Here is a 143121-nt window from a genome sequence, read left to right as displayed (position 1 = left end):
TGTTCTTCACCCTCCTCAATAGCAAAGAATTGAAGCACACTAAACTGGTTAGATAAGAGTTGTTGCAGTGTTCTGATTCCTGAATCACCTTCAACCAGAAAGTACCTACCCGAAGGCCCTATTACAAGAAGTTGTTCCACCTTCTTAAACCCATATTTTTTAATATATTCTAAACAAATGTCTATATAAGACAATAAATCCACATTATAGGCTTGCAACAAGTGATTTAATTTTTTAATGTACACTAATTGAGGGTTCAAGACCCATTTGCCCCCATAATTCAAGACCAAGTCACCTTTTCAACCATTCTCCATTGAAGTCACATGCAAGCCATAAAAGTAAGGGAAAAGTGACCCATCAAACATAAACGAAAAAATAAAAGAAATTTACCAATATTTAATATCCTAAAGTACAGACAAGAATAAAGTTTAATGGACCACATATAACTATAGATGAAAAATAAACACAAAAGCTTAGAATAAAGAACTGATTGAGCAGACAATAAGGCCTCATCGGAATCCTAAATTGCTATCATCCATAAAAAATACTAAAAACAGACAATAAAAAACAAAGAGGCACCACATGCAACCTCAAAACTACTAACAATGACATTAAAAGTATCAAAGAAGCAGTAAAAAAATCCCCACAACTCGAAAGTAACACTAGATGATAAATTCCCAAAACCTCTAACCACATTTATTCAAAAAAAAGTAGTAAAAACTTACTTGAACATAGAAAAGACTTTAAAATTTGATATTTTACTTGAATATTTCGAAGAGATATAGCAAAGAGCAATCAAATGTTTTACCCTACACCATCACTGTCGTCACAGTAAGTTTTGGGGAATAAGAAATCATTCTTGGGTATAGAAAGCATCGACTATGTTAGGTTTAATATGATGGGTCGGGTAGAATGGGTGGATTAGAAATATTTTGGTTGGATTTTAAATCAACCAATAGCATAATGCCACGTCATTAAAAATAACTTTAATTTTTAAGAAGATTTGGGCTGTTTACTATAGGGGCAGTTGTGAGCCAGAACATTAACGTGAAGGTTATATTTAGCTCAGTAGGTGGTTGGAGAGGTAATTTTAGAGCAAATCTAATAGTTCAGGGGCAATTCATGCCCTTTTTCGAATTGAAAATCATGTTTAGTATTTGTAAACATCCTCAAACGTTAATTTCCTAGAGAAAAAAGATTCATAATGTTGTGCCTTCTAGAAATATCAATTTACTCCATAGGCGATGATATAAATTTACCGAACTACTATTACTAAATGCATTTTAATCAATTGATTTGATATACTTCTACGTGATATCATAATCTTGAATTAATTTGATACCTTTACTCTTTAAATTACCGGTACATATAAGTACTTAAAAGCTTTTCATTAAGCACTGCAAAAGTGCAATTTTATTTTCGTCTTTAATAATAGTTTCAATTTTCATATCAGTAGGCAACTTTTCACTTGAAAAATATGGATAAGTGTTAAATTTGTTAATACCTAGATTATATCAAAATTTGTTACTGAGGATATGATCCTTAATAGGATGTTGTGCAGATCGAGACTTAGGGTACAAGGATAGTAGGCAGTCGAGTGTCTTTCCTTTCTTTCCTTTCATTTTCCTAGATTTATATTACTACCTGATTGCTTCTTCTTCTTTTTTTGGTTTTTTATTATCTTGTCGGTGTTAATGCTTCCTTGATTTTTCACGCTACTGTGTTTCTTTAAATAATGGTCTGCACTTTGTCTCATTATTATCTTATCAAGTATTACTGAATTGAGTAAATCTTTTTGTTATTTCATATTCATATGTCAAGATCTATTAAACTCATATATCTTTTTCGAATTTGAAATGGTATTTTATCGGTAATTTTAAAATTAATTAAATATATTATTATTTAAGTTTCATATTAATTTTTGTGTTTAATTATTAAATATGGTTAATCATGAAAGCGTACATCAACGAAAGATTATTGTTAGATGAATAAGAAAATAACTATCATGTGTTACTAAAATAATTCTCCCATAAGAATATTTTAATAGATCATATACTATTTGTCACTTTTTTAAATTTTTAATCACTTAACAAATCTGTAACTTTAACAAAGTAAGATTGAAATAATATTCATGTACCAAAAAATCCAAAACCCCGAAAAAATCAGGTTTTGATAAAAACTGAACCAACTCGGCTTATGTATATCTCTACCGACTACTTTCTTCAGACCCAACTTATAAGATTACACTAGATACGTAGTAGTTATTTTTGTTAGTTTAAAATCCAAAAAGGCTCAATCACATATACATAGTGGTAGGGACACTATATTCGCAACCAACTTTTCATGAGTCATTATTTTTGGTTTCCACACTTTCATAAAATGAATTTACTTATGACTCCATTGGAAAGTTTAAAGAAAAAACCCACAAAAAATGAGGGGATTGAAATGTGATACTTGACATGAAGAAATCATTATATAAAAGATCTATTTTAGATATAATAAAATATTATGTTACATATGAAAAGATAAGAAATGTTTATTCGTATATATGTTCGAAAAATGCACATGGAATCATAGATCGAGAAAGATAACTAAGTAAAAAAACCAATAAGTAAACTACAAATGACGAATTCTTTACCGAATATAGAGAAAGCTTCTCTTTCAGGAAAAAAAATAAAAGGAAATATCTTAGGAATTATAAGCACTTTGATGCTTTCTTACAGTTCCAAACAAAGGATTTGAAGAAAAAGAGTTAGAATAAAGATTGTATTTGAAGCGAGTTCACAAATCAAACATTCCTTTAATGCCACTGAATCAATATATAAATTTTTTGTACATTTAGCCCCTTATTTATTGTATATTTAAGAAGTATTATCGCCGAAACATAGATTGGACATATAGTTATCTTTAAATAGTTAAATGTCTGTATTGTTAATGTATGTATTCTTTTTCCACACTCTAGATTTCAACACTAATTTAATATAGATATTATTCAATGTTAATCAAACATTATATGTGAAATTTTATGTTGGGATTAATTATTCACGTACTCTAATCAAACACTGAATCAATTAAGTGAGTCTGTTATATAAAAGTAGCAATATTTGTTATAAAAGGAAAAAATGAGGTTTATCACTGCAAAAAATTCTTCTTGAGAAAAAAAAGTTTAATCATTTGAAAAACTTAAGCCAAGCATTTATTAATCATTATCTTTTTCTTTTGATCTTCTCAACTTATGGTTATTTGTTATGCATTTCGATATGTTTACTACATGCCTCTTGTTCTGAGATTGTAGAGACCTCAAATCTTATGGTGTTTAGTTGGCATATGAAAAAAAAGAAATAAAAGAATGAAAGAGATGAATGCAATCTGCAAACTGAATAGTGAGGCAATAAAGCTCTTACCTTAAATTGGTAAAATAGTTCATTTTTCATAATTAGTATCCTCAACTTTGGCAAAATGGTTCATTATTCATAGTTAATATTCTCAACTTTGACAAAATGGTTCATTATTCATAGATAATATCCTCAACTAACTAATATTTGTTTTTAACTATAAATAGTACCAATTAACATGGCATTGCACAAGCAATTAGCAAAAAATATTAGAGCATCACTTAATTAGTTAATCAAATAAAATTACTAGGTCATGGCTACAAATTTCTCTCAGTGTCTTTTCTTTTGGATTTTTGTAGCTTTTTGCTCGTATTTGGTTAGATTTTCCCTCTTGCCAACCAAGTGGTTATTCACAAGCCGTTGCAACCTTTTATGAAAATCCTACTAGTCCTCGGAGTGGTAATGTCTTGAAATGTCATTCGTTTCTACTCTCTTTTTTCATAAGACTTATGTAGTAGGCATACTAGATTAAAATTAAATTAAACCTGCTTTAGATTTCAAATACAACTTTGAAGGTAAATTTTAATAGTTCAATTGTTTTCTATAGCTATCTGAATTTCACTTTGTTGGCGAGGGTTTGATTTGCTCTTGTAATACCCTTATCAATTTCCTCTTTCCTTCCCCTACATAATTAAAAACAATTATACGAATAGAATTTTGTAGACAAATGTTCACTGAAATGGCTTGACCAATATAGTCTTGATTTTACATACTTTATTAATGATTCCGGGGCAAAATGACTAAAAACATAAATTATTCTTACTATTCTGTTCTAGGTGGAGCATGTGGGCTCGAAAATGTCGTAGCAAGCGCTCCCTGCAATGCAATGATCGCGGTGGAAAATCAAGCTCTTTTTAAGCAAGGCTCTGGATGTGATGCATGCTACCAGGTAAACATATTTTATGTGGCGAAGCCACACATATATATATATATATATATATATATATATATATATATATATATATATATATATATATATATATATATATATATATATATATATATATATATATATATATATATATATATATATATATATATATATATATATATATATATATATATATATATATATATATATATATATATATATATATATATATATATATATATATATATATATATATATATATATATATATATATATATATATATATATATATATATATATATATATATATATATATATATATATCTATAATTTTAGAATAGTTGTACCTTATTTTGTATGAGATGACAAGGAAATGAAACTCTAATACAAATGCGAGAATGTGCATGATTATTTTAGTTTCATGCATAAATGCATGGCACCTCTATATGATCGATATTGTTTTTCAGGTGTTGTGCACCCAAGACCAAAATCCGCATTATTCAGGTAATTCAGTAACAGTAACCTTTACAGACGAGTGCCCAGGAGCATGCAATAATGATCCGGTTCACTTCGATATAAGTGGAATTGCCTTTGGAAAATTGGCAAAGTCTGGTGAAACTTCACAATTATACAATGCAGGAAGAATCTCGATTTTTTTTACCAAAGGTGAGTTGTTCTACAAAAACTAAAACTTACGTCCTTTGTTCCATCTTATACAGAGGTTTTATATTATTTTTTTATTTTGGGGGGGGGGGGGTGAGTAGGAAGCAATAAATTAATTTGTTTTCTTATTTTCCTTCCGAGGAACACCCGCTAATGCATTAATTTTTTCTATTTTTATTGATCCATACAGGGTAGCATGTAATTACAACACAAATATCTTATTTAAGGTGGACAAAAGGCTCCAATCCTAATTTCTTCGCAGTTACATCTGAAGCAGTAGACGGAGATGGTGACCTTTCTTTAGTTGAAATCCAAACAAGCAATTCGACTTGGGTACCCATGCATCGAATGATTGGGCCAACTTAGAGTGTTGGCATACAACCTGACACACATAAACCTCCTCTTTCCCTGAGACTTACTTCAAAAACTAAGCAAAAGTGTCACCGCTCCCGAATGTCATTCTAGACGGTTGGCAACCAAGATCAATTTACAAATCAAATGTCAATTTTCCCAATAATCTATAGGGTGAAAGTTATTAAGAAGGGAACAATGTGAGGGTACCATGTAGATTGTTGAATACTATTTATTTACCTACCCTATCAAGTATGATTAATAAACTAAAAATACCTTCTTTAATTATTTTTGAATATGCGACTAATTTTATTTCATGCCTTTTCTTTCTTTAAATATTTAAAAATATGCGACTAATTCTGTTTCATGCATTTACTTTAATTTAAGCTCTCTCTAACAAATAAAAATAGTTGCTACCTTTGTTGTAATTACTTATTTTCAGAGAAAGATGACGAGACAAAAACTCAAATGGTCACGTATACTTTTTTAGTTCTTTATGTGGACTGACGGGACATAATTGGGGAGAGGTTACTGGTAAAAAGAAGAAAGAGGGGAGAGGCGAGTAGTGATGGGCAACAGAGTGCTTTTTCCCTTTTCTTTTTTATTTTTTTAATTTTTCCTTTTGATTTTAGTATTTTTTTTAAAAATCAAAATATTGTACTCATGCTTATTTTTTGAGTGATTGGCACACATTTCATCCAAATTACCTATGTCATTCCCACATAAGCATAGTCAACAGTCAAAATTATTTATTAATATTTATTTCGTCAAGTTGAGACGTTCAAATAAGAAAATTATAAATTTATCTACCGGGTTAGCAGTTAGATAAATGTTTAAGTGGCGAGTAGGCCTTTTTGCCATGTTTGTTCTGGTTTTAATATTTTCAAGCACGAATTATTCTCCTTTGAATTGGAATTTCGATTTAGATTTTGAATTTTATGTTTGGACATGCTATATTTAAAAAATATGTTTTAAAATTTTATCCATTACTAATATTAAAAAAATTATTTAAGAAATTTAATATTATTACTTCTCATTCTCTATAAAATCTATTTTCTCACCATAAAAGACAAATATTCGATATGTTAATTATCTTATATGACATAACCGAATAACCAAACTGAAAAAATTTAACCGGAAAAAGAAAATCTAACCAAACCAAACTTATTTTGGTTAGGAGTGGATTGCACTTTTCTAAAACCAAAACCGAATAATCTATATATTTATAATTGAGGGAAAATGTGACTTGACTCTGATTCCTATTATCTCCTTTTTTAAAGATCTATCCTCTCATTTTAATACAATACTTAATTAATATTAAATAAAAAAGGCACCTCTTCTGAATACTCAATTAAATGTACCTCCGTTAAGAACAGTGAAAGAGGAATAAAAGCGTCGTTTCAAAATACAAGCCATAACTCCGTCTTTGCGTCGTTTCAAAATATAAGCCATAACTCCGTCTTCTTTATTTCCCCAATTTTAAAGTTAAAGTTGGTATAAAGAGAGTGCCTGCAAAGCCTCATTTCTCAGCCACCATTAGCAGCCATTAGGATCTCATCTCCCCATGCATTCAGATGGATCTTCTGTAGCTTTGTCAACCTTGAACTTTTGTAACAACTTATTTTTATATTGCTGTTTATTTTGGTTATATTTTAATAGTGGTTTAGGGTTACATTATTAACAAAAACATTCTTCATTCTCCCATATGTCTCAGTTGGATGCGACTGACCGTAATTATCTTCAGAAACAGATCGTGTGGATTCAAAGGGTGCATATATGAAGTTTAACAGCTTTGGATTTTGTGACTGACTTCCAGTTATATGAGTTCACAAGGAAGGTATAACATGGTTTATGTCGACATTACACAGAAATGAAGTGTTATTTTCCTATGGTTTTTAGACTGCACGTTATAAGGATGAGAATTCCTCCATGTTGATTTGGAGTTATTTCACTGTGACTTAAATGTGAATGCTTTGTCTGCGTGCTTGGTAGTGTGTTTAAAAAATTGGTTGGTTTGGATTATTCCTCCATTGTCTCATGTACTTTGGATGCTCGCATTGTTGGAAAACTGTTCGCTAATTGGAGGAAATTTGGAGTTAATAGTTATGTTTCGAAAGTTTTGTATTTGGCCTATAAATGTAAAGACGGTCGTTTTAAGAGTTGTAGTCCCGTTCCTCCATTTACTACTCATTTTATGCTTTATAGCTTATATGTGACTTGTCGGTATAGTTATTTCGGGTCCGGGGAGGTTTCAGAATGAATTAAGACACTTAATCTCAAGGTTGAAAGCTTAAGTTGAAATGCTTGACCAGATATTGACTTGTATGTAAACGACTCCAGAATAGAGTTTTGGTGGTTACGTTAGCTCTGTCGAGTGATTTTAGACTTAAGAGTATGTTCGACTTGTGATTTGGAGGTCAATAGTTGAATTAGGCTTGAAATGGCGAAAGCTGGAAACTTGAAAGTTTGATCGAGAGTGGACCTTGTTGTTACTGGGCTTAGATTGGGGTTCCAAGAGTTGGAGTAGGTCCGTGGTGTCATTTGTGACTTGTGGGAAAAATTTGAGGTCTATCAGATTGATTTGATAGGTTTCAGCATCGTTTGTAGAAGTTGAAATTCCTTAGTTTTAATAGGCTTGAATTGGCGTGATTCGTGATTTTAGCGTCGTTTAGTGTGATTTTAAGGCTCGACTAAGTTCGTATGATATTTTGGGATTTGTTGGTATGTTTGGTTGAGGTCCTGGGGGCCTCGGGTGAGTTTCAGATGGTTAACGGATCAATTTTCGACTTGGTGTTATGGCTGAAGATTTTCTGGTGTATGTATCTGGTTTTCTTATACGCGATCGTATAGGCTTGTTTTGGGAAGTGGTGATTTTTTTCTCTATGCGTTCGCAAAGTAGGGTACACGATAGCGTAGGATGGCCAAGCAGTAAATCACGAACGCGTGGGCATAGCCGCGTTCGCTAAGAGGAGAGAAGGCAGCTGGTTCACACGCATTTGTGCTTCGCGATCGCGTGAGGGTGGACGCGATTGCGTAGTTATGAAGAGGCAGAGTTCCGCATTCGTGAAGGCCATTTTGGGGGGCAGCTTTGTTTTGTTCTTCGCGATTGCGAGGGACTTTCCGCGATCGCGAAGAGTAATCACTGGCCAGCAGTGTTAAAATTCAAAAATGAGGGTTTGAGTTCATTTTTCACAATTTGATTTTGGGAGCTAGGTAGGAGGCGTAAGGTACTATTCCCCGTATACTGTTTCTACACCGTCCGACTTCGGGAATTTCATCACTTGGTGGAGGGTCAAAGGGACTGCCCTCATATTGTGGATCCAAGGTCTTCCGAGCAGGGCGTTGTATTTCATGTCATCCTCGATTACGTGGAACTTGGTATCTTGAATTGTTCTAGCCACGTTCACCAGTAGAATAATCTCCCTTTTAGTTGTTTCAGTGGCCATATTGAAGCCGTTTAAAACCCGAGTTATGGGCACGATTTGATTCTGTAGGCCGAGCTATTCCATGACCCTCGATCGGATGATATTCACCGAACTACCTGGATCCACTAAAATACGCTTAACTTGAACTTTATTTAGTTAGATAGAAATTACCAGAGCGTCGTTGTGGGGATGAGAAATGCCTTCTGCTTCTTCGTTATTGAATGACAAAGTGCCTTTGGGCACATAATCTCGGGTTAGTTTTTCCCTAATGATTGATACCTTAGTGTGTTTGAACATGGGTCCCTGTGGAATATTGACCCCACCGATGATCATATGAATGACATGTTGGGGTTCCTCCTGTTCATTTTTTTGTTGGCGTCCCTTTCTCTTAAATGATTCTTGGCTCGATCGCTGAGGAACTCTCGAAGGTGTCCCTCGTTGAATATACGGGCTACCTCCTCTCTTAATTGTCTACAATCCTCGGTCTTGTGACCATGCGTGCCATGGTACTTGCACATCAAATTTGGGTTTCTTTGGGAAGGATCGGTCTGTATGGGTCTGGGCCACCTAGTATCTTTGATCCTTCCGATTGCCAATACAATGCCCGATGCATCGATGCTAAAATTATATTTTGATAACCGAGGTGCCTTTGTGGGATCAGCATACTTGTCAAAACCACTTCTGCTCATAAGTCCCTGAGAACTCTGTCCTCGATCACTTCTTCGATTGTTCCAGGCGGAATTACGTCTTGAACCATTGTTCCTTCGATCTGCGGTATATGGTTGATATCGGTCTCTGTTCGACCTTGGCTCCCTATCGATGTCCCTCTGGTTCTTAACTACCGACCTGTTTGGATGTCCTGAACCGGAAGGGGCTCTTAGTTAGTCATCCTCGACCCTGATCTTCGATTGATATCGATTGTGCACATCTTCCCAGGTCACGGCCGGATACTCGATCAAACTTTGTTTCAACTGACGTGATGCTATCGAACTCCGATCGTTCAACCCTTGGGTGAAAGCTTAAACGGCCCAATCATTTGTGACCAATGGCAATTCCATGCGTTCTATTTGAAATCGGGACACGAACCCCCTCAACATTTCATTATCCCTTTGTCTTGCCTTGAAAATGTCTGATTTCCTCGTTGTGACCTTTATGGCCCCTACATGTGCCTTTATGAAAGAATCTGCTAACATGGCGAATGAGTCGATGGAATTTGGTGGCAGGTTGTGATACCAAATCATTGCTCCTTTCGAAAGGGTCTCTCCGAATTTTTTCAACAGCACAGATTTGATTTCGTCATCTTCTAAATCGTTACCCTTTATGGCACACGTGTAAGAGGTGACGTGTTTGTTAGGGTCGGTCATCCCATTATATTTAGGAATCTCGGGTATGCGGAATTTTTTGGGGATCGGTTTTGGAGCTGCACTCGGGGGAAAAGGCTTTTGCACGAATTTTTTGGAATCCAACCCTTTCAACACTGGTGGTGCCCCGGGGATTTGATCGACCATTGAGTTATATGTTTCCATTTTTTTATCGTTTGCTTCGATCCGTTTTGTGAGTTCTTCGAGTATCTTAGCAATTTCGGGATTAGTTCCCGATTCTTGCTCATTTGACTTTACTATAGCTGGCTCTGTTCTGTGGGTGATTTTTCGGGGTGGACTGGGCTCCGATTTGCTCGGTACTTCGGTTTGTTTCTGCAACTGAGCTATCGCTACCTGTTGAGCTTGCAATATTTCGAAAATCATATGCAAGCTGATTCCGTTTTTTTCAACGTTATGGGTGTCTCGAGCTGCATATCGAGTACCACCATGAATGCTATTTTCAGGTTCAGAACGTTGGTTTGCCTCAATAGCCACATGCGAATTAACGTCTAATGGTACTTCGACTCGGGCCTCAACGGCATCGACAAGCGGCCTTTCGGCCCTGGGTGTCAAGTTGTTGTTCTCACCTTGAAGGCCAACTTCGTTGTCGACAGGCAAGGCTATTAATTGAGAGTTCGTTGTTGCTAATCTGAAATCAAAGACACTTTCAATGACAAGTGTAAACTGGTGTGTTTTACAGATTTGTGTCAAATAACCACAGTTATCCTTAGCCCTACGGTGGGCGCCAAACTGTTTACCCGAAAAACAGATAGAGTTGAATTTATACGTAGTTTTAAGGGTACGCGGTATAACTTGACGTAAATTGTATAAGCAGAAATATTGAATATTGAGCTATCAAGAATGAAAATACAAACAAGTTTCAAGGGAGGATGGTTTATGAGTAAGCAAGATGAAAATAGTGTATAAAGCTCAAAATGATAATTTCTCAATATGGAGCATATGCATAGTATATGAGTTATGGTGTCTTAATGTCTCAATGACCCCCTTACAGAGATAATAGCAATCCCTCTTATAGTGGGGGATCCTACTTTAGATATAATTAAAAATATATAGTGGGAAACCATGATAAATCAACTTTTTCTTTTTTCCTGCCGAGATTCTCTCCTTTAGTGAGGCTGTAACGGCTCTTGTCTATAGGCTCGATATTGACTTAAGCTCGATACTGAATCGAGCTCGATATTGATTTGAGCTCAATTTTGACTCGGGGCCCTGTATTGATTCGGGCTCAACATTGGTCGGTCTTTTCTTCGCATCATGGTTCAATTTGGATTCGAGCTCGATAACGACTTCGAGCTCGGTATTGATCGGTCCTTGAAACTCGAAACTAGGTAACCCGGCTTCGGATCTTATTCCGAAATTATGAAGACGCTCTTCGGTCCATTATATTCCCATCTCGACCAGTCGCACGAAGGCCGAAATCGATTTCGACCGTATATAATGATCTCCAAATATTATTTAAAATATTTAAAATAATATCTACAGCCAAGCCAAATCTTCATGAATGTAAGATATTCCTATTTTGAGGATTTTACATGTGAAAATGCATTACCAATTTAGCAGTCAACAACAATTCAATGAGTGTGAGATTATAATGTAATAAACATCATTGTTACATGCTATAGATAATTTTCATTTTTCTTGTTTTACTTTCAATTTTGGGTTCTAACAAAGCATTAAGTCATGAGCAACTACTATAGCGGCCAAAACTTAGTTTTGATTAGACTACTGCTTATAGGGTTCTAACAAAGCATTATGCAAATAAATGTCACCCTTCTATTAGTTTGGTGTAAATACCAAATACTGTTCTTAGCATTGTATTTAGAATTTCCTATACTATACATGCTAAGTGAGAATTACATTACAATATGATTTGGTCTTACACATGAGGTCTCTTGGCCGCTTGTTCTTTTGACATTTGTTCCCTTTACCCTCATTTGTATTTTGCTATTTTGCAAGTACAAGAGAATACTCTGATTCAAAAATCGGTAGTGCTACAAAGCAAGGCAATAAAAGTAGTATAATCTTTCCTTTGTTAAGACCATCAGCCAGCCACATTTTGATGTCTTATGAATAACTCTTGCAAATAAACTGCTCAAATAACTTTACACTGTCAATCCAACAAAGAAGAAAGCTGCAATGCTCCTCATGTTTTCTAGGCATTGTTTATAGAAAGACTCCTTCTCATCGATTAATTCAAATGTCTTAGAAAAATATGCTAATGCCATCCAAGGCATAGTCTTGACATGGATGAGATGACATTTTTTACTTGATTTTTGGAGTTGTCGCAATCATCACCGGGCTTCTCCTCTTGTCTTCAATAACGCCTCTGATATGATCATGTTGATGGTAGAGGACAATTTCCATTTTTAGGAGAGGAGTGACTCCATCTTCTTTTCCCGTGAGTTTCCGAATTCATAGAAATAAAAGAAGATTGTAAATTGGTAGTCAATTAATGGTTATTTCCTACATGAAAGAGAAGCTATGAAAGATGCTGGTGCATTATGTGTGAAAATATGAATAGCAGGTAAATAAAAAGAATAAATTTGTTGTTATCATACTATTTTTAAGAGTATATGATGGATTTTCGTTTCTCTAATGGAGTTTTTCAAAACTGTAATGCCTACTGCTAGGGAAAGTTAAAAAGTTTTTGTTTTGGGTAATAAAAGACATTTATTCATAATAGTAACTTCAAGAGTTATTACAAACGGAGATATTCCTAGGTAGCAAGGTACCTATTCCATCTTTTTCAAAAGCAGTACAAACAAAAGCGGGTGGTACAAGATAAGTAAACAATCTTCCAAAAATGTCCATTTTGCATGCATTCTTCGCTAATTGGTCCGCTATTCCATTAGCTTCTCTGAACACATGCTTCAGTGGAGGATCACTCGCGCTCCTCAATAGAGACATGCAATCATCAATCAAGTTTTGATAGAGACGGTCATTGTTAGTCAGTAGGTTAATAAGTTCTTGACAATCTGTTTCAATAACTGCTGGCAGCAAGCCCCTTTCAATGGCTAATTTAACCCCATAAAGCAAAGCAAGTGTTTCCATGTAGATATTTGTCGCGTGCTTCATGCTCAAGCTAAAACCCAGGATCCATTTTTTATTACTGTCCCTAAATACCCCCCAATACCTCATTCCCTAGATTACCATCACAAGCCCCCATCTATGTTAAGTTTATAGAAACCGTCAATCAGATGTTCTCACTTAATAAGGATAGTGTTGTTCCTAGGATTTCTAGAAATCTTGTTTGTTGCGAACACGAATTCTATTGCCCTATTAACTGGGATATTGATATTGGGAGATGATTTGTTGTTCCGGAAAGTTATATCATTTCTAGTGGACCATATATACCATAGTAGGAACGAGAGTAATTCAGACCAATTAACGTAGACATTATAAGGCTTTTTAGTTTTCAATTGATCTCTCAGCCAGTTAAACATGGTATCATTAGAGTTATGGCCTTGGGAATAATTATGATTAGTGCATGATTGTGCCCATATTTCCTTAGAGTAGACACAACCGAAGAAAACATATGTGATGTCCTCTTCTTCGATGCCACAAATGGAACAATTTCCATTGGGGGAAATATTTCTCCTAGAGAGCATGTGAGTTGTAGGGAGTCTGTTGAGAGCGGTTGTGCATAAGAAATATTTTAACTTATTAAGCGTATTAGTGTTCTATATCCAGTCATGATTTGTCCCTTCATAGTTCCCTTGGCCAGCTATGAGCTCATAAGCAGCTTTGGTTGAGAAAGTGTTATGATTCCTAGAGCTCCAACCAAAAGTATCCTTTTTAGGGTGGGTTTGCTTGATATAGGTACTATGAATCTTATTTTTTACTTCTTCAGGTAGGACAATGGACATGTTCGTAAGGTTGTAGATATCTTTGTTTATTATAGAGTTCAGAGTTTGGTCTACTTCCTTTTGTGTGAGGGGGACGTAATTCCTGAGTGGGCATGCTTGATTAATCCAATTATCGTGCCAAAGGCTTATTGATTTTCCATTCCAACCAACCATTTGGTGGCTTGTTTGCAAATAATAGTTCCTTTCTTGATATTTTTCAAGTATGAGAGCATAAGCTTTTATTGGCATTATTAATTCTCGGCGAGTTTTTCCTATCATTGTTTTTCCTATATCTCCAAGCTAAGGCTGCCTGGAAGGAGCTGGTTTTCCAAGCTGCTTTATGGAGCCCAAGGCCCCCTGGTTCTTTGGTCTTGTGACAACATCTCACCTAACTAAGTGACATTTTCTTTTTTGCTCGGTAGTCCCCAATAGGAAATTCCTTTGGATTGTGTCAATATTATTTAGCATAACCTTGGGGAGGTTATATATTTGCATAACATGGTTTGGGATGGCAGCCAAGGTTGATTTTATAAGGGTTTCTCTACCAGCATTACTAAGAAACTTAGTTTTCCATCCCCTAAGTCTGCTATTCATTCGATCTATTATGAATTGAAAATCGTTTTTGGATGTTCTAATACTGATCACTGGGAATCCTAAGTACTTGCCGAGGTTGTTGGCAGCCTTTATTGATAGTTTATTACTATAAATGTTTTTCAGGTCAGGTGATGTATTATTGGAAAATAAGATTTTGGATTTGTTAAAATTTATGGGTTGCCCTGATATTGTGCAGAATTTGTCGAGTGTATTGATGAGAGAATTGCAACTTTTTTGGTTGACTTCCATTAGTAGAATAAGGTCGTCTGCAAAAAAAAGATGTGATAAAGGTGGTCCCCTAGGACTAATTCTAATGGGGTCCCTTCTGCAACAGTCAATTTCGTGGTTTATGAGTATGGATAGCATTTTTATGTAGATGATAAATAGGTAGGGAGATAAAACGTCGCCTTGTCTAATTCCTCTTGTTGGTTTGAAAAAATATGTCCTCGTCCCATTGACAAGAATACAAGTATTTGTGGTGGAAATGCAGGCCATGATGAGGTCTATGAGATCCTTAGGGAAATTGAGGGATATTAAGGAGAACCTAATAAAGGACCATTCAATCTTATCAAAGGCTTTCTCCAAATCTATTTTGATCATCATTTCTAATTTTTTTCCCTTTAAGGTTTTAATGTGGAGGGAAGCTTCTTGTACTATAATGCATTATCTGCTGCCCTCCTTCCTTTGATGAAGCTAGTTTGGGTGGGGTGAATCATGTTAGCAAGATAGGGTTTTATCCTATTGACTATTATTTTTGTGACAACTTTATACACAGTGTTACAAAGGCTAATGGGTCTGTATTGCCTTATGGTCTCCGCATTTTGACATTTTGGGATTAAGCAAACGTAGGTGTTGTTCATGTCTTCAGGCATATATTTAGAGGTAAAGCAATCCCTACAAAAGCTTACCAGGTTCTTACTAGTCTCCTCCCAATATCTTTGATAAAAAAAAAAAAGGTGTAAACTATCAGGCCCCATGGCTTTAAAAAGGTTTGAATGAAAAGAGGGCATTCTTAATTTCTTTCTCAGAGGGGATGTCAGTTAATAAATGGTGATCAATATCGTTGATGGTGGCATTATAGGACATGTAGATATTCTTCCTGTAGGATAATACTTGCTCTGTAGAGTATAAATTTAGGTAGAAATTAGTAATGATAGCCTTTATATCTTTTTCGTCATGAATCCAGCTCCCACCCTCGTCTTTTAGACTTAGGATTCTATTCTTTCTCCTTCTTTGTAACGTAGGTATCTGAAAGAATTTAGTATTCGCATCTCCTTCTTGGATCCATTGAATTCTAGATTTGAGCTTCCAAAACTCTTTCTCTAATCTCATTATATTATTATACTCCTCAATAAGGTCATTTTCTAGGATGATAAGGAAATTGCTAGTGGTGTATTTTGGTGAATTCTGAATACCCCGTAATCTAGTAATAATGGTATTCTTTTTCCTAAATATATTTTCAAAAGTATTATTATTCTATTCCTTAACCCTATCTATAAATTTCTCGATTGCTTTAAGGATGCCTAATTGGTTATCCCACATTTCCTTGACTAAACTTTTGAAACTAGGGTGCAACATCCACATAGACGCGATTCTAAAAATGTTATTACTAGTGCTAATTATTTTGTGAAGGTCTAGTTTAATAGGTCAATGGTCGGAGTGGGTCCTAATAAGTTATTTGACACACGCTTCTTGGAATAGATTAATCCAATCCGCGTTTGCTAAACATCTATCCAATCTTTCCATGATTAGGGTTTTGCATTATTTTTTTTATTAGTCCAGGTATACTTAGGTCCCTTGTACCCTAAAATCCAATAGATTGCAATAGTTAAGACAATTATTAAAATGGGTAAGTCTATTATTATTAACAAGGGGCCCTCCAAATTCTTCTGAAGCCCATGTTACCTCGTTAAAGTCTCCTACTACTAACTAAGGGCCTTTGAAGTTGTTTGCTACTATTTTAATATTGTACCATAAAATGAGTCCTTCCTCTAATAGATTGCTAGCATAAATAACTGTAAGAAGCCAATAATTGTTCAAATTATTTACCTTTACCATGACATGTATCTCCTGATCCGTGTCTCTGATTTGGTCTATTAAGGTATCTTAGTTGTTCCACATGAGTGCTATGCCAGCTGAGCTTTCGTGAGATGAAATCTTTGGAGAAGCCAAAGTCATGCACTTTGTTATGGTAATCTTTGAGCTTGGTTTCCAATAAAGCTACTACATTAGGTCTATGGTAGTCTAGCATCGAACGAAAAGGTCTTCTAAAATTAACATTACTTGCACCCCTACAATTCCAAATAATAATTTTCATACTAGTGTTTTGGGTTGAAAACACCCTCCTTTGGATCATTTGAGGACTGTGTTGGATCATGTTTCCCTCTTGATTCATCCAATAGTGTGTGAACATTGTTGGAATCATCACTACAACATATTGGTATATGCCCGATGCTTTTAGCTTCTTTATAGTGATTGAGCATTTCCTCAATCCACCGAGCAGCTTAAGATGAATCTTTTTTCTCTTCTTGCCTTGAACACCATTGTTTTTGCATACCTCTAACAATCCATGCTCCACTACTCTTTCTATTGGAATTTCTTCCTCTTCTTCATCCTCTTCCATCCTTGTTTGGTTCTAATCCTATTGTGGAGTTGGTGTAAGCAGTGGTACATTCTATATCTCTGCTGGTGGTTGTATATTGTTGTTGACATCATGTGTCAGGGGTGTGTGTATGGTCTGTGCATGGTTCAGTGAGGGTGCATGTTTTGTTACATGGCTCGTGTGTGTGTTCATTAGGTGTTGTGGATTGGTTTGGTACATTGGGGTTGGGGCTGGTGGGTTCTAAGGATTGGGGAAGAGTGGCATCTGCATATTGAAAAGGTTGGAGGGATTCTGGGCATGTGAGCTTGGGTATCCCCATAGCTGTTGACTCCGTGGAGACGGGTGAATCCCTGAGCTTGGGATTATGGGAAAGGACTGTGGGTGATGGTAAAGCATGTAGTACCATGGAAAGTTCATGATGTTGTTCATACCTAGCTGAAACCCCTCTAAAACTATCTGTGCTAGATAGCTTGGGTCCTCTATCTGGACCACTATGTTTTGCCTATTAAGTTGTAAGCTTATGCTCAAAGCATGCCCCATTAACCTATGCTCCATCCATGATTGTGGAACATGGTTTTGATGAATGGGAATCGTTGAGTAGATTAGAGGAGTTTGGGTTGTATTCAGTGGAGAGACATCCCTTGTATTATTTTGTGCATGCTGGTTCTCCCTTATCCATACATTCCTTCTTGCTTTGTCCATTCTCCTGCTTTGGTTGTATGGTGGTAGTCTTAGCATTTTTGGTATGTTAGTGTAATGTGTTGGTTTTGCTTTATTAATTCTTTTGCTTGAACTGGCCCAATTGAGCTTATGTTAGGATCATATTTGTTAAGGGAGTTGTGTTTGTAGTGTGTCTGATGGTCCATTGGTCCTTGTTTTGGTGGCCGAGTATCCTAGGAATTAATTAGATGGTGACTATTATTTGAATCCTTGTCTCCATATTCTATAATATGGTGGCTAGCCATTGTACTAAAAGAGATATTTAAGGGAAGGTTGTCCATCTTGAGGGGCGAGGTCTTGTCTTCCATTAATGCCTCGATGGATTCCTCAAGGTCTATGGTTGTTTCAATGTCCATAGATGCTATTAGATCTTCTATTGGATTGCTTTCTAAATTGGATTTAATCAGAGAGTTAATGCTTGGGGTCATTAGTTTGTCCTATGATTGCCTCTTTAAGGCTAGCTTGATTTCTAGGTTTCAAGGTATTTACTATATCCACTTGTGTAAAGGTATTTTTTGGCTTATTGGCAAGTAAACTTGGATTGTCTTCTGGGCAATGATCCGCCTTTTGGATCTTAGGGTCGTTAGGATACTTCCTTGTTGTGGTCATGTCAAGGTTCATTGGGTTGGTAATTATACTTTGACTAGTATGGTTATGGTCTAATATTTGAGGATTCTTAGTACCCACTGGATTTTCGAATTGTTCATGGGTGATGTGAGAATTTCGCTTGTATTCTTGTCTTGTTTGGGAAAGCTTATCGAGCCCTTCTCCATCTGGTAGGACGTGCCCTCCATTGTTGCGTTTTGGATCCTCTTGTCCCCATGGTTAGTGTGGATTTTGCTGAAGGTTGCGCCCCCCATCCTAGGTTTTGGTTTTCTTTTGTGAGAAATAATTGTCCATTGATCCAGTTCGTTTGTTAGTTCTTTCACTTCATTAGAATTCTTAACGGGCTCCTCTTCATTTGAGTACTCTGCCTGGGCTTTTTGAGTTGGGAAGGAAGTTTGGTTATGCCCTAATCGTCCACAACTTGTACACAGTATGTTGAATCCTTCATATGTAACCAATTGGATGTGTCTACCAATTATTACATGAGTTTTCAGGGGGTTTTCTATGGGTACTAACACGCACAATCTAGCGTACTTGCCCCTTAAAGCTGAGGATGTGCTAGCATCAATACGCATTAGACTCCCTAGTTTGTTTATTATCCGTTGAAGTATGTCATAATCGTAAAATTCCGTGGGTAGTTCAGGAAGCCTTTCTCATATAGCTGAGTATGTTAGTGAGGCTTTGGATGCAACAAACTTTGGTTCATATCTTCTCACCGTCAGGAATTGGTTTTCTACGAACCATGGCCCTTCATGAGGAGCTTTGTTATAGTTTTCCTCCTTAATGAACTTAATAATGTAATAGTCATATCCTAGGTCTATTAAGGAGAGTGCTTTTATAGGTTTCCATATAGCATGAAGTTTTTGTTGTAGAAACTGGAAACCTACTCTTCTTCCAAAGATTTTTATAATTAAAGCATTGGACCAATTTTTATAAATTCTTTCCTTATCTAACGAGGATATGGGAATGAAGACATCCGTGTCAAGAGTATTTTCGGATACTTCTTCTGGGATTAGGTTCTCAAAGTTTCCTTGAACCCTTATGTGAATATCATCTTGCGACTCATTAAGACAAGATTTATGTTTTTCTAAGAAGGATATCCCCACTTCTTTGGTTTGTGTTAGAGGATTCTGACTTTGGTTCTCTTTCAATGTCCAGATCCATCGGTGTTAATATGCAAAGTCGTAGAGGGCAAGAGACTTGGCAGTAAGGTGTAGGAGATTAGGGTTTCCTATGTTATCCTTAGCTATCTTAGAGAGAAGGAGGAGGTTCTCTCTCTAACCCATTGTTTCTACTCTATATTTGCCTGAAAGTTAAAAAATAGTAATGTAGCTAAACCAATTCTTCTCTGCAAAGGTTAGAGCCTATGAACGCTGCACGTAAAGTTTAAAATTTATCTTCTGTATTAGAAAGTTACAAATTGAAAGTAGCACTTCTCTAAGTTGTCAATACACATCATGATTACTTATTTCACATGTACCATTCATTTTACTTTTCTCTTCACTCAATTAGATATGTCAAAATGCATGAGTCTAAGGTACATGTCATGACACATAAATAAGATTACAAAGAAATAAATAATAAATATATTATGTATAATAAAATTCAGTAACAATGATAGTATGAAAATGCCATCTGGACTGTTCCTGATAATCCCATATGCGTCAACCTTATGGTAAATTTATTTGTTAGAGAACATTTTGTGTTAATTTTGGTGAAAACCTACTTTGGCTTTTTTTATTTATTTCCAGAACACATTTTAGTTTGAGTCGTAGTAATTTACAAATGATAAAACACCTATTGGAAAATTTTACTCAACCACTTGAAAGCAAACAACACAACATGGAAATCACATTCATAAGGCTACGAGGAATATCATGTGTCAATAGCTAAAATCTTGCCCTTAAACACAAAATATATCCCAATATAATCCCTATTCACTCAATATTTAGAAATTTTGAAGCAGAAATAAATAAGGAAATCCACGAAATACTATCACTAAAATAATAATGTGAATAAAGCCTTATCTACTTTAAATAAATGACAGAGATATTCATGTCCTATCTAATCCTTTGATTGCTCGGATTTAGCTTCTGCTTCTTTCATCTTATTATTTTCTTTGCTCTTTTTAAAATTATATATTTAACAAAAATGAAACAATATATAATTTTATTATCACGACCTAAAACCAACCCGTCGTGATGGCGCCTATCATAGTACTAGGCAAGCCGACTACTCAGACATTTCCAACACTTTAAATCTTTGAAAGATAAGAAAATAATTTAATTAAAGGAAAATCGTCTAAAAACAGGATAGGAGGTCATAACTCAATACATAATTTCTCCCAAAATCGGGGTATCGCCGAGTACATGAGCATCTACATAAAGATATAATCTGGTACACCGTCTAGAAAATAAAACTGAAAAATAAAATGAAAGATAAGGGAGGAGAGTCAAGGTCTGCGAACGCCAAGCAGCTACCTCGATGATCTTCGCAGGTCCGGACTCCGCAACTCAGCAACCGCTGTGACCGGAAGCACCTGGATCTGCACACGAGGTACAGGGTGTAGCGTGAGTACAACCAACTCAATAAGTAACAAATCTAACCTTTGGACTGAAAGTAGTGACGAACTCAGCAGGTACAGTTCAATATAGAAATAACAGTACAGAAATGTAGGCATGTTTTCAAGTTCAATAGTTAAACTCAATGCAAGTAAGATAGATTTGAATGATAAACTTCCCTACATCTAAATACACTACATGCCATTGTGTATGTTGTATATGGTACACTACAATGGAAGCCTCGCGTACTCACACTCTAGGAGTACTCAGTCACTCAATACAGTACGGGGCAGGTTCAGCCTAAGGAACTCCATCCCGAATATAAATGTATAGGGCAACTCCATGGTCAAGGAACTCCATCCCAAATATGAATATATAGGGCAACTCCATGCCAGGGAACTCCATTCCAAATATAATATCCACTGCACTCACTGTGGGAGTGCAGACTCCGAAGGGGCTCCTTCAGCCCAAGCGCTATAATAAACCAGATCTAGGCATAAGTAAATAAAAATATATTGTGGTGTGCAGCCCGATCCCTAAATTAGCACTCACAATCAGGCACTCGGCCTTGCTCAGTCATTAATCTCTACAGTCTCTTGGGCTCACAACGCTCATAGTAAGTAGCCCTAATTAATAATGCGAGATGTAACAATGTACAAATACAGAGACTAAGATATGATATGAATGATGAATACGACTAAGTACATGACTGGAATTAAATAATTAACTCAACAACAAGGAATGACCATTGTGGGTCCCAACAGTACCAGCATATAGCCTAAACATAATTTCTAGCATAAATTACAGCTCAGGTCCTCTAACACATGGAGTACGGTAAAAGTGTTCAGTTAAGGAAGCTACACAATTTCCATGAAATCGACTAATTCATAGTTTACACGGTACACACCCACATGCTCGTCACTAGCATGCGCATCACCTCAACATCAATCGCATAACACGTAATTTGGGGTTTCATACCCTCAAAACCAAGTATAGAAGTGTTACTTACCTCAGGCCGTGCAAATCCCTTCTCCGACAAGACCTTGCCTCGCGAAACGGCCTCCAAATGCCTCGAATCTAGTCGCAAACAGTTCGATACAATCAACACGAGCTAAAGGAATAAATTCCATAAGAAAATACTAAGCTTTTAATCAAAAGTCAAAAAGTCAACTCAAAAGTCGGCCCCCGGACTCACGTCTCGGAATCGGGTAAAAGTCATAAAATTCGAACACCCATTCAACTACGAGTCCACCCATACCAACATTACTCAAATCTGATACCAAAATCGCGATCGAACCTCAAAATTTGGCCTAAACACTTTCCTCCATTTCTTTCCAATTTTCCACCCTAAATCACTAATTTAATGATGAAATCAAAGACATAAATATGGAATTTAACCAAAACTAAGTAGGAATCACTTACCCCTATCACCCACTTGAAAATATGGCCATAAAACTAGAAATCCGCCCGATTCCCATATTTTTGTGTGCTATAGCACATGCCTTCCGTCGTGGGCCTGGGCCCGGATTGCCTAAAATTTTTTCGGGACATCCAATACAACCTAAGGAACCACAGCCACAGCCCCGCCATGACCATTCTTTGTTTTTTGGCGTTTTACGGCCGTAAAACTAGATTTCCGCCTAATTCCCATATTTGCTTGTGCTATAGCCCACGCCTCCGCCGTGGGCCCGGGCCCCCGGACCTGGATAGCCTAAATTTTTTTCGGTACATCAAGTAAAACCTAAGGAACCACAGTCACCGCCTCGCCATGACCATTCCCTATTTTTTGGCATTTTACATGCAGTCGATGAGGTAACACCGATATCGACACTATCAACCTCGAAAAGGTCGAGCATCAAAGGAAAAGAGGAAGTCAAATAGCAATCACAACTATCAGCCTCGCCCGAATCGGGGAAGTAGGAGATACAAGAAGAAGAGTAAGACTTTCTGACCCCTTGAACTTTTATTGTTACCGAAGATTCTGATGCCACCAAATCAACGGTCGAAGAGCTGGAACAGGTTATATTGATCGAGTACCAGCCCGAGTGAAAGGTATATATGGGAACGGGATTAACCCCTGAACTCAGGAAAAGGCTTATTCAATTCCTTATTGATAATATAGATTGTTTTGCTTGGTCCCATTTAGACATGACAGGTATCCCACCGGAGATAACAACGCATCGGCTAAGCCTGAACCCCGGGTTCAAATCGGTGAAGCAAAAGAGGAGACCCCAGTCCGAGATAAAGCATGCATTCATAAAGGATGAGGTAACTGAACTTCTCAAAATAGGGTCCATTCGGGAGGTAAAATATCTCGAATGGTTAGCCAATGTAATTGTAGTTCCTAAAAAATGGGAACAAACTTAGAATATGTGGAGATTATAAGGATTTAAATAAGGCGTGCGCCAAAGATTCTTTTCCACTCCCTAACATTGATTGCATGATCGATTCCACGTCCGGCCACGAGATCCTTACTTTTCTCGATGCTTATTCCGGGTACAATGAAATCTAAATGAACCCGAAGGATCGAGAAAAAACTTTATTTATCACCAAGTATGGAACCTATTGTTATAATGTAATTCCCTTCGGGCTAAACAATGCAGGAGCTACTTACCAGCGCCTAGTAAATAAAATGTTCGAAGAACAAATAGGTAAATCAATGGAAGTTTATATTGACGACATGCTAATTAAGTCCCTACGTGCAGAGGACCATTTGGTTCATTTGCAGGAAACATTCGAGATTTTAAGGAAATACAACATGAAGCTCAACCTCGAGAAATGTGCTTACGGGGTCGGTTCGGGCAAGTTCCTTAGCTTCATGGTATCGAATCGGGGGATCGAGTTCAACCCCGATAAAATCAAGGACATCAAAGACATCACCATCATGGACAGTGTAAAAGCCGTGCAGAAGTTAACCAGACGGATAGCTGGCTTAGGCCGATTCATTTCGAGGTCGTCGGATCGAAGCCACCGATTTTTCTATATACTAAAAAAGAAGAAAAATTTTGCCTGGACCCCGGAATGCCAACATACATTAGAAGAATTGAAGCAATACCTATCGAGCCCATCACTGCTTCACACTCCGAAGGCAGATGAGAAACTTTACTTGTACTTGGCAGTATCGGAAATAACGGTAAGTGGTGTCTTAGTTCGAGAAGATCAAGGTACGTAATTTACCATTTATTATATAAGTCGAACCTTAGGGGAAGCAGAAACTAGGTATCCGCACTTAGAGAAATTGGCACTTGCACTGATAAGCCCTCTAGAAAGTTAAGACCATACTTTCAATGTCACCCCATATGCGTATTAACCACTTACCCACTTCGGAATATTTTGCACAAGCCCAAACTATTATGTCGATTGGCCAAATGGGTCGTCGAACTCAGTGGATACGATATCGAATATCAACCCCGGACGGCCATCAAGTCTCAAATTTAGCTAACTTCGTAGCCGATTTCACGCCAACCCTCGTACCCGAAGTAGAAAAGGAACTCTTGTTAAAATCGGGTACATCATCGGAGGTATGGACCCTCTTCACAGACGGTGCTTCGAATGTGAAGGGGTCCGATCTAGGCATCGTTTTGAAGCCGCACATGGGTAGCACTATTAGGAAATCTATCAAAACTTCTAGGTTTACTAACAATGAGGCCGAGTACGAGTCCATGATTACAGGTCTCGAACTAGCAAAAAGCTTGGGAGCAGAAGTCATTGAAGCCAAGTGTGACGCTTTACTGGTGGTAAACCAAGTGAACAAAACCTTCGAAGTTCGAGAGGATAGAATGCAAAGGTATTTGGACAAACTGCAGGTAACTTTGCACCATTTCAAAGAATGGACTTTACATCATGTACCTCGAGAATAAAACAATGAGGCCGATGCACTTGCAAATTTGGGGTCGTTGGTCGAGGAAGACGAGATCAACTCTGGGACTGTCATTCAACTCTCGAAATCCATGATCGAGGAAGGTTATGCCGAGATAAACTCTACAAGCTTAACCTGGGATTGGAGGAATACATATATTGAATACTTGAAGAACGGAAAGCCCCCATTGGACCCTAAAGAGTCAAGGACCCTACAAACCAAAGCTACTCGATTCACATTACTGAAGATGGAACGTTATACAGAAGGACATTCGATGGACCGTTGGCAGTATGCTTAGGACCAGGGGGTACCGATTATATTTTACGAGAGGTCCATGAAGGCACTTGTGGGAACCACTCCGGCGTCGAATCACTGGTTCACAAAATCATCAGAGAAGGATACTACTGGGATAGCATGGAAAAAGACACTAAAGAGTTTGTTCGAAAATGTGATAAATGCCAAATGTTTGCACCGATGATCCATCGGCCCGGAGAACAATTTCATTCAGTCTTATCCCCATGGCCATTCATGAAATGGGGGATGGAGATCGTCGACCCTCTACCGTTGGCCCCAGGTAAAGCTAAGTTCATTTTATTTATGACTGACTATTTCTCTAAATGGGTTGAAGCACAGGCGTTCGAGAAAATGAGAGAGAAAGAGGTTATAGACTCCATCTAGGATCACATCGTATGTCGATTTGGGATACCCGCTGAAATAGTGTGTGATAATGGAAAACAATTTATCGGCAGCAAGGTGACAAAATTCCCCGAAGACCATAAAATAAAAAGGATATTAACAATGTTGTACCACCCTAGTGGGAACGGACATGCAGAATCGACGAACAAGACTATCATTCACAACATAAAGAAAAGATTGAACGACGTTAAGGGGGAATGGAAAGAAATTTTACCCGAAGTCCTTTGGGCATATCGAACAACATCAAAGTCCAGTACGGGGGCAACCCCGTTCTCCTTAGTATATGAATCTGAGGCCTTGATTCCAGTCAAAGTCGGGGAACCCAGTGCGAGATTTCTACATACAATGGAAGAGTCAAATCACGAGGCTATGAATACTAGCCTCGAATTATTGGATGAAAAGCGAGAAGCCGCTCTCGTCCGATTGGTCGCCCAAAAACAGTTGATCGAAAGATACTATAATCGAAGAACCAATCTTCGTCATTTTAAAATCGGGGAATTAGTGCTAAGGAAAGTCATCCTCAACACCCGAAATCCAAATGAAGGAAAACTAGGTCCAAATTGGGAAGGACCGTATCGGGTACTCAAAATCGTCGGTAAAGGATCCTACAAGCTCGGTGTTATAAACGGCAAACAACTACCAAGAAATTGGAATGTGTCGAACCTAAAACGATACTATTGCTAATGTATGAGCCTCCCATGTTCGTTTATACTTCGAAACTAACCCTTGTAGGAGTTCGACCAAGAACAGGAATGGGTTATTCAACACAAAGCCTTAGGCCTGAAAGCACATGTTGCACTATTTTTCCCTTAGACCGGTTTTATCCCAGATGGATTTTTTGGCAAGGTTTTTAATGAGGCAACTACTGATCTTGATAACTTAGAACAATTCAACAGTATCTGAGGCCTCTTTACAATCAACCTCGAATATTAAGGGGCGTTACCCTCAAATATATCAAGATCATATGTCAAGTTCGATGCAAGGAAGTTACTTCATAACAATAGGGTTTCGATAGGAAAAATTGTAAGAGCCAAAATGGTAAAAACGAACCATGCTCGTGTAGTTTGCTCAATTCCATGCTCGTGCAATTTGCTCAATTCCATGCTTGTATAGTTTTCTCAATCCCTAGTACAAAACATGAACACATGTATAACGACATAAAGAGAAGTTTATTTTTTGCTAATATCTCACGTATCAGAACCCATCTGCTATTTCATGATCTATTACGCAAACAAGCTTAAGGGCCGACCACTACCCCATAAATCGGGATTGCCAACCGAAAAATCAACGAGGCCAAGCCCCACACAAAGCCTACGGGCTACCTTACTTCGAGTTCGAGCAATCACTCACTCGACTATTAAGCCTAAGGGCTACTCTTATTTCAAGTTCGAGCAAACACTCACTCGACTACTAAGCCTAAGGGCTAACAATTATTTCGAGTTCGAGAAAAATACTCACTCGACTACTAAGCCTACGAGCTACCTTACTTCGAGTTCGAGCAAAGCACTCACTCAACCAATAAAAGCTTATGGACTAACTATTACATCGAGTTAGAGCGAAGCACTCACTCAACCAATAAAAGCTTATGGACTAACTATTATATCGAGTTAGAGCGAAGCACTAACTCGACCATAAAACCTACGGGCTACACCGCTTTAAGTTTGAGCAAACACCCACTCGGTTATACAGGCTATAAAGGCCCGAATTCGATCAAATTGCCTAATGCCTTGAATTCATGAAAACTTTCATAAGGCATGGATCTTCTCGAGGGTCTCCCTTTGAGATTGGAATTTGGCAAGTTCAGCAACCCAATGTGCTCGAGTTGTAGCAATTTCGACGTCCTCTCTTGCTTGCACCTGAGCGGCTTCAGCGTCGGCCCGATAGACGGCCACGAATGCATCCGTATTGGCCTTTGCTTTTTCAGCGTCAGATTTGGCTTTGGAAAGTTCGAAGGCTAACCGAGCCTCGATCTCCTCTATTTTTCTTGCTTGGACCGAGCTATTCTCCTTCATGACTTGAAGTCGGCTTTCGGTCGATGATAATTGGGCTCGAGCAGTTTCTTTTTTTGCGGCAAGACGGTTCATACCATCTTTCTATCCTAATGTCTCTGCCCTTATCATATCGACCTCCTCACGAAGCTTCCCAATCACCTCAAGCTTCTGCTGCAGCTGTGAGATTGAAATATTAGCCACCGTTCCCAAAGCAAGCCCATGGGTTTTTAAGATTATCATTACCTGCTCGGTCTGGTCTTCATAAGCCTTAGCCAACTCAGCTCGGAGGCCCTTGATTTCTTCTTCCCTTTGCCCGAAGACGAGTCTAAGGGCGTTCCTATCTTCCGTGACCCATCGAAGGTCTGCTTCGTACCGACGCAACTCAACTCGAGATCGAGAACACGCTTCTCGATGAACCGTTATGGCCTGCAAAGAAAGAAGAAAAGAGGTTAGAAAAGAAAAACAAATATGAAGGTGGTACCAACGAAGTGAGTTAAGGCTTACCCGATTCAGAGCCTGCTGCACTTCGTGGAAAAGATCCAATGCATCACTAGGGCCAGCAGCATCCTCGATACCGGTAAACAAATCACAAAAAAGGTCCTCTCCCTCGTGAGGATCATCTACCTCGAGGGCCCCCAAAGCTTTGGCCTCTCGAATCTCCCCTTCGGAAAAGGCGGGGAGAGTAGGCGAGTCTCCGATTACTATTTCCCCAAGCGAGTCGCTTGGGGCGTTCTCCTCGGTTCGGAGAGCTTCAAGATCGGCCCTTTCGGATAAACCCACCGGTTGTCGACTTCGGTGGGAGGCATCCTCGACCTCCATTAACTCGGGGACTTTGCCCGAAGCCTTCTCTGATACCACCTCAGTTTGAGGCGGAGACACACAAACCACTATCGATCCAGCTGCCTTTGAGGCATCAATGGTTTTCTTCACTCGGGCCACTAGTACGGACCCGTCGTCTTCTTCTTCCTTGTCTTCATCCCTTAGATGCCGAACTGATTCTTCGGTCAAGGTTCCGATATGCGGCCGAAGAGTCAAACGAGGAGGCTATGAGCACGAACCAGGAACTATTGGACGAGAGGCATAGGGCCGCCCTTGTCCTGTTAGCCGCCCAAAAATAACGGATCAAAAGGTGTAACAATCGGAGAGCCAACCTCCGACACTTCAATATCGGGGACTTAGTATTAAGAAATATGACACTGAACACCCGGAACCTGAATGAACGGAAGATGGGACCGAATTGGGAAGGTCCATATTGAATTATCGAGATTACCAGTAAAGGTTCATACAAAATCGAAGCAGGGAACAGTGAGCGACTACCAAAAAACTGGAATGTAACCCACTTAAAATGATACTACTGCTAAGGTACGACCCCATTCATTCTTTCCTTTACAAATATTACGAATTGGACTAACACTTGCAGGCAACAACCAAAGAATGGTGCAGCTATTAAGCCTGAAAGCACGTGTTGCACTCTTTTTCCCTTGAATCGGTTTGTCCCAAATGGGTTTTTCGGCAAGGTTTTTAACGAGGCAACAATGGATCGTGCTAAATTAGAATCTAAGACCGGTTATGAACCAGAATCGATGGTCATGTCAACAGTATCCGAGCCTCTCGACGATCGACCTCAAAAACTAGGGGCCACCACTCTCAGGTAATGATTTTAGCAAGGAAGGAAACTTTGTTCTTGAACATTTTGGGCTCGGCGGATAGGATTTATTGTAAGGTTCAAACGGTCAAATAAATCGTGCCCGCATAGACCATCTAAGCCATAATTCGAAGCTTGTACACACTTGCAATCTTGTATATTGCACACAGGAATGATAGAAAGTTTCTACCTTGCAGATATATATTTTGCCCCTTAAGACTATTACATTTTGTTCCTTAAGGATATCGATCCCAAGGGCCGCCTCTATACGGATCCAAGAGATCACCCCCACTCGAGGACTGTCATCCAAGGCAAACTAGGAAGACTCGGGCAATCTAAGCCCGGGGGCATAGAAACCTATTAGACAGTGCCTAAACTTAAAAAACTACAACCACCCCCACTCGGGGACTGTCGTCCAAGGCAAGTTCAGACAGCCCGGGTATCAAAGCCCGTAGGTACAAAGCCTATTAGGTAGTACCTGAACTTAAAAGGATACGACCGCCCTAGAAACGGCCAGGAGACGTCCAAAGCCCTTAATCAAATAAGGCCTTCAAAAATTCCAAACCGGTTCAAAGGCTACCCTCGGCAAAACTATAATCTGAAAATATCTAAACAAGCATTTCGGGGAAAACTTCCATTCATATCGAGCCCCCACGAGTTTCAAACAAAATTACATCGAGAACGAGCCTTGTTCGAACCTCTGAACAAGAACTTATTACTAAGTTTTATTTAGAGTTAAGGCATTTGAAATCTTTGCAATCATAAAAAGGAAACCAAAAGAAACGAACTCAAAAATTGCAAAAGGGGAAAAAGCCTTATATATATATATATATATATATATATATATATATATATATATATATATATATATATATATATATATATATTCCATTACGAAGGCCAATGATAACGGCCCCAACAAAATGAACAAAATGCAAAAACAAAGAAAAATCCCTAAGGCACCTAAGCCTGATCTTCACCAGAACCCGCCTCGTCACCGGAGCCGTCGGGGTCTTCTCCATCCTCGGGTTTGCCGGAGCCCTCAGAGCCTTCCTCATCCTCGGTCAGCCAGCTTATTGGCCTAGAGCCTTTTCGCATTTTCAATCTCGGTTGATAGGTCGAAACCCCGAGCATGGACCTCCTCAAGAGTCTCCCTACGGGAAATCCACTTCACGTACTCAACGGTAACTTTCAGATGGTCATGGGCTGCCTCGGCATCAGCCCTGTACTGGGCCACCATCTATTCAGCATCGGCCCTGGTTGTTTCCGACACAGACCTCGTCGTTTCGAGCTCCTTGCCAAGGGCATCCCGTTCAACAATGGCCGAGCCCAATTGATACTGAAGGCTTTCGATTCGTTGAGCCCGTGCTTCATCTTTCTTTCTCGCCACTCGGAGTTGGACCTCCATCGATGCCAGTTGCTCCCGGGAAGTCTCTTTCTCCGAAGCCAATCGGTCCATTTTTCCTTTCCACCTATCGGCCATGGCCTTGACCTCGTTTATCTCGGCTTGAAGTTGGTCGATCCTGTCAACTTTCTGTTGGAACTGTGAGGTTTTGGCGTTAGTCACCATGTCTAACTCGACATCACTAACTTCAAAGATATTTACCTGTCCCACCAGGTCGGCATGCTCCTTTTGAGCCGCATCCAACTCATCCTGGAGACTCTTGACTGCTTCTTCACGTTGCTCGCTGAGAAGCTTATACATGTCCATCTTCTCAGCAAGCTCCTTGACCTCAGCCTCGAGCTAGTTAGCCTCAGCCTGGCACCGAAAAACACTTTCATGATGAAGTACCGAGGTCTACAAAAATATAAAAAAGAAAAGGCATGAGAGATATCAAAAACTAAATCCAAGGATGAAGGAGTGTAATGACGCCTTACCCGGTTCAGCGCATGATATGCTTCGTTTAACAAGCATGACGTATCCATCTCGTTCATTTTCGCCTGGTCTTCTTCGGTTACAAGGCACATGAGGTAGCTAGCCACTCCAACGGGGGCGGAAAGAACTCGGGCATCCTCCAGGACGGTGATGATTATTGACCACTTTCGGCCAGGATCCGTGCTCGGGGCGGGGAATCAGTTGATTAATTTTGGGCTCGAGTTCAGCCCGCCAACCTCCGAAGATAGGTTTTTCCTTGGCACCTCCAAGTCACCAAACCTGAAGAAGTCTCCCAGGGCAGTTGAGTTCACACCTTCAAAAAAGCAATGGACAGGATCATCTGCACCATGGGCCCCTTCTTTGGATCGCTCCTTCATTGCTCGAGCTTCGTCGAATATAAACTCGGTGAACGAAGGCGGCCCCAAAATTTCTATGACACCGGGCAGAGCGGAGCCGGTGTCACGAGGGGTCTCGGCCCTTACATCTACATCGGCCTCCTGAACTTGAGAGGGATCACCCTCCGTTGTTTCCCCTATGGTTGCCACCCGCTCTTCGGGGAAGGACGACTTACATGCCACTAAAACGTCACCTTCCTCGGGCTCGTCCCTGAGCCGGAAAAGCGAGTCTGAGTCAGGCGCTCGGGAGCCAGAACTCTCATTTGGATTACGGGCTAACCTTCTCTTTGGCCTCTTCTTCTCTGAGCTCGGAGAACTCGGAGCCCTCCTTCTCTTCTTCTCTCCGGCAGCGGCTCCGGGTTGACCCAAAGCGGAAGGATCAATGGACAGGTCTTCGTCCCCTACTAAAGGCCTAAGCTCAACGATCTTAGGTAATCTTGCAAAAAGAAAAGAGAGATTAAGAACATGGCGCTGAAAAGGGGAGCCTAGTGTTACTTATTCGGGGAAGAAATCTTACTATGGGATCGGGCCTCCCAGCGCCCCTTTGAGAGTTCGCGCCATGAGCGCTCAGAATAAGTCATCTGCAAGAAAATTCCCTCGATCATCTCCTTGAGCCGAGGAATGTCTTTTGGGACTCGAGCAAGGGCTGCACCACCACAAATACTGATGAGGAAAAGGGAGATAAAATGTAAAATCGACATCTGAAAGAAAGTATGCTTACGTGATACATTCCACTTCTTGGGGAATGGCCTAAATCCAGTAGGGATCAGGTATGTGGTCCTCACCCGGACAAAGCATCCCTGCCAACCCCGATCCTGGTCCTCATCGATGCTGGAAAATGGGGCTTTTCTATTCCGGAGTACGAGCTTTATCAGTCCCCACCGGAAGATTCGGGGGACTGTACAAGCAGAGTAGATGATCGAAGGTGAACAAACAGGAGTCGACCTTGTTCACAAATATCGAAAGAGGATTACGACCCTCCACAACGATGGAAGAATCTGATGAGGCATACGTCATACCTCCTACAAAGGTCGAGGATAACCGGTCCACCGGGCCAGTGTAAAAAGATAAGTGTAGACACTCAAATATCCCTCCACATGGGTAGTAATATCGTCATCCGGCCCGGGGACTACTATGTCCTTATCCTCCCAACCACAGTCGTTTTGAACCACAAGAAGGACAGCCTCGGTGATGGAGCAGATATACCTAGATACCGCCTCGCATCGACCTTGCACTGATGATGGCTTTTCGACCTTAAAATCGCCTGCGACAGAACACCCCCGGGGACGAACATTTTCAAGGGGGCTTGGCTGCCGGTTCATCGGCAACCGCACCTGGAGCGGACCTCTCAAGGACAACCACGTCGGGGGTGGTCTCCTCGACTTCGGTGGACGACTGCGGAGAAGAAGAATCACTCTTTTGAGGAACGATTTTGGAAGTTTTTGCCATTGTTATCTGGAAAAAGGCTTGAAAAAGTATGTAGGAAGGTTGGGAGATGAAGGGTAAAAGCTTACTAAGGAAATCAAGCAGTGCTGGTTTGGGTAGAAGATTAATAAAAACTTGTAATTTGTTGAGAAATCTTGAAGAACGAAGGTAAAAACGTTGGGGTACAAAGAAAAGCAATAATATCCTGAAACTTTCGAAGGTAGAAGCTTGGCCAATAGTAAAAATGAATTAAGGAGAGGAGTATTTATAGGGGCTTCGCACCGTTTCCCGTCCAGGGACGACCTGCCGATGGCTGACACGTGTTTGAAGTCATTATGACGCGACTGACTGGACATTTCGGATCTTTTGTCATTTCTATTACGGTGTATTGAAGAAGGAATTGGAGTGCTCATGTCGTTTCTCGTCGTGAACTTACTCTCCGAGAAATGAGGGGACTATCTGTATACGGGTGAAATCGAGCCCTTGAGACGCCTCGATTTCTGATGAAATAAACGGAGCAAGAAACGTGATGGCAAGGAACCAGAATCGAGGCGAGGAGCCCCTCGAGTCGGGGTTCGGGGCAAAATGTCCGCCCTCGAAATATCGTAGCCATGACCCCGGGACCGATTAGAATCCTAAAGGCCTTGGAGAGCACAATCAGGCAATCGAGCATGACCAACAAAAGGCCGTAACATCCGTGATCAGCCGGATATCACGGTGTGGATCTCGGAATGTATCGGCAGGAATCTGGTAATTGGTTAAACGGAAGATATTTACCTTTTATGGAATTGTACTTAGAGTAAAACTCCCCTATTATATAAATGGGGGTCTGACTATTCATTAAGCACATGAAATATACCCTTATTTCTTTGAGCATGCCCTTATTTCTTTGCTATTCCAAGTTCTTACCCGAATTAATCAATTCTTCATTATCGTGAGCCCGAGATAATTCATCAATTCCTCATTATCGTGAGCCCGAGATCAAAGGCAGGCATTTCACTGAGTCTGAATTCACTCCCCCCAATTGGTTCAACGATTTATTACGTTCTTTATCCGTCTGATCTATCGTGATTTATCATTTGTATTGAATTAATCTGCATATCTTTAAAACACAATTGTTATCCGTATTTTTCGGGTAAACAAACACAATTTCAAATTTACATTTTCTTGCGTAATATTCCAAATACAGGCTCATGTCGTCTCTTATTAGTTGATCTAGAGTAGTGGGACTACAAACTTCAAGCTACTACCAAGTCCTACCCACGCTTTATTTGCGCTTTGGGCTTAAAGCCCCAACGGGCCTTAGAGCTTTTTTGCGCTTTTTGCCTTTGATAACACTTTCGTCAATCAGTACTATGACATCAGTAAATAACATACACCATAGCACCTTCCCTTGTATGTGTCGCATCAGCACATCCAACGCTAGGGCAAACAAAAACGGGCTAAGGGCAGATCCCTGATGCAACCCCATCTCCACAGCGCAATGACCAATCTATGCAAAAATCATTTCTCATATATTACTGCAGATCCAGCACTGAGAAATCTGTTGCCTCCAGCTATGAAACTCAATATAATGTCCCCTCCCTGATCTCTCTACCCCTCTATCCTTCTCCACCTAAATACCAGACATGGTTCACTTTTGTATTACAAATACCAGACTTGATTACCAGCACAATTCGAATTCGTCCTGCACTATACTACCTAAGCCCTGAGGCTGGAAGCAGAACTATTAGCAACAATTTGACCCTCAGAAGGAACTCAAATGGAAAGGGAAGCAGATAAGAAGCTGATATGCCACACCCCCAACCTTATAAGGGTGAGAAGTTGCTTATATTCTATCATTGCAAAGCAGGACTTCAGTAGCTCTCTCTGCCCTTGTTGAATTGCAGAAATGCATAAAATAGACCTCAAATATTCTTTTAAAGACAGTGGGGCTTAGGTATGCAATTCCTGCACCGCAACTAATTCATTGGCACCCGCTACAGCCCACAAACACAAGTTCCAGTAATTATGCCCACGAAGGCTAGAGAAGATGGGCTCACGCTGTGTTATAAATGGTATGCGGACATGAGATCTCTATGTTATTAGTCTATGTCTCAACCATCCAATCATCATCTTGGAGAACCCAAACGTCATGATTTTATCCATAGGAAGTTTCGGAGAACCCAGTCCCACTATTGCTTCAAAAATAACCATTAACCATCTCAACCAATATCCTCAAGGTGAAGAACTAAAACACATTTTGTTTAGGTTAACAATTAAGTATTACTTAGGGGAAGAAAAAAAGGACAATCAAAATCGAACTCACTCATTTTGTAAAAAACCCTCCCGCCAATACCACTAGACTATAAGATTTGGTGGTAAAATGCATTGAATAGACACTTGTGGAATTTCTGTTTCTATAGTAATAACCCATAGCTACAAACCCAAAAATCGCACCATCTAGCTCAATTTAGGATTGGAATTCCAAGCCTCCAAACTAGCTGAAAACTACAGAAGATTCTATATTTATGTCAAAACCCAACATTTACTCGTGAAAGAGCATACATATTTAAAAGTTAGCAAAATTTACCTGTGGGGAAAAGTCAAGTACTTAGTCATAGGGACAGTAATGATATTCCTCCTAGCATTAACATCGGACTTTTGGATAGCAGCAATCACCTCTTTAGCCTTACCAACTCCAACACCCACTTGCCCTTTCTTATCACCCACAACCACAATTGCTCTAAAATGCAATTGCTTCCCACCTTTAACAACCTTAGTAACTCTCCTCACTTGCACCACTCTCTCATCAAACCCATCTTTGGCCTTCTCTTTCTTAGTTTTCCCAAACCCAGTTGTCTTTTTCACCTTAGAGTCCATTGTATAAATGTCATTCCCAAGGAAAGTCTCTCCACTATAAGCTGGCCCATAAAGCTCTTCATAAGCTTTTGCAATGTCGTCTTCGGATTCTAAGGGGCCATCGTCGAAAGAGGGTGGTTCTATGAAGTCTTTAGGGCGTTCTGGAGGATCAAAAGTGGAAATTTCTTCTGGGTCTGTGTTTTCAAAGAAAGTGGTTTCGACGGTTGTGGAATTGGCTGTTATGGGCTTGAGTTTTGATAGGTGGATGGGTTTAGGGAGGAAGAATGATTGGGATTGAAAGGGTGAAAAACAAGAAGGGGTTGTGCGTAGAGAGAGGGAAGAGAAGGTGGAGAGCGAAGCAGATGCTGCTGCCATTGTCTCTTGTCTTGTGCCAATGGCGAAGTACAGTGGAAGAAATGTAATCTTCTTATCCTTTAACTTTCAAGTGGTAAGATGGGCTGAGTTTAGGACTAGTTGACTACGATTTGGGCCTAACTTTGGGCCTCTTGTAATGAGTGTATGTAGTCTTAGAAGAAAGAAGATTTAACCCAAATAGCCATCCACCTAATCTCTTAAACTTAAAATAGCCGGCGAATATATAATATATATGTATAATCTATGTATATCGGCTAGAAAAAGTGATCATTAAATCTGACCCGCTATTTCTGTAACAATCCCTAGAAGAAATGACACCAGGTACTCACTCTAAAAGGCTGCTATTTAGTAAGGAAATTTTACCTCCTATATCAAAGGTATACACCCTATTTATTATAAATCAAAATTATTTTTAAATATTATTTTCTATAGCTACCTTTTATATTTTATAGCAAAATAGGTATTTATGGATATACTACCATTGAGGCATGAAATACGATATTTATATTTTTACTCTCTCTTTCTTTCAATTAACAAAAGATTCTCTCTCAATTTTCTTCTTCTTTCTCTCTCTCTTCCTTCTCTCTCTCGTCGAGCAACTCAAGCCCTAGTATTGATGGCCGACGAGAAAGAAAAATCTCTCTCTTTTCGAGTAACTCAAGATACACGCCCTACTATTGATGGCCGACGAGACATTAGAATAGAGTAGAAGGCAGCCAGGAAACAGAAAAGAGTGAATTTTTCAAACGTAAAGGAACAATGTGATGAACTCTTATCATAAATTTATTGTACGGATCCGACGAACTTTCTTCTCTTCTTGGCCGGAAAACGCCATATTCGACGAACTTTTTTCTCTTCTTTGCTATTTAGTCACATATAATGATACACATACATTGTATTATGTACAAATTCACTCAAAAATATTGTATTTTTATATAAATACATTTATTTTGCATGTATTTATGTATTTCGAAGATCTATATTTTTTTAATACAGTTGAATACATGATATAAATATTGAAATACACTGAATACAAACATTAAAATAGAACAGAATATAACAGAATAGTATTGATGGCCGACGAGACATTAGAATAGAGTAGAAGGTAGCCAGGAAACAGAAAAGAGTGAATTTTTCAAATGGAAAGGAACAATGTGATGAACTCTTATCATAAATTTGTTGTACGGATCCGACGAACTTTCTTCTCTTCTTGGCCGGAAAATGCCATCTTCGACGAACTTTCTTCTCTTCTTGGCCGGAAAACGCCATCTTCGACGAACTTTTTTCTCTTCTTTGCTATTTAGTCACATACAATGATACATATACATTGTATTATGTACAAATTCACTCAAAAATATTGTATTTTTATATAAATACATTTATTTTGCATGTATTTATGTATTTCGAAGATCTATATTTTTTTAATACAGCTGAATACAGGATATAAATATTAAAATACACTGGATACAAACATTAAAATAGAACAGAATATAAACAGTGAATACATTTAATTTTAAAATATAGTGAAATACAGTAAAATATACTGAATACAAATAGAAATATAGTGAATACAACCAATAAAATATACTGAATACGGTAGTAATAACATATATTAGGAATAACTAAAATACTGTCAATACAATACATTTGAATACACTGAATATAAAATAGAGAATACAGTAAATACAAACATTGAATCTAATGAATGCAACATCAAAAAAAATATTGAAACACACTAAATACAAAAGTTAAATACAACAGTTATACAACTGAAAAATCATTCTAATTAATTAGGTTGATAATGAGGCATGTTAGAATTGATTTTATTTAGTTATATTAGGAGTGTATCACACTAATTGATATTATTTCTGTTATTAGACAGCTGGACATACCTATTTTTAAGGTGATTGACGTTACTATATTTATGAATAAATGGCGCGAATACATGTGAATACATGCGCGTACAGCTGCACTGCCCTGATTTTAGGCGTTTTTTGCTGTTGTATTCATTAATACAGCAGCGCAAATACAACGAATACACTACCGTAACAACTGAATAGTAGTTATAGGAAGTAATCATGTATATCGTAGCTATAGGAAGTAAATATTTTTTCCACATCATAAAAAAGTAGTCGGTTTGTTGAAATGAAAGAAAATATTTTTTTCACATCATGAAAAAAAGTACTCATTTTATTGAAATGAAAGAAAATACTTTTTCTACATCATAAAAAGAATATATTCATTTTGTTGAAATAAGAAAAAAAGTACTCTATTGAGAACATGAAAAGAAAGTACTCTTAATAATATTTCTATTTATGGTGGTTCATGGGCGAGGTTGGGGTGGATGGGGGTGGGTGGATGGGGTGGGTGGGGGTGAGTTGGTGGGGATGTGAAATAGGGGTGGAGAAGGCTGAAAAAGAATTTTGGAAAATATTTTCCCTTCTTTTGATAGAGAAAACATTTTCCTCCAATTGGAGGAAAATATTTTTCAAAATATTTAAGTCAATCAAACATAGGAAAATAATTTATAATAACTTACTCACATCCCGTGTTTACATTAAATTATAATAATTTATTGGGAAAAAGTTACACACTTGGTTGCTCGACCAAAAATATTTATTACTACTAGCCAGTATACATGAATCATACGCTAATTTTACATATATTATACATCTGTTAACTACTTTTTTAGGTGGGTGGCTATATTATAGCTAAGTCATCAATTGAGGTAAGAAGACGATAAATAAAAATGTGTCATGTATTCATTGAATTGGTCTAAATATCAGGTGCAGTTAAATTTTTAACGCCTGATTCTTATGGACTAACAGCAAAGGTACGAAATCCAAATCCATACTTGTTGTCTGAAAGGCTTTCGACCATCTAGCTTGAACTTAACTAAGTGAAACTCATGTTCGAATCAATGAAATGGGTGAATGCAGCACTAAACTTGAGGCCTTTTTCGAAAAGGAATTGTGAGCGTTGACAGAGTTCCTACAAGATTTCTGAACTATTTTCTTTCTTAAAAACTTCAATTTTAATATACAAAATCTTAGCTCTCTATATATATAAGAAGAGAACTTCAACAAAAAGAGAAATGTCCGCACTAATTATACGTGAAAGCCAAGAAAGTTGAAATGTAACATCACTCCGACACAATAATAATTGCCAATCATTTTTGCTTTATGTTTGAGTTCTTGGCTCTTTGGTGTGTTATTCAACTTATATAACATGCAAAACAGTGTATACAGCTCTAGTTTTACTATGATTGATGTAATTTCCAGCATTTTATGGATAGGATAAGTTTAAATCGAGGCATCCAAAGTGAATAGCAGGGCATTGAAAATACCTTTCTAATATAGTATAAAAAGATCTTTGGGAGTATTGCCATTGTACAACAATTAATGACAAATAAACTGATTCCTATAAATAAGGAAGCATCTCTTTATGATTATGTAAATGGCCAAGATATCATATAAAAATCCTCCAATAAGAAGAGAAAGAAACAAGTTTGATGGCTGTATCTTGATCCACGAAGAAACAAGCATCGCTGCCATATCTTGATATATTGGTCGTGACTCACTGAGGCTATGGTTCCTGTCGGAGGTGAATCTGCAAATGAAGAAATTATACCACCATGTGCTTGGTGTGGCCAAGTTCTGTGGCTCTGGTACATTGGATTCCACAGCTCCAGTAACTGCAAAAACACTTGACATGTTACTTTCCTTCATGAAATATCAAAAGAATCTAGGATCATCTAAAAAGTTATCTTTTTGAGATGGTTACATGTGATTCATGTGAATAATACTAGGTTACATTTGTTGTTGTGCAACTATATTGAGACAATAATCAAGCCAAGTCTACAAAGAACTTATCTATGAGCTCAAAGCTTCATCTGTTAAGCATACCTCATGAGAACCAATCGCCAAGATTTGAGCGCGGTCAGGGTGGAAAGTGCATGACTGGAACTTATTGCCACTGGAACGCAGTTCATGTAAACACTTTCTTCCGCTAACACACCATATCCGTGCACTATCCTCGCTCATGGATGCCAGGAAATTCCCGCTCATATCCCAACAGATTGAACGGACATCTCCGACATGTCCCTGTATATCAGAGAAAAAGAGACCGCATTGATAGGATCCAGTAATGTTGCAGATAAGAAATTTAAGACAAGCTTGATTTGGAATAAAACATCTTACTTGTAACTGTAGTTGGACGCTGTTAGTCTCCACATCAAATATATTTATAATATTTCCTGTAGAACATGCCAAAAGGTTCCCAAATCGAGGTTGGAATCTAACCTGTCTACTACCTCCCTGCGTTTGTACCAAGAGCAAATCAATACTATCTTTTGTGAATTGAGTAAATCTAACTCTCTAGAAAGTTACTTTAGCACTGTACTTTCCCTTGCTGAATGTGATACCTATCTCCGTCAAATAATATTATGAAACTCAACCATTTATATCCTAAATGGCCTATTTGCATGTGTATTCACATGGTAACGACTTATTGATCTTGAAAACCTTGAAATTCCTTGCAACAACAACAAATATTACTACAACTCAATCCCAAACTAGTTAGGATCGGCTTTTCCCACATGCTAAATGCAGGAATTCATGAGCAAAACAGATTCAACAATGACTTAGAGTAGGTAGATAAGTAAAATTTGAAATGGAAACAGAAAAGCAGGTAAATTTCAAATGAAGGAGGCTTTCCTATGCCAAGCAGAGACACTCTCTTCATCAACATTACAAAAAGAAGTGGAGACACCAACCTTAAAAATGAGTTTGCAATCACCGTCATTGACATCCCACAGTCTAATCTCGTCGTTGCTATCACAAGAACTGAGAAGACCCACCTTTGATGGATGAAAATCTATGGACATCACATGATCAGCATGCCCCACAAGTTTTTGGAAAGGGTTGCTTGGCTGGATTAAGACAAGATAATGAAATAGGTAAGTTATCATGGTTGTAATAGACAGAAGAAAAATGAAGCAACTTAAGAGATTAAACAGTTATCATTATCAGAAACGTCCTGATAGCCATAAGAAAAATAAAAAGATTATCTAAGTTTGACAGTAGGTGTAAAAACAGCATAAGATGTTTTAGCAACACCGTAGTTCCTCAAATATTGACTCAAATGAAATTTATTATGGAAAATAGAGGTACTACCTTGGCTGCATCCCATATCATCACAGTTCTGTCAAAAGAAGATGTTGCAAACACCCTTGAATTTGGTGTAAAACGGATATCTGTAACGAGATGAGCATGACCTTTTCCAGTGTTAACATCATTATTTTCCAAGTCCCAAATCACAACCTAAACATATCGTTAACGGGAGAAATTGAGGTAAGCGCTCTCCCATTTGACCAACAAGAATCCTGTAGAAGATTAATATGACAAACCTCGTCTCCAGCAGCAGCCAACAACTTCCCTTGTGAATGGAAGTGGCAACATAGGAGCTCGCTGTGTGTTGCGTGAAGACTTCCAATCTCTTTAACAGAGATGCCTGCAAAGTAAAAAGAACTCAATTATCCTTTATGCCGATAACTAGTAGCTACAGAGCTTGATCTCAAATCCTACATGCAAATTTCACAAGAAACGTACAGATGACACCATCAATTAGCCACCATGAGAAACTGCCAGATCACTACTTGCTTTTGAGCAAAGAGGTTCATGATAAAGTACAATTATCATACATCAACTATACACCTTCAGATATGTGCAATGAATCTTCCAGTAGTCCCTAAAGCACTAGTGGCATCTGGAAGAATAAAGCAGGGAATAATATGGAGATAACAGTATCACCCTTAATTCCTGATGGAATTATGTATTGCTAAATACTAGTTATTTACTGCTCCTTGAAAAAAGTAAGAACCCCTGATGGGATAATGTATTGCAAGATAGACATTTTCCCTCTTTTACATCACTGTTAACTGTTAGCTTGTTGTAACCTATCTTTCCATTCAGATTGAGTGACAGCAGCAAAACTTCTCCTCAATGCAGACTAATGGTTGTCAATTATCTAAATTACTACCTTTCTAATATTGAATTTCTTTTTTTACCCATTAAGCTTGTTGTAACCTACCTTTCCGGTCAGATTCAATGCAAGCAGCAATATTTTTCCTCAATGCAGAGATCGAATTATTTGCACCAACCAGACCAGCATCTCCCTGGGAGAAGTAGCTGTTAATATTGCCATTCGTAATACCATCGGTAGTAGCTTTCTCTTTCCCAACCTATAGCACAGAAATATATTAAATCATACTCATTGATACAAATGACTATAAAGGTTGACAGAGACAAGAAAAAAATAAAGAAAGGGAAGTCCAATCCCCAATAAGATGCAGATGACAATGGTAGAGTGAAATGAAAACACCAGCACATGAAGGGCTTTAAGAAGTAGATGCTCAAAAATTATCTTACAGCTGCCAGAGAACTCAGTGAAGCTTTCCTCTTTCTGCCCCTCTGATTCAAAATACATGTAAATAAATCAGTGGTCAAATAGGGGAAGATGCACGTCTCCATCAACTCTTGTACTGCTAAAATATTGCTGAAATTTGAAGATGTTCAAATAAAATCAGTTACTTTCTTTATGATCTAAGGCCAACCTTATTTGAAGACTGCAGTCTCAGCTGGTTCACTTGCTCCTGCACTGCAATTTGCTTTCCTCCTGCAGGAGCTAATATTTGCTGGTCAACTGGTAAATTCTCCAGGGTTCTTTTATTTTTATCGCCAAGCATCTGTTCAATACCAGAAGAAGACAAATAGAAGAAATAGTGAGGTAGGATAAAGATCTGTCACATCAGTATAGTAGGATAGTCTTTATTTTGTCCTCAATCTGGTTATTGCTTTGCAAATACTTTGAAGTTTTTTCCTCTTTTTCTTTCTGCTACATAGGCTCTTTCTTTTTAGAGTATTAATTTACTGCTCTTATTTTGACAATTGATAACTTGATGTGCAAAGTTTTACAAAGAGATTTCACAGAACATAAAATCCGGAATAGCAACCCGTGGTCTATTTCACGGCTAAAATAATTGCAGCATGCTACAATCAATAGGAGCGACATGATTAGTTGAGTATTCAACTTACTCCTGCATCTTTGCCACTCGAGCCAGCTTGAATGAGCATACGATTGAAATCACCAGAACTTGCAGGGGCAGGAAAGTTGAGCTCATCCAATGTTTGAACTGCCACTTCTGGTAAAACATCCTGTTGAGGAGAGAATTTAGTTCTCAAAAACTGTTCCTTTTGAGTCGGTACTATTACACTAGGATGTACAACTTGATGGTTAATGACAGGGGAAACTGGGCCAACTCCCTGGGTTGAATATAAAAGGAATGAATCAACTTAAAGTTGAAACCGAACTGAAACACCATAATGGACTATACATTTCGATTGATGCAAAAGTTCAAGACACTCACAACTAACGGCCATCCTTGATGAGATGCTTGTTGGAGAGATCTGTTGCTCCCTGCAGGTACAGTGGAAGAAAAATCAACAGAATATTTTAAAAAGAAAAAGGATGAGGAGACCTAAAAGTGCATAAAAGTACCAACATATATATTAAAGTAAATAAAGTGGCTAATCTACTAGGGCCATCAAATACGACCTAAGGAATAATACTCACAGCCCCGCCATGATCGTTCCTCGTGTTTTGCATTTTAAGGCCAAAAAACTAGAATTCTGTCTGATTCCCATATTTTCGTGTGCTATAAACCCACGCCTTCCGAGTGGGCCCGGACCCTCCGGACCCGGATCGCCAAAAAATTTTATGGGCTATCAAATAGGACCTAAGGAACTATAGTCACCGCACCGCCATGACCGTTCCTCATTATTTTGCGTTTTACGGCCAAAAAACTAGAATTCCGCCCGATTCCCAAACTTTCGTGTGCTATAGCCCACGCCTTCTGAGTGGTCCTGGCCTCTCCAGACCTGGATCACCTAAAAGTTTTTCGGTCCATAGAATACGACCTAAGGAACCATAGTCACCGCCCCACCATGACCGTTCCTCGTTCTTTTGCGTTTTACGGCCAAAAACTAGAATTCTGCCCGATTCCCATATTTTTATGTACTATAGCCTACGCCTTCCGAGTGGGCCCGGCCCCCTAAACCCGTATAGCCTAAAAAAATTTCGGGCCATCACATACGACCTAAAGAACCATATTCACCGCCCTGCCATGACCATTCCTCGTTTTTTTGCGTTTTACGGCCAAAAAACTAGAATTCCGCCCGATTCCAATATTTTCGTGTGCTATAGCCCACGCCTTCCGAGTAGGCGCGGGCCCTCCTGACCCGTATCGCCTAAAATTTTTTCGGGCCATCAAATAGGACCTAAGAAACGATAGACACCGCTCCGCCATGACCGTTCCTCATTGTTTTGCATTTTACGGCCAAAAAACTAGAATTTCGCACGATGCACATATTTTCGTGTGCTATAACCCACGCCTTTTGATTGGGCCCGGGCCCCCCGACCCCGATCGCCTAACAATTTTCCGGGCCATGAAATACGACCTAAGGAACAATAGTTACCGCCCCGCCTTGACCGTTCCTAGTTTTTTTGCATTTTACAGTCAAAAAACTAGAATTTCGCGCGATTCCCATATTTGCGTGTGCTATATAGCCCACGCCTTCCGAGTGGTCCCGTGCCTCCCTGACCCGGATCGCTTAAAAATTTTTCGGGCCATAGAATACTACCTAAGGAACCATTGTCACCGCCCCACCATGACCGTTCCTCGTTCTTTTGCGTTTTACGGACAAAAAATAAGAATTTCGTCCGATTCCCATATTTTCGTGAGCTATAGCCCACGATTTCCGAGTGGGCCCGGACTCCCAAAACCGGATCGCCTAAAAAATTTTCGAGCCATCAAATATGACCTAAGGAACCATAGTCACCGCCTCGCCAAGATTGTTCCTCGTTTTTTGCGTTTTAAGGCCAAAAAACTAGAAATCCGCCCGATTCCTCAGGTTGTATTTGATGTCCCGAATAAATTTTAGGCAATCCGAGTTCGGGGGCCCGGACCCACGGCGGAGGCGTGGGCTATAGCACACGAAAATATGGGAATCGGGCGGAATTCGAGTTTTATGGCCACAAAATGCCAAATAATGAATTACGGTCATGTCGGGGTGGTGACTTTGGTTCCTTAGGTTGTATTTGATGTCCCAGATAAATTTTAGGCGATCCGGGTCCGGAGGCCCGGGTCCACGACGGAAGTCTGGGCTATAGCACACGCAAATATGGGAATCGGGCAGAATTATATTTTTATGGTCGTAAAAAGCAAAACAACGAGGAACGGTCATGGCGAGGGGGTGACTCTGATTCCTTAAATTATATTTGATGTCCCAGAAAAATTTTAGGCTATCCGGGTCCAGGGGCCTAGGCCCACGGCGGAGGCGTGGGCTATAGCACACGAAAATATGGGAATCGGACGGAATTCTAGTTTTATTGCCGCACAACGCCAAAAAATGAGGAACGGTCATAGTGGAGTGGTGACTGTGGTTCCTTAGGTTGTATTCTACGTCCCAGAAAATTTTTAGGCGATCTGGATCTATGGGCCCGAGCCCACGGCGGAAGGTGTTTGCTATAACACACGAAAATAAGGGAATCAGGCGGAATTCTAGTTTTAAGGCCGTAAAATGCCAAACAATGAGTAACAGTCATGGCGGGTCGGTGACTTTGGTTCCTTAGATTGTATTCAAGATCCTGGAAAATGTTAAGGCTATCGAGTCCGGGGGCCCGCGCCCACGACGGTGGTGTGGGCTATAGCACACGAAAATATGGGAATCGAGCGGAATTCTAGTTTTATGGCCGTAAAATGCCAAAATCGAGGAAGGGTCATGTCGGGGCAGTGAATGTTGTTATTTAGGTAGTATTTGATGTCCCGAAAATTTTTTAGGCGATCCAGGTCCGGAGGCCCGGGCCCACAGCGGAGGCGTGGGCTATAGCACACGAAAATATGGGAATCGGGCGAATTCTAGTTTTATGGCCGTAAAACGCCAACAAATGAGGAACGGTCATGGCAGGGCGGTGACTTAGGTTCCTCAGGTTGTATTTGATGTCCCAAATAAATTTTAGGTGATCCGGGTTCGGGGGCCCGGACCCACGACGGAGGCATGGGCTATAGCACAAGAAAATATGGGAATCGGGCGGAATTCGAGTTTTATGGTCACAAAACGCCAAAAAATGAATTACGGTCATGTCGGGGTGGTGACTTTGGTTCCTTAGGTTGTATTTGATGTCCCGGATAAATTTTAAGCAATCCGGGTCTGGAGGCCCGGGTCCACGACGGAAGTCTGGGCTACACGCAAATATGGGAATCGGGCGAAATTCTATTTTTATGGTCGTAAAAAGCAAAACAACGAGGAACGGTCATGGCGAGGCGGTGACTGTGGTTCCTTAGGTTATATTTGATGTCCCAGAAAATTTTTAGGCTATCCGGGTCCAGGGGCCTAGGCCCACGGCGGAGGCGTGGGCTATAGCACACGAAAATATAGGAATCGGACGGAATTCTAGTTTTATTGCCGCACAACGCCAAAAAATGAGGAACGGTCATGGTGGAGTGGTGACTGTGGTTCCTTAGGTTGTATTCTACGTCCCAGAAAATTTTTAGGCGATCTGGGTCTAGGGGCCCGAGCCCACGGCGGAAGGTGTTTGCTATAACACACGAAAATAAGAGAATCAGGCGGAATTCTAGTTTTAAGGCCGTAAAATGCCAAACAATGAGTAACAGTCATGGCGGGTCGGTGACTTTGATTCCTTAGATTGTATTCAACATCCCGGAAATGGTTAAGGCTATCGAGTCCGTGGGCCCGCGCCCACGGCGGAGGTGTGGGCTATAGCACACGAAAATATGGGAATCGAGCGGAATTCTAGTTTTATGGCCGTAAAATGCCAAAAACGAGGAACGGTCATGTCGGGGCGGTGAATGTTATTTAGGTAGTATTTGATGTCCCGAAAAATTTTGAGGCGATCCGGATCCGGAGGCCCGGGCCCATGGCGGAAGCGTGGGCTAGCACATGAAAATATGAGAATCGGGCGAATTCTAGTTTTATGGCCGTAAAACGCCAACAAATGAGGAACGGTCATGGCAGGGTGGTGACTTTAGTTCCTCAGGTTGTATTTGATGTCCCGAATAAATTTTAGGTGATCCGGGTTCGGGCGCCCGGACCCACGGCGGAGGCATGGGCTATAGCACAAGAAAATATGAGAATCGGGCGGAATTCGAGTTTTATGGCCACAAAACGCCAAAAAATGAAGTACGGTCATGTCGGGGTTGTGACTTTGATTCCTTAGGTTGTATTTGATGTCCCGGATAAATTTTAGGCGATCCGGGTCTGGAGGCCCGGGTCCACGATGGAAGTGTGGGCTATAGCACACGCAAATATGGGAATCGGGCGGAATGCTAGTTTTATGGTCGTAAAACAAAAACAATGTGGAACGGTCATGGCGAGGTGATGACTGTAGTTCCTTAGGTTATATTTTATGTCCCGGAATCCGGGTCCAGGGTCCTAGGCCCACAGCGGAGGCGTGGGCTATAGCACACGAAAATATGGGAATCGGACGGAATTCTAGTTTTATGGCCGCAAAACGCCAAAAAATGAGGAACGGTCATGGTGGAGTGGTGACTGTGGTTCCTTAGGTTGTATTCTACGTCCCAGAAAATTTTTAGGCGATCCGGGTCTAGGGGCCGGAGCCCACGGCGGAAGGTGTTTGTTATAACACACGAAATTAAGGGAATCAGGTGCAATTCTAGTTTTATGGCCGTAAAATGCCAAATAATGAGTAACGGTCATGGAGGGGAGGTGACTTTGGTTCCTTAGATTGTATTTGATGCCCCGAAAAAATTTTAGGCGATCCGGGTCCGGGGTCGTCCCGGGACCACGGCGGAGGCGTGGGCTATAACACACGAAAATATGGGAATCAGGCGAAATTCTAGTTTTATGGCCACAAAATGGAAAATAATGAAAACAGTCATGTCGGAGTGGTGACTTTGGTTCCTTAGGTTGTATTTGATAACCCGGATTAATTTTAGGCTATCCGGGTCGGGAGGCCCGGGTCCACGACGGAAGTGTGGGCTATAGCACACGAAAATATGGGAATCGGACGGAATTCTAGTTTTATGGCCGCACAACACCAAAAAACGAGGAACGGTCATGGTAGAGTGGTAACTGTGGTTCCTTAGGTTGTATTCTATGTCCCAGAAAATTTTTAGGCGATCCGAGTCTAGGGCCCGAGCCCACGGAGGAAGGTGTCTGCTATAACACACGAAAATAAGGGAATCAGGCGGAATTCTAGTTTTATGGCCGTAAAATGCAAAACAATAAGTAACGGTCATGGCGGGGTGGTGACTTTGGTTCCTTAGATTGTATTTGATGTCTCGAAAAAATTTTAGGCGATCCGGGTCAGGGGGCCCGGGCCCACGGCGGAGGCGTGGGCTTATACACACGAAAATATGAAAATCAGGCGGAATTCTAGTTTTATGGCCACAAAACGCCAAAAAATGAAGTACGGTCATGTTAGAGTGGTGACTTTGGTTCCTTAGGTTGTATTTGATATCCTGGATAAATTTTAGGCGATCCGGGTCCGGGGGCCCGGGTCCACGGCGTAAGTGTGGGCTATAGCACACGCAAATATGAGAATCGGGCAGAATTCTAGTTTTATTGTCATAAAACGCCAAAAAAAGCGACGCAGTGACTGTGGTTCCTTAGGTTGTATTCTACATCCCGAAAATTTTTTAGGCTATTCGGGTACAGGGGCCAGGGCCCACGGCGGAGGCGTGGGCTATAGCACACGAAAATATGGGAATCGGGTGAAATTCTAGTTATATGGCCGTAAAATGCCAAACAATGAGGAGCGGTCATGGCGGGGTGGTGACTTTGGTTCCTTAGGTTGTATTCAACATCCCGGAAAAGGTTTAGGCTATCCGAGTCCGGGGGCCCGCGCCCACGCCGGAGGCGTGGACTATAGCACACGAAAATATAGGAATCGAGCGGAATTCTAGTTTTATGGCCGTAAAATGCCAAAAACGAGGAACGGTCATGTCGGGGAGGTGAATGTGGTTCCTTAGGGAGTATTTGATGTCCCGGAAAAGTTTTTGGCTATCCGGGTCCGGAAGCCCGGGCCCACGGCGGAGGCATGGGCTATAGCACACGAAAATAAGGGAATCGGGCGAAATTCTAGTTTTATGGCCGTAAAACGCCAACAAATGAGGTACGGTCATGTCGGGGTGGTGACTTTGGTTCCTTAGCATGTATTTGATGTCCCGGATAAATTTTAGGCGATCCGGGTCTGGAGGCCCTGGTCCACGACGGAAGTGTGGGCTATAGCACATGCAAATATGGAAATCGGGCGGAATTCTAATTTTATGGTCGTAAAACGCAAAACAACGAGGAACGATCATGGCTGTCAACTAGTTACATGATCTTGTAATTCTACATTTTATCACTTATTCCAGGTACTACACAAAATCAAAGATTTGAAGTGGGAATCTATTCCTCCAAAGTAAGGATTATTTACTTATTTTATCCAAATCGATTAATCCAGTTATACAAAGCTTACTTGACAGTTTTCAAGTACATTAACATGTATGCAAAAATAACTATACACCAATGCAAATCAAATGTACAACATTGAATAACAAAAGCTGAAACATACCTGCTAAGAAGAAGAAAAGTACTTGACGAAAAAGCCAAGTCCAATATAACAGCAAGACACAAACCCAACATTAAAAATGCAACTCCTTAGCGTATACCAAGTATGACCCTGAACCCAAAAACGAAAAATCAACTACAACAGATGAATTTAAAGTTTAAAAACATCATATTTGCGGAGAAGGGGGAAACTATACGGACGTTGATTCCAGGAGCCAAAGCTCCAACCTGTACTGCTTTTGCTGATGATTCTTCTTCTCTTTTACTCGATTCTTTCAACTCCATATTTTGTGTGTGTCTGTGATTTGTGAGTGCTGGGTTTTTGATTGGGATTAATTAACCTCCAGAAGCAGTAAGAGAGCAATGAGGAAGATTTTGGGATTTGTAATGGGAATACCCGGTAAATTGAATCGGCCCAATCAGGTTATTGAATTGATCGTTTGATCCTATTTCTGTTACATCCTATCGAATAATTATAAGTAGTAATTTAAAAAAAAAAAATTAAAACAATCCCAATTCCCAAATCAGACCTAATAAATACTACTCCCTAAATGTATGAGATATAATGTTATATTCAAAAGTATGTAAAATAAAATATATCATTTTAACTAATAATATTGATTTTATAAACATTCCAATTTAAGAAGTAAAGTACATTTAATTATTCAATTTTAAATTTTGATGTGATATTTTATCCATTGATTAAATTTTTATATTAGGTATTTAATACACAAAAACAAACATTTTAAATTCAATTTCAAAATACAAACAATAAAATAGGGCAGAAGAGTACAATGGTCAAGATTAACTACAGTTTGAAACTATGCAATCAAAGTTTGTGACTGTTTCTGTAGTGATACAGCCACTCAAATAACTCATTCCAGGTAAATGGTGTGTATCCCTCAACAAAATCAAATCTGAGCGCAGTTCATGTAAACACTTATTGCTTGATTTGGCCAATCTAATCAAATCTGAGCGCAGTCCAAGATTTGAGCGCGGTCAGGGTGAAAAGTGCATGACTGGAACTTATTGCCACTGGAGCGCAGTTCATGTAAACACTTTCTTCCGCTAACACACCATATCCGTGCACTATCCTCGCTCACGGATGCCAGGAAATTTCCGCTCATATCCCAACAGATAGAACGGACATCTCCGACATGTCCCTGTATATCAGAGAAAAGGAAACCGCATTAATACGATACAGTAATGCAGTAGATAAGAAATTTAAGACAAGCTTGATTTGGAATAAAACATCTTACTTGTAACTGTTGTTGGATGCTGTTAGTCTCCACATCAAATATATTAATAATATTTCCTGTAGAACATGCCAAAAGGTTCCCAAATCGAGGTTGGAATCTAACCTGTCTACTACCTCCCTGCGTTTGTACCAAGAGCAAATCAATACTATCTTTTGTGAATTGAGTAAAGCTAACTTTCTAGAAAGTCACTTTAGCACTGTACTTTCCCTTGTTGAATGTGGTACCTATATCCGTCAAATAATATTATGAAACTCAACCCATTTATATCCTAAATGGCCTATTTGAACGTGTATTCACATGGTGACGACCTACTGATCTTGAAAACCTTGAAATTCCTTGCAACAACAACAAATATTACGACAACTCAATCCCAAGCTAGTTGGGATCGGCTTTTCCCACATGCTAAATGCAGGTATTCATGAGCAAAACAGATTCAACAATGACTTAGAGTAGGTAGATAAGTAAAATTTAAAATGGAAACAGAAAAGCAGGTAAATATCAAATGAAGGAGACTTTCCTATGTCAAGTAGAAACACTCTCTTCATCAACATTACAAAAAGAAGTGGAGACACCAACCTTAAAAATGAGTTTGCAATCACCGTCATTGACATCCCACAGTCTAATCTCGTCGTTGCTATCACAAGAACTGAGAAGACCCACCTTTGATGGATGAAAATCTATGGACATCACATGATCAGCATGCCCCACAAGTTTTTGGAAAGGGTTGCTTGGCTGGATTAAGACAAGATGGTGAATTAGGTAAGGTATCATGGTTGTAATAGACAGAAGAAAAATGAAGTAACTTAAGAGATTAAACAGTAATCATTATCAGAAACGTCCTGATAGCCATAGAAAAACTAAAAAGATTATCTAAGTTTGACCAGTAGGTGTAAAAACAGCATAAGATGTTTTAGCAACACCGTAGTTCCTCAAATATTGACTCAAATGAAATTTATTATGGAAAATAGTAGTACCTTGGCTGCATCCCATATCATCACAGTTCTGTCAAAAGAAGATGTTGCAAACACTGTTGAATTTGGTTTAAAACGGATATCTGTAACGAGATGAGCATGACCTTCTCCAGTGTTAACATCATTATTTTCCAAGTCCCAAATCACAACCTAAACATAGATCACAGTACGAGTTCATTAACAGGAGAAATTGAGGTAAGCTCTCCCATTTGACCAACAAGAATCCTGTAGAAGGTTAATATGACAAACCTCGTGTCCAGCAGCAGCCAACAACTTCCCTTGTGAATGGAAGTGGCAACATAGGAGCTCGCTGTGTGTTGCGTGAAGACTTCCAATCTCTTTAATAGAGATGCCTGCAAAGTAAAAAGAACTCAATTATCCTTTGTGCCGATAACTAGCAGCTACGGAGCCTGATCTCAAATCCTAGATGCATCTATTAGCCACCATGAGAAGCTGCCAGATCACTACTTGCTTTTGAGTAAAGAGGTTAATGATAAAGTACAATTATCATACATCAACTATACACCGTCAGATATGTGCAATGAATCTTCCAGTAGTCCCTAAAGCACTAGTGGCAACTGGAAGAATAAAGCAGGGTATAATATGGAGATAACACTATCACCCTTAATTCCTGATGGAATTATGTATTGCAAAATACTAGTTATTTACTAGTCCTTGACAAAAGTAAGAACCCCTGATGGGATAATGTATTGCAAGATAGACATTTTCCCTTTTTTAAATCACTGTTAGCTTGTTGTAACCTACCTTTCCATTCAGATTGAGTGAGAGCAGAAAAACGTCTCCTCAATGCAGACTAATGGTTGTCAATTATCTAAATTACTACCTTTCTAATATTGAATTTTTTTGACCCATTAAGACTGTTGTAACCTACCTTTCCGGTCAGATTCAATGCAAGCAGCAATACTTTTTCTCAATGCAGCGAGTGAATTACTTGCACCAATCAGACCAGCATCTCCCCGGGATAAGTAGCTGTTAATATTGTCATTCGTAATACGATCGGTAGTAGCTTTCCCTTTCCCAACCTACATGCCAGGAATATATTAAATGAGCAAGAATAAAGTTGACGACCATTCGTCCAAGTGACTATAAAGGTGACAGAGAGACAAGAACAAATTAAGAAAGGGAAGTCCAATCCCCAATAAGATGCAGATGTCAGTGGTAGAGTGAAATGAAAACACCAGCACATGAAGGGCTTTAAGAAGTAGATGCACAAAAATTATCTTACAGCTGCCAGAGAACTCGGTGAAGCTTTCCTCTTTCTGCCCCTCTGAATCAAAACATATGTAAATCAAAACATATGTAAATAAATCTCGTTGGACAGCCTTAGCCAGAACTACTGTGAAATTTTATATAGATCGTGTTCGAGAAGGCTGCATTTTGAAATTTACATCAAAATTAACAAATAACACTTGCAGAAAAATTAAAAGGTACACTGCAGCTATCCCAGTTGAAATCTACAAAAATCTTGTAAGATACAAATCAAAGCAACAGAAACTCTTCATTTCCATAGTTCTTCCATAGGAATCCCACGGTCTTGAGCAACTTCACTAAATTGCCTCATTTGCTGAACAGCTACAACAGTGGCTCTTGCATTGTTGAGGGCATTGTTACTCCCAAGTTGCTTACCCAAGGCATTCTCAACGCCAGCCATTTCGAGAACAATCCGCACAGCACCACCAGCAATAACTCCGGTACCAGGGGCTGCTGGTCTAAGCATCACCCTTGCTGCTCCAAAGTCTCCCTCAGATCTGCAATTAAGTTGGTCAGCAATGTTAGATCCCTATGTTATAAACAATAACAAGATGATTCTTTCTCTTTTCGGATAACGGTGGTGTCCAAGCCAACTTGCTTGGATCTCAACGGTTACATGCTACCTCGAACTAATACATGGATTGGGTAACTCTACCAACGAAGATTTATGCAAATAGAAAGAAATCATCTAGCGTTTTTTGTCTCTTTGTCTCTGTTGGAATTTGAACCTCGTTCTTCCATGGTTTCCCCCACTTCTTTGACCGCTAAATCACACTCGGGTGCCCATCGCGAGATAATTCTTTCACGAGATGAGCTGCATAATTCTATTAACGTTTTCGGAACTACATACATGTCAAGGTAAATACTACCATAAGATTTTCCTCAAGGCAAGATGTGGTGGAACCTTTAGACAAATCAGTTTTTTCTCATTAGGATGACAATCAATAAAAGAGGAACATGAAATAAAAGACTTAATTATCTATCGTATTCAATCCTCTCAAGGCCTACCATTTCATTCCTCCAGATTTAGCGACAGATGTGCTGGGATAATCACGACAAGAAACCACAGCTCTACAGTCAGTGCACATCCTAGCATATATAGCCAGTCTTCAAAAGTATTAAACATAGCAATACTGCTAACTGCTAAGTCATTAACATGTTTCTTAATTCCTCAGGAAAAAAAGAAGTTCCAAAAACAAACACCACCCAAACAAAAGGAAAAAAAATGAAAGAAAGAAACTCCCCAGCCCCCTCCACTCCAACAAAGAAACTGATAAATGACAGTAACAGCTAATGGTGCGACCAAGGATTAAAAGTGAGGACAGATCAGATTAATCTCTTTCAGATGCATAGGCTAGAATCACTGATGACCAATTTATATACTTATCAGACTGATCGGCGAGCTAGCTAAAATCTAGAGAATCTCACACATTTCAGACACATGAAATATTGGGGTACATGTAGATTTCTTGTTATCTATTAAATCAACGGAAAAGGGTTTGATCTGTCCCTCTACTATGATAAATTGTTTAAATTTGTCCCCCGTTATACTATTGGACCATAAAACTCTCTGCCGTCTTACTTTCGAACACATATACCCCTTCTTTGACGGAGGGGACACGTTGCACCAATCCGTGCCTCTTGGTATATCTGGTCTAAAATTAAACTTGACCCGCCCCATTACCCAAGACCCATAACCCATAACCCATAACCTAACCCTCTTCTTCTTCCACCTTATCCCCCTCCATTCCTTTCTTCTTCCACAACCACCTCCCGCTACACTCGCCGTCACTGCCAAATAAGATTGGAAGTATAGTGGAGATCTGAGACACCCCATATGTTCTACTCAGTTGGATCTTGAAATGCCGAAGAAGAGATTGCTGCAATTCTGAAGCAATTTTATTGTCATTTTCACAAATAGGAAGTCCAAAATTTAAGGAACAGGCTTACATCTTATGGGAATTTCTGAATTAAGTTTAATCTTTCATTAGGACCTAGACTGAGTTTAGAAAAAACCGTTGCTAATTTTGAAGATCAATGACCAAATGTCATTGTTGTGTTAATTATTTTTGCTTGTGGTAACCAGAAATTGGCAACATTTACCATCATCTTCAAAATGGTGATGAAAATGATTTTTGGTGATATATGTAAGAGTGAGTTGCAAAGGGGTTTATTAATAATGGTAAAATAGAGAGGAAAGAATTGTGTTCAAGGTAATTTCCAAATGGAGGTGCTGTAATTACCCAGGAACAGAACCAATTGGCTAATGTTGCTACACTTCCAGCTAAATTTTTGACCTCGTGTATATTTCTCCAGATCTGTGTATAAATATGTGTGTAGGTATAGAGAAAGGGGAAGAGAAAGTGCGAGGTGACAAATCTGAAGATTCTCCATCGTTTCCGGCGAGTTCACCGGTGGAAATTCCGGCCATGGTTATAATAGTGAGAAGGAAAAGAGGAGAGAGAGAGATTAGAGAAGCAATGTGGGTGGACTTTGGGCCGGGCAATGTTTTTTTTGAAGTGAACCGGGTTAAAAGAAATGAGATGAGTCGATTTAATATGTGCCCAGATGTAAAAAGGGCACAGATTGGTGCCACGTGTCCCCTCCGTCAAATAAGGGGTATATGTGTTCGAATAGTAAGACGGCAGGGAGTTTTATGGTCCAATAGTATAACGGGGGACAAATTTAAACAATTTATCATAGTAAAGGGACAGATCAGACCCTTTTCCGTTAAATCAACTAAAAGAAATAGACACAAAAACACAAATTTGTGCATATCTCAATTTGACATATATAGTCAACAAAATAAGAGGTTCCTTACGACAAAAATAAACTAGATTATGTTCAGATGCTTAAATAGAACATATTAAGTATGCCATTTTACAAGCCACGATGTTGCCCGGTGAAAATCAGGAAAGACCAGGGTTCAAAATGCTAGATACCAAATTTAGTTGTGGCCCTTGACCTTAAACATAACCAATAACTGGAATTATGCCTACGTTGAATTACTTTAGGAGCTTAATAGCATCACTCGTAATCAAATATCAGATCATCATGTCATGTGTACCATAACTGTATTACATCCGCACGCTTTACCTTTCGTGCTAAAATTCTCAGTAATCAAGTATATCCATGACAAGCACCACCTACTACTGATCTAGAAAATCCTTCATAATTCCAGTATCAATCTTTACTTCCAATTCTTCTTCATACCTCTCGTCGCTGAACTTGCACTCCAAGTATTCAGTTTTCAACCTACTCAACTTGACACCTTTGGACTCCAGCGTCTGTCGCCACACTTCCAACCTAGCATTAACACCCCCTCGCATCTCGTCAATCAGTGTTGTCAAAGGCACACTTAAACCCTGAAGCGAGGCTCAAAACATGTTGAGCGCTTCGCCTCGCTTTACGGGTGCTTCAGTGTCGCATCAAGGCTTTAAGGCATACTTTTCCTTGCCAATGAATGTAATCCTAAAAAGGCAACACTAAATAATTGATATTTCACTTTATCGTAATTTTCTTGTTATTTCTTATTCATGCTTATAATTATTGGTCTTAAACTACATATGCATATTTTTACTTTTTCTCCAGTTGCGCCTTTTTTCATTAAAGCCCAAGCTTTATTTGCGCTTTGGGCTTAAAGCCCCAACGGGCCTTAGAGCTTTTTTGCGCTTTTCGCCTTTGATAACACTGTCGTCAATCAGTACTATGACATCAGCAAATAACATACACCATAGCACCCTCCCTTGTATGTGTCGCGTCAGCACATCCAACATCAGGGCAAACAAAAACGGGCTAAGGGCAGATCCCTGATGCAACCCCATCTCCACAGCGCAATGACCAATCTATGCAAAAATCATTTCTCATATATTACTGCAGATCCAGCACCGAGAAATCTATTGCCTCCAGCTATGAAACTCAATATAATGTCCCCTCCCTGATCCCTCTACCCCTCTATCCTTCTCCACCTAAATACCAGACATGGTTCACTTTTGCATTACAAATACCAGACTTGATTACCAGCACAATTCGGATTCGTCCTGCACTATACTACCTAAGCCCTGAGGCTGGAAGCAGAACTATTAGCAACAATTTGACCCTCAGAAGGAACTCAAATGGAAAGGGAAGCAGATAAGAAGCTGATACGCCACACCCCCAACCTTATAAGGGTGAGAAGTTGCTTATATTCTATCATTGCAAAGCAGGACTTCAGTAGCTCTCTCTGCCCTTGTTGAATTGCAGAAATGCATAAAATAGACCTCAAATATTCTTTTAAAGACAGTGGGGCTTAGGTATGCAATTCCTGCACCGCAACTAATTCATTGGCACCCGCTACAGCCCACAAACACAAGTTCCAGTAATTATGCCTACGAAGGCTAGAGAAGATGGGCTCACGCTGTGTTATAAATGGTATGCGGACATGAGATCTCTATGTTATTAGTCTATGTCTCAACCATCCAATCATCATCTTGGAGAACCCAAACGTCATGATTTTATCCATAGGAAGTTTCGGAGAACCCAGTCCCACTATTGCTTCAAAAATAACCATTAACCATCTCAACCAATATCCTCAAGGTGCAGAACTAAAACACATTTTGTTTAGGTTAACAATTAAGTATTACTTAGGGGAAGAAAAAAAAGACAATCAAAATCGAACTCACTCCTATTGTATAAAACCCTCCCGCCAATACCACTAGACTATAAGATTTGGTGGTAAAATGCATTGAATAGACACTTGTGGAATTTCTGTTTCTACAGTAATAACCCATAGCTACAAACCCAAAAATTGCACCATCTAGCTCAATTTAGGATTGGAATTCCAAGCCTCCAAACTAGCTGAAAACTACAGAAGATTCTATATTTATGTCAAAACCCAACATTTACTAGTGAAAGAACATACATATTTAAAAGTTAGCAAAATTTACCTGTGGGGGAAAGTCAAGTACTTAGTCATAGGGACAGTAATGATATTCCTCCTAGCATTAACAGCGGACTTTTGGACAGCAGCAATCACCTCTTTAGCCTTACCAACTCCAACACCCACTTGCCCTTTCTTATCACCCACAACCACAATTGCTCTAAAATGCAATTGCTTCCCACCTTTAACAACCTTAGTAACTCTCCTCACTTGCACCACTCTCTCATCAAACCCATCTTTGGCCTTCTCTTTCTTAGTTTTCCCAAACCCAGTTGTCTTTTTCACCTTAGAGTCCATTGTATAAATGTCATTCCCAAGGAAAGTCTCTCCACTGTAAGCTGGCCCATAAAGCTCTTCATAAGCTTTTGCAATGTCGTCTTCGGATTCTAAGGGGCCATCGTCGAAAGAGGGTGGTTCTATGAAGTCTTCAGGGCGTTCTGGAGGATCAAAAGTGGAAATTTCTTCTGGGTCTGTGTTGTCAAAGAAAGTGGTTTCGACGGTTGTGGAATTGGCTGTTATGGGCTTGAGTTTTGATAGGTGGATGGGTTTAGGGAGGAAGAATGATTGGGATTGAAAGGGTGAAAAACGAGAAGGGGTTGTGTGTAGAGAGAGGGAAGAGAAGGTGGAGAGCGAAGCAGATGCTGCTGCCATTGTCTCTTGTCTTGTGTCAATGGCGAAGTACAGTGGAAGAAATGTAATCTTCTTATCCTTTAACTTTCAAGTGGTAAGATGGGCTGAGTTTAGGACTAGTTGACTACGATTTGGGCCTAACTTTGGGCCTCTTGTAATGAGTGTATGTAGTCTTAGAAGAAAGAAGATTTAACCCAAATAGTCATCCACCTAATCTCTTAAACTTAAAATAGCCGGCGGATGTATAATATATATGTATAATCTATATATACCGGCTAGAAAAAGTAATCATTAAATCTGACCCGCTATTTCTGTAACAATCCCTAGAAGAAATGACACCAGGTACTCACTCTAAAAGGCTGCTATTTAGTAAGGAAATTTTACCTCTTATATCAAAGGTATACACCCTATTTATTATAAATCAAAATTATTTTAAAATATTATTTTCTATAGGTACCTTTTATATTTTATAGAAAAATAGGTATTTATGGATATACTACCATTGAGGCATGAAATACGATATTTATATTTTTACTCTCTCTTTCTTTCAATTAACAAAAGATTCTCTCTCAATTTTCTTCTTCTTTCTCTCTCTCTCGTCGAGCAACTAGTATTGATGGCCGACGAGAAAGAAAAATCTCTCTCTTTTCGAGTAACTCAAGATACACGCCCTAGTATTGATGGCCGACGAGACATTAGAATAGAGTAGAAGGCAGCCAAGAAACAGAAAAGAGTGAATTTTTCAAACGGAAAGGAACAATGTGATGAATTCTTATCATAAATTTGTTGTACGGATTCGACGAACTTTCTTCTCTTCTTGGCCGGAAAACGCCATCTTCGACGAACTTTCTTCTCTTCTTTGCTATTTAGTCACATACAATGATACACATACACTGTATTATATACAAATTCACTCGAAAAAATTGTATTTTTACATAAATACATTTATTTTGCATGTATTTATGTATTTCGAATATCTATATTTTTTTAATACAGCTGAATACATGATATAAACATTGAAATACACTGAATACAAACATTAAAATAGAACAGAATATAAACAGTGAATACATTTAATTTTAAAATATAGTGAAATACGGTAAAATATACTGAATACAAATAGAAATATAGTGAATACAACCAATAAAATATACTGAATACGGTAGTAATAACATATGTTAGGAATAACTAAAATACTGTCAATACAATACATTTGAATACACTGAATATAAAATAGAGAATAGAGTAAATACAAACATTGAATCTAATGAATGCAACATCAAAAAAAAAAAAATTTGAAACACACTAAATACAAAAGTTAAATACAACAGTTATACAACTGAAAAATTATTCTAATTAATTAGGTTGATAATGAGGCATGTTAGAATTGATTTTATTTAGTTATATTAGGAGTGTATCACACTAATTGATATTATTTCTGTTATTAGACAGCTGGACATACCTATTTTTAAGGTGATTGTCGTTACTGTATTTATGAATACATGGCGCGAATACATGGGAATACATGCGCGTACAGCTGGACTGCCCTGATTTTAGGCGCTTTTTGTTGTTGTATTCATTAATACAGCAGCGCAAATACAACGAATACACTACCATAACAACTTAATAGTAGTTATTGGAAATAATCATGTATATCGTAACTATAGGAAGTAAATACCCACTAAACAGTAGTGATTTCTGAAAATTTCTCAAATTAGTCAATGCGTCCCGAATTTCAGTTTTTCAGTTAAATTTTCAGAACAAAAATGTTCTAAATTGTCCTGAAATTAAGATTTTTAGTTTAAAATTTCAGGACAAAATAAGTATTGGTTAATTCCTAAATAGTATCCCTGAGAATGGCATTATGTGCACTTGCCCCTATAATCTTATGCTCATCTTTCAAGTGAGTTTCTGATTTTGGATAAAAATGAAAGATGGAGTTGACAGTGACTAATTTAGAGCCCGTTTGGACATAAGAAATTTTTTACTTTTTTTCGAAAAAATTTCACTTTTTTTCGACATCAGCGTTTGGTCATAAATATTTCAATTTTCACTTGAAGATGCATTTTGGAATTTTTCGAAAATTTGAAAAACTCAAAAAAGCTGTTTTTTAAAATTTGCACTCAGATCACTCAAAAAATTTCAAAAATAACCCAAAATTATATCCATGTCCAAACACAACTCTAATTTTCAAATACCATTTTCACTTGAATTTTTTTTTTTTTTACTTTTTTTGGAATTTTACAATTCTTATGTCCAAACGCCCACTTAGACTCTCGAAAAGTTTGGGTAATTTTTGGTGAAAATTACACCGGGTAGCCATTTAAGCATGTTTTTTTAAATATATCCACAGTTTACAATGTATTTAAAGATTAGCCAATTTTGCTCAAATCAGGACACGACTTCCTAGAATTTAAACCTCAAAATTCAAACTTCAGGACATCGTGTCCTAAAGTTAAAATTTTTTGTCCTGAAGTTCAAATCTTATGTCCTGAATTTTAAATTAGTAGTTCAGAAATTCAGGATACTTACATGTTTTTCTGAAAAATATTTTCATGGAAAATGAGTGGTTTTATCACTTATTCTCCCCTGTTTGGTTGATGAGTGAAAAAAAACATTTCAGAAAATATTTTCTAACGTTTGGTTAGAGAGTATAAAATATTTTAAGGACTACACTCCTCAACCCACCTTCCCCAAAATTCTCATATTTCATGTACTCCTTCCCCTTCTCTCCCCCCTCCCCTCCAAACTCTATTTTCTTCAAGAATTTAATTATTCTTTTCAAATTCCACACAAACCCAAAATAACTAATGTGCTACTTAACTTTTCACACAAGAACAAGAACAATGTTGAAATTTAAGCTCGATAACTAAAAAGAATCTACTTTTTTTTTGTTGAAAAAGATAATATCCTTTCTACAACATGAAAATGTTATTCATTTTGTTGAATGAAGGAAAATAATTTTTCTACACCATGAAAAAATACTAGTCAGTTTGTTGAAATGAAAGAAAATATTTTTTCTATATCATAAAAAAAAAATATTCGTTTTGTTAAAATGAAAGAAAATACTTTTTCTATATCATGAAAAGAAAGTACTCGTTTTGTTAAAATGAAAGAAAATATTTTTTCTACATCAGAAAAAGAAAATACTTAGTTTTTTGAAATGAAAGAAAATACTTTTCTACATCATGAACAGAAAGTACTCGTTTTGTTGAAATGAAAGAAAATAATTTTCTACATTATGAAAGAAAGTACTCGTTTTGTTGGGGAAAAAAATACTTTTTCTTATTCAGGGATTGAAAATACTTGGTTTGTTGAAATTATTTTTTTCACATCATAAAAATAAGTATTCGGCTTGTTGAAATGAAAGAAATATTTTTTCTAAATCACGAAAAGAAAGTACTCGTTTTGTTAAAATAAATAAATAAAAAAATTTCTACATCATGAAAAAAAAATACTTATTTTGTTGAAATGAAAGAAAATACTTTTTCTACATCATGAAAAGAAAGTACTCATTTTGTTGAAATAAAAAAATAATTTTCTACATCATAAAAAGAAAGTACTCATTTTATTGGAAAAAAATACCTTTTCTATTTCAGAAAAAGAAAATTCTTAGTTTGTTGAAATGAAATAAAATATTATTTTCACATCATAAAAAAAGTAGTCGGTTTGTTGAAATGAAAGGAAATATTTTTTCCACCTTATGAAAAAAAGTACTCATTTTATTGAAATAAAAGAAAATACTTTTTCTACATCATGAAAAGAATATATACTCATTTTGTTGAAATAAGAAAAAAAGTACTCTATTGACAACATGAAAAGAAAGTACTCTTAATAATATTTCTATTTATGGTGGTTCATGGGCGAGGTTGGGGTGGATGGGGTGGGTGGGGTGAGTTGGTGGGGATGTGAAATAGGGGTAGAGAAGGCTGAAAAAGAATTTTGGAAAATATTTTCTCTTCTTTTGATAGAGAAAATATTTTTCTCCAATTGGAGGAAAATGATGTCATGAGGAAAATATTTTTCAAAATATTTAAGTCAACCAAACATAGGAAAATAATTTATAATAACTTACTCACATCCCGTGTTTACATTAAATTATAATAATTTATTGTGAAAAAGTTGCACACTTGGCTGCTCGACCAAAAATATTTATTACTACTAGCCAGTATACATGAATCATACGCTAATTTTACATATATTATACATCCAGTCAACTACTTTTTTAGGTGGGTGGCTATATTATAGCTAAGTCATCAATTGAGGTAAGAAGACGATAAATAAAAATGTGTCATGTATTCATTGAATTGGTCTAAATATCAGGTGCAGTTAAATTTTTAACGCCTGATTCTTATGGACTAACATCAAAGGTACGAAATCCAAATCCATACTTGTTGTCTGAAAGGCTTCCGACCATCTAGCTTGAACTTAACTAAGTGAAACTCATGTTCGAATCAATGAAATGGATGAATGCAGCACTAAACTTGAGTCCTTTTTCGAAAAGGAATTGTGAGCGTTGAGAGAGTTCCTACAAGATTTCTGAACTATTTTCTTTGTTCAAAACTTCAATTTTAATATACAAAATCTTAGTTCTCTCTATATATAAGAAGAGAACTTCAACAAAAAGAGAAATGTCCGCACTAATTATACGTGAAAGACAAGAAAGTTGAAATGTAACATCACTCCGACACAATAATAATTGCAAATCATTTTTGCTTTATGTTGAGTTCTTGGCTCTTTGGTGTGTTATTCAACTTATAAAACATGCAAAAGAGTGTATGCAGCTCTAGTTTTACTATGATTGATGTAATTTCCAGCATTTTATGGATAGGATAAGTTTAAATCGAGGCATCCAAAGTGAATAGCATTGCATTGAAAATACCTTTCTAATATAGTATAAAAAGATCTTTGGAAGTATTGCCATTGTATAACAATTAATGACAAATAAACTGATTCCTATAAATAAGGAATCATCTCTTTATGATTATGTAAATGGCCAAGGTATCATATAAAAATCCTCCAATAAGAAGAGAAAGAAACAAGTTTGATGGCTGTATCTTGATCCACGAAGAAACAAGCATCACTGCCATATCTTGATATACTGGTCGTGACTCACTGAGGCTATGGTTCCTGTCGGAGGTGAATCTGCAAATGAAGAAATTATACCACCATGTGCTTGGTGTGGCCAAGTTCTGTGGCTCTGGTACATTGGATTCCACAGCTCCAGTAACTGCAAAAACACTTTGACATGTTACTTTCCTTCATGAAATATCAAAAGAATCTAGGATCATCCAAAAAGTTCTCTCTTTGAGATGGTTACATGTGATTCATGTGAATAATCCTAGGTTACATTTGTTGTTGTGCAACTATATTGAGACAATAATCAAGCCAAGTCTACAAAGAACTTATCTATGAGCTCAAAGCTTCATCTGTTAAGCATACCTCATGAGAACCAATCGCCAAGATTTGAGCGCGGTCAGGGTGGAAAGTGCATGACTGGAACTTATTGCCACTAGAACGCAGTTCATGTAAATACTTTCTTCCGCTAACACACCATATCCGTGCACTATCCTCGCTCACGGATGCCAGGAAATTCCCGCTCATATCCCAACAGATTGAACGGACATCTCCGACATGTCCCTGTATATCAGAGAAAAAGAGACCGCATTGATAGGATCCAGTAATGCTGCAGATAAGAAATTTAAGACAAGCTTGATTTGGAATAAAACATCTTACCTGTAACTGTAGTTGGACGCTGTTAGTCTCCACATCAAATATATTTATAATATTTCCGGTAGAACATGCCAAAAGGTTCCCAAATCGAGGTTGGAATCTAACCTGTCTACTACCTCCCTGCGTTTGTACCAAGAGCAAATCAATACTATCTTTTGTGAATTGAGTAAATCTAACTCTCTAGAAAGTCACTTTAGCACTGTACTTTCCCTTGCTGAATGTGATACCTATCTCCGTCAAATAATATTATGAAACTCAACCATTTATATCCTAAATGGCTTATTTGCATGTGTATTCACATGGTAACGACTTACTGATATTGAAAACCTTGAAATTCCTTGCAACAACAACAAATATTACTACAACTCAATCCCAAGCTAGTTAGGATCGGCTTTTCCCACATGCTAAATGCAGGAATTCATGAGCAAAACAGATTCAACAATGACTTAGAGTAGGTAGATAAGTAAAATTTGAAATGGAAACAGAAAAGCAGGTAAATTTCAAATGAAGGAGGCTTTCCTATGCCAAGCAGAGACACTCTCTTCATCAACATTACAAAAAGAAGTGGAGACACCAACCTTAAAAATGAGTTTGCAATCACCGTCATTGACATCCCACAGTCTAATCTCGTCGTTGCTATCACAAGAACTGAGAAGACCCACCTTTGATGGATGAAAATCTATGGACATAACATGATCAGCATGCCCCACAAGTTTTTGGAAAGGGTTGCTTGGCTGGATTAAGACAAGATGGTGAAATAGGTAAGTTATCATGGTTGTAATAGACAGAAGAAAAATGAAGCAACTTAAGAGATTAAACAGTTATCATTATCAGAAACGTCCTGATAGCCATAAGAAAAATAAAAAGATTATCTAAGTTTGACAGTAGGTGTAAAAACAGCATAAGATGTTTTAGCAACACCGTAGTTCCTCAAATATTGACTCAAATGAAATTTATTATGGAAAATAGAGGTACTACCTTGGCTGCATCCCATATCATCACAGTTCTGTCAAAAGAAGATGTTGCAAACACCCTTGAATTTGGTGTAAAACGGATATCTGTAACGAGATGAGCATGACCTTTTCCAGTGTTAACATCATTATTTTCCAAGTCCCAAATCACAACCTAAACATATCGTTAACGGGAGAAATTGAGGTAAGCGCTCTCCCATTTGACCAACAAGAATCCTGTAGAAGATTAATATGACAAACCTCGTGTCCAGCAGCAGCCAACAACTTCCCTTGTGAATGGAAGTGGCAACATAGGAGCTCGCTGTGTGTTGCGTGAAGACTTCCAATCTCTTTAATAGAGATGCCTGCAAAGTAAAAAGAACTCAATTATCCTTTGTGCCGATAACTAGCAGCTACGGAGCCTGATCTCAAATCCTAGATGTAAATTTCACAAGAAACCAACAGATGACACCATCTATTAGCCACCATGAGAAGCTGCCAGATCACTACTTGCTTTTGAGTAAAGAGGTTAATGATAAAGTACAATTATCATACATCAACTATACACCGTCAGATATGTGCAATGAATCTTCCAGTAGTCCCTAAAGCACTAGTGGCAACTGGAAGAATAAAGCAGGGTATAATATGGAGATAACACTATCACCCTTAATTCCTGATGGAATTATGTATTGCAAAATACTAGTTATTTACTAGTCCTTGACAAAAGTAAGAACCCCTGATGGGATAATGTATTGCAAGATAGACATTTTCCCTCTTTTACATCACTGTTAACTGTTAGCTTGTTGTAACCTACCTTTCCATTCAGATTGAGTGAGAGCAGCAAAACTTCTCCTCAATGCAGACTAATGGTTGTCAATTATCTAAATTACTACCTTTCTAATATTGAATTTCTTTTTTTACCCATTAAGCTTGTTGTAACCTACCTTTCCGGTCAGATTCAATGCAAGCAGCAATATTTTTCCTCAATGCAGAGATCGAATTATTTGCACCAACCAGACCAGCATCTCCCTGGGAGAAGTAGCTGTTAATATTGCCATTCGTAATACCATCGGTAGTAGCTTTCTCTTTCCCAACCTATAGCACAGAAATATATTAAATCATACTCATTGATACAAATGACTATAAAGGTTGACAGAGACAAGAAAAAAATAAAGAAAGGGAAGTCCAATCCCCAATAAGATGCAGATGACAATGGTAGAGTGAAATGAAAACACCAGCACATGAAGGGCTTTAAGAAGTAGATGCACAAAAATTATCTTACAGCTGCCAGAGAACTCAGTGAAGCTTTCCTCTTTCTGCCCCTCTGATTCAAAATACATGTAAATAAATCAGTGGTCAAATAGGGGAAGATGCACGTCTCCATCAACTCTTGTACTGCTAAAATATTGCTGAAATTTGAAGATGTTCAAATAAAATCAGTTACTTTCTTTATGATCTAAGGCCAACCTTATTTGAAGACTGCAGTCTCAGCTGGTTCACTTGCTCCTGCACTGCAATTTGCTTTCCTCCTGCAGGAGCTAATATTTGCTGGTCAACTGGTAAATTCTCCAGGGTTCTTTTATTTTTATCGCCAAGCATCTGTTCAATACCAGAAGAAGACAAATAGAAGAAATAGTGAGGTAGGATAAAGATCTGTAACATCAGTATAGTAGGATAGTCTTTATTTTGTCCTCAATCTGGTTATTGCTTTGCAAATACTTTGAAGTTTTTTCCTCTTTTTCTTTCTGCTACATAGGCTCTTTCTTTTTAGAGTATTAATTTACTGCTCTTATTTTGACAATTGATAACTTGATGTGCAAAGTTTTACAAAGAGATTTCACAGAACATAAAATCCTGAATAGCAACCCATGGTCTATTTCACGGCTAAAATAATTGCAGCATGCTACAATCAATAGGAGCGACATGATTAGTTGAGTATTCAACTTACTCCTGCATCTTTGCCACTCGAGCCAGCTTGAATGAGCATACGATTGAAATCACCAGAACTTGCAGGGGCAGGAAAGTTGAGCTCATCCAATGTTTGAACTGCCACTTCTGGTAAAACATCCTGTTGAGGAGAGAATTTAGTTCTCAAAAACTGTTCCTTTTGAGTCGGTACTATTACACTAGGATGTACAACTTGATGGTTAATGACAGGGGAAACTGGGCCAACTCCCTGGGTTGAATATAAAAGGAATGAATCAACTTAAAGTTGAAACCGAACTGAAACACCATAATGGACTATACATTTCGATTGATGCAAAAGTTCAAGACACTCACAACTAACGGCCATCCTTGATGAGATGCTTGTTGGAGAGATCTGTTGCTCCCTGCAGGTACAGTGGAAGAAAAATCAACAGAATATTTTAAAAAGAAAAAGGATGAGGAGACCTAAAAGTGCATAAAAGTACCAACATATATATTAAAGTAAATAAAGTGGCTAATCTACTAACCTACATTGTAAATTTTATCAACAACAACAACTAAGCCTCAACTATAAGATAGATGGGATCATTGTAAAATCTATCTTTAGAAGTTATTTAAAACGTTGTCTATATTGTCACTGCGAGAACATCTCATGGTGATTCTTGCAAGTGCTAGGCACTCATAAAACTGATTATTTTGCTGAATGTAAGTTTAAAAGTTGTCTGCTTATGTCATACTTCCTTCCATGTTAGTTTTGCCTAGTGTCCATTAATATCAAAACTTCTAATTGACAATGAATCTAATCATCGAAGAAATGAAACTATAACAGGAACAAAGAAACACAGTAATTAGAGCTTGTTCAGCAAGCTAGTGGAAATTAATTGCTACATACAGCGTAAAATCTTCAAAAACCAAAAGATAAAAAGATGCAAATAAGAAGTGCATCATATCAAAATTCTATTTTAAGAACTTCATTGAATGAGGGTGCCACATTCTTTCTTTGGTATCTTAATCCTAAGCTGCCTTATGTTTATCCTTTTGTTACTTCAACCTGCAGCATGCATCTTTGTCCACATGGGAAGGTATGTCCTATATCATCTTAGTTGTGTAGATTCTACTAAAGCAAATGCCTCGCTAGCCATTTGCATAATCACCAAGGAAATGAGAGCCATCCATAGATGGAAATTGGATCGAGCCGAGCTTAGTCGTTCATCCTTGAGCTCACCTCAAGTATTATACTACTCAACTTCAAACTCAAGCTCAAATATCAAACTAGCTTCAAGTTGGAGTTCTCACCTCGAACAAATGTAGACAAGTTCAAGCACGACTCTGCAACAATCAAATTATCAACCTCAAACTCGAGACAACCTTGAATTACACACGGTATAATAAATCTATATCTTAGACTCAAAATGGGAGACATTTTTACTATACAACAACAAAATCAAACCCAGTGAAATCCCACAAGTGGGGTCTGGGGAGGGTAGCGTATACGCAGACCTTTACCCTACCTTGTGGAAGCAGAGAGGCTATTTCCGATAGCTCCTCGGCTCAAGGAGACATTTTTAGTATAAAAATTTAAATCTCAGAATTATATTGGGAAATATTTTCACAATAATAACTTCTTTTTTTGATAATATAAATGTAATATTGAAGAAAATCGAAGTAAAATTTATACAAAAACAGCCATGTATTAGTTGATACTTGATACTTATGTCAACAACTCGATTTATACTTATGTCAAAATAATATGTTCCAGAACTATTGATCTCAGGGTTCCACATGTCTGAATTGCAAAATATACAAGCTAAGGTAGAGCGAGTGGAAGTTGAACAACCATGTATTATTTGATAACTAAGTAATAAGTGCCACCTTAGGCCCATGTGAGCCACACTTATTAAACTACAACACCTGTCATTCCCATCCCAAGTGGTGCCGTTAGACCACCTTAGGCCCATGTGAGCCTCATTTATAAATCTAAAACACCTGTCATTCCCATCTCAATTGGTGCCTATGTGGCTTGACCAGGTCGGGAAGAGATTCACATAGAAACAACTGCTGGCCTAAAATCGTTTTCTACGTTAGCTAGCGAGACAGCAAAAAACTTAGTATATGACTTATTCCCTTTAAGCTTGACAATGAAACCTATCCAGAAACAGTATTTTGATGTTTATGGTAGACATATATTAATCCAAACGAAGAGGGATTTACAACTGCTACAAATTAAGATTGAGCCAGTGCTATTTGATGTATGCAATTTATCATTCTAATGGATTTTAGTGCTAAAAGTCTTTTGCAGTTTATCACAATGCGCGTCGAGTTGACTTAGGAGTAAAAGTTAAATGACAGTCCACATACCCATGATCCAACAATATCAATGCCAAAGACAAAAGATTCTATAAACTACATGCATAATATTTTAAGCCAAGATACAAACAAACCCGCGTCAGAATGTTCTGGCCATGGAGGCAAATAAAGATTTGGTTCCATCTGCATAGGTCCTTCCAAGTTTATACCACGTCTGTCGCCCTGGAAAGAATAAAAGCTTGTCAATTATTTACAAATAACTACTAAAAAGCTTGCAAATATGTTTGGGGAAAATGTAAACATACTCTGCCCTCCCACTGTGGAGGAACCGTTGGAATTTGCTGAATTGGATAGCTGAAAGACATGGACATGCATCATAGAAAATTAGAAGATTCTGATTCAATAACTTCAACAAGCAAGTAATGGTTTCACATACAAAACATGTTTGGAATATCAAGATAATGTGAAAAGATTATCTCATAATACTCGCTAAGTAGTAGGTTCTGCTTACTAGACTAAAGAGCACGTCTTAATAGCCATGTTTTACAAGAAACTCTTGATATTTAATATATCAGAAACTCATAGTAGCAATACAAAGACAGAATAATAACGTGATTTTGGCTAATTTTCTTTACGTTGCCTTAGCAGCTTAAGACAATAATATCAGACCAAGCGAAACAAAAACCACATAGCATCAAGTGCTCAACCTTTATCCTCGTTGAAGCGACAAAGGAAGCATTGTAAAATAGATCAAAATGCGACGAGAATGATCAGTTTAGCAATAAATATAGCATGCTATTACCCAGAGTTGCTTGCAGATGGAAGCATGCCATCCATTTTATTAATCTCAAGAAACTTTAAAATTGATGTCACGTCTCTTAAAGGAGTCATATGCTGGGCTTGCTCTTGCATTCTTCCGGGCAGCAGATCTAATGATGGTTGCCCTTGCACCATCCGAATATTTGGTCCAACAGAAAATTGTGTGAAACTGGGCAGAATATACCCTGTCCTTGGCATGATTGAACAGCCATTCTGAAGGACATCTCCCCCTGTTGGCATCATTTCAGGAGTAATAGATGCCATTGGAGGAGATAAATTTGGCAACAAGTTGGGACAAATGGATGACAACAAATCTGAAATATAGGGGTCCATAAGATCAGGACCGTTGGATGCCATCACAGGAGAGGATGCCATCAAATGAGGGGACGGCATCATAGGAGAGGATGCCGTCACAGTAGAGATGTTTTCTCCTGTATGATAAGGAGCATAGGTTGAACTTACAGGACCGATATTAGACACAACGTTCTCCACTGTCTGTGCGACCTGAGAATTCAGAAATTAGTTTGCAATTATTTCATATCAGTTAACCATGAACATAATTTAGAAAAGTTCTATGGGTAACACCTTATCAAAGGATTCGGCCGCGAATAGAGCAACCTCAGGGAACCTAGAGCCGAATGCTTCATAAAATATATTCCACCACTCTTGCAGACATCCTTCAGGAGAATTGATAGCTGAAACAGTATCACAAATATCACATATCATTACTCCAAAGCCCTGTATCACGTTAACACGTAACTTCAACTCCATTATACATGTCTCTCTAAATTACTGAAGGGCGGTTAATACAGTACTTTCAAAAACATCCAACAGTAGATAACTAGAATGTACCACATGAATCAAAGAGAATGACCTCAACTTATTAGCAAACTTTTCAAGAACAACACGATCAACAATCTACCATATGGTCATATGTAAGAATTACAAAACTAAGCATGAGAATTTTACAACCCTTTCAGGTAAATAACAATCATTACTAAAACACATATCTTAATTCATTAGAGGATCAGTTTTTAGCATCTGATAAAAGAATAGAATTCATTAAAAGGAGTTACTTACCAACAGGATTTGGATTAGCATTAATTTCTCTGGCGAATACCTCACCAGTCTGATGGAAACCTCTCTTAACCATGTAATTAAGAATGACAACTTCAAGTCTGAAAAACACAAACAAATAAAAGAAAAGCATGACTAAAACCAGTCAAACAAAGGGGGAAAATCACATACACCCAAAATCAAATGAAAAGTAGACAAGCACAGATTATCAAGAGTATCAATCATTAAAAATGTAAGTATAAAACAATTGAGGCGTAGTAGTTTTTGCTATAAAATAATTGGCGAACACATAAAAACTTACAAGCGTCGAGCCTCCAAACTGGCCATGATCACCAAAAACAAAGCGTTACTTAATCACAGAAAAGGGAAGGGAAAGAAGGTTTGAGCAAGAACAACTGGGAAAGATGAAGAAAGAGTCTCAAGAACCAAAATCCCACTTGGATTACAGACAGAAGAATGCAGAGAGAGAGAGAGAGAGAGAGAGAGATGGGAGGAGAGTGACAGTACCATGCAAAAGTGTAGGGAAAAAAATAGCAAAACACTGGATTTAAATAGAGAAATGGTGGCCCCTAGTATAGCGGTAAAAATGACAATGCCACAGTTTTATCCTTGGAAATTTACCTTTTGTAAAGTATTCTTTTTGATTGAAAGTACCATAAAGAAAAACAAAAAGCAAATAAAGATGTGTTAATCTAAGTTGCTCGGACATGGGTGCGGGTGTCCGACACGGGTGCGGATCTAGTGGTCGGATCCGTCAAAATATAAATTCTAAGATTCGGGGATATGGATCCTAGTACGGATACGGGTACGGGGATCCATCTAAAAATAATTTTAAAAAATAAAAAAATTAAAAAATAAAAGATTCTAAATAATGAGAAATTTTGTGGAATACTTGTGTATAGCTTGTAAAGTGTGGAATTCTTTTTTATTCTCAAGTTGTAGATAAGTAAAGGATTAATTTCCTAGATAAGGTATGCTATTTTCTTCAAATTTATCATAGTTTTGGTTTTGATTCGGGAATCAAATTGTATCTCGTCTCAAAATTTTCCATCCGTCGTGGTCAAAGTACCCTAAATTGTTTGACCAGATCTGATATGGATCTCATACCCACACCCGTACTAGTGTCGTGTCGACACGGGTGCGGCACCTAAACTGCCGTGTCGGAGCAACTTAGGTGTTAATGCAGCTCAGAAGCAAAGTTACAATAGAAGCCAATTCTAAGAAGGAAGCACAGTAAAAGACGATTAATGAATTGTTTGTCCGAGCCTGCGTTTTTAGGCGACAAATAGACAACAACTTTTACTCCAATATTTAACCCCTAACGCTTCGAACCAAAAGAGGTGACAAAAAAAAGACAGTGAACCTTTTTAAATTTGAGCTAATCTAATAGACCTTTTCACAATTAGACAATCACTCGTTAATTTTGACCATTTCGGTTTCTAAGCAATTTTTGAGCTGAATTCCATGCAAGATGGGTTAAACTCGTAAATACCTCAAGAAGAAACAACCTCTCACCCCCTGTTTTTTCTTCTTCTTTTTTCCCATTTTGATTTAACACATCCGAATTGAAAGTATAAAAATAGTTTACATTGTCAGTGTAGTTTAATCTATTAACTATATTATCTACAATCTTTTTATGCTACATTGTCAAGCTTGTAGGCTAATTGTTACGTGTTATGAAGTGTCGTGATAGTGTAAAAACGATATTTTCTTGGTAGTGTAAAGAGTAACAATTAGGGAGTTATCAATCAATTTAGAGAAGTACAAGGGTATTGAATAATTTTGAAATACTTGAGATTATATGACAACTGAAAACTGAGATTCTAATTTAGATATGATTTAATTGTTGCTAACCACTTACGCTTTTTGAAGGTCATACATTCTTTTATTTTAACCCACTAATTAATTTCGAAAGCTAGTTACCAAAAAATGGTAGTCAAGTAATTTATATCAATAAAAGTCATGCCATTGTGATTATGCAAACTCTTATTACATAATCTGAGACAAAAAAGATTGATAAGATGGTATAGCTTAAGTAAGAAATTAATTATTGTTGAATAGATACTATTTTTATTAAGTCATCGGATTGCATCACCAAGGGGTATGGTGGGATGGATGGGATCCCTCCCCCCTTAGCCAGAGCTCTCGGGTTCGAGCCCCGGGAATGAAGAGATCCTGAGTATTTTCCCTTTAAATGGGCCTTACGCGGTATGAATCTGAACTAGTCAGGCCAATAGGTTCCAAATGCCATATGGTTATACTGAAAAGAAGGCATTGGATTGCCTATTAAGATTTATCCAGTGGTTTTTAATAGAAACCATAACGAAATGTCTTCATGTTTGTTAAAATGTTCAGGTGGACCGCATATTACGATAAAGGAAGATTTTCATTAGCTCCAAACATGCATGTATGAACTCTTACAAATGTGGTAAGTTAGTAATAACATCTATATATTATGCAAAGATTAACATCATATTTCCATTTAAGGAGCATTTAATCATCTAGTGCTATCAAGACATCATTTTGTCACTTAAAGCAATGAGACAATGCAAAGAAATGGATTATTGCTTCATAGGTGAAGCCATGCACTTCATAGATGTGTGAGCTTCATACAATAACACGCAAAGTGACAAACGGTCAATTCTTTGTATCTCAACTTTGAGCTGGATTAGTATCGACATTAATACATTATTGTTTGTTGAATACTGAAAGTAGCTTTTTAATTACAATTTGATCATTATAATACTAAATTCATATATATTTGATATTTTTTAATGTCGTGAATAGTGCACTTCATTTCGAAGAACTATGTACTTTACTTCTCGCTCTTCGATTCACGTCCCATGGACCTTATTGCCTTTTCGCTCTTTCGCTTTTAAAAACACTGGTTCTAGGTGATAAATTGGGTAACCCACTTTATCTAAATGGTTAAACTACTAAAGGAGTATACTTTTATTTACTTAATTATGTTTCAAAAAACTACCTCATGTACGGGTCAGAGTCTTTTTCTATAAATCAACCATGTGATTTTTTTTTTTTTTTAAACAATAAGTGACGGTGAGACTTGAACCTAGGACCTCTATCTGCTTTGTTACCATGTTAGATTGTATCAACAATAAAAATCATGTTAAATTGTATAACCATCTCGTTTAAAAACTTAATTTGTTAGAGAGAATAGACTTTTATCGACTTTACTATGTCTTCAACACTACTTCCTAGGAAAGAATATGACATATTTGAGCAATTGTGATTCCAAAGCAAGGCAGTTCCAAACCCCATTTGACATATCGGAATGGCTTGAGATAGGCACCAAAACAACGTAAAGTTTGATTCTTGCATTTATCATAAGTATTAGAATAAGTCAAAAGTTATTATTTGCCCCTATGTCGATGTTAATGATTTGTCAATTTCTAGCTCTAACATAAATGTTATTTAAGAGAAAGCATTTTTTGTATCTATTTCGACATAAAAAGACTTTAGTGAGGTAAATTCATTCTCAGAATGAAGATTAACAAAGTGTATGTTATATTCCTCAATTAATCACATGATGATGACAATATCTTGGAAAAATAGACAGTAAGTACTAGTAGTAATTGTTTTTGATTTAGGGTGGTGATACGATGGAAACATTTTCCAAACGTTTTTCAAATATTTTATGAAATTAAGATTTGAGATAGTTGTAAGGAGAATAACTTCTACCAAAGAGCGAGGGAAGTCATTTTTAGACCATGTCAGCTGACAAATAGTGTTTAGTTTGTCTGCAGTACTCTTTGACTCTATCCAGTCTATATCTCTAGGAAAATGCAATACGTGTGTCTCTGCAGCTCTGTGTCTCTGCAGCTGGTAGAGAAAACGATGCACAGAGGGAACGGAACACCTTAAGGATGATCATTCGGCCATTAGTCCTAATGAGTCTAGGAAAACCTTTCTTTGTCCTAGATTAATCTTTATTTTCCAAAGAAATAATCCAACAAATGTTGTCAACTAGTTACATGATCTTGTAATTCTACATTTTATCACTTATTCCAGGCACTACACAAAATCAAAGATTTGAAGTGGGAATCTATTCCTCCAAAGTAAGGATTATTTACTTATTTTATCCAAATCGATTAATCCAGTTATACAAAGCTTACTTGACAGTTTTCAAGTACATTAACATGTAGGCAAAAATAACTATACACCAATGCAAATCAAATGTACAACACTGAATAACAAAAGCTGAAACATACCTGCTAAGAAGAAGAAAAGTACTTGACGAAAAAGCCAAGTCCAATATAACAGCAAGACACAAACCCAACATTAAAAATGCAACTCCTTAGCGTATACCAAGTATGACCCTGAACCCAAAAACGAAAAATCAACTACAACAGATGAATTTAAAGTTTAAAAACATCATATTTGCGGAGAAGGGGGAAACTATACGGACGTTGATTCCAGGAGCCAAAGCTCCAACCTGTACTGCTTTTGCTGATGATTCTTCTTCTCTTTTACTCGATTCTTTCAACTCCATATTTTGTGTGTGTCTGTGATTTGTGAGTGCTGGGTTTTTGATTGGGATTAATTAACCTCCAGAAGCAGTAAGAGAGCAATGAGGAAGATTTTGGGATTTGTAATGGGAATACCCGGTAAATTGAATCGGCCCAATCAGGTTATTGAATTGATTGTTTGATCCTATTTCTGTTACATCATATCGAATAATTATAAGTAGTAATTTAAAAAAAAAAAATTAAAACAATCCCAATTCCCAAATCAGACCTAATAAATACTACTCCCTAAATGTATGAGATATAATGTTATATTCAAAAGTATGTAAAATAAAATATATCATTTTAACTAATAATATTGATTTTATAAACATTCCAATTTAAGAAGTAAAGTACATTTAATTATTCTATTTTAAATTTTGATGTGATATTTTATCCATTGATTAAATTTTTATATTAGGTATTTAATACACAAAAACAAACATTTTAAATTCAATTTCAAAATACAAACAATAAAATAGGGCAGAAGAGTACAATGGTCAAGATTAACTACAGTTTGAAACTATGCAATCAAAGTTTGTGACTGTTTCTGTAGTGATACAGCCACTCAAATAACTCATTCCAGGTAAATGGTGTGTATCCCTCAACAAAATCAAGAATACCGTCTTCTTGCTTTGTCCCAAGTAAAAGTCTTAAACCAAGAAGCATAGTTGGGTAATAGTAAATTAATAATGGAAGCTGCGAACACGGGGTATAGTTGCATAAACTGGCATGCAACAAAGTATCACTCCCATATCTTGATATACCGGTCATGACTCACTAAAGCTATGGTTCCTGTCGGAGGTGAATCTGCAAATGAAGAAATTATGCCATCATGTGCTTGGTGTGGCCAAGTTTTGTGGCTCTAGTACATTGGATTCCACAGCTCCAGTAACTGCAACAACACTCGACATGTTACTTTCCTTCATGAAATATCAAAAGAATCTAGGATCATCTAAAAAGTTATCTGAAACACGTTTTGAGATGCTTACATCTGATTCATGTGAATAATCCTAGGTTACATTTGTTGTTGTGCAACTATATTGAGACAATAATCAAGCCAAGTCTACAAAGAACTTATCTATGAGCTCAAAGCTTCATCTGTTAAGCATACCTCATGAGAACCAATCGCCAAGATTTGAGCGCGGTCAGGGTGGAAAGTGCATGACTGGAACTTATTGCCACTGGAGCGCAGTTCATGTAAACACTTTCTTCCGCTAACACACAATATCCGTGCACTATCCTCGCTCACGGATGCCAGGAAATTCCCGCTCATATCCCAACAGATAGAACGGACATCTCTGACATGTCCCTGTATATCAGAGAAAAGGAGACCGCATTAATACGATACAGTAATGCAGTAGATAAGAAATTTAAGACAAGCTTGATTTGGAATAAAACATCTTACTTGTAACTGTTGTTGGATGCTGTTAGTCTCCACATCAAATATATTAATAATATTTCCTGTAGAACATGCCAAAAGGTTCCCAAATCGAGGTTGGAATCTAACCTGTCTACTACCTCCCTGCGTTTGTACCAAGAGCAAATCAATACTATCTTTTGTGAATTGAGTAAAGCTAACTTTCTAGAAAGTCACTTTAGCACTGTACTTTCCCTTGTTGAATGTGGTACCTATATCCGTCAAATAATATTATGAAACTCAACCCATTTATATCCTAAATGGCCTATTTGAATGTGTATTCACATGGTGACGACCTACTGATATTGAAAACCTTGAAATTCCTTGCAACAACAACAAATATTACTACAACTCAATCCCAAGCTAGTTGGGATCGGCTTTTCCCACATGCTAAATGCAGGTATTCATGAGCAAAACAGATTCAACAATGACTTAGAGTAGGTAGATAAGTAAAATTTAAAATGGAAACAGAAAAGCAGGTAAATATCAAATGAAGGAGACTTTCCTATGTCAAGTAGAGACACTCTCTTCATCAAAATTACAAAAAGAAGTGGAGACACCAACCTTAAAAATGAGTTTGCAATCACCGTCATTGACATCCCACAGTCTAATCTCGTCGTTGCTATCACAAGAACTGAGAAGACCCACCTTTGATGGATGAAAATCTATGGACATCACATGATCAGCATGCCCCACAAGTTTTTGGAAAGGGTTGCTTGGCTGGATTAAGACAAGATGGTGAATTAGGTACGGTATCATGGTTGTAATAGACAGAAGAAAAATGAAGTAACTTAAGAGATTAAACAGTTATCATTATCAGAAACGTCCTGATAGCCATAGGAAAAATAAAAAGATTATCTAAGTTTGACCAGTAGGTGTAAAAACAACATAAGATGTTTTAGCAACACCGTAGTTCCTCAAATATTGACTCAAATGAAATTTATTATGGAAAATAGTAGTACCTTGGCTGCATCCCATATCATCACAGTTCTGTCAAAAGAAGATGTTGCAAACACTGTTGAATTTGGTTTAAAACGGATATCTGTAACGAGATGAGCATGACCTTCTCCAGTGTTAACATCATTATTTTCCAAGTCCCAAATCACAACCTAAACATAGATCACAGTACGAGTTCATTAACAGGAGAAATTGAGGTAAGCTCTCCCATTTGACCAACAAGAATCCTGTAGAAGGTTAATATGACAAACCTCGTGTCCAGCAGCAGCCAACAACTTCCCTTGTGAATGGAAGTGGCAACATAGGAGCTCGCTGTGTGTTGCGTGAAGACTTCCAATCTCTTTAATAGAGATGCCTGCAAAGTAAAAAGAACTCAATTATCCTTTGTGCCGATAACTAGCAGCTACGGAGCCTGATCTCAAATCCTAGATGTAAATTTCACAAGAAACCTACAGATGACACCATCTATTAGCCACCATGAGAAGCTGCCAGATCACTACTTGCTTTTGAGTAAAGAGGTTAATGATAAAGTACAATTATCATACATCAACTATACACCGTCAGATATGTGCAATGAATCTTCCAGTAGTCCCTAAAGCACTAGTGGCAACTGGAAGAATAAAGCAGGGTATAATATGGAGATAACACTATCACCCTTAATTCCTGATGGAATTATGTATTGCAAAATACTAGTTATTTACTAGTCCTTGACAAAAGTAAGAACCCCTGATGGGATAATGTATTGCAAGATAGACATTTTCCCTTTTTTAAATCACTGTTAGCTTGTTGTAACCTACCTTTCCATTCAGATTGAGTGAGAGCAGAAAAACTTCTCCTCAATGCAGACTAATGGTTGTCAATTATCTAAATTACTACCTTTCTAATATTGAATTTTTTTGACCCATTAAGACTGTTGTAACCTACCTTTCCGGTCAGATTCAATGCAAGCAGCAATACTTTTTCTCAATGCAGCGAGTGAATTACTTGCACCAATCAGACCAGCATCTCCCCGGGATAAGTAGCTGTTAATATCGTCATTCGTAATACGATCGGTAGTAGCTTTCCCTTTCCCAACCTACATGCCAGGAATATATTAAATGAGCAAGAATAAAGTTGACGACCATTCGTCCAAGTGACTATAAAGGTGACAGAGAGACAAGAACAAATTAAGAAAGGGAAGTCCAATCCCCAATAAGATGCAGATGTCAGTGGTAGAGTGAAATGAAAACACCAGCACATGAAGGGCTTTAAGAAGTAGATGCACAAAAATTATCTTACAGCTGCCAGAGAACTCGGTGAAGCTTTCCTCTTTCTGCCCCTCTGAATCAAAACATATGTAAATCAAAACATATGTAAATAAATCTCGTTGGACAGCCTTAGCCAGAACTACTGTGAAATTTTATATAGATCGTGTTCGAGAAGGCTGCATTTTGAAATTTACATCAAAATTAACAAATAACACTTGCAGAAAAATTAAAAGGTACACTGCAGCTATCCCAGTTGAAATCTACAAAAATCTTGTAAGATACAAATCAAAGCAACAGAAACTCTTCATTTCCATAGTTCTTCCATAGGAATCCCACGGTCTTGAGCAACTTCACTAAATTGCCTCATTTGCTGAACAGCTACAACAGTGGCTCTTGCATTGTTGAGGGCATTGTTACTCCCAAGTTGCTTACCCAAGGCATTCTCAACGCCAGCCATTTCGAGAACAATCCGCACAGCACCACCAGCAATAACTCCGGTACCAGGGGCTGCTGGTCTAAGCATCACCCTTGCTGCTCCAAAGTCTCCCTCAGATCTGCAATTAAGTTGGTCAGCAATGTTAGATCCCTATGTTATAAACAATAACAAGATGATTCTTTCTCTTTTCGGATAACGGTGGTGTCCAAGCCAACTTGCTTGGATCTCAACGGTTACATGCTACCTCGAACTAATACATGTATTGGGTAACTCTACCAACGAAGATTTATGCAAATAGAAAGAAATCATCTAGCGTTTTTTGTCTCTTTGTCTCCGTTGGAATTTGAACCTCGTTCTTCCATGGTTTCCCCCACTTCTTTGACCGCTAAATCACACTCGGGTGCCCATCGCGAGATAATTCTTTCACGAGATGAGCTGCATAATTCTATTAACGTTTTCGGAACTACATACATGTCAAGGTAAATACTCCCATAAGATTTTCCTCAAGGCAAGATGTGGTGGAACCTTTAGACAAATCAGTTTTTTCTCATTAGGATGACAATCAATAAAAGAGGAACATGAAATAAAAGACTTAATTATCTATCGTATTCAATCCTCTCAAGGCCTACCATTTCATTCCTCCAGATTTAGCGACAGATGTGCTGGGATAATCACGACAAGAAACCACAGCTCTACAGTCAGTGCACATCCTAGCATATATAGCCAGTCTTCAAAAGTATTAAACATAGCAGTACTGCTAACTGCTAAGTCATTAACATGTTTCTTAATTCCTCAGGAAAAAAAGAAGTTCCAAAAACAAACACCACCCAAACAAAAGGAAAAAAAATGAAAGAAAGAAACTCCCCAGCCCCCTCCACTCCAACAAAGAAACTGATAAATGACACAGTAACAGCTAATGGTGCGACCAAGGATTAAAAGTGAGGACAGATCAGATTAATCTCTTTCAGATGCATAGGCTAGAATCATTGATGACCAATTTATATACTTATCAGACTGATCGGCGAGCTAGCTAAAATCTAGAGAATCTCACACATTTCAGACACATGAAATATTGGGGTACATGTAGATTTCTTGTTATCTATTAAATCAACGGAAAAGGGTTTGATCTGTCCCTCTACTATGATAAATTGTTTAAATTTGTCCCCCGTTATACTATTGGACCATAAAACTCTCTGCCGTCTTACTTTCGAACACATATACCCCTTCTTTGACGGAGGGGACACGTTGCACCAATCCGTGCCTCTTGGTATATCTGGTCTAAAATTAAACTTGACCCGCCCCATTACCCAAGACCCATAACCCATAACCCATAACCTAACCCTCTTCTTCTTCCACCTTATCCCCCTCCATTCCTTTCTTCTTCCACAACCACCTCCCGCTACACTCGCCGTCACTGCCAAATAAGATTGGAAGTATAGTGGAGATCTGAGACACCCCGTATGTGCTACTCAGTTGGATCTTGAAATGCCGAAGAAGAGATTGCTGCAATTCTGAGGCAATTTTATTGTCATTTTCACAAATAGGAAGTCCAAAATTTAAGGAACAGGCTTACATCTTATGGGAATTTCTGAATTAAGTTTAATCTTTCATTAGGACCTAGACTGAGTTTAGAAAAAACCGTTGCTAATTTTGAAGATCAATGACCAAATGTCATTGTTGTGTTAATTATTTTTGCTTGTGGTAACCAGAAATTGGCAACATTTACCATCATTTTCAAAATGGTGATGAAAATGATTTTTGGTGATATATGTAAGAGTGAGTTGCAAAGGGGTTTATTAATAATGGTAAAATAGAGAGGAAAGAATTGTGTTCAAGGTAATTTCCAAATGGAGGTGCTGTAATTACCCAGGAACAGAACCAATTGGCTAATTTGGCTAATGTTGCTACACTTCCAGCTAAATTTTTGACCTCGTGTATATTTCTCCAGATCTGTGTATAAATATGTGTGTAGGTATAGAGAAAGGGGAAGAGAAAGTGCGAGGTGACAAATCTGAAGATTCTCCATCGTTTCCGGCGAGTTCACCGGTGGAAATTCCGGCCATGGTTATAATAGTGAGAAGGAAAAGAGGAGAGAGAGAGATTAGAGAAGCAATGTGGGTGGACTTTGGGCCGGGCAATGTTTTTTTTGAAGTGAACCGGGTTAAAAGAAATGAGATGAGTCGATTTAATATGTGCCCAGATGTAAAAAGGGCACGGATTGGTGCCACGTGTCCCCTCCGTCAAATAAGGGGTATATGTGTTCGAATAGTAAGACGGCAGGGAGTTTTATGGTCCAATAGTATAACGGGGGACAAATTTAAACAATTTATCATAGTAAAGGGACAGATCAGACCCTTTTCCGTTAAATCAACTAAAAGAAATAGACACAAAAACACAAATTTGTGCATATCTCAATTTGACATATATAGTCAACAAAATAAGAGGTTCCTTACGACAAAAATAAACTAGATTATGTTCAGATGCTTAAATAGAACATATTAAGTATGCCATTTTACAAGCCACGATGTTGCCCGGTGAAAATCAGGAAAGACCAGGGTTCAAAATGCTAGATACCAAATTTAGTTGTGGCCCTTGACCTTAAACATAACCAATAACTGGAATTATGCCTACGTTGAATTACTTTAGGAGCTTAATAGCATCACTCTTAATCAAATATCAGATCATCATGTCATGTGTACCATAACTGTATTACATCCGCACGCTTTACCTTTCGTGCTAAAATTCTCAGTAATCAAGTATATCCATGACAAGCACCACCTACTACTGATCTAGAAAATCCTTCATAATTCCAGTATCAATCTTTACTTCCAATTCTTCTTCATACCTCTCGTCGCTGAACTTGCACTCCAAGTATTCAGTTTTCAACCTACTCAACTTGAAACCTTTGGACTCCAGCGTCTGTCGCCACACTTCCAACCTAGCGTTAACACCCCCTCGCATCTCGTCAATCAGTGTTGTCAAAGGCACACTTAAACCCTGAAGCGAGGCTCAAAACATGTTGAGCGCTTCGCTTCGCTTTACGGGTGCTTCAGTGTCGCATCAAGGCTCTAAGGCATACTTTTCCTTACCAATGAATGTAATCCTAAAAAGGCAACACTAAATAATTGATATTTCACTTTATCGTAATTTTCTTGTTATTTCTTATTCATGCTTATAATTATTGGTCTTAAACTACATATGCATATTTTTACTTTTTCTCCAGTTGCGTCTTTTTTCATTAAAGCCCAAGCTTTATTTGCGCTTTGGGCTTAAAGCCCCAACGGGCCTTAGAGCTTTTTTGCGCTTTTCGCCTTTGATAACACTGTCGTCAATTAGTACTATGACATCAGCAAATAACATACACCATAGCACCCTCCCTTGTATGTGTCGCGTCAGCACATCCAACGCTAGGGCAAACAAAAACGGGCTAAGGGCAGATCCCTGATGCAACCCCATCTCCACAGTGCAATGACCAATCTATGCAAAAATCATTTCTCATATATTACTGCAGATCCAGCACCGAGAAATCTGTTGCCTCCAGCTATGAAACTCAATATAATGTCCCCTCCCTGATCACTCTACCCCTCTATCCTTCTCCACCTAAATACCAGACATGGTTCACTTTTGCATTACAAATACCAGACTTGATTACCAGCACAATTCGGATTCGTCCTGCACTATACTACCTAAGCCCTGAGGCTGGAAGCAGAACTATTAGCAACAATTTGACCCTCAGAAGGAACTCAAATGGAAAGGGAAGCAGATAAGAAGCGGAACAATTGGAATAGAGGATTCATATCTTTTGTTTTTTTCTTAAAAAAAAAAGATAAGAAGCTGATACGCCACACCCCCAACCTTATAAGGGTGAGAAGTTGCTTATATTCTATCATTGCAAAGCAGGACTTCAGTAGCTCTCTCTGCCCTTGTTGAATTGCAGAAATGCATAAAATAGACCTCAAATATTCTTTTAAAGACAGTGGGGCTTAGGTATGCAATTCCTGCACCGCAACTAATTCATTGGCACCCGCTACAGCCCACAAACACAAGTTCCAGTAATTATGCCCACGAAGGCTAGAGAAGATGGGCTCACGCTGTGTTATAAATGGTATGCGGACATGAGATCTCTATGTTATTAGTCTATGTCTCAACCATCCAATCATCATCTTGGAGAACCCAAACGTCATGATTTTATCCATAGGAAGTTTCGGAGAACCCAGTCCCACTATTGCTTCAAAAATAACCATTAACCATCTCAACCAATATCCTCAAGGTGCAGAACTAAAACACATTTTGTTTAGGTTAACAATTAAGTATTACTTAGGGGAAGAAAAAAAAGACAATCAAAATCGAACTCACTCCTATTGTATAAAACCCTCCCGCCAATACCACTAGACTATAAGATTTGGTGGTAAAATGCATTGAATAGACACTTGTGGAATTTCTGTTTCTACAGTAATAACCCATAGCTACAAACCCAAAAATTGCACCATCTAGCTCAATTTAGGATTGGAATTCCAAGCCTCCAAACTAGCTGAAAACTACAGAAGATTCTATATTTATGTCAAAACCCAACATTTACTAGTGAAAGAACATACATATTTAAAAGTTAGCAAAATTTACCTGTGGGGGAAAGTCAAGTACTTAGTCATAGGGACAGTAATGATATTCCTCCTAGCATTAACAGCGGACTTTTGGACAGCAGCAATCACCTCTTTAGCCTTACCAACTCCAACACCCACTTGCCCTTTCTTATCACCCACAACCACAATTGCTCTAAAATGCAATTGCTTCCCACCTTTAACAACCTTAGTAACTCTCCTCACTTGCACCACTCTCTCATCAAACCCATCTTTGGCCTTCTCTTTCTTAGTTTTCCCAAACCCAGTTGTCTTTTTCACCTTAGAGTCCATTGTATAAATGTCATTCCCAAGGAAAGTCTCTCCACTGTAAGCTGGCCCATAAAGCTCTTCATAAGCTTTTGCAATGTCGTCTTCGGATTCTAAGGGGCCATCGTCGAAAGAGGGTGGTTCTATGAAGTCTTCAGGGCGTTCTGGAGGATCAAAAGTGGAAATTTCTTCTGGGTCTGTGTTGTCAAAGAAAGTGGTTTCGACGGTTGTGGAATTGGCTGTTATGGGCTTGAGTTTTGATAGGTGGATGGGTTTAGGGAGGAAGAATGATTGGGATTGAAAGGGTGAAAAACGAGAAGGGGTTGTGTGTAGAGAGAGGGAAGAGAAGGTGGAGAGCGAAGCAGATGCTGCTGCCATTGTCTCTTGTCTTGTGTCAATGGCGAAGTACAGTGGAAGAAATGTAATCTTCTTATCCTTTAACTTTCAAGTGGTAAGATGGGCTGAGTTTAGGACTAGTTGACTACGATTTGGGCCTAACTTTGGGCCTCTTGTAATGAGTGTATGTAGTCTTAGAAGAAAGAAGATTTAACCCAAATAGTCATCCACCTAATCTCTTAAACTTAAAATAGCCGGCGGATATTTAATATATATGTATAATCTATATATACCGGCTAGAAAAAGTAATCATTAAATCTGACCCGCTATTTCTGTAACAATCCCTAGAAGAAATGACACCAGGTACTCACTCTAAAAGACTGCTATTTAGTAAGGAAATTTTACCTCTTATATCAAAGGTATACACCCTATTTATTATAAATCAAAATTATTATATTTTATAGAAAAATAGGTATTTATGGATATACTACCATTGAGGCATGAAATACGATATTTATATTTTTACTCTCTCTTTCTTTCAATTAACAAAAGATTCTCTCTCAATTTTCTTCTTCTTTCTCTCTCTCTCATCGAGCAACTAGTATTGATGGCCGACGAGAAAGAAAAATCTCTCTCTTTTCGAGTAACTCAAGATACACGCCCTAGTATTGATGGCCGACGAGACATTAGAATAGAGTAGAAGGCAGCCAGGAAACAGAAAAGAGTGAATTTTTCAAACGGAAAGGAACAATGTGATGAATTCTTATCATAAATTTGTTGTACGGATTCGACGAACTTTCTTCTCTTCTTGGCCGGAAAACGCCATCTTCGACGAACTTTCTTCTCTTCTTTGCTATTTAGTCACATACAATGATACACATACACTATATTATATACAAATTCACTCGAAAAAATTGTATTTTTACATAAATACATTTATTTTGCATGTATTTATGTATTTCGAATATCTATATTTTTTTAATACAGCTGAATACATGATATAAACATTGAAATACACTGAATACAAACATTAAAATAGAACAGAATATAAACAGTGAATACATTTAATTTTAAAATATAGTGAAATACGGTAAAATATACTGAATACAAATAGAAATATAGTGAATACAACCAATAAAATATACTGAATACGGTAGTAATAACATATGTTAGGAATAACTAAAATACTGTCAATACAATACATTTGAATACACTGAATATAAAATAGAGAATAGAGTAAATACAAACATTGAATCTAATGAATGCAACATCAAAAAAAAAAAAATTGAAACACACTAAATACAAAAGTTAAATACAACAGTTATACAACTGAAAAATCATTCTAATTAATTAGGTTGATAATGAGGCATGTTAGAATTGATTTTATTTAGTTATATTAGGAGTGTATCACACTAATTGATATTATTTCTGTTATTAGACAGCTGGACATACCTATTTTTAAGGTGATTGTCGTTACTGTATTTATGAATACATGGCGCGAATACATGGGAATACATGCGCGTACAGCTGGACTGCCCTGATTTTAGGCGCTTTTTGTTGTTGTATTCATTAATACAGCAGCGCAAATACAACGAATACACTACCGTAACAACTTAATAGTAGTTATAGGAAATAATCATGTATATCGTAACTATAGGAAGTAAATACCCACTAAACAGTAGTGATTTCTGAAAATTTCTCAAATTAGTCAATGCGTCCCGAATTTCAATTTTTCAGTTAAATTTTCAGGACAAAAATGTTCTAAATTGTCCTGAAATTAAGATTTTTAGTTTAAAATTTCAGGACAAAATAAGTACTGGTTAATTCCTAAATAGTATCCCTGAGAATGGCATTATGTGCACTTGCCCCTATAATCTTATGCTCATCTTTCAAGTGAGTTTCTGATTTTGGATAAAAATGAAAGATGGAGTTGACAGTGACTAATTTAGAGCCCGTTTGGACATAAGAATTTTTTTACTTTTTTTCGAAAAAATTTCACTTTTTTTCGACATCAGCGTTTGGTCATAAATATTTCAATTTTCACTTGAAGATGCATTTTGGAATTTTTCGAAAATTTGAAAAACTCAAAAAAGCTGTTTTTTAAAATTTGCACTCAGATCACTCAAAAAATTTCAAAAACAACCCAAAATTATATCCATGTCCAAACACAACTCTAATTTTCAAATACCATTTTCACTTGAATTTTTTTTTTTTTTACTTTTTTTGGAATTTTACAATTCTTATGTCCAAACGCCCACTTAGACTCTCGAAAAGTTTGGGTAATTTTTGGTGAAAATTACACCGGGTAGCCATTTAAGCATGTTTTTTTAAATATATCCACAGTTTACAATGTATTTAAAGATTAGCCAATTTTGCTCAAATCAGGACACGACTTCCTAGAATTTAAACCTCAAAATTCAAACTTCAGGACATCGTGTCCTAAAGTTAAAATTTTTTGTCCTGAAGTTCAAATCTTATGTCCTGAATTTTAAATTAGTAGTTCAGAAATTCAGGACACTTACATGTTTTTCTGAAAAATATTTTCATGGAAAATGAGTGGTTTTATCACTTATTCTCCCCTGTTTGGTTGATGAGTGAAAAAAAATATTTCAGAAAATATTTTCTAACGTTTGGTTAGAGAGTATAAAATATTTTAAGGACTACACTCCTCAACCCACCTTCCCCAAAATTCTCATATTTCATGTACTCCTTCCCCTTCTCTCCCCCCCTCCCCTCCAAACTCTATTTTCTTCAAGAATTTAATTATTCTTTTCAAATTCCACACAAACCCAAAAGAACTAATGTGCTACTTAACTTTTCACACAAGAACAAGAACAATGTTGAAATTTAAGCTCGATAACTAAAAAGAATCTACTTTTTTTTTGTTGAAAAAGATAATATCCTTTCTACAACATGAAAATGTTATTCATTTTGTTGAATGAAGGAAAATAATTTTTCTACACCATGAAAAAATACTAGTCAGTTTGTTGAAATGAAAGAAAATATTTTTTCTATATCATAAAAAAAAAATATTCGTTTTGTTAAAATGAAAGAAAATACTTTTTCTATATCATGAAAAGAAAGTACTCGTTTTGTTAAAATGAAAGAAAATATTTTTTCTACATCAGAAAAAGAAAATACTTAGTTTTTTGAAATGAAAGAAAATACTTTTCTACATCATGAACAGAAAGTACTCATTTTGTTGAAATGAAAGAAAATAATTTTCTACATTATGAAAGAAAGTACTCGTTTTGTTGGGGAAAAAAATACTTTTTCTTATTCAGGGATTGAAAATACTTGGTTTGTTGAAATTATTTTTTTCACATCATAAAAATAAGTATTCGGCTTGTTGAAATGAAAGAAATATTTTTTCTAAATCACGAAAAGAAAGTACTCGTTTTGTTAAAATAAATAAATAAAAAAATTTCTACATCATGAAAAAAAAATACTTATTTTGTTGAAATGAAAGAAAATATTTTTTCTACATCATGAAAAGAAAGTACTCATTTTGTTGAAATAAAAAAATAATTTTCTACATCATAAAAAGAAAGTACTCATTTTATTGGAAAAAAATACTTTTTCTATTTCAGAAAAAGAAAATTCTTAGTTTGTTGAAATGAAATAAAATATTATTTTCACATCATAAAAAAAGTAGTCGGTTTGTTGAAATGAAAGGAAATATTTTTTCCACCTTATGAAAAAAAGTACTCATTTTATTGAAATAAAAGAAAATACTTTTTCTACATCATGAAAAGAATATATACTCATTTTGTTGAAATAAGAAAAAAAGTACTCTATTGACAACATGAAAAGAAAGTACTCTTAATAATATTTCTATTTATGGTGGTTCATGGGCGAGGTTGGGGTGGATGGGGTGGGTGGGGTGAGTTGGCGGGGATGTGAAATAGGGGTAGAGAAGGCTGAAAAAGAATTTTGGAAAATATTTTCTCTTCTTTTGATAGAGAAAACATTTTCCTCCAATTGGAGGAAAATGATGTCATGAGAAAAATATTTTTCAAAATATTTAAGTCAACCAAACATAGGAAAATAATTTATAATAACTTACTCACATCCCGTGTTTACATTAAATTATAATAATTTATTGTGAAAAAGTTGCACACTTGGCTGCTCGACCAAAAATATTTATTACTACTAGCCAGTATACATGAATCATACGCTAATTTTACATATATTATACATCCAGTCAACTACTTTTTTAGGTGGGTGGCTATATTATAGCTAAGTCATCAATTGAGGTAAGAAGATGATAAATAAAAATGTGTCATGTATTCATTGAATTGGTCTAAATATCAGGTGCAGTTAAATTTTTAACGCCTGATTCTTATGGACTAACATCAAAGGTACGAAATCCAAATCCATACTTGTTGTCTGAAAGGCTTCCGACCATCTAGCTTGAACTTAACTAAGTGAAACTCATGTTCGAATCAATGAAATGGGTGAATGCAGCACTAAACTTGAGTCCTTTTTCGAAAAGGAATTGTGAGCATTGACAGAGTTCCTACAAGATTTCTGAACTATTTTCTTTGTTCAAAACTTCAATTTTAATATACAAAATCTTAGTTCTCTCTATATATAAGAAGAGAACTTCAACAAAAAGAGAAATGTCCGCACTAATTATACGTGAAAGACAAGAAAGTTGAAATGTAACATCACTCCGACACAATAATAATTGCAAATCATTTTTGCTTTATGTTGAGTTCTTGGCTCTTTGGTGTGTTATTCAACTTATAAAACATGCAAAAGAGTGTATGCAGCTCTAGTTTTACTATGATTGATGTAATTTCCAGCATTTTATGGATAGGATAAGTTTAAATCGAGGCATCCAAAGTGAATAGCATTGCATTGAAAATACCTTTCTAATATAGTATAAAAAGATCTTTGGAAGTATTGCCATTGTATAACAATTAATGACAAATAAACTGATTCCTATAAATAAGGAATCATCTCTTTATGATTATGTAAATGGCCAAGGTATCATATAAAAATCCTCCAATAAGAAGAGAAAGAAACAAGTTTGATGGCTGTATCTTGATCCACGAAGAAACAAGCATCACTGCCATATCTTGATATACTGGTCGTGACTCACTGAGGCTATGGTTCCTGTCGGAGGTGAATCTGCAAATGAAGAAATTATACCACCATGTGCTTGGTGTGGCCAAGTTCTGTGGCTCTGGTACATTGGATTCCACAGCTCCAGTAACTGCAAAAACACTTTGACATGTTACTTTCCTTCATGAAATATCAAAAGAATCTAGGATCATCTAAAAAGTTATCTCTTTGAGATGGTTACATGTGATTCATGTGAATAATCCTAGGTTACATTTGTTGTTGTGCAACTATATTGAGACAATAATCAAGCCAAGTCTACAAAGAACTTATCTATGAGCTCAAAGCTTCATCTGTTAAGCATACCTCATGAGAACCAATCGCCAAGATTTGAGCGCGGTCAGGGTGGAAAGTGCATGACTGGAACTTATTGCCACTAGAACGCAGTTCATGTAAATACTTTCTTCCGCTAACACACCATATCCGTGCACTATCCTCGCTCACGGATGCCAGGAAATTCCCGCTCATATCCCAACAGATTGAACGGACATCTCCGACATGTCCCTGTATATCAGAGAAAAAGAGACCGCATTGATAGGATCCAGTAATGCTGCAGATAAGAAATTTAAGACAAGCTTGATTTGGAATAAAACATCTTACCTGTAACTGTAGTTGGACGCTGTTAGTCTCCACATCAAATATATTTATAATATTTCCGGTAGAACATGCCAAAAGGTTCCCAAATCGAGGTTGGAATCTAACCTGTCTACTACCTCCCTGCGTTTGTACCAAGAGCAAATCAATACTATCTTTTGTGAATTGAGTAAATCTAACTCTCTAGAAAGTCACTTTAGCACTGTACTTTCCCTTGCTGAATGTGATACCTATCTCCGTCAAATAATATTATGAAACTCAACCATTTATATCCTAAATGGCTTATTTGCATGTGTATTCACATGGTAACGACTTACTGATATTGAAAACCTTGAAATTCCTTGCAACAACAACAAATATTACTACAACTCAATCCCAAGCTAGTTAGGATCGGCTTTTCCCACATGCTAAATGCAGGAATTCATGAGCAAAACAGATTCAACAATGACTTAGAGTAGGTAGATAAGTAAAATTTGAAATGGAAACAGAAAAACAGGTAAATTTCAAATGAAGGAGGCTTTCCTATGCCAAGCAGAGACACTCTCTTCATCAACATTACAAAAAGAAGTGGAGACACCAACCTTAAAAATGAGTTTGCAATCACCGTCATTGACATCCCACAGTCTAATCTCGTCGTTGCTATCACAAGAACTGAGAAGACCCACCTTTGATGGATGAAAATCTATGGACATAACATGATCAGCATGCCCCACAAGTTTTTGGAAAGGGTTGCTTGGCTGGATTAAGACAAGATGGTGAAATAGGTAAGTTATCATGGTTGTAATAGACAGAAGAAAAATGAAGCAACTTAAGAGATTAAACAGTTATCATTATCAGAAACGTCCTGATAGCCATAAGAAAAATAAAAAGATTATCTAAGTTTGACAGTAGGTGTAAAAACAGCATAAGATGTTTTAGCAACACCGTAGTTCCTCAAATATTGACTCAAATGAAATTTATTATGGAAAATAGAGGTACTACCTTGGCTGCATCCCATATCATCACAGTTCTGTCAAAAGAAGATGTTGCAAACACCCTTGAATTTGGTGTAAAACGGATATCTGTAACGAGATGAGCATGACCTTTTCCAGTGTTAACATCATTATTTTCCAAGTCCCAAATCACAACCTAAACATATCGTTAACGGGAGAAATTGAGGTAAGCGCTCTCCCATTTGACCAACAAGAATCCTGTAGAAGATTAATATGACAAACCTCGTGTCCAGCAGCAGCCAACAACTTCCCTTGTGAATGGAAGTGGCAACATAGGAGCTCGCTGTGTGTTGCGTGAAGACTTCCAATCTCTTTAACAGAGATGCCTGCAAAGTAAAAAGAACTCAATTATCCTTTATGCCGATAACTAGTAGCTACAGAGCTTGATCTCAAATCCTACATGCAAATTTCACAAGAAACGTACAGATGACACCATCAATTAGCCACCATGAGAAACTGCCAGATCACTACTTGCTTTTGAGCAAAGAGGTTCATGATAAAGTACAATTATCATACATCAACTATACACCTTCAGATATGTGCAATGAATCTTCCAGTAGTCCCTAAAGCACTAGTGGCATCTGGAAGAATAAAGCAGGGAATAATATGGAGATAACAGTATCACCCTTAATTCCTGATGGAATTATGTATTGCTAAATACTAGTTATTTACTGCTCCTTGAAAAAAGTAAGAACCCCTGATGGGATAATGTATTGCAAGATAGACATTTTCCCTCTTTTACATCACTGTTAACTGTTAGCTTGTTGTAACCTACCTTTCCATTCAGATTGAGTGAGAGCAGCAAAACTTCTCCTCAATGCAGACTAATGGTTGTCAATTATCTAAATTACTACCTTTCTAATATTGAATTTCTTTTTTTACCCATTAAGCTTGTTGTAACCTACCTTTCCGGTCAGATTCAATGCAAGCAGCAATATTTTTCCTCAATGCAGAGATCGAATTATTTGCACCAACCAGACCAGCATCTCCCTGGGAGAAGTAGCTGTTAATATTGCCATTCGTAATACCATCGGTAGTAGCTTTCTCTTTCCCAACCTATAGCACAGAAATATATTAAATCATACTCATTGATACAAATGACTATAAAGGTTGACAGAGACAAGAAAAAAATAAAGAAAGGGAAGTCCAATCCCCAATAAGATGCAGATGACAATGGTAGAGTGAAATGAAAACACCAGCACATGAAGGGCTTTAAGAAGTAGATGCACAAAAATTATCTTACAGCTGCCAGAGAACTCAGTGAAGCTTTCCTCTTTCTGCCCCTCTGATTCAAAATACATGTAAATAAATCAGTGGTCAAATAGGGGAAGATGCACGTCTCCATCAACTCTTGTACTGCTAAAATATTGCTGAAATTTGAAGATGTTCAAATAAAATCAGTTACTTTCTTTATGATCTAAGGCCAACCTTATTTGAAGACTGCAGTCTCAGCTGGTTCACTTGCTCCTGCACTGCAATTTGCTTTCCTCCTGCAGGAGCTAATATTTGCTGGTCAACTGGTAAATTCTCCAGGGTTCTTTTATTTTTATCGCCAAGCATCTGTTCAATACCAGAAGAAGACAAATAGAAGAAATAGTGAGGTAGGATAAAGATCTGTCACATCAGTATAGTAGGATAGTCTTTATTTTGTCCTCAATCTGGTTATTGCTTTGCAAATACTTTGAAGTTTTTTCCTCTTTTTCTTTCTGCTACATAGGCTCTTTCTTTTTAGAGTATTAATTTACTGCTCTTATTTTGACAATTGATAACTTGATGTGCAAAGTTTTACAAAGAGATTTCACAGAACATAAAATCCTGAATAGCAACCCATGGTCTATTTCACGGCTAAAATAATTGCAGCATGCTACAATCAATAGGAGCGACATGATTAGTTGAGTATTCAACTTACTCCTGCATCTTTGCCACTCGAGCCAGCTTGAATGAGCATACGATTGAAATCACCAGAACTTGCAGGGGCAGGAAAGTTGAGCTCATCCAATGTTTGAACTGCCACTTCTGGTAAAACATCCTGTTGAGGAGAGAATTTAGTTCTCAAAAACTGTTCCTTTTGAGTCGGTACTATTACACTAGGATGTACAACTTGATGGTTAATGACAGGGGAAACTGGGCCAACTCCCTGGGTTGAATATAAAAGGAATGAATCAACTTAAAGTTGAAACCGAACTGAAACACCATAATGGACTATACATTTCGATTGATGCAAAAGTTCAAGACACTCACAACTAACGGCCATCCTTGATGAGATGCTTGTTGGAGAGATCTGTTGCTCCCTGCAGGTACAGTGGAAGAAAAATCAACAGAATATTTTAAAAAGAAAAAGGATGAGGAGACCTAAAAGTGCATAAAAGTACCAACATATATATTAAAGTAAATAAAGTGGCTAATCTACTAACCTACATTGTAAATTTTATCAACAACAACAACTAAGCCTCAACTATAAGATAGATGGGATCATTGTAAAATCTATCTTTAGAAGTTATTTAAAACGTTGTCTATATTGTCACTGCGAGAACATCTCATGGTGATTCTTGCAAGTGCTAGGCACTCATAAAACTGATTATTTTGCTGAATGTAAGTTTAAAAGTTGTCTGCTTATGTCATACTTCCTTCCATGTTAGTTTTGCCTAGTGTCCATTAATATCAAAACTTCTAATTGACAATGAATCCAATCATCGAAGAAATGAAACTATAACAGGAACAAAGGAACACAGTAATTAGAGCTTGTTCAGCAAGCTAGTGGAAATTAATTGCTACATACAGCGTAAAATCTTCAAAAACCAAAAGATAAAAAGATGCAAATAAGAAGTGCATCATATCAAAATTCTATTTTAAGAACTTCATTGAATGAGGGTGCCACATTCTTTCTTTGGTATCTTAATCCTAAGCTGCCTTATGTTTATCCTTTTGTTACTTCAACCTGCAGCATGCATCTTTGTCCACATGGGAAGGTATGTCCTATATCATCTTAGTTGTGTAGATTCTACTAAAGCAAATGCCTCGCTAGCCATTTGCATAATCACCAAGGAAATGAGAGCCATCCATAGATGGAAATTGGATCGAGCCGAGCTTAGTCGTTCATCCTTGAGCTCACCTCAAGTATTATACTACTCAACTTCAAACTCAAGCTCAAATATCAAACTAGCTTCAAGTTGGAGTTCTCACCTCGAACAAATGTAGACAAGTTCAAGCACGACTCAATGTAGCAACAATCAAATTATCAGCCTCAAACTCGAGACAACCTTGAATTACACACGGTATAATAAATCTATATCTTAGACTCAAAATGGGAGACATTTTTACTATACAACAACAAAATCAAACCCAGTGAAATCCCACAAGTGGGGTCTGGGGAGGGTAGCGTATACGCAGACCTTTACCCTACCTTGTGGAAGCAGAGAGGCTATTTCCGATAGCTCCTCGGCTCAAGGAGACATTTTTAGTATAAAAATTTAAATCTCAGAATTATATTGGGAAATATTTTCACAATAATAACTTCTTTTTTTGATAATATAAATGTAATATTGAAGAAAATCGAAGTAAAATTTATACAAAAACAGCCATGTATTAGTTGATACTTGATACTTATGTCAACAACTCGATTTATACTTATGTCAAAATAATATGTTCCAGAACTATTGATCTCAGGGTTCCACATGTCTGAATTGCAAAATATACAAGCTAAGGTAGAGCGAGTGGAAGTTGAACAACCATGTATTATTTGATAACTAAGTAATAAGTGCCACCTTAGGCCCATGTGAGCCACACTTATTAAACTACAACACCTGTCATTCCCATCCCAAGTGGTGCCGTTAGACCACCTTAGGCCCATGTGAGCCTCATTTATAAATCTAAAACACCTGTCATTCCCATCTCAATTGGTGCCTATGTGGCTTGACCAGGTCGGGAAGAGATTCACATAGAAACAACTGCTGGCCTAAAATCGTTTTCTACGTTAGCTAGCGAGACAGCAAAAAACTTAGTATATGACTTATTCCCTTTAAGCTTGACAATGAAACCTATCCAGAAACAGTATTTTGATGTTTATGGTAGACATATATTAATCCAAACGAAGAGGGATTTACAACTGCTACAAATTAAGATTGAGCCAGTGCTATTTGATGTATGCAATTTATCATTCTAATGGATTTTAGTGCTAAAAGTCTTTTGCAGTTTATCACAATGCGCGTCGAGTTGACTTAGGAGTAAAAGTTAAATGACAGTCCACATACCCATGATCCAACAATATCAATGCCAAAGACAAAAGATTCTATAAACTACATGCATAATATTTTAAGCCAAGATACAAACAAACCCGCGTCAGAATGTTCTGGCCATGGAGGCAAATAAAGATTTGGTTCCATCTGCATAGGTCCTTCCAAGTTTATACCACGTCTGTCGCCCTGGAAAGAATAAAAGCTTGTCAATTATTTACAAATAACTACTAAAAAGCTTGCAAATATGTTTGGGGAAAATGTAAACATACTCTGCCCTCCCACTGTGGAGGAACCGTTGGAATTTGCTGAATTGGATAGCTGAAAGACATGGACATGCATCATAGAAAATTAGAAGATTCTGATTCAATAACTTCAACAAGCAAGTAATGGTTTCACATACAAAACATGTTTGGAATATCAAGATAATGTGAAAAGATTATCTCATAATACTCGCTAAGTAGTAGGTTCTGCTTACTAGACTAAAGAGCACGTCTTAATAGCCATGTTTTACAAGAAACTCTTGATATTTAATATATCAGAAACTCATAGTAGCAATACAAAGACAGAATAATAACGTGATTTTGGCTAATTTTCTTTACGTTGCCTTAGCAGCTTAAGACAATAATATCAGACCAAGCGAAACAAAAACCACATAGCATCAAGTGCTCAACCTTTATCCTCGTTGAAGCGACAAAGGAAGCATTGTAAAATAGATCAAAATGCGACGAGAATGATCAGTTTAGCAATAAATATAGCATGCTATTACCCAGAGTTGCTTGCAGATGGAAGCATGCCATCCATTTTATTAATCTCAAGAAACTTTAAAATTGATGTCACGTCTCTTAAAGGAGTCATATGCTGGGCTTGCTCTTGCATTCTTCCGGGCAGCAGATCTAATGATGGTTGCCCTTGCACCATCCGAATATTTGGTCCAACAGAAAATTGTGTGAAACTGGGCAGAATATACCCTGTCCTTGGCATGATTGAACAGCCATTCTGAAGGACATCTCCCCCTGTTGGCATCATTTCAGGAGTAATAGATGCCATTGGAGGAGATAAATTTGGCAACAAGTTGGGACAAATGGATGACAACAAATCTGAAATATAGGGGTCCATAAGATCAGGACCGTTGGATGCCATCACAGGAGAGGATGCCATCAAATGAGGGGACGGCATCATAGGAGAGGATGCCGTCACAGTAGAGATGTTTTCTCCTGTATGATAAGGAGCATAGGTTGAACTTACAGGACCGATATTAGACACAACGTTCTCCACTGTCTGTGCGACCTGAGAATTCAGAAATTAGTTTGCAATTATTTCATATCAGTTAACCATGAACATAATTTAGAAAAGTTCTATGGGTAACACCTTATCAAAGGATTCGGCCGCGAATAGAGCAACCTCAGGGAACCTAGAGCTGAATGCTTCATAAAATATATTCCACCACTCTTGCAGACATCCTTCAGGAGAATTGATAGCTGAAACAGTATCACAAATATCACATATCATTACTCCAAAGCCCTGTATCACGTTAACACGTAACTTCAACTCCATTATACATGTCTCTCTAAATTACTGAAGGGCGGTTAATACAGTACTTTCAAAAACATCCAACAGTAGATAACTAGAATGTACCACATGAATCAAAGAGAATGACCTCAACTTATTAGCAAACTTTTCAAGAACAACACGATCAACAATCTACCATATGGTCATATGTAAGAATTACAAAACTAAGCATGAGAATTTTACAACCCTTTCAGGTAAATAACAATCATTACTAAAACACATATCTTAATTCATTAGAGGATCAGTTTTTAGCATCTGATAAAAGAATAGAATTCATTAAAAGGAGTTACTTACCAACAGGATTTGGATTAGCATTAATTTCTCTGGCGAATACCTCACCAGTCTGATGGAAACCTCTCTTAACCATGTAATTAAGAATGACAACTTCAAGTCTGAAAAACACAAACAAATAAAAGAAAAGCATGACTAAAACCAGTCAAACAAAGGGGGAAAATCACATACACCCAAAATCAAATGAAAAGTAGACAAGCACAGATTATCAAGAGTATCAATCATTAAAAATGTAAGTATAAAACAATTGAGGCGTAGTAGTTTTTGCTATAAAATAATTGGCGAACACATAAAAACTTACAAGCGTCGAGCCTCCAAACTGGCCATGATCACCAAAAACAAAGCGTTACTTAATCACAGAAAAGGGAAGGGAAAGAAGGTTTGAGCAAGAACAACTGGGAAAGATGAAGAAAGAGTCTCAAGAACCAAAATCCCACTTGGATTACAGACAGAAGAATGCAGAGAGAGAGAGAGAGAGAGAGAGAGAGAGAGAGTGACAGTACCATGCAAAAGTGTAGGGAAAAAAATAGCAAAACACTGGATTTAAATAGAGAAATGGTGGCCCCTAGTATAGCGGTAAAAATGACAATGCCACAGTTTTATCCTTGGAAATTTACCTTTTGTAAAGTATTCTTTTTGATTGAAAGTACCATAAAGAAAAACAAAAAGCAAATAAAGATGTGTTAATCTAAGTTGCTCGGACATGGGTGCGGGTGTCCGACACGGGTGCGGATCTAGTGGTCGGATCCGTCAAAATATAAATTCTAAGATTCGGGGATATGGATCCTAGTACGGATACGGGTACGGGGATCCATCTAAAAATAATTTTAAAAAATAAAAAAATTAAAAAATAAAAGATTCTAAATAATGAGAAATTTTGTGGAATACTTGTGTATAGCTTGTAAAGTGTGGAATTCTTTTTTATTCTCAAGTTGTAGATAAGTAAAGGATTAATTTCCTAGATAAGGTATGCTATTTTCTTCAAATTTATCATAGTTTTGGTTTTGATTCGGGAATCAAATTGTATCTCGTCTCAAAATTTTCCATCCGTCGTGGTCAAAGTACCCTAAATTGTTTGACCAGATCTGATATGGATCTCATACCCACACCCGTACTAGTGTCGTGTCGACACGGGTGCGGCACCTAAACTGCCGTGTCGGAGCAACTTAGGTGTTAATGCAGCTCAGAAGCAAAGTTACAATAGAAGCCAATTCTAAGAAGGAAGCACAGTAAAAGACGATTAATGAATTGTTTGTCCGAGCCTGCGTTTTTAGGCGACAAATAGACAACAACTTTTACTCCAATATTTAACCCCTAACGCTTCGAACCAAAAGAGGTGACAAAAAAAAGACAGTGAACCTTTTTAAATTTGAGCTAATCTAATAGACCTTTTCACAATTAGACAATCACTCGTTAATTTTGACCATTTCGGTTTCTAAGCAATTTTTGAGCTGAATTCCATGCAAGATGGGTTAAACTCGTAAATACCTCAAGAAGAAACAACCTCTCACCCCCTGTTTTTTCTTCTTCTTTTTTCCCATTTTGATTTAACACATCCGAATTGAAAGTATAAAAATAGTTTACATTGTCAGTGTAGTTTAATCTATTAACTATATTATCTACAATCTTTTTATGCTACATTGTCAAGCTTGTAGGCTAATTGTTACGTGTTATGAAGTGTCGTGATAGTGTAAAAACGATATTTTCTTGGTAGTGTAAAGAGTAACAATTAGGGAGTTATCAATCAATTTAGAGAAGTACAAGGGTATTGAATAATTTTGAAATACTTGAGATTATATGACAACTGAAAACTGAGATTCTAATTTAGATATGATTTAATTGTTGCTAACCACTTACGCTTTTTGAAGGTCATACATTCTTTTATTTTAACCCACTAATTAATTTCGAAAGCTAGTTACCAAAAAATGGTAGTCAAGTAATTTATATCAATAAAAGTCATGCCATTGTGATTATGCAAACTCTTATTACATAATCTGAGACAAAAAAGATTGATAAGATGGTATAGCTTAAGTAAGAAATTAATTATTGTTGAATAGATACTATTTTTATTAAGTCATCGGATTGCATCACCAAGGGGTATGGTGGGATGGATGGGATCCCTCCCCCCTTAGCCAGAGCTCTCGGGTTCGAGCCCCGGGAATGAAGAGATCCTGAGTATTTTCCCTTTAAATGGGCCTTACGCGGTATGAATCTGAACTAGTCAGGCCAATAGGTTCCAAATGCCATATGGTTATACTGAAAAGAAGGCATTGGATTGCCTATTAAGATTTATCCAGTGGTTTTTAATAGAAACCATAACGAAATGTCTTCATGTTTGTTAAAATGTTCAGGTGGACCGCATATTACGATAAAGGAAGATTTTCATTAGCTCCAAACATGCATGTATGAACTCTTACAAATGTGGTAAGTTAGTAATAACATCTATATATTATGCAAAGATTAACATCATATTTCCATTTAAGGAGCATTTAATCATCTAGTGCTATCAAGACATCATTTTGTCACTTAAAGCAATGAGACAATGCAAAGAAATGGATTATTGCTTCATAGGTGAAGCCATGCACTTCATAGATGTGTGAGCTTCATACAATAACACGCAAAGTGACAAACGGTCAATTCTTTGTATCTCAACTTTGAGCTGGATTAGTATCGACATTAATACATTATTGTTTGTTGAATACTGAAAGTAGCTTTTTAATTACAATTTGATCATTATAATACTAAATTCATATATATTTGATATTTTTTAATGTCGTGAATAGTGCACTTCATTTCGAAGAACTATGTACTTTACTTCTCGCTCTTCGATTCACGTCCCATGGACCTTATTGCCTTTTCGCTCTTTCGCTTTTAAAAACACTGGTTCTAGGTGATAAATTGGGTAACCCACTTTATCTAAATGGTTAAACTACTAAAGGAGTATACTTTTATTTACTTAATTATGTTTCAAAAAACTACCTCATGTACGGGTCAGAGTCTTTTTCTATAAATCAACCATGTGATTTTTTTTTTTTTTTAAACAATAAGTGACGGTGAGACTTGAACCTAGGACCTCTATCTGCTTTGTTACCATGTTAGATTGTATCAACAATAAAAATCATGTTAAATTGTATAACCATCTCGTTTAAAAACTTAATTTGTTAGAGAGAATAGACTTTTATCGACTTTACTATGTCTTCAACACTACTTCCTAGGAAAGAATATGACATATTTGAGCAATTGTGATTCCAAAGCAAGGCAGTTCCAAACCCCATTTGACATATCGGAATGGCTTGAGATAGGCACCAAAACAACGTAAAGTTTGATTCTTGCATTTATCATAAGTATTAGAATAAGTCAAAAGTTATTATTTGCCCCTATGTCGATGTTAATGATTTGTCAATTTCTAGCTCTAACATAAATGTTATTTAAGAGAAAGCATTTTTTGTATCTATTTCGACATAAAAAGACTTTAGTGAGGTAAATTCATTCTCAGAATGAAGATTAACAAAGTGTATGTTATATTCCTCAATTAATCACATGATGGTGACAATATCTTGGAAAAATAGACAGTAAGTACTAGTAGTAATTGTTTTTTATTTAGGGTGCTGATACGATGGAAACGTTTTTCAAATATTTTATGAATTTTTTTAGATTATAGATTGATAATAATGTTAGCGAATCAGATAGTTTTTTGATGAAATTTATACTAAAGATTGATTATAATGTCTAAGTGTTGGTTGGAGAATAGATATGAAATTAAGATTTGAGATAGTTGTAAAGGAGAATAACTTCTACCAAAGAGCGAGGGAAGTCATTTTTAGACCATGTCAGCTGACAAATAGTGTTTAGTTTGTCTGCAATACTCTTTGACTCTATCCAGTCTATATCTCTAGGAAAATGCAATACGTGTGTCTCTGCAGCTCTGTGTCTCTGCAGCTGGTAGAGAAAACGATGCACAGAGGGAACGGAACACCTTAAGGATGATCATTCGGCCATTAGTCCTAATGAGTCTAGGAAAACCTTTCTTTGTCCTAGATTAATCTTTATTTTCCAAAGAAATAATCCAACAAATGCTGTCAACTAGTTACATGATCTTGTAATTCTACATTTTATCACTTATTCCAGGTACTACACAAAATCAAAGATTTGAAGTGGGAATCTATTCCTCCAAAGTAAGGATTATTTACTTATTTTATCCAAATCGATTAATCCAGTTATACAAAGCTGACTTGACAGTTTTCAAGTACATTAACATGTAGGCAAAAATAACTATACACCAATGCAAATCAAATCTACAACATTGAATAACAAAAGCTGAAACATACCTGCTAAGAAGAAGAAAAGTACTTGACGAAAAAGCCAAGTCCAATATAACAGCAAGACACAAACCCAACATTAAAAATGCAACTCCTTAGCGTATACCAAGTATGACCCTGAACCCAAAAACGAAAAATCAACTACAACAGATGAATTTAAAGTTTAAAAACATCATATTTGCGGAGAAGGGGGAAACTATACGGACGTTGATTCCAGGAGCCAAAGCTCCAACCTGTACTGCTTTTGCTGATGATTCTTCTTCTCTTTTACTCGATTCTTTCAACTCCATATTTTGTGTGTGTCTGTGATTTGTGAGTGCTGGGTTTTTGATTGGGATTAATTAACCTCCAGAAGCAGTAAGAGAGCAATGAGGAAGATTTTGGGATTTGTAATGGGAATACCCGGTAAATTGAATCGGCCCAATCAGGTTATTGAATTGATTGTTTGATCCTATTTCTGTTACATCCTATCGAATAATTATAAGTAGTAATTTTAAAAAAAAATTTAAAACAATCCCAATTCCCAAATCAGACCTAATAAATACTACTCTCTAAATGTATGAGATATAATGTTATATTCAAAAGTATGTAAAATAAAATATATCATTTTAACTAATAATATTGATTTTATAAACATTCCAATTTAAGACGTAAAGTACATTTAATTATTCTATTTTAAATTTTGATGTGATATTTTATCCATTGATTAAATTTTTATATTAGGTATTTAATACACAAAAACAAACATTTTAAATTCAATTTCAAAATACAAACAATAAAATAGGGCAGAAGAGTACAATGGTCAAGATTAACTACAGTTTGAAACTATGCAATCAAAGTTTGTGACTGTTTCTGTAGTGATACAGCCACTCAAATAACTCATTCCACGTAAATGGTGTGTATCCCTCAACAAAATCAAGAATACCGTCTTCTTGCTTTGTCCCAAGTAAAAGTCTTAAACCAAGAAGCATAGTTGGGTAATAGTAAATTAATAATGGAAGCTGCGAACACGGGGTATAGTTGCATAAACTGGCATGCAACAAAGTATCACTCCCATATCTTGATATACCGGTCATGACTCACTAAAGCTATGGTTCCTGTCGGAGGTGAATCTGCAAATGAAGAAATTATGCCATCATGTGCTTGGTGTGGCCAAGTTTTGTGGCTCTAGTACATTGGATTCCACAGCTCCAGTAACTGCAACAACACTCGACATGTTACTTTCCTTCATGAAATATCAAAAGAATCTAGGATCATCTAAAAAGTTATCTGAAACACGTTTTGAGATGCTTACATCTGATTCATGTGAATAATCCTAGGTTACATTTGTTGTTGTGCAACTATATTGAGACAATAATCAAGCCAAGTCTACAAAGAACTTATCTATGAGCTCAAAGCTTCATCTGTTAAGCATACCTCATGAGAACCAATCGCCAAGATTTGAGCGCGGTCAGGGTGGAAAGTGCATGACTGGAACTTATTGCCACTGGAGCGCAGTTCATGTAAACACTTTCTTCCGCTAACACACCATATCCGTGCACTATCCTCGCTCACGGATGCCAGGAAATTCCCGCTCATATCCCAACAGATAGAACGGACATCTCCGACATGTCCCTGTATATCAGAGAAAAGGAGACCGCATTAATACGATACAGTAATGCAGTAGATAAGAAATTTAAGACAAGCTTGATTTGGAATAAAACATCTTACTTGTAACTGTTGTTGGATGCTGTTAGTCTCCACATCAAATATATTAATAATATTTCCTGTAGAACATGCCAAAAGGTTCCCAAATCGAGGTTGGAATCTAACCTGTCTACTACCTCCCTGCGTTTGTACCAAGAGCAAATCAATACTATCTTTTGTGAATTGAGTAAAGCTAACTTTCTAGAAAGTCACTTTAGCACTGTACTTTCCCTTGTTGAATGTGGTACCTATATCCGTCAAATAATATTATGAAACTCAACCCATTTATATCCTAAATGGCCTATTTGAATGTGTATTCACATGGTGACGACCTACTGATATTGAAAACCTTGAAATTCCTTGCAACAACAACAAATATTACTACAACTCAATCCCAAGCTAGTTGGGATCGGCTTTTCCCACATGCTAAATGCAGGTATTCATGAGCAAAACAGATTCAACAATGACTTAGAGTAGGTAGATAAGTAAAATTTAAAATGGAAACAGAAAAGCAGGTAAATATCAAATGAAGGAGACTTTCCTATGTCAAGTAGAGACACTCTCTTCATCAAAATTACAAAAAGAAGTGGAGACACCAACCTTAAAAATGAGTTTGCAATCACCGTCATTGACATCCCACAGTCTAATCTCGTCGTTGCTATCACAAGAACTGAGAAGACCCACCTTTGATGGATGAAAATCTATGGACATCACATGATCAGCATGCCCCACAAGTTTTTGGAAAGGGTTGCTTGGCTGGATTAAGACAAGATGGTGAATTAGGTACGGTATCATGGTTGTAATAGACAGAAGAAAAATGAAGTAACTTAAGAGATTAAACAGTTATCATTATCAGAAACGTCCTGATAGCCATAGGAAAAATAAAAAGATTATCTAAGTTTGACCAGTAGGTGTAAAAACAGCATAAGATGTTTTAGCAACACCGTAGTTCCTCAAATATTGACTCAAATGAAATTTATTATGGAAAATAGTAGTACCATGGCTGCATCCCATATCATCACAGTTCTGTCAAAAGAAGATGTTGCAAACACTGTTGAATTTGGTTTAAAACGGATATCTGTAACGAGATGAGCATGACCTTCTCCAGTGTTAACATCATTATTTTCCAAGTCCCAAATCACAACCTAAACATAGATCACAGTACGAGTTCATTAACAGGAGAAATTGAGGTAAGCTCTCCCATTTGACCAACAAGAATCCTGTAGAAGGTTAATATGACAAACCTCGTGTCCAGCAGCAGCCAACAACTTCCCTTGTGAATGGAAGTGGCAACATAGGAGCTCGCTGTGTGTTGCGTGAAGACTTCCAATCTCTTTAATAGAGATGCCTGCAAAGTAAAAAGAACTCAATTATCCTTTGTGCCGATAACTAGCAGCTACGGAGCCTGATCTCAAATCCTAGATGTAAATTTCACAAGAAACCTACAGATGACACCATCTATTAGCCACCATGAGAAGCTGCCAGATCACTACTTGCTTTTGAGTAAAGAGGTTAATGATAAAGTACAATTATCATACATCAACTATACACCGTCAGATATGTGCAATGAATCTTCCAGTAGTCCCTAAAGCACTAGTGGCAACTGGAAGAATAAAGCAGGGTATAATATGGAGATAACACTATCACCCTTAATTCCTGATGGAATTATGTATTGCAAAATACTAGTTATTTACTAGTCCTTGACAAAAGTAAGAACCCCTGATGGGATAATGTATTGCAAGATAGACATTTTCCCTTTTTTAAATCACTGTTAGCTTGTTGTAACCTACCTTTCCATTCAGATTGAGTGAGAGCAGAAAAACTTCTCCTCAATGCAGACTAATGGTTGTCAATTATCTAAATTACTACCTTTCTAATATTGAATTTTTTTGACCCATTAAGACTGTTGTAACCTACCTTTCCGGTCAGATTCAATGCAAGCAGCAATACTTTTTCTCAATGCAGCGAGTGAATTACTTGCACCAATCAGACCAGCATCTCCCCGGGATAAGTAGCTGTTAATATTGTCATTCGTAATACGATCGGTAGTAGCTTTCCCTTTCCCAACCTACATGCCAGGAATATATTAAATGAGCAAGAATAAAGTTGACGACCATTCGTCCAAGTGACTATAAAGGTGACAGAGAGACAAGAACAAATTAAGAAAGGGAAGTCCAATCCCCAATAAGATGCAGATGTCAGTGGTAGAGTGAAATGAAAACACCAGCACATGAAGGGCTTTAAAGTAGATGCACAAAAATTATCTTACAGCTGCCAGAGAACTCGGTGAAGCTTTCCTCTTTCTGCCCCTCTGAATCAAAACATATGTAAATAAATCAGTGGTCAAATAGGGGAAGATGCAAATGTCTCCATCAACTCTTGTACTGCTAAAATATTGCTGAAATTTCAAGATGTTCAAATAAAATCAGTTACTTTCTTTATGATCTAAGGCCAACCTCATTTGAAGACTGCAGTCTCAGCTGGTTCACTTGCTCCTGCACTGCAATTTGCTTTCCTCCTATAGGAGCTAATATTTGCTGGTCAACTGGTAAATTCTCCAGGGTTCTTTTATTTTTATCACCAAGCATCTTTTCGACACCAGAAGAAGACAACCAGAAGAAATAGTGAGGCAGGAAAAAGATCTCAGTCACATCAGTATAGTAGGATAGTCTTTATTTTGTCCTCAATCTGGTTATTGCTTTACAAATACTTTGAAGTTTTTTCCTCTTTTTCTTTCTGCTACATAGGCTCTTTCTTTTTAGAGTTTTAATTTACTGCTCTTATTTTGACAACTGATAACTTGATGTACAAAGTTTTACAAAGAGATTTCACAGAACATAAAATACTGAATAGCAACCCATGGTCCATTTCACGGCTAAAATAATTGCAGCATGCTACAATCAATAGGAGCGACATGATTAGTTGAGTATTCAACTTACTCCTGAATCTTTGCCACTCGAGCCAGCTTGAATGAGCATACAATTGAAATCACCAGAACTTGCAGGGGCAGGAAAGTTGAGCTCATCCAATGTTTGAACTGCCACTTCTGGTAAAACATCCTGTTGAGGAGAGAATGTAGTTCTCAAAAATTGTTCCTTTTGAGTCGGTACTATTACACTAGGATGTACAACTTGATAGTTAATGACAGGGGGAGCTGGGCCAATTCCCTTGGTTGAATATAAAAGGAATGAATCAACTTAAAGTTGAAACCTAACTGAAACACCATAATGGACTATACATTTCTATTGATGCAAAAGTTCAATACACTCACAACTAACGGCCATCCTTGATGAGAAGCTTGTTGTAGAGATCTGTTGTTCCCTGCAGGTACAGTGGAAGAAAGATCACCAGAATATTCTAAAAAGAAAAGGATGAGGAGATCTAAAAGTGCATAAAAGTACCAACAGAAATATTAAAGTAAATAAAGTGGCTAATCTACTAACCTACATTGTAAAATTTGTCAACAACAACAACTAAGCCTCAACTATAAGAGAGATGAGATCATTCTAAAATCTATCCTTAGAAGTTATTTAAAACGTTGTCTACATGGTCACTGCGAGAACATCTCATGGTGATTCTTCTGAAGAGAACATGCGAGTGCTAAGCACTCATAACACTGATTATTTTGCTGAATGTAAGTTTAAAAGTTGTTTGCTTATGTCATAGTTCCTTCCATGTTAGTTTTGCCTAGTGTCCTTTAAAATCAAAACTTCAAATTGATAATGAATCTAATCTTCGAAGAAATGAAACTGGAAAAGGAACAAAGAAACACAGTAATTAGAGCTTGTTCAGCAAGCCAGTGGAAATAAATTGCCACACACAGCTTATCATCTTCAAAAACCAAAAGATAAAAAGATGCAAATGAGAAGTCCATCATATCAAAATTCTATTTTAAGAACTTCATTGAATGCCGGTGCCACATTCTTTCTTTGGTATCTTAATCCTAAGCTGCCTTATGTTTATCCTTTTCTTACTTCAACCTGCAACATGCATCTTTGTCCACATGGGAAGGTGTGTCCTATATCATCTTTGTTGTGCAGATTTCACTAAAGCAAATGCCTTGTTAGCCGTTTGCATAATCACTAAGGAAATGAGAGCCATCCATAGATGGAAATTGGATCAAGTCGAGCTCAGTCGTTCATCCTTGAGCTCCTTGAGCTCAGCTTAAGTTTTATACTGGTAGACTTCAAACTCAAGCTCAAATATCAAACTAGCTTCAAGTTAGAGTTCTCACCACGAACAAATGTAGACAAGTTCAAGCACGACTCAATGTAGCAACAATCTAATTAACAACCTCAAACTCGAGACAACCTTGATTTACACACAGTATAATAAATCTATATCTTAGACTCAAAATGGGAGACATTTTTAGTATACAATAACAACAACAAACCTAGTGTAATCCCACAAGTTGGGTCTGGAGATGGTAGTTTGTACGCAGACCTTACCCCTACCTTGTGGAGGTAGATAGGCTGTTTCCGATAGCCCCTCGGCTCAGGGAGACATTTTTAGTATAATAAAATTCAAATCTCAGAATCATATTGGGAAATATTTTTGTGAGAATGCACGGGAGAAAAATCTATATTTTTAACAATGATACAATGAGCCCTATATATAATACATATTCTACTCCTATTACATATGGGACTAGGACATATTCTACTCCTACAATATATGGGACTAGGACTATTTACACATAACTATCTAACACTCCCCCTCAAGCCGGTGCATGCAAATCATATGTATCGAGCTTGTTACATATGTAACTAATACAAGGACCAGTGAGGGACTTGGTGAAAATATCTGCAAGCTGATCATTCGACATACAAGGCCACTAGACTCCCCCTGAGCAACAAAACCAGGTGGTTAACAGAAATTGGCAAAAAGGTCGCCGGAAATAAATGTTAGTTTACACATATGTACATAATGTAGTCTTGTCCCACATTGGAATAGGAGTAATATGTCCTTGTAGAGTATAGCTATAAATAAGGACCTCTTGTATTGTATTGAGTATCTAATATCAATAATATATTTTCTCACGTGCTTTCTCACATGGTATCAGAGCAATCGTGAGAGATTTATCGTTGTGCATAAATTCCAGCGACTCCGGGAAGAGATATCAGTCAACCGGAATTCTTTTTTCCGACAAACACAGGTTTGCCGCAGTAAAAAAAAAAGTTATTTTTCATCAGTGTTGTGCAAAAACCAATACCACCACGAAATAGATCGGCCTCCGTCGACCAACCCATAAAAATATCTCCATCAGAAGAACCCCCACGCGCCGGCGCGTGGGGCCCTTTCCACTCACTTTTTGGAAAAATTTATTTGGGACAGATTGTTCGCAAGGGAATTCCGAGCCTACCCATCCAGGTTACACCAAATTCCGACCACTTTTATATTTTTCCGGCGTGAACAATATTTTTTTTTGGCAGCTACAGTAAGATTCCGACGACTACAGTATTTCCTTACTCTGTTTCAGTGGATTACGATTGATTCTTTCTCTCATTTGGTAATAATTTGCAACGATGTCTTTGGGATTTGATATTTTTGGGTCTAGAAACATGAGTTCTGGAAACTCTAGTGTTATGATTACCTCGGAACCTTTAATGGGAAGTTCAAACTACTTAGCTTCGTCTTCATCTGTCGAGTTGTGGTGTAAAGGTCAAGGTGTTCAAGATCATTTAATCAAACAGTCTAGCGAAGGAGATGAAAAGGCGATAGCACTTTGGGCAAAGATCGATGCTCAGTTATGAAGCATCTTGTGGCGATCTATTGATTCCAAGTTGATGCCCTTGTTTCGTCCATTCCAGACATGTTATTTGGTTTAGGCAAAGGCTCGTACCTTATACACTAATGAAATATCTCGCTTCTATGATGTGATATCGTGGATGACAAACTTAAAGAAGCAGGAATTAGATATGTCTACTTACTTGGGTCAAGTACAGGCAGTCATGGAGGAATATGAGAAGTTGATGCCAGTTTCTGCTAGTGTTGAAAAACAACAAGAGCATCGACAGAAGATGTTTCTAGTTCTTACCATCGCTGGACTTCCTAATGATCTTTATTCAGTACGCGACCAGATTTTGGCTAGTCCGACTGTCCCCACAGTTGATGAATTATTCTCTCGATTACTCTACCTTGCTGCAGCACCAAGTCACCCAGTGATCTCATCACAGATACTTGATTCCTATGTTCTCGCATCCCAGACAGTGGATGTTCGGGCGTCTCAAACTATGGAGAATAGACGAGGAGGAGGTCGTTTTGGAAGATCTAGACCCAAGTGTTCTTATTGTCACAAACTTGGACACACACGTGAAATGTGCTATTCCTTACATGGTCGTCCACCCAAAAATGCTTACATTGCTCAGACAGAGACTACAGGTAACCAGGGATTTTCTTAATCTAAAGAAAAATATAATGAGCTCATTCAGTATCGAGCAAGTAAGCAGACAACTCCACAAGTAGCATCGGTTGCTCAAACTGATACTTTTGTTGCTGGTAATTCTTTTGCTTGCGTTTCCCAATCTAGTACTCTTGGACCATGGGTCATGGACTCAGGCGCTTCTGATCACATCTCTGGTAATATATCACTTTTGTCGAATATTGTATATTCACAGTCTCTTCCCACTGTTATTTTAGCCAATGGATGTCAAACTAAGGCAAAAAGAGTTGGACAAGCTAATCCCTTGTCTTCTATCACCCTAGATTCCGTTCTTTATGTCTCTGGCTGTCCTTTTAGTCTTGCATCTATTAGTCGTTTGACTCGTGCCCTCCATTGTGGTATATATTTTATTGACGATTCTTCTATTATGTAGGACCGCAGTACGGGGACAGACAATTGGTACAGGACGTGAATCAAAAGGCCTTTACTACCTTAACTCATTTAGTCCTTCCACAACATGTCTAGTTACAGATCCTCCAGACCTAATCCACAGACGTTTAAGACATCCGAGTTTATCCAAACTTCAGAAGATGGTGCCTAGTTTATCTAGTTTGTCTACATTAGATTGTAAGTCGTATAAGCTTGGGAAACATACCCGAGCCTCCTTTCCGCTTAGTGTTGAGAGTCATGCAGAGTCTATTTTCTCCTTAGCTCATTCTGATATATGGGGTCCTAGTAGAGTCAGTTAAAACTTGGGATTTCGTTATTTTGTTAGTTTTATTGATGATTATTCAAGATGTACTTAGCTTTTCTTAATGAAAGATCGTTCTGAGTTATTTTCTATATTCTAAAGTTTCTGTGCTGAAATCAAAAACTAATTTGGTGTTTCTATTCGCATTTTTCGCAGTGATAATGCCTTAGAATATTTATCTTCTCATTTTCAGTAGTTTATGACTTCTCAAGGAATTATTTATCAGACATCTTGTTCTTATACCCCTCAGCAAAATGGGGTTGTAGAGATAAAGAATAGGCACTTTATTGAGACTGTTCGCACATTTCTAATTCAATCTCGTGGTCCGTTGCGTTTTTGGGGCGATGCAGTTCTCACAGCTTGTTATTTGATTAATCGGATGCCTACATCTCCCATCAAGGATCAAATTCCGCATTCAGTATTGTTTTCCCAGTCACCCTTATACTCTCTTCCACCTCGTATTTTTGGGAGCACGTGTTTTGTTCATAACTTAGCCCCTGGGAAAGATAAGTTAGCTCCTCGTGCTCTCAAGTGTGTCTTCCTTGGTTATTCTCGTGTTCAGAAGAGATATATCGTTGTTATTCCCCTGATCTTCGTAGGTACCTTATGTCAGCTGACGTCACATTTTTTGAGTCTAAACCTTTATTTACCTTTGCTGACCACCATGATATATCTGAGGTCTTACCTATACCGACCTTTGAGGAGTTTACTATAGCTCCTCCTCCACCCTCGACCACAGAAGTTTCACCCATACCAACCGTTGAGGAGTCTAGTGTTGTTCCTCCTAGATCCCCAACCACAGGAACACCACTTTTGACTTATCATCGTCGTTCGCGCCCACCATCAGGCCCAACTGGTTCTCGTCCTGCACCTGACCCTGCTCCTACTGCGGACTTGTCTCTTCCTAGTACACCGATTGCACTTCGGAAAAGTATACGGACCACACTTAATCCTAATCCTCATTATGTCGGTTTGAGTTATCATATCGTCTGTCATTTCCCCATTATGCTTTTATATCTTCTTTGTCCTCGGTTTCCAACCCTAAGTCTACAGGTGAAGCGTTGTCTCATCCAGGATGGCGACGGGCTATGAGTGACGAGATGTCTGCTTTACATATAAGTGGTACTTGGGAGCTTGTTCCTCTTTCTTCAGGTAAATATACTGTTGGTTGTCGTGGGGTTTTTGGAATCAAAGTTGGTCCCGATGGCTAGGTTGATCGACTTAAGGCCTGTCTTGTTGCCAAAGGATATACTTAGCTATTTGGGCTCGATTATAGTGATACCTTCTCTCCCGTGGCTAAAGTAGCATCAGTCCGCCTTTTTCTATCTATGGCTGCGGTTCGTCATTGGACTCTCTATCAGCTGGACATTAAGAATGCTTTTCTTCACGGTGATCTTGAGGATGAGGTTTATATGGAGCAACCACCTAGTTTTGTTGCTCAGGGGAAGTCTCGTGACCTTGTATGTCGCTTGCGTCAGTCACTTTATGGTCTAAAGCAGTCTCCTCGAGTCTGGTTTGGTAAGTTCAGCACGGTTATCCAGGAGTTTGGCATGACTCGTAGTGAAGCAGATCACTCTGTGTTTTATCGGCACTCTGCTTCAAGTCTCTGTATTTATATGGTAGTATATGTTGATGATATTGTTATTACTGGCAATGATCAGGATGGTATTACCAATCTGAAGCAGCATCTCTTCCAAACTAAGGATCTAGGCAGATTGAAGTACTTTTTAGGTATTGAGGTTGCTCAGTCTAGCTCAGGTATTGTTATTTCTCAAAGAAAATATGCTTTAGACATTCTTGAGGATACAAGGATGATAAGTTGCAGACCTGTTGACACTCCGATGGATCCGAATTCTAAACTTCTGCCAGGACAGGGGGAGCCGCTTAGCGACCCTGCAAGCTATAGGCAGCTGGTTGGTAAATTAAATTATCTCGCAGTGACTAGACCCGACATTTCTTATCCTTTGAGTGTTGTAAGTCAGTTTATGAATTCTCCCTATGATAGTCATTGGGATGCAGTTGTCCGCATTATTCGGTATATAAAATCGGCTCCAGGCAAAGGGTTACTGTTTGAGGATCAAGGTCATGAGCAGATCGTTGGATACTCAGATGCTGATTGGGCAGGATCACCTTCTGATAGACGTTCTACGTCTGGATATTGTGTTTTAGTAGGAGGAAATTTGGTGTCTTGAAAGAGCAAGAAACAGAATGTAGTTGCTCGGTCTAGTGCAGAAGCAGAATATCGAGCAATGGCTATGGCAACATGTGAGCTAGTCTGGACCAAACAATTGCTCAAGGAGTTAAAATTTGGTGAATTCAGTCGGATGGAACTTGTGTGCGATAATCAAGCTGCCATTCATATTGCGTAAAATCCGGTGTTCCATGAGAGAACTACACATTGAGATTGATTGTCACTTCGTCAGAGAAAAGATACTTTCAGGAGAGATTGCTACAAAGTTTGCGAGGTCGAATGATCAGCTTGCAGATATTTTCACCAAGTCCCTCACTGGTCCTCGTATTGGTTATATATGTAACAAGCTCGGTACATATGATTTGTATGCACCGGCTTGAGGGGGAGTGTTAGTTTACAGATATGTACACAATATAGTCTTGTTTCACATTGGAATAGGAGCAATATGTCCTTGTAAAGTATAACTATAAATAAAGACCTCTTGTATTGTATTGAGTATCTAATATCAATAATATATTTTCTCCCGTACTTTCTCACAGTAACTAATACAAGGAACAGTGAGGGACTTGGTGAAAATATATGCAAGCTGATCATTCGACATACAAGGCTACTAGACTTCCCCTGAGCAACAAAACCAGGTGGTTGCTGATAAACAGAAATTGGCCGAAAGGTCGCCAGAAACATTTGAACATAGTGAGACTAAGTTGAATTCCATACTACAAAATAGGTTCTAAAACACCACCAGAAAATAAAAACTTTTCTGTTCACGCCGGAAAAAATAAAAGTTGTCAGAATTTGATGTAATTTTTAAGGTTAGGCTCGGAATCACTAGACGAGTAAGTTGTCCTGAAGAAGTTTTGTCAAAAAGTGACCGGAATGGCTCACACGTGCCGGAAAAGTTATTGTAGCTCGACGGAACCCTAGTTCTGGTGGCGCGTGGAGGCGCGTGAGGGACTTTCTACCAGAGCGATTGACTGGGGTTTTGTCGCCTGACTTTTCCGAACAAGATGGTAGTGTTGGTTTTTGCACAACACTTACCGATGAGGAGATAACGCAAATCAATCTTGAGTCGTCAACCGGAAAGACGCACGGTGACTGACTTATGGTATTTTGATGCTTATGGTAGACATATATTAATCCAAACGAAAAGGGATTTACAATTGCTACAAATTAAGACTGAGCCAGTGCTATTCGATGTATGCAATTTATCATTCTAATGGATTTAAATGCTAAAAGTCTTTTGCAGATTATCACAATGCACGTTGAGTTGACTTAGGAGTAAAAGTTAAGTGACTGTCCACACATCCAATAATATCAATGCCAAAGACAAAAGATTCTATAAACTACAGGCATAATATTTTAAGCCAAGATACAAACAAACCCGCATCAGAATGTTCTGGCGCGAATAGAGCAACCTCAGGGAACCTAGAAAAGTTCTATAGGTAACACCTTATCAAAGGATTCGGCCGCGAATAGAGCAACCTCAGGGAACCTAGAGCTGAATGCTTCATAAAATATATTCCACCACTCTTGCAGATATCCTTCAGGAGAATTGATAGCTGAAACAATATCACAGATATCACATATCATTACTCCAAAGCCCTGTATCACCTTAACACGTAACTTCAACTCCATTATACATGTCTCTCTAAATTACTGAAGGGCGGTTAATACAGTACTTTCAAAAACATCCAACAGTAGATAACTAGAATGTACCACATGAATCAAAGAGAATGACCTCAACTTATTAGCAAACTTTTCAAGAACAACACGATCAACAATCTACCATATGGTCATATGTAAGAATTACAAAACTAAGCATGAGAATTTTACAACCCTTTCAGGTAAATAACAATCATTACTAAAACACATATCTTAATTCATTAGAGGATCAGTTTTTAGCATCTGATAAAAGAATAGAATTCATTAAAAGGAGTTACTTACCAACAGGATTTGGATTAGCATTAATTTCTCTGGCGAATACCTCACCAGTCTGATGGAAACCTCTCTTAACCATGTAATTAAGAATGACAACTTCAAGTCTGAAAAACACAAACAAATAAAAGAAAAGCATGACTAAAACCAGTCAAACAAAGGGGGAAAATCACATACACCCAAAATCAAATGAAAAGTAGACAAGCACAGATTATCAAGAGTATCAATCATTAAAAATGTAAGTATAAAACAATTGAGGCGTAGTAGTTTTTGCTATAAAATAATTGGCGAACACATAAAAACTTACAAGCGTCGAGCCTCCAAACTGGCCATGATCACCAAAAACAAAGCGTTACTTAATCACAGAAAAGGGAAGGGAAAGAAGGTTTGAGCAAGAACAACTGGGAAAGATGAAGAAAGAGTCTCAAGAACCAAAATCCCACTTGGATTACAGACAGAAGAATGCAGAGAGAGAGAGAGAGAGAGAGAGAGATGGTGACAGTACCATGCAAAAGTGTAGGGAAAAAAATAGCAAAACACTGGATTTAAATAGAGAAATGGTGGCCCCTAGTATAGCGGTAAAAATGACAATGACACAGTTTTATCCTTTGACCATTTTACCTTTTGTAAAGTATTTTTTTTGATTGAAAGTACCATAAAGAAAAACAAAATGCAAATAAAGAGGTGTTAATGCAGCTCAGAAGCAAAGTTACAACAGAAGCCAAATCTAAGAAGGAACCACGGTAAAAGAAGATGAATGAATTGTTTGTCCGAGCCTGAGTTTTTAGGTGACAAATAGAAAACAACTTTTACTGCATTATTTAACCTTAATGCTTCGAACCAAAAAGATGTGACAAAAAAGACAGTGAACCTTCTTAAATTTGAGCTAATCTAATAAACTTTTTCACAATTAGACAATCACTCATTCATTTTGACCATTTCGGTTTCTAAGCAATGTTTTTAGCTGAATTCCATGCAAGATGGGTAAAACTCGTAAATACCTCAAGAAGAAACAACGTCTCACCCCTGTTTTTTCTTCTTTTTTCCCATTTTGATTTAACATATCCGAATTGAAAGTATAAAAATAGTTTACACTATCAGTGTAGTTTAATCTATTAACCATATGATCTACAATCTTTATATGCTACATTGTCAAGCTTGTAGGCCATTTGTTACGTGTTATGAAATACCGTGATAGTGTAAAAACGATATTTTCACGGTAGTGTAAAAAGTAACAATTAGGGAGTTATCAATCAATTTAGAGAAGTATAAAGGTATTGAATAATTTTGAAATACTCAAGATCATATGACAACTGAAAACTGAGATTAAAAGGTATGATCTAATTTAGATATGATTTAATTGTTGCTAACCACTTACGCTTTTCGAAGGTCATGCATTCTTTTATTTTATCCCACTAATTAATTTTGAATGCTAGTTACCAAAAAATGGTAGTCAAGTAATTTATATCAATAAAAGTCATGCCATTGTGATTATGCAAACTCTTATTACATAATCTGAGACAAAAAAGATTGATAAGATGGTATAGCTTAAGTAAGAAATTAAATTATTGTTAAATAGATACTATTTATTTTTAAGTCATCGGATTGCACCACCAAGGGGTGTGGTGGGATGGATGGGATCCCTCCCCCCTTAACCAGAGCTCTCAGGTTCGAGCCCCGGAATGAAGAAATCCTTGGTGGGGAGCATTTTCTCTTTAAATGGGCCCTACGCGGTGTGAATCTTGACAAGTCAGGCCAATAGGTTCCGAATGCCATATGGTTATACCGAAAAGAAGGCATTGGACTGCCTATTAAGATTTATCCAGCGGTTTTTAATAGTAACACTAACAAAATGTCTTAATATTTGTTAAAATGTTCTGTTGGACCGCATATTACGATAAAGGAAGATTTTCATTAGCTCCAAACATGCATGTATGAACACAGATAAATGTGGTTAGTTAGTAATAACATCTATATATTATGCAAAGATTAACATCATATTTCTTTTTAAGGAGCATTTAATCATCTAGTGCTATTAAAAGACATCACTTTGTCGCTTAAAGCAATGAGACTATGCGAAGAAATGGATTATTGCTTCATAGGTGAAGCCATGCACTTCATAGATGTGTGCGCTTCATAAAATAATACTCAAAGTGACCTCAATAACAAACGGTCAATTCTTTGTATCTCAACTTTGAGCTGGATTAGTGTCGACATTATTGTTTGTTGAATACTGAAAGTAGTTTTTTTAATTACAATTTGATCATTATAATACTAAATTCATATATATTTGATATTTTTTAATGTCGGAATAGTGCACTTCATTCCGAAGAATTGTGTACTTAATTTCTCGCTCTTCGATTCACGTCCCATGGACCTTATTGCCTTTTTGCTCTTTCGCTTTTAAAAACAATGGTTCTAGGTGATAAATTGTGTAACCCGCTTCATCTAAATGGTTAAACTACTAAAGGAGTATACTTTTATTTACTTAATTATGTTTCAAACAGCTCCCTCACGTACATGTTTGAGTATTTTTTTGTAAATCAACCATGTGAATTTTTTCTTTCTTTTTAACAATAAGTGATGGTGAGACTTGAACGTAGGACTTCTATCTGCTCTGTTACCATGTTAGATTGTATCAACAATAAAAATCATGTTAGATTGTGTAACCATCTCTTTTAAAAACTTAAGTTGTTAGAGAGAATAGACTTTTATCGACTTTACTATGTCTTCAACACTACTTCCTAGGAAAGAATATGCCATATTTGAGCAATTGTGATTCCAAAGCAAGGCAGTTTCAAACCCCATTTGACATATCGGAATGGCTTGAGATATGCACCAAAACAACGTAAAGTTTGATTCTTGCATGATTGAAAATGATTAAAAATCGATAAAACATGATAACTGCATTTACCATAAATCTTGAATTCGATAAAACATGATAAGTGCATTTATCATAAGTCTTAGAATAATTCACATGTTATTATTTGCCCCTATGTCAATGTTAATGATTTGTCAATTTTTAGCTCTAACATAAATATTATTTAAGAGAAAAAGCATTTTTAGTAACTATTTTGACATAAAAGGACTTCGGTGAGGTAAATTCATTCTCAGAATGAAGATTAAAAGTGTATGTTATATTCCTCGAATAATCACATGATGATGACAATATCTTGGAAAAATAGACAGTAAGTACTAATTCTTTTTTATTTAGGATGGTGATACGATGGAAACATTTTCCAAACGTTTTTCAAATATTTTCTGAATTTTTTTAGATTATAGATTGAAAATAATGTTAGCGAATCAGATAGCGTTTTGATGAAATTTTTGAATACTAAAGATTGATTATAATGTCCAAGTGTTGGTAGGAGAATAGATATGAAATTAAGAGTTGAGATAACTTCTACCCAAGAGTGAGGGAAGTCATTTTTAGACCATGTCAGCTGACAAATAATGTTTAGTTTGTCTGCAATACTCTTTGACTTTATCCAGTTTATATTTCCAGGAAAATGGAATATGTGTGTCTCTGCAGCTGGTAGAAAAGATGATGCACAGAGGGAATGGAACACCTTAAGGATGATCATTCGGCCCTTAGTCCTAATGAGTCTAGGAAAACCCTTCTTTGTCCTAGATATTAACTTTATTTTCCAAAGAAATAATCCAACAAATGCTGTCAATTAGTTACATGATCTTGTAATTATACATTTTATCACTTATTCCAGGTACTACACAAAATCAAAGATTTGAAGTGGGAATCTATTCCTCCAAAGTAAGGATTATTTAGTTATTTTATCCAAATCGATTAATCTAGTTATACAAAGCTTACTTGACAGTTTTCAAGTATACTTTTTTTGATAAGGTAAATTGTATTAATCAAAAGGGAGAGAACTCTCGTATACACGAAGTATACCAAAGACGTAGAGAATTTATATCAGAACATGATTCTCTACAAAAAAACGCCCAATCTTCTATACAAGTAGGGGCTAAATGAGTGCACCAAAAAGCGATCAAAGATAAAAGACTATTCTTAAGATGTGAAAAAGGAGACTCAATCTCCTCAAAAGCTCTTATATTTCTCTCCCCCCATACTACCCACATGAGAGCTAACGGGGCGAACTTCCACGCCTTCTGCTTTCTTCTTCTCCGAAAATCGCCCCAGCTATGTAACATTTCCTTTACAGTGCTTGGCATCACCCATTGAACACCAAAAAGATTCAGGATTGCCCTCCACAAAGCAGAGGACACAGGGCAATGCAACATAAGGTGATCAACTTCTTCCCCTGAGCTTTTGCACATGTAGCACCAACTAACAAGTGTAATTCCCCTCTTTCGGAGATTTTCAGCAGTCAAGATCACTCCCTTTGCCGCTAGCCATGCAAAAAAGCACACCTTCGTGGGCGCCCTAGGAATCCAAATCGAGGAGTATGGAAAAGTGGTCTCCTCTCTCACCAACATACTCTGGTAAAAGGACTTTACGGTGAACAAACCATCGCCACGCAAGCCCCATCTCCAAGAGTCACAGGATGGCTGAAGCCTGTCTTGCCCGTATAGCAGCGCCAACAAAACTTGGAGCTCCGCAATCTCCCAATCTTGCATGTTTCTCCTGAATGAGAGGTCCCATACTACCCCCTTCAAGCTCCTTGCGAATCTGTTGGACCATCAGTTCTTTCTGGTTTGAAACTCTGAAGACGTGGAGGAAGGAGACCCTGAGAGTATCCTCTCCACACCATCTATGATTCCAAAAGCTGATTCTCCTTCCATCTCCCACCCTATAAGTGATGTTGCCACTGAATGCTTCCCAATTCTTCATGATACTCCTCCACATGCCACACCCGAAAGGTGTTGTGATCGCCTTGGTCCTCCAACCCCCTCCCGTTGAGTCGTACTTTTCTACTATGACCTCCCTCCATAGAGCATGCTCTTCTACCCCGAATCTCCACAACCACTTCCCCATTAAAGCTCTGTTAAAAACCCTAAGATCTTTCACTCCAAGTCCACCCCACTTCTTTGGGGAAGTGATTGTCTGCCAATTCACTAGATGAAACTTTCTAGTTCCATCCGCCGCATCCTACAGAAAGTTCCTTTGAAGTCGCTCCAGTTTTTCTGTGATGCTCACCGGTGCTTGCAACAGTGATAAGTAGTAGGTGGGCATACTCGATAAAGTGCTTTTGATAAGCACTTCCTTACCTCCTTTTGACAAATACCGTTTCTGCCACCCTGCTAATCTTTTTTCAACCCGTTCGATCACTGGATTCCAAACCGTAGTATCCTTATATGAAGCGCCCAAAGGGAGACCCAGGTAAGTAGTGGGAAGGGAACCCACCTTGCATCTGAGAACACCAGACAAGGCATCAATATTAGTAACCACACCTACCGGGAAAATCTCACACTTGCCGATGTTGATTTTGAGTCCTGATACTAACTGAAACCACTGCAGGACCTGCTTCAGGTAGGTCAACTGATTCATGTCGGCATCACAGAAAACCAGTGTGTCATCCGCAAAAAGCAAATGTGAGACTCTTTGGACACTGAGCACCCCAATCGGAGCTGAGAATCCTCTCAAGAAACCTCCGCCCGCCGCACGATCCATCATCTTGCTCAGAGCATCCATCACTAGAATGAATAACATGGGGGATAGGGGGTCACCTTGCCTGAGACCCCTGGAGCTGCCAAAGAAACCACACGGGCTACCATTAACCAGAACAGAGAATCTGACTAAGGAAATGCAGAACTATACACCAATGCAAATCAAATCTACAACATTGAATAACAAAAGCTGAAACATACCTGCTAAGAAGAAGAAAAGTACTTGACGAAAAAGCCAAGTCCAATATAACAGCAAGACACAAACCCAGCATTAAAAATGCAACTCTTTAGCGTATTCCTTGTAGGACCCTGAACCCAAAAACGAAAAATCAACTACAACAGAGGAATTTAAAGTTTTAAAAAAACATATTTGCGAAGAAAGGGGAAAAATATACGGACGTTGATTCCAGGAGCCAAAGCTCCAGCCTGTACTGCTTTTGCCGATGATACTTCTTCTCTTCTACTCGATTCCTTCAACTCCATTTTTTTTTAGTGATTTGTGAGTGCTGGGGTTTTGATTGGGATTATTAACAATGAGTAAGATACAACCAAGGTGTGAGAACCATGAAGTGTCAGTTCAAATCTGGAGGTAAATACTAGGTAATTTCTTGTCATCTATCCAAATCTTGTTGCATAGAGTTACCTGTTACGTGTTACTGGTAAAATGTGACACTATGCGCAAGCTGGCCCGGACACCACGGTTATAAAAAAAAAAACATTTAACAATGAGGAAGATTTTGGGATCGGCCCAATCAGGTTATTAAATTGATTGTTTGATCCTATTTCCGTTACATCAAAAGTTGATAATCGTATAATTATAAGTAACAATTTAAAAAAAAATTAAAACAATCCCAAATCAAGCCTAATAAATACTCCTCCCTAAAATGTATGAGATATAATTATATTCAAAAGTATGTCAAATAAAATAAATCATTTTAACTAATAATAATGTTTTTTACAAACTTTCCAATTTAAGAATTTAACTACATTAATTATTCATTTTAAAACTTTATCCATAGACTAAATTTTTATATTAGGTATTTCATAGACAATTCTAATTAACATTTTAAATTCAATTTCCAAACAATAAAATAGGGAAGAGAGTACAATGTCAAGATTAACTAGAGTCTGAAACTATGAATCAAAGTTTGTGACTGTTTCTGTAGTGATACAACCATTCAAATAACTCATTCCAGGTAAATGGTGTGTATCCCTCAACAAAATCAAGAATAGTCTTCTTGCTTTGTCCCAAGTAAAAGTCATAAACCAAGAAGCATCAGTAAATTAATAATGGAAGCTGAGAGCATGGGGTATAGCCGCAGAAACTGGCATGCAACAAAGTATCACTGCCATATCTTGATATACTGGTCATGACTCACTGAGGCTATGGTTCCTGTCGGAGGTGAATCTGCAAATGAAGAAATTATATCATCATGTGCTCGGTGTGGCCAAGTTCTGTGGCTCTAGTACATTGGATTCCACAGCTCCAGTAACTGCAACAACACTCGACATGTTACTTCCCCTCATGAAATATCAAAAGAATCTAGGATCATCTAAAAAGTTATCTGTAACACGGTTTGAGATGTTTACATGTGAATAGTCCTAGGTTACATTTGTTGTTGTGCAACTATATAGACATTAATCAAGCCAAGTCTACAAAGAACTTAATCTACGAGCTCAAAGCTTCAGCAGAAATTCTGTTAAGCATACCTCATGAGAACCAATCGCCAAGAGTTAAGCGCGGTCAGGGTGGAAAGTGCATGACTGGAACTTATTGCCACTGGAGCAAAGTTCATGTAAACACTTTCCTCCGCTAACACACCATATCCGTGCACTATCCTCGCTCACAGATGCCAGGAAATTCCCGCTCATATCCCAACAGATTGAACGGACGTCTCTGACATGACCCTGTATATCAAAGAAAAGGAGACCACTTTGATATGATACAATAATGCAGCATAGTAGAAATTTAAAACAAGCTTAACCGGGAATAGACAATCTTACTTCGAACTTTTGTTGGATGCTGTTAGTCTCCACATCAAATATATTTATAACATTTCCTGTAGAACTTGCCAATAAGTTCCCAAATCGAGGTTGAAATCTAACTTGTCTACTACCTCCCTGCATTTGTACCAAGAGCAAGTCAACGAACCTTTCGTGAATGGATAATAGCTAATTCTCTAGAAAATCACTTAGTTTAGACACTGTACTTTGCCTCGCTGAACGTGATTATGGATGTTGGTTCAAATAATATTATGAAACTCAACCCTTTTATTTCCTAAACTATCGCATGTGTATTTACATGTTGAGGCCTACTGATCTTGAAAACTTTGAAATTGCTCGCAGGTAAGTAGAACAATAAGAAAAACATTTTCCACAATCTAAATGCAGGAATTCAGGAGAACCGATTTGAAGATGACTTAGATCAGGTAGATATGTCAGCTCAAAATTGAAATAGAACAGAAAAACAGGTAATACCAAAATATGGAGGCCCTTCCTATGTCAAGCAGAGGCACCTCTTCATCAACGTTTAAAAAACAAAGAAGTAGAGATACCCACCTTAAAAATGAGTTTGCAATCGCCCTCATCGACATCCCACAGTCTAATCTCATCATTGCTATCACAAGAGCTGAGGAGACCGGCCTTTGTTGGATGAAAATCTGTGAACATCACATGCTCAACGTGCCCGACAAGGCTTTTGAAAGGGTTGCTTGGCTGGATTAAGAAAAAATTGGTGAAATAGGTACAGTATCATGGTAGTAATAGACACAGAAGAAAAAGGGAAGAAACTCAAGATATTAGACAGTTATCATTATTAGAAAAGTCCTGATAACCATAAGAAGAAGAAAAAGATATTCTGAAGGTCTAGAGACTGCAAAAGATGTTTTGGTAACAGCAAGTTCCTCAAATATTGAGTCAAATGAAATGTGTTAGACAGCACAAGATGATGATTCTGTACATATTAGTGATAAATCTTTTATCCTCAGTGCAGAGATAATGAATGTGGCAGTGAACGCCAATTGATAATAGAGTCTGAGTAGCTGCTTGCTAAAAGAAGAATATGTAATCTCATCTAAGTAAAAGGAAAACAATCAGGATAATAATAGCACAGAAATAGAAGAAATAATGTTGACCAAGAACGACGAAATCGTAGAAGTTTAAACTTGTGAATACATATCCTGGTTGATTTGACTATGCTGACTGCTATTTCTGAGATGGATGGAACTTGTAAAAGAAATAACTGAAAGACTCATTTGCCAAGAACTTGGTATGGAAAATCGAGGTAGTACCTTGGCTGCATCCCATAACATCACAGTTCTGTCAAAAGAGGATGTTGCAAACACCATTGAGTTTGGTCTAAAACGGATATCTGTAATGAGATGAGCATGACCTTCTCCACATTTAACATCACTATTTTCCACGTCCCAAATTACAACCTAAACATAGATCGTACAAGTTCGTTAACAGGAGAAATTGAGAGAAGCGCTCTCCCATTAAAAATCCTTTTATAAGCAAAACAAACCTTCCTCTCGTGACCAGCAGTAGCCAACAACTTTCCTTGTGAATGGAAGTGGCAACATAGGAGCTTGCTCTTTGTTGCGTGAAGGCTTCCAATCTCTTTAATAGTGATGCCTGCAACGCAATATGAAGTCAATTATCCTTTATGCTGATAACCAGCAATTTATCCAACAGGGTAAGAGCCTCAAAAAGTCGGAAGCTACAGTGCTTGATCTCAAACCCTAAATGTGACACCACACATTCTTTTCATTTTCCCCCGTTTTAAGATACAATTATACAGAAGCAATATAAAATCTTGCAAATTTCACAACAGAAGCTTACAGATGACACCATCTATTTGCCGCCATGAGCAGCTGCCACATCACTACTTGCTTTTAAGCAAAGAGGTTCATAACAAAGTACAATATCTTACATCAACTATACACCTTCAGATATGTGCTATGAATCTTCCACTAGTCCCCTAAAACACTAGTGGCATCTGGATGAATGAAGCAGGGTATAATGCTAATAAACTTAGCACGATTGGGTTTGCTTGGGGTAGTGTTATTCCTGAACATAAGAGAATTAGATGCACGAACTAGCTGGGTGAGGTTAGAACCTAACAAAAGGTGAGACCGGTTATGTACAGTTCAACATCAGAGCCTAAATCTAAACTTGTAAAATGATTCATGGAGGATTAATTTCTGTTGACTGTCAATTATCTAAATTACTATCTTTTTTAATATTAATTTTTTTTGACCCATTAAGCTTGTTGTAAGTTGTAACCTACCTTTCCGGTCAGATTCAATGCAAGCAGCAATACTTTTCCTCAATGCAGCGAGTGAATTACTTGCAGCAATCAGACCAGCATCTCCCCGGGATAAGTAGCTGTCGATATTGCCATTCATAATATGATCTGTAGTAGCTTTCTCTTTCCCAACCTACATCTCAGGAATATATTAAATGAGCAAGAATAAAGTTGACGAAGACTACATAGACATTTCATACTCATTCGTCCAAGTGACTATAAAGGTGACAGAAACAAGAATAAATTAAGAAAGGGAAGTCCAATCCACAAAAAAAGATGCAAATGTCAGCGGCAGAGTGAAATGGAAACACCAGTACATGAAGGGCTTTAAGAAGTAGATGCAGAAAATGATCTTACAGCTGCCAGAGAAATCGATGACGTTTTCCTCTTTCTGCCACTCTGATTCAAAACACATGTAAATAAATTAGTCGCCAAATAGGGGAAGATGCACATGTCTCCATTAAGTCTTGTACTGCTAAAATATTGCTGAAATTTGAAGATATTCAAATCAAAATCAGTTACTTGCTTTATGATCTAAGACCAACCTTATTTGAAGACTGCAATCTCAGCTGGTTCGCTTGCTCCTGCACTGCAATTTGCTTCCCAGAATCTTTCATTTGCTTTCCTCCTATAGGAGCTAATATTTGCTTGTCAACTGGTAAATTCTTCGGGGTTCTTTTATTTTTATCACCAAGCATCTGTGCAATACCGGAGGAAGAAAAATAGAAGAAATAGTGAGGCAGGAAAAAGATCTCAATCACAGAACATAAAATCCTGAAAACCAATACATGGCCTATTTCACGGCTAAAATAATTGCAGCGTGCTACAATCACTAGGAGCGACAGGATTAGTTGAGAATTCAACTTACTCCTGCATCTTTTCCACTCGATCCAGCTTGAATGAGCACACGATTGAAATCACCAGAACTTGCAGGGGCAGGAAAGTTGATCTTATCAAACGTTTGAACTGCCACTTCTGGTAAGGCATCCTGTTGAGGAGAGAATTTAGTTCTCAAAAACTGTTCCTTTTGAGTTGGTACTATTACACTAGGATGTACTACTTGATGGCTAATGACAGGGGGAACTGGGCCAACTCCCTGGGTTGAATATAAAAGGAATGAATCAACTTAAATTTGAACCCGAACTAAAACACCATAATGGACTATACATTTCTATTGATGCAAAAGTTCGAGACACTCACAACTAACGGCCATCCTTGATGAGATGATTGTTGGAGAAACCTGTTGTTCCCTGCAGGTACAATGCAAAAAAAAAATCACAGGAAATTTGAAAATTAAAAAAGAGAAAGATAAGGAGATCTAAAAGTGCATAAAATGCCAACAGAAATATTGAAGGGAATAAATTGGCTAATCTACTAACATGATGGCACATTGTACAATCTATTAACAACAACAACTAAGCCTCAATTCCAAGCTAGTTGGGAACATTGTGCAACCTATCGTTAAAAAGTATTTGAAATGTCATCTATATGATCACTGCAAGAACTTCTCCTGGTGGTTATTCTGAAGAGAACATGCAAGCGCAAAGCACTCATCACACTGATTATTTTGCTGAATCTAAGTCTTAAGATAATCTGCTTATTCATACTTCCTTCTGTGTTAGTTTGCCTAGTGTGTTTTTCTATGACAACTTCCAGTGATAATGATTTGAATCTTCAAAGTGAAACTGGAACTAGAACAAGGAAACATAGTAGTAAAGGATTGGTCAGCAAACCAACGGAAATCAATTGCATACACAGAGCATCATCTTCAAAAATCAAAAGTTAAAAAGATGCAAAGGGAAAGTGCATTGAATCAGAGTTCTATTTTCAGAACTTTATTGAATGCCCCCACTGTATACTTGTTCTGGTGGATCTTATTCCTAAGCTGTCATATGTTCATCCTTTTATTACTTCAACCTGCAACATGCATCTTTGTTCAAATGGGGAAGAGTGTCATATATAATCTTAGTTGTAAAGATGTTACTAAATTTAATGCCTCACTACCCATTGGCATAATCACCAAGGAAATGAGAGTCATCAATAGCTACCTCAGCTAATCTGATTAAGCTGACCTCAGTTTTTCATCCTTGAGCTTTACAAGTCAAGTTCAAACTCAAGCTCAAACATCGAACTAGCTTCAAATTGGAGTAGAGCTCAACAACAACTATGCCTCAGTCGCAAACAGGTTGGGGTCGGCTATATGAATCCTCGCTTCTTTCTCTAAATTGGAGTAGAGCTCAACTCAAATAAAGTAGACAAGTTCAAGCATGACTTAATATAGTAACAAGCTAATTAAAAACCTCGAACTCGAGTTCAAGCTCAAATTACACCCACACACACGGATAGTATAATAGATTTACATCTTAGAATCAAATCGGAAAATATTTTCACATTAATATCTATATAATCTTTTTATTCTCTATGAATGTAACATTAAAGAAAACTCTTAATGGGGTTTACACCTAAGTTGCTCTGACACGGCAGTTTAGGTGCGCACCCGTGTAAACACAACACTGGTGTGGGTGTGGGTATGGGATCCGTACCGGATCTGGTCAAACGATTTTGGGTACTTTTACCACGACGGACGAAAAATTCGAGACAAGATATAATTTGATTCCCGAAATCAGAACCAAAACTAAGGTAATTTGAAAAAGTGGCATACCTTATCTAGAAAATCAATCCTTTACTTTCTGCTTTTCCTCTTGATCGGGCAGAAAGAGCAGCATAGAGCATCAATTGAGAATGGAGAAGACGGAGCCTTCGAGAATTTGGGAAAGCTTGACAGACACTAACTCTAATTTTTATATTAATAATTAGATATCTAATCTAAATTATAAATGAAAGATAACTATAAAATAGTTAACTTGTAGGAGAATCCGAGAATGGAAGAAAATCAAGAAATCATGCCTACAACTTGAAAATAGTGAAGAAATTCACATTTGACAAGTTATAGCTAAGTATTCCACAAATATTTCTCATAATTTAGAGATATTTTTATATTTTTAGAATTATTTTTAGTTGGATCCCCGCACATATATCCGTACTAGGATCCATATTCCCGAATCTTAGAATTTACATCTCGAATGATCCGATCTCTAGATCCGCACACCTGCCTGACACCTGCACATGTATCCGAGCAACTTAGGTTTACACTTATGTCAAAATAATTATTTTCACGAACATTAGTCGACCTTAAAGTTACATATGCCTGAATTGTTAAAAAGACAAGCTAAGATTAAGCGAGTTAAGTTGTATTTTCGAACAATGCGGCTCACTTAATAGCCCTAACTAATTGAACAAAGCCACCTTAGGCCCATGCAAGCCACATTTATAAATCTATGACACGTAGTTCCTATCCTAATTGGTGTCCATGTGGCTTGGCTAGGTCAAGAAGAGATTCACGTAGAGACAATTGCTATTCGAGAATCTATTTCTATGTTAGCTAGTTGGGTAACCTTTCCCATGGTAGACCTCCTTTTGGCCATCTTTATTTGGCGATACTTGTATGTAGCAGGTCATGTTAGCTCTATATGAGGGTCTTTCAAAGGCTAAAACGGCCCTCATCAATCCCTCGTCCTATTTTTTACTCTTTTATGTGAACGTGAACAATGGCAATTTACAAGTTGTAAGAGGTCATCACTTCTTTGAGGGGAGGTTAACACCGTTACTTGTCTCATATTAGGCAAGTAGGTGCCGCATATGTGCTATAGAAAGAACTTGCTTAAAGAACCATAGTGAATATCATACTAGCCATTCATCGTATTGGACTAGTGCTCAAGGTTAAGAAACTCAATTTGGAAACTTAGGGTGGTCAGAAAATAGATGGAAAACGATCGAGCTCTTATTGCATATAGTCCGGGTAATATTTTTATCAAGGTGGCATGACTCACCAATATATTTAGGCACATTCAAGTTGAAGCTATATATTTCGGTTTGAAAATGACTCGAGCGTGATTAGTAAAGTTAAAATACTTGAATGATTACCATATTAAGACTAGTAGAAGAAATGTAAAAGAAAAAACCTTTTGAAATGTTAAAAAGTACTTAAAAATAATATGAAATGCTATTACTGTACTTCAATTTTATGGGATCAAGATCTCACTTTACATGTAAGGAAATAGGTCCAAGGTCATTAGGAACAAGCTAAAGTAGAAAGTAGGACACTTTTATTAAGGTTGGTGGTGTAGGTTGTAGGATAGATGATCTCTTAAGATGAATGAGAAAGTCCTATGAACCTACAAAGTGAGTGCCGATGTTCAGGATCTTTAGTTCTGAGCAAGGACTTGACATGTTGAGGAGGACTTTTTCTGCTGCATCTAATAGTCATATCGCCTGTGATGATACTCTTTATTTATGACAACTCCTCTGCAACCTCGACAAGATCGGATTTTATCAAGAAGAGTATGATTAGGAGATTCGTGAACAAATTTGGTGTGTCACAATTAATCCAAATGAATACCACGAGGGAGCATAGGGCATGCATGTCGAAGAAAAGTTTGTTTTATTCCCATATTCTGTAAAATATGACTCCGGTCATGCTAATCACAGCTAAGATCGGTCAAATCGCACATGATAGGACCCTTTATTTATGACTTCTCTGCAACCTCGAAAATATCGGATTTCATCAAAAAAAGTATGATTGGAGATTCATGAACATATTTGGTGTGTCATAATTAATCCAAATGAACACCCCACAAGGAGCATAGGGCTATATGCATGTTGATAAAAATTTTGTTTTATGCCCATGTTCTTTAAAATATGATCCCGGCCATGCTAATCGCAGCTAATGTCACTTGGAAATTCATTATCTCTTTATTGATCCAATAAAGTGGTTGATGCAAGATTCGTAGGAGAAGGCGCCACCATATTTGCATAACAAAATGTTTATATTTATGCTTATATTGGCTGAGCACATTTATTAAGACTTGTATAAGAGGAAAACATACAAGCTTTCCGCTTTGGTATATACTCCTTTGCTTTTCCACACTCTTTAAAATGGTTAAAGGGAAAGAGAAAGAATTCCTAACTGGAGGTTTATGTATTTCTCCACCCCCAACAAGTAGTAGTCATAGATGTACTTTGAGCTTCTAATTAAACCTTGCCGAAATCAGAATAACCTTAGATTAAATGATTTTAGACACTCGAAAACGAGTAAACTCTGAAATAGGTTCCCTTGACTGGAGAATACCTGAGAAAATGCAGTACTTGATTAACGTTAAGGACAATGGATTTAGACGCTTTAAGATGGCTTCAAGCTGAGTCTCATTATCTGAGCTTGTTTGGAAGAGAGATCAGCTACATGACAAGATATGAAGGAAGAATTTTGTGACAGGAGTTTCCATTTGGATCGTTTCTAGCTCAACGACATAAATGTCAGGTCCCAATTTGAGAAGTTTTCTGTAGTCACAAGAAATTCCATTTGGATCGTTTCTAGCTCAACGACACAAAATTCAGGTCCCAAGTTGAGAAGTATTTGGCCGCTCTTAAGCCATTCTTGCTGCTCTATGAGATATCATGTGACTGCGCGAAGGACCTTAGAAGGTCAAGCTTCCCATTTAGGTGGATCCTTTGCTTTTCTCTAAGCTGGTAAGGTCTTGCTGGTTCTGTACCACTGACTAACAGGCAGTGAAGTAAGAAGAGAGCAGCTATCAGTGTAAACACTTCATTATGTGTGTTAGATCTTTTGTTTTCAGAGCTTCAAGTAGAAAAGACTGGTAACCTTTATGGAATTCAAGGGAACTGAATTCTGATCTTTTTTCCCTTTTACCAACTTAGGGAACTCTCTTCCACCTATAGTCTCCCTCCTATCCACCTTAAGATGTCGAACAGGCTACAAGGAAGTATTCCCCGTCCCTTGAAAAATAATACTCCCATTTTCCCTTTATTCTTTCCTTCAACTGAATCTTGAATTTCTGAATCTTCCTCAATCATATGCATACTGCTCCAGGACACAGCTCATCTTTTTCAAGTCTGTTTCTGATTCTTCCTACGTTGAATCTAGGTTTCCCCAGTACTAATCCAAGGAAGGAGGATATTCAAAAAATCAAACAAGGATTCCCACCTTCCGAAAAGATCTAAGCCAAACCACTTTCCTGAATAAACATCCGCTATAGGAACGAAAGATATAGTCTTTTGCTTGGTTTTAATACTCATCTGGTTACCCCAAGAAATGCTTATTCACTAACCAACAAAGACTGATATTATTTAATAAGCCTATAAAGGGTAAGCTAATCCCATCTGTGAAAGGTTAGTCCAAGCCACAATGGTCAATTTTCCTAATATGACCACCAATAGGAATCTTAGTCTTTCGAAATTTAACTAAGAGATTGACCATGCATTTCTCCAGCTTCATCTTTTCTATAAAGCAATACTACAAACTTTCCAATAGAAGCATTATTACTTGATACGGATCACTATCACAACTTCTGTCTCTTCTGTGTTCCCCGTGTGGATTTACCTTCATAATCACCTATAAAAGACTACTTTCAAGAGTTCAATTTAATTTGTTCTCCAACACAACAAGGACCAATTGCATTGTTGCAATATTATCACAATTAGCGCTATAACTTCAATCATACATCGTTCTAGATGTAACTATATCATCTCAAACCTAACGCTTCAAGCCCCTGATCCTGAATCTACCAATGTACCATTACTTTACGGGTAAAAGATAGATACTCAAGACCACATCTACATGGTCGTGGTAAGCTTTGACTTGTACACTACAATAGTATTGCATCCTTTTTCCACCAATAGCAAAAGCAATAACAAACTTCCCGAAGAGCTTTTTCTCCCAGATATCTATTTGGTTCAGAAAATAGCAACAAATATCTAATAATAGGGAGAAAGCAACCACTATCATTTAATGCTTAATACCTTTTGAAATGTTTGAATCGGAAGTTATTCAACACAAAAACACTAAGGTTGTAGTCACAGTTAAAGCTGGTATTACAAGGGAGTCAAATGCTCAATATTATGAAGAAGTAACAGATTGTTCATGCCTCTTCATCATTTTCAAAGATGATAGGTGATCCCTCTCTCATTGCATGACTTTCTTTTCTTTTTTTTGATAAGGTAAATTGTATTAATAACTAAGTAGCAGCTTTCTCAAAATATCAACTTCTCCATCCCATGCTTATAGGAAGATAGTAATCAAACAATCTTCATTTGGCTAAAAGGATTTGATGCAGAGCCTGATAGCAAGAGCAGCAGAGCGTCTGTTATTAGTTTCCCACCAAAGCAGAGAAATGTTTAATTTGTCCTGGAAGGACTAATAACTAACAAGTACATCAGCAAAACCTAGTTATGGTAGACATATAATAATCCAAAATAAAAGGGATTTATAATGTGCTGCACATTAAAAGTGAGCCAGTCCTCTTCGATATATGCGCATTTATCCTTCTAATGGATTTGTTCTTAATGCATGTTGAGTGACTTGTAAGAGAAAAATCAATCAACTGTTCACATGTCCAACATTATCAATGCTAAAGACAAAAGATTCTACAAACTAAATGTGAAATATATTTAAAGCCAAAATATAAACAAACCCGCATCAGAAGGTTCTGGCAAATGAGGCAAAGCATTTGCAGGGGCGCGAATATTTGGTCCCAATTGTGTAGCTCCTCCAAAGTTTATACCAGGCATGTCATCCTGGGAAGAATAAAACCTTTTCAATTATTTTCAAGTAATTATTAAAAAGCTTGCAAATGTTTTGGGGAAAGTTAAACATACTCTTGCATTCCACTGTGGAGGAACAGTTGGAATTTGCTGCAATGGATAGCTGAAGGACATGAACATACATCATAGAAATTAGAAGATTCTGATACACAAACTTCAACAACCAACGTAATGTTTTCACATACAAAACATGCATGTATTATCAAGATAATGTGAAAACTCTATCTCATATTACCGGCTAAGACAGTTGGTTCTAGTACTAGAATAAAGAGCATGTCTTGATAGCCAAGTTTTGCAAGAAACTCTTGGCATTTAATATATCAGAAGGTCATAATAGCAATACATAGATAGAACAAGAACGTGATTTTGGTCAATCTTCTTTTGTTGCCTTAGTGGCTTAAGACGATGACATCAGACCAAGGAGAACATAGCCTCAACTCAAGCGCTCAACCTTTATCCTCGTTGAAGCGACTTGGCAGACATTGTAAAATAGATTAAAATATGGAAAAATGGTCAGTTTAGCAATAAACATAACATGCTATTACCCGGAATTGCTTGCAAATGGAAGCATGCCATCCATTTCACTCATCTCAAGAAACTGTGAGCTTGATGGCATGTCTCTTGGAGGAGATAAATTTGGTAATTCACAAATGGATGACAATAAATCTGAAATCTTAGCATCCACTTGAGGAAAAAGCCAAGCTCAACATAACAGCAAGACACAAACCCAGCATCAAAAATGACATCTTTAGCGTATTCCAAGTAGGAGCCTGAATCCAAAAGCAAAAAAACAGTAACTTGAATCAATGAATTTAAAGTTTAATTGAATTGTAAATAAAAGAACAAGAACAATGAGGAGAAGGGGGAAATTATACAGACGTTGACTCCTGGAGCCAAAGCTCCAACTAATACTGCTTGTGCTGATGATACCTCTTCTCTACTTGATTCTTTCGACTCCATTTTTTGTGATTTTGAGAGATGGGATCTAATTGTGATTTTTTTCTTAACCTCCAAAAACAGGAAGAAAATAATGAGGAAGATTTGGGAATTGTGATACCCAGTAAATTGGATCAGCTACACTTGGGCCCAAACTAACTCAGGCCCATTACACTTATTTTTTGAAGGATTAATCCAAATAGCCGTCCACTCGACCACTTAAACAAAAAATGATGAGATATAATATATGCATAATTTATGAATTATATGTATATAATTGGGTATAATCAATGTATAATTTATGTATATGACTAGAAAAAGTAAACAATGAATATGACCGACTATTTGTGCAAAGATGTTATTTTTTGACTTCTTAACTAAAAAAAAAAAGATAAAAACAAAAGAAGAGAAAGATAAATTACATGCTTTTTTTTTGGACATGAATTTTATTTGAAAAAAAAACATTAAAGTGTTCTAGGGAAACTCTTTATTTTACTTGAAATAGTCCTCACATAATCTTTTTTCAACTAAAAATTCTTTATTTTAAATTGAAGTAATATTTCAAGCGGTATTTTAAAAGGCTTTCTTGGGACTCGTCACGGGGTTCATCTCGAGGTGAGGCACTATTAAAATGCACGAAGGCTCACGTGTGGGGCTTAGTTCTGAGACTTGTGCCCTAAGCGTCCGTGTGTGCGCCCAAGATACGCCTAACGCTAATCGCTCGGAACTCGCCTACCAATTCCTAATGTTGTCATGCGTCAAATTTCCTAATTAGCACTGTTGGCCCTAAAAACATCTTTAAACAAATAAAAGATTAAAGTGGGGATATTATCACTTTTAGCCCACGCCAGAAATTATTTACATCTGGTAGCCGAAAAAATGTATAAAATTTATATTTTTTTTGTATATATGTGTATATATATAAATTTTATACATTTTTTGGCTATTATTTTTACAGCGTCTATACAATGTCATTTTTCTATTAAAGTTCTATTCATCTATAGAAATATGAAGATCAAGAGTAACTCAAAATAATGAGTCAAAGTATTGCATATTTACTAATTGAGAACATTGAAGATTGAATATCATTTGAATAGCGAAAATTTATATTTTTTCTATTATAAACAATTATATATTTGCTCGTAAAGAGCAATAGTTAAATTATAAAATTGATGAAGTTTACTAATTATTAACTATTAGAGAGATAAATTGTGTAGTTTGATAATAGTTTTTAAAATATTATGATTTTTTAATCGTTTGAAAGATAAGATGTTATAGTTAATTTTTATCTCATAGTAACTTTAACACTATTGCATTATTCATATTTATAAAAATTTCTAGATATTTTATTTTCTTTGAGTTTTTTTTTTTAAATTTAAGTTAAGCCTTTAATGAATTTTATATATTTTTTGTGGTTATTATGCTATTTTTTTAATTTATAAATTAAAAAATTTAAAGATACATGGGGTTGTGCCCAACGTCCCAGGACTCATGCCTTGTCCCACGTTAAGTAAAACGCCCCGCTTTAGTTTAGTAAACTTTGAGAGATCGGTTCAATTGATTTTATAAAATTTCTAACAACCATACGTTTCAACTTCCAAAATACACTTGTTCAATTTAGGTTAAAAATAAAATATAGATTATCGCATAACTTATGCAAATATTAACCATGCAAAAAAGAAAAATGGAACCAAACGTTGTATTAAACGATGATGCTTAATGTGGATATTATTTTTTTCCCATGCTATCAAGCAAATGTCACCTAATTATTCATCCTGTCTTTGTTTCGATAAAAGACTAACCGCATGTAGTGATTAGTGCAATTCGTAATAAGTTTTTCTAAAGTACCAAATCGAACCTAATAATAGATATCTAATAGAGTATGTTAAGTTCAAAAATTCAAAGAATTTTCTTAGGCATTGTTTTTGTTTCATTTTGGTTAAGATACTATGTTAGCCCCACGCCAAGGAAGAGGAAACACGTATATGAATAACTTGGATACAGGGAGAAATATTTTTTTTTATTAACCAGCTACTTAATTAACAAAAAATTATAATAATTACATGGGTGGCGCCATAGAGGAGCTGTCCAGTTGAACATCATTATTTGGAACAATAGTAGTTATATTACAGACCAAAGTTTTTCCAATGAAAGTAGTTCCTAGGATGTCTGCCCATAATGCTTCATTGGAAAACACCGGAGGAACTTCCAAAATTCGAGTGTTGTCAAAAAGCCTTTTCTTTGCTCCTTCCTTAGTCAGTAGGTCCGCCACACGGTTATACTCTCTGAAGTTATGGCAGATAGATGGGTTCCCCAGCTGAGTCATCAATGACCTGCATTCACAAACAAAGTTATCGTAAGGAATATGACCATGTTTTAACATTGTAATAATCTCTGTTGAGTCAGTGTTGATCACAAGGGGAGTCAGATTGTGTTCCCTTACTAGCTTTAGTCCTTCTAGCAGTGCTAGCAGTTCTGCAAGATTGTTTGTTATGGTTGGGTAGCCCCTCATATAACCCATAACCTAGTTTTCTGAGTTATTTCTAAATACTCCCCTTTACCCCCTGACCTTGGGTTACCCATGGAGGAGCCATCCGTGTTGAGTTTGAAGTAACCTCTATCAGGGGGCTCCCAGTGATGGTGGCCGGTCCAATCCTTGTGAGGTTTATTCCTGGCTAGCAGATAAAATTCATTAACTTGTGCAATGACAACTTTGGGTTGGACTTGTTCCTTCCTCTTATTGAATAGGTTGTTGTTTCTTGTAAGCCAAATGTTCCAGAAGCAGAAGGGCAACAAGAAATGCCATTCTAGGAGGTGATTAAAGGGCTTGGCCTTTAGTTTGTTCCATGTTGTATTTCAGGTATCATGACTGAAATGTAAGTGCATGAGCTGGTCATTTGCATAGGTACAAATATTGTTCCAGAAAGATTTGGCATTGGGACAGAGGAAGAAGATATGGTCTATGGTTTCCTCAGTTGTATTGCACACTTGACAAGTAAAATTTATTTGTAGGCCAATGTTGTTTAGATACTTGTTGGTGGGCAGTCTGTTGTGAGTTAGAAGACATGTGAAGAATTTGATCTTCTTGGGTGTTTCCAGCTTCCAAATCCAGCTAAAAGATGTGCTATTCCCTGAGTGTGTACTCCACTGGGGGTTCAACATGGAGTAAGCTATTTTGGATGAGAAGAGCCCATTGCTAGTAGGACCCCAGATGAGTTTATCCTCTTTGATAGGGTTCAGGCTGGGAATAGAGTTAGTGATGGTGATAGCCATTTAGTCAGGGAGAGGAAATCATTATTGAATATAGAGGATACTTTTATGTCACCTTCCACAATTGTCTTGGGGCCACTGATGATGGAATCAATTGGTCTCATGTTAGGAATCCAGGAGTCAGTGAGAAAGTTCACCCTATTACCATACAATCCACCTAGAAGCTTTGTTGCAGATTTTCCAGCTATCTTATATGCATTGTCATGTTCTGGATGCTAGTTTTCTCTAGTTCCTACTATGTGTATAGTGCTTTGCAATTAAAGTTCTAGACCACAAAGAGTTAGGCTTGTGAAAGAGTCTCCACTCTAGGCCTGAGTGAAAAGCCTTGTTCTTTAGTTCAGAATTTTGGATACCAGTCCACTATGAGGCTTGGGTTTAGTTATAACCTCCCAGCTCAGTAGATGCATCTTTTTTTTCTCAGTTGTGATACCCCATATGAATCCCCTTAGGATTTTATTGATCTTTTTGTAAGTGGGCATGGGTAATTTAATGTACTGCAACACATGGCTGGGGATGCTAGCTATGCTGGCTTTTGCTAATATTGTGCGCCCTGCCATGTTCAAGAATCTGGTTTTTCAGTCTGCTAGCTTTGAGTGCATGTTATCAGTGATGGATTGGAAGTCACCATTGGTGTGTCTCTTGTAGAAGATGGGAAAATCAAGGTATTTTCCAAAGGTGGTAGAGGGTTTAATGCCAAGGATACTGGTATACGATTCAATGTTCTCTATGGATGTGTTTTTGGAATAGATTACCTTTGATTTCATATTCTATGCCAATAGATTCGTGACATCCATGTACTGAGTCGTCAAATGAGCCACGTTAAGAAAGCCCAACTTAGTCATATTAACTTTCTGACCAGAGACCAAATTGAAAGAATCTAAAGTTCTGATGATGGAGTGGTAGTTATTTGTGTTGGCTCTAGCAAATAGTGTGAGATCATCAGTAAAGAACATGTGGGAGATGCTAGGGCAGTTATACTGGTGGAGATAGGGCTCCAATTCAGAAGGTATACTTCATGATCAATCTGTCTGGATAGCCTATCCATACATATTATGAAGATGTAGGGAGACATAGGGTCCCCCTGCCTGATACCTCTTGAAGTTAGGAATGGTTCAGTCTTGTTTCCGTTTAGGAGGATGGAGATTGAAGCTGATGTGATGCACGACATAATGGAATTGATAAGGCTTACTGGTAGGTTGATGTTGTTGAAATAGGAAATGTATTCTTAGACAATAATGGCATTATCAGAAGCTCTCCTATTTGAGAGAAATCTTGCCTGACTGGGGCCAATGATGGTGCTAAGATGGGGTTTGAGCATATTGACAATAATTTTGGTGACTAGCTTATACATGGTGTTACAGAGCCCTATATGTCTAAAGTTCCTAAGCATGGTAGCATTGGAACATTTGTGTATGAGGCAGAGGAAGGTTGAGTTCACCTCAAGTGGCATTTTATTTGTGGAGAAGACTTTGAAGCAGAAGGTGGTGACATAATGAGAAACAAAGTGCCAGTATTTCTAGTAGAAGATAAGGTGAAGCCCATTAGGACTAGGTGCTTTTGTGGCCTTGAAGGAATAAAGGACATTTGTGATCTCACTTGGTCTCAGTTATTGCTTGAGACTAAGGGATGCTTCATTAGAAAGGGTGTTGAAGCCATGTGTTGTTTGGGTGCCATGGAGGGTGGTGTGGGTATGGTCTATGGTGTAAATATTTTTGAAGTAAACTTGCACTATTTCCTTATTACCCTCTTGGTCATGGGTCCAGTTGCCTACCTCATCATTGAGGGATAAGATTTTATTATTTCTTCTCTTGTTTATAGTCAATGTGTGGAAGAACCTGGTATTAGTATCTCTATCACAGAGCCAGTTGATTCTGGCTTTCAACTTCGAGAAGTCCTTCTCACATCTGAGGATGTTTGAGTACTCCTTTTGGAGGTGTGTGTCTAAATTTTAGAGAAATCTGTTGAAGGGGAATTGAGGGAATTTCTGGATGCCAACCAATCTGGACATGATATGTTTCTTCCTATGAAATGTGTTACACCAAAGACTTCTTTATTCCATTTCAAGGCACTATGTTGGAATTCACAGGTGGCCTGGGCCAGTCTATCATTGTTGGAGAAACTTTGGTGAATGATCAGTGGTAGATCAGGGTGGCTATACCACATTGTTTCAAACCTAAAAGGCCTATTGTGGTTGGTCTGGACATTGTAGAAAGAGATAAGCAAAGGGCAATGATCTGAGTAGGTCCTGAGAAGGTGGGAGACACTGGCATTTGGGTACATCTCAATCAAGTCACTAGTGGCTAAGCATCTGTCTAGTCTTTCCAGGATGGGGCTGTGTCTGTTAGAGTATCTTTTATTATTCCAAGTGTATTTATTGCCTTTGAAACCTAGGCCGATTAAGTTACACTTATTGATACAATTCCAAAAGTGGTTTGCTCTAGTAGCACTAATTCTATTACCACCAAATTTGTCCCTGGCTTTTAGGACTTCATTGAAGTCACCCCTACTAGCCAACTGCCCTTAAACACAGATGTTATATCTACCAAATGGTCCCATAGTTTAATCCTATCACTAAGGGTATTATTAGAATATATTGCACTAAAAATAAAGAAGTTGGGGGTGGGGGGGTACCTTGGCCATGATATGGACACCCTGAGGAGTAGTAGACACCTCTTCAAGCTTTATAAGGTTATCCTTGCACATGATCACTATACCACCGGATTGACCATTGGCAGGGGATTGGAACTGGGCACTAAATTGCAGCTCAGTGGTTAGGTGTGTCTCAAGGAGGACTAGAACTACAGGGTTGTGGAGTTTGACCGTGGAGGATCAATGCCTCCTAAACTCGGCACTATTGGCACCCCTGGCAATCCATATGATGAAGTTCATCAAAAGCTTCTGTTGGTGTGGTGTCTTCCTCTTGACACCCTTACCCTTACCTTTGGTTAGTGCTCTCTGACTCTCCCTCCCTAGTGATGGTCGTAGCAGATCAATTGAGTGCTCTAAGTTTGGCAATGGGGGCACTTGGAGTTCAAGGCTGCAACTTGACAGCTTTTTTGGGTAGAGTGTAATAAGCATTTCGCTGAGATGCCTTTGAACTCTATCACGTGGATCTTTTCCAATAGTATGATTGTTGTTTTTATCAACCCTAGGTTTTCTTGGGTTTCCTCCAGTTCCAGATTGGACTCCTTGAGAAAGTCCAGTTTCTGATGGAGTACGAATTTTGGGCCCTCCGGCGGGGCCATTGGAACTGGAGCTACTGATTGGGATATCATCGGCTCCATTTCTGGGATCGATGTGGGGGTCATAGAAGAAAAGATGGGGTTTTCGGTGGATTATCTGCACTGATATTTGGGGAAAAGGGCATTGTCTGGCACACTTGGCTCATTAGCAAGTTGAACTCCTCCGTTGACAAGTTTCTTGTCCCGCTCGAGTATTGGGCTTGGAAGAGTATGGTTAGCCATAGTTGGTGGCCAAAGCTCGCTAAGCCGTAGTTCAGACCCGCCGTTATGGACTGGTCTAGGAAGAGAGGGTCATGCACGTAGATCGATACTGGAACTGAGCCTATCTTCAGGCTTTGCCCCTGCATAGCCATCTCTAGCCACAATCCCGGTGAGTGATTTGGTGGGAGAGGTGAGAAGATCAGTGTAAATGGTGGAATGGGTTCTTCCTCCATTTCTTCTTGATTTGTTGTTTGTTGTTGGTTGTTGGGTCATTGTTAGTATCGGATTTGGGGGCTGTTTTTGTGGAAAATTTATTATTTTCCTTGATTTCATTAGTGTTGGGAGATTTCTTCTGATGCGGGAGTCTTCTTGATGAGAAGACTGGTGTGACTTCATCTAATGTATAGTGATTATTACTTGTTGCAGATGGCCTATTTGGTAAAGATTTGGGGCTAAATTGAGGGATGGATTTGGTAAAGACAATGGGAGGAGAGGAATAACTAGGGGGGGAGGGGTAAGAGGGAGAGGGGGTGTGAAGTGTAAGTGTGTGTGGGCATGTGTTGGCATGTGCGATATTCAGGGTTCCATCCTTGGGCTACTTGCCCATTGTGGGCTCCATTTCTAGAGTTTTGGGGTTGGGTACTGAGGGGGGGGGGGCTTTCTTGGGTTGGGTAATAGAAACTGTGGGCTGGGAATGGTTTGGATTTTTTTTGTTTGGGGTTGTGTCAGTGGGATAAGTGGAAAATTAAAGGGGGTGAGGTGTGCAATTTGTCAATCTTTAGCTTACTTCGTTGATTCCTAAGCCCATTATCTGTAGAGTGCATAGATGATAATGAAATGTTTGAGTGTTATGAATTTACATGTAACAGCATCAAACATTTTTACCTGGATCCCTTTAGCTTCTATGATTGGTTCTTGATGTGTGGGGTTGTTGAGCCTTTGTTGTCCTTTCCTATTCTTATGGAATCTCACCATTTGCCACTCCTTTTCGTCTTTTTTAGGATGGTTCGGCGGTGGCTCGATCGATTGATTGATTGGTGATTGGAACTGTATAGTAGTTGCATATGTTGTTGGTATGGCTACTTCTCCCACAACCTATACATATGATATCTTTGCTTTCATAGATAATTGGTTGGGTGTATGATCTAATTGTGATAGTCTTGATGACTGGTGATTCCAGTGGAACTTGCATCCATATCCTAACATATCTGCCTCTTAAAGCGGAGGATGCGAGGAGTCCACTTTAAGGAACCTACTAGCTCTTGCTCCTATTCTTTCTAAAATATCACGGTCATAAAATTCTGTTGGTAGCATGGGGGGGGGGACATATCCAAATAGCAGTGGAGGTAAGAATAGTTGCACCGGGGAGAAAATTTGATTTCCATCTGCGCACTGTTAGGAAGTGCCCAAAAACGAACCATGGCCCACCATGAAGAGCCTTGATTATGCTCTCTTCCAAATTGAACTTAACAGTGAAAAATTCCCATCCTAGGTCAATTAGGATGAGATTTTCCTCTGGCTTCCACAGCTAATTTAGTTTAGCTTTGAGTGTTAGGTGTGGAATTCTTCTCACGAAAAGTTTAACAATGACAGAGAAGTGTCGGGGGGTACAATCTTGATTTGTCTTCTTGAGTTAGAGCAATGGGATCATTCATTGTTGGTGTTTCTGATAATGTGTCATTTGGGACCTGCTTGTAGTGGTTAATCTCTTGTCCTATAGTACCTCTTTGAATGATTGATTGAGGGGAGGGGGGTTAGATCCTCCATCATTGCGTCTCCTGTAGTAGGGGGCTTATATGGTGGTTCCGGTGGAATGAGGTGCGAAGGTTCCATGGAATTGGGTGGCGATGAGGTCGAAATGTGATAAAGACATTTTACTATACAAATAAGATGATAATATTCAAGTATATGATTTAATGACATTTTGTTTGTTACTTGAAAATTGTTAATATATGGATAAAGTTAAAAGGTATCATTCATTCTTTGAATAGTTTGCTAGTTTGTTTAAATAACTTTTAGAAAACACGATGAAATTTTGGGCCAATCGCGTAAAAATAAATTAGAGGAATATCGATTTTTAACCGCTCTCAAAAATAATAGTCGATAATTTTTTTTGTACATACATGTATTATATACAAAAAATATATATATTTTATACGCTTTTTGGCTAGCGAATGCAATTAGTTCCAGCCGACTAAATAATTTTGTAGTTTGCCCAAAAAACTGCTCCTATTACTTTACCCATTAACACCTTTTTTGGGGGTCCTTTCTTGTTTAAATTGAAAACGGAAAAGGGCCTGAATTACCCCTGAACTATCAGATTTGGTAAAAAAATGTCCCTCATCCACCTATTGATCTAAATATAACCTTCACGTTAATGTTCTGGCTCACAAC

At 37.6% G+C, this 143121-nt stretch overlaps 10 protein-coding genes across 19 annotated transcripts; all 10 read right to left on the bottom strand.

The window, feature by feature from the left end:
* Positions 1-31279: 31279 nt before the first annotated feature.
* On the bottom strand, positions 31280-36128 carry LOC107801182 (uncharacterized). The gene is made up of 2 exons (XM_075235817.1): positions 35475-36128; positions 31280-31913 (listed from the first exon to the last, which is right to left on the bottom strand). Exons 1-2 carry the CDS (start codon positions 36116-36118, stop codon positions 31280-31282), a joined length of 1278 nt encoding a protein of 425 aa, XP_075091918.1. The 5' UTR covers positions 36119-36128.
* A 3326-nt stretch (positions 36129-39454) lies between these two features.
* On the bottom strand, positions 39455-50322 carry LOC107801184 (transcriptional corepressor LEUNIG-like). Of its 4 annotated transcripts, XM_075234902.1 has the most exons (14): positions 50168-50214; positions 49972-50068; positions 49775-49882; positions 43545-43594; positions 43213-43332; positions 42732-42863; positions 42547-42588; positions 42209-42359; positions 41526-41629; positions 41293-41439; positions 40893-41048; positions 40318-40434; positions 40024-40221; positions 39455-39812 (listed from the first exon to the last, which is right to left on the bottom strand). In XM_075234902.1, exons 5-14 carry the CDS (start codon positions 43249-43251, stop codon positions 39567-39569), a joined length of 1332 nt encoding a protein of 443 aa, XP_075091003.1. In that variant the 5' UTR covers positions 43252-43332; positions 43545-43594; positions 49775-49882; positions 49972-50068; positions 50168-50214; the 3' UTR covers positions 39455-39566. The 4 variants fall into 4 exon arrangements, with proteins under 4 accessions (XP_075091003.1, XP_075091004.1, XP_075091005.1 ...); XM_075234903.1 differs by having other exon boundaries at positions 43213-43440; positions 49972-50322; XM_075234904.1 differs by lacking the exon at positions 43545-43594 and having other exon boundaries at positions 49972-50322.
* A 187-nt stretch (positions 50323-50509) lies between these two features.
* Positions 50510-53028, bottom strand: LOC142171620 (transcriptional corepressor LEUNIG-like). The gene is made up of 6 exons (XM_075234907.1): positions 52893-53028; positions 52250-52353; positions 52004-52150; positions 51606-51761; positions 51030-51146; positions 50510-50933 (listed from the first exon to the last, which is right to left on the bottom strand). Exons 3-6 carry the CDS (start codon positions 52022-52024, stop codon positions 50736-50738), a joined length of 492 nt encoding a protein of 163 aa, XP_075091008.1. The 5' UTR covers positions 52025-52150; positions 52250-52353; positions 52893-53028; the 3' UTR covers positions 50510-50735.
* Positions 53029-53344: 316 nt separating this feature from the next.
* Positions 53345-58908, bottom strand: LOC107825411 (small ribosomal subunit protein uS5c). Its single transcript, XM_075234906.1, has 2 exons — positions 58198-58908; positions 53345-53769 (listed from the first exon to the last, which is right to left on the bottom strand). Exons 1-2 carry the CDS (start codon positions 58839-58841, stop codon positions 53520-53522), a joined length of 894 nt encoding a protein of 297 aa, XP_075091007.1. The 5' UTR covers positions 58842-58908; the 3' UTR covers positions 53345-53519.
* Positions 58909-63662: 4754 nt separating this feature from the next.
* On the bottom strand, positions 63663-76987 carry LOC107825409 (uncharacterized). 2 transcript variants are annotated; one of them, XM_075234897.1, is made up of 20 exons: positions 76937-76987; positions 76059-76309; positions 75862-75969; positions 71636-71733; positions 71141-71250; positions 70539-71059; positions 70042-70090; positions 69871-69958; positions 68726-68758; positions 67784-67833; positions 67452-67679; positions 66971-67102; positions 66786-66827; positions 66448-66598; positions 65765-65868; positions 65532-65678; positions 65132-65287; positions 64557-64673; positions 64263-64460; positions 63663-64050 (listed from the first exon to the last, which is right to left on the bottom strand). In XM_075234897.1, the coding sequence occupies exons 3-20, from the start codon at positions 75930-75932 to the stop codon at positions 63901-63903; spliced, it is 2445 nt and encodes an 814-aa protein (XP_075090998.1). In that variant the 5' UTR covers positions 75933-75969; positions 76059-76309; positions 76937-76987; the 3' UTR covers positions 63663-63900. The 2 variants fall into 2 exon arrangements, with proteins under 2 accessions (XP_075090998.1, XP_075090999.1); XM_075234898.1 differs by lacking the exon at positions 76937-76987 and having other exon boundaries at positions 76059-76155; positions 76255-76309.
* LOC142171619 (transcriptional corepressor LEUNIG-like) lies at positions 76608-79948 on the bottom strand. The gene is made up of 8 exons (XM_075234901.1): positions 79811-79948; positions 79457-79607; positions 78784-78887; positions 78538-78684; positions 78140-78295; positions 77564-77680; positions 77270-77467; positions 76608-77050 (listed from the first exon to the last, which is right to left on the bottom strand). The coding sequence occupies exons 4-8, from the start codon at positions 78556-78558 to the stop codon at positions 77021-77023; spliced, it is 522 nt and encodes a 173-aa protein (XP_075091002.1). The 5' UTR covers positions 78559-78684; positions 78784-78887; positions 79457-79607; positions 79811-79948; the 3' UTR covers positions 76608-77020.
* LOC142171618 (small ribosomal subunit protein uS5c-like) lies at positions 79909-85546 on the bottom strand. The gene is made up of 2 exons (XM_075234900.1): positions 84836-85546; positions 79909-80333 (listed from the first exon to the last, which is right to left on the bottom strand). The coding sequence occupies exons 1-2, from the start codon at positions 85477-85479 to the stop codon at positions 80084-80086; spliced, it is 894 nt and encodes a 297-aa protein (XP_075091001.1). The 5' UTR covers positions 85480-85546; the 3' UTR covers positions 79909-80083.
* A 4751-nt stretch (positions 85547-90297) lies between these two features.
* Positions 90298-103021, bottom strand: LOC107825410 (transcriptional corepressor LEUNIG). Of its 3 annotated transcripts, XM_075234890.1 has the most exons (19): positions 102967-103021; positions 102771-102867; positions 102574-102681; positions 98249-98346; positions 97754-97863; positions 97152-97672; positions 96655-96703; positions 96484-96571; positions 94392-94441; positions 94060-94287; positions 93579-93710; positions 93394-93435; positions 93056-93206; positions 92373-92476; positions 92140-92286; positions 91740-91895; positions 91165-91281; positions 90871-91068; positions 90298-90658 (listed from the first exon to the last, which is right to left on the bottom strand). In XM_075234890.1, exons 3-19 carry the CDS (start codon positions 102642-102644, stop codon positions 90509-90511), a joined length of 2412 nt encoding a protein of 803 aa, XP_075090991.1. In that variant the 5' UTR covers positions 102645-102681; positions 102771-102867; positions 102967-103021; the 3' UTR covers positions 90298-90508. The 3 variants fall into 3 exon arrangements, with proteins under 3 accessions (XP_075090991.1, XP_075090992.1, XP_075090993.1); XM_075234891.1 differs by lacking the exon at positions 102967-103021 and having other exon boundaries at positions 94060-94179; positions 102771-102913; XM_075234892.1 differs by lacking the exon at positions 102967-103021 and having other exon boundaries at positions 97631-97672; positions 102771-102913.
* On the bottom strand, positions 102885-121678 carry LOC142171617 (transcriptional corepressor LEUNIG_HOMOLOG-like). Of its 2 annotated transcripts, XM_075234895.1 has the most exons (15): positions 121495-121678; positions 121297-121404; positions 115519-115616; positions 107522-107571; positions 107190-107309; positions 106707-106838; positions 106520-106561; positions 106168-106318; positions 105495-105598; positions 105249-105395; positions 104851-105006; positions 104275-104391; positions 103981-104178; positions 103634-103761; positions 102885-103021 (listed from the first exon to the last, which is right to left on the bottom strand). In XM_075234895.1, the coding sequence occupies exons 2-14, from the start codon at positions 121365-121367 to the stop codon at positions 103732-103734; spliced, it is 1416 nt and encodes a 471-aa protein (XP_075090996.1). In that variant the 5' UTR covers positions 121368-121404; positions 121495-121678; the 3' UTR covers positions 102885-103021; positions 103634-103731. The 2 variants fall into 2 exon arrangements, with proteins under 2 accessions (XP_075090996.1, XP_075090997.1); XM_075234896.1 differs by lacking the exons at positions 102885-103021; positions 121297-121404; positions 121495-121678 and adding an exon at positions 115817-115982 and having other exon boundaries at positions 103309-103761.
* On the bottom strand, positions 121656-133848 carry LOC107764487 (transcriptional corepressor LEUNIG). 3 transcript variants are annotated; one of them, XR_012701438.1, is made up of 15 exons: positions 133624-133848; positions 133133-133181; positions 132949-133051; positions 126602-126651; positions 126270-126497; positions 125947-126099; positions 125759-125800; positions 125384-125534; positions 124619-124728; positions 124386-124532; positions 123655-123810; positions 123100-123216; positions 122806-123003; positions 122475-122588; positions 121656-121778 (listed from the first exon to the last, which is right to left on the bottom strand). XR_012701438.1 is itself a non-coding variant. In XM_075234893.1 (14 exons), exons 1-13 carry the CDS (start codon positions 133692-133694, stop codon positions 122830-122832), a joined length of 1551 nt encoding a protein of 516 aa, XP_075090994.1. In that variant the 5' UTR covers positions 133695-133848; the 3' UTR covers positions 122151-122588; positions 122806-122829. The 3 variants fall into 3 exon arrangements, 2 of the variants coding, with proteins under 2 accessions (XP_075090994.1, XP_075090995.1); XM_075234893.1 differs by lacking the exon at positions 121656-121778 and having other exon boundaries at positions 122151-122588; XM_075234894.1 differs by lacking the exon at positions 121656-121778 and having other exon boundaries at positions 122151-122588; positions 126270-126389.
* Positions 133849-143121: the final 9273 nt, after the last annotated feature.

This window comes from Nicotiana tabacum, chromosome 17 (assembly GCF_000715075.1).
Source record: "Nicotiana tabacum cultivar K326 chromosome 17, ASM71507v2, whole genome shotgun sequence".
Classification (NCBI taxonomy): domain Eukaryota; kingdom Viridiplantae; phylum Streptophyta; class Magnoliopsida; order Solanales; family Solanaceae; genus Nicotiana; species Nicotiana tabacum.
Note: the sequence above shows the minus strand (reverse complement) of the source record. Positions and strands in the feature narration are given on the sequence as shown.

Coding starts and splice junctions, on each gene's coding strand:
- LOC142171619 (XM_075234901.1), bottom strand. CDS start 78,558: ATGATATGGGATGCAGCCAAG. Junction 77,681..78,139: donor ATTGCAAACTCATTTTTAAG/GTTGGTGTCTCC, acceptor GTACAAACGCAG/GGAGGTAGTAGACAGGTTAG. Junction 77,051..77,269: donor TGGCGATTGGTTCTCATGAG/GTATGCTTAACA, acceptor GTGTTGTTGCAG/TTACTGGAGCTGTGGAATCC.
- LOC142171617 (XM_075234895.1), bottom strand. CDS start 121,367: ATGCTGGGTTTGTGTCTTGCTGTTATATTGGACTTGGCTTTTTCGTCA. Junction 106,839..107,189: donor CGAGTGGCAAAGATTCAGGA/GTAAGTTGAATA, acceptor GGTGTCGAAAAG/ATGCTTGGTGATAAAAATAA. Junction 104,179..104,274: donor GCATCCAACAACAGTTACAA/GTAAGATGTTTT, acceptor TCTGATATACAG/GGACATGTCGGAGATGTCCG.
- LOC107764487 (XM_075234893.1), bottom strand. CDS start 133,694: ATGCCATCAAGCTCACAGTTTCTTGAGATGAGTGAAATGGATGGCATG. Junction 125,535..125,758: donor CATCGATTTCTCTGGCAGCT/GTAAGATCATTT, acceptor CCTGAGATGTAG/GTTGGGAAAGAGAAAGCTAC. Junction 124,729..125,383: donor CATTGAATCTGACCGGAAAG/GTAGGTTACAAC, acceptor ATTGCGTTGCAG/GCATCACTATTAAAGAGATT.
- LOC107825411 (XM_075234906.1), bottom strand. CDS start 58,841: ATGGCAGCAGCATCTGCTTCGCTCTCCACCTTCTCTTCCCTCTCTCTA. Junction 53,770..58,197: donor TACTTGACTTTCCCCCACAG/GTAAATTTTGCT, acceptor ACTTAATTGCAG/ATCTGAGGGAGACTTTGGAG.
- LOC107825410 (XM_075234890.1), bottom strand. CDS start 102,644: ATGTTGGGTTTGTGTCTTGCTGTTATATTGGACTTGGCTTTTTCGTCA. Junction 94,288..94,391: donor ATCAAGGATGGCCGTTAGTT/GTGAGTGTCTTG, acceptor TATTCAACCCAG/GGAGTTGGCCCAGTTTCCCC. Junction 93,436..93,578: donor GACTGCAGTCTTCAAATAAG/GTTGGCCTTAGA, acceptor ATTTTGAATCAG/AGGGGCAGAAAGAGGAAAGC.
- LOC142171620 (XM_075234907.1), bottom strand. CDS start 52,024: ATGATATGGGATGCAGCCAAG. Junction 51,147..51,605: donor ATTGCAAACTCATTTTTAAG/GTTGGTGTCTCC, acceptor GTACAAACGCAG/GGAGGTAGTAGACAGGTTAG. Junction 50,934..51,029: donor GCATCCAACAACAGTTACAA/GTAAGATGTTTT, acceptor TCTGATATACAG/GGACATGTCGGAGATGTCCG.
- LOC107825409 (XM_075234897.1), bottom strand. CDS start 75,932: ATGTTGGGTTTGTGTCTTGCTGTTATATTGGACTTGGCTTTTTCGTCA. Junction 69,959..70,041: donor CTCCACAGTGGGAGGGCAGA/GTATGTTTACAT, acceptor TATTCTTTCCAG/GGCGACAGACGTGGTATAAA. Junction 67,834..68,725: donor CTTGTCTACATTTGTTCGAG/GTGAGAACTCCA, acceptor CTGTACCTGCAG/GGAGCAACAGATCTCTCCAA.
- LOC142171618 (XM_075234900.1), bottom strand. CDS start 85,479: ATGGCAGCAGCATCTGCTTCGCTCTCCACCTTCTCTTCCCTCTCTCTA. Junction 80,334..84,835: donor TACTTGACTTTCCCCCACAG/GTAAATTTTGCT, acceptor ACTTAATTGCAG/ATCTGAGGGAGACTTTGGAG.
- LOC107801184 (XM_075234903.1), bottom strand. CDS start 43,251: ATGCTCATTCAAGCTGGCTCGAGTGGCAAAGATGCAGGA. Junction 41,049..41,292: donor TGATATGGGATGCAGCCAAG/GTAGTACCTCTA, acceptor GTCTTAATCCAG/CCAAGCAACCCTTTCCAAAA. Junction 40,435..40,892: donor ATTGCAAACTCATTTTTAAG/GTTGGTGTCTCC, acceptor GTACAAACGCAG/GGAGGTAGTAGACAGGTTAG.
- LOC107801182 (XM_075235817.1), bottom strand. CDS start 36,118: ATGGCAGCAGCATCTGCTTCGCTCTCCACCTTCTCTTCCCTCTCTCTA. Junction 31,914..35,474: donor TACTTGACTTTTCCCCACAG/GTAAATTTTGCT, acceptor TCTTTTTGCAAG/ATTACCTAAGATCGTTGAGC.